The 136,152-nt window shown below is 44.0% G+C and overlaps 3 long non-coding RNA genes and 1 pseudogene across 5 annotated transcripts; 3 read left to right on the top strand and 1 right to left on the bottom strand.

The window, feature by feature from the left end:
- Positions 1-30,723: 30,723 nt before the first annotated feature.
- LOC120094541 (U4 spliceosomal RNA) lies at positions 30,724-30,797 on the top strand (annotated as a pseudogene).
- Positions 30,798-37,032: 6,235 nt separating this feature from the next.
- Positions 37,033-41,174, bottom strand: LOC134480049 (uncharacterized). The gene is made up of 2 exons (XR_010054165.1): positions 41,029-41,174; positions 37,033-40,546 (listed from the first exon to the last, which is right to left on the bottom strand). It is a non-coding gene; the product is annotated as an uncharacterized LOC134480049 (long non-coding RNA).
- Positions 38,050-115,393, top strand: LOC134480047 (uncharacterized). 3 transcript variants are annotated; one of them, XR_010054163.1, is made up of 4 exons: positions 41,207-41,240; positions 44,858-44,997; positions 47,381-47,494; positions 115,236-115,393. It is a non-coding gene; the product is annotated as an uncharacterized LOC134480047 (long non-coding RNA). The 3 variants fall into 3 exon arrangements; XR_010054162.1 differs by lacking the exon at positions 115,236-115,393 and having other exon boundaries at positions 38,050-41,372; positions 47,381-47,593; XR_010054161.1 differs by lacking the exon at positions 41,207-41,240 and having other exon boundaries at positions 44,008-44,997.
- On the top strand, positions 93,192-95,476 carry LOC134480048 (uncharacterized). The gene is made up of 2 exons (XR_010054164.1): positions 93,192-95,040; positions 95,137-95,476. It is a non-coding gene; the product is annotated as an uncharacterized LOC134480048 (long non-coding RNA).
- Positions 115,394-136,152: the final 20,759 nt, after the last annotated feature.

The raw sequence follows: 136,152 nt of genomic DNA on the forward strand, positions 1-136,152 counted from the left end.
TTTGTAAATAAATAGTGTGTTTACACCATTCCCCACTCCCTCTCCTCCCTCTACTTCTGCCTGTGTCCTCCTACCCCATCTCAATTTCATGATCTCTTATTCCTTAATTATAATTGTTACATATACATGTGCATGGCTTTATAAACACAACCTGTTGAAGTCATTTAGCATTGTTCACGTGTGTTTATGGAGCCCTCCTGGGACTGGCTAACTCATCAGGGGGCTCTTCTCTGGAGAATGGTGTGAAGTAATGTAAGCCTCCCTTTCTACAGTCATTAAACACCCAACTCCCCTTCTTAATTACTGAGCTTGGAGTCCAGCAAGCTCATAACTCCACTCAGGATCAGTATTTTAAATGTTCTACCATGTTTTTAATCAACACAGCTTATTTCATATTTGGACCTGATTGTTTATTTCTACTGTGATTTACTTTCAGTTTTCTTTATGCCGTGTCTGTAGTAGGAGGATTTATTGAGCATGATCTCACTGCGCATCCTGACCGGAGATAACTTCATATTCCTTTTCTTGGAGAACAAGGAGGAAAAGGATGAGAAAAGATACCCTGTTGACCTAAATGTTGCTAAGAATACCAATTTATGAAAACAGCCATTTTAAGAACTGTTTGGGAAATGGGTAAGTTGAAAATAAGTAGTGTATGAATATGAGATTTGGAAGGTTCAGAGCTGGGAAAGAGGCAAGGAATGAAGGAAGAAGGTGATGTCTGGATTCCTACCCCATTTGTATATCCTGAGTTCTGTCCTTTCTCTTCAATGTGAGCAAGAGCCTTTTCTTTCCACCCTGCTGGTCCACTGCCTCATTCCCTCTTCTCTTTCTCCTCACCAAGGGATCAGAAAACAGATTTCTCTTTTACCTTTTCTTAGAAATGTCCACAAAGCAAAGGCCACAAGATGCTCCTAGGATTCAGTGTGGCTAGGGGGCCAATGAGAAGGCAACTTCTCCTTACAGCTCAGTTCAGGCAAATTATACTGATACGTCTTCTGTCATATGGTGAATTATGTGCCAGGCTCAGACATCCCAAAGGGATGAACAATTTTTAGATAGATGAATGGTCACCCTAAGTGATGGAGACTCCCTCAGAACTCCCCTTGCAGCCTTTCCTCTTCCCCAACATTGTTGCCAGCCTCTGTGCCAACAGGAAAGACCATCTCCTTGTCTCCTTCATTGAGGAGACAAGCTCCTTCCTTATTCTCTCATTTCATCCCAAGAAATCTGGCTGAGAAAGCATCTCTACTTTGGCTGCTGGCCACTACTTGATGAGGTCACTTGAAGAGGTCAGTGCTGCCACCATGGCCACCAGTCTGCTAAGGCCTGTCCTGAGGCTCATTTAAGTCCCAGCTCTAATAGGCAAAGTGCAGATGGTTCTTCTATTTTTAGTTCTGGGATGCTGCCCATGAATGAACCAGTGACCTGGAAAAGCCATTGCTGTTTCCGAGTCCCTCATTGTCTTTCATTGTTTACCAGAAGGTCTAGGGGTGTGGAGAATGGAGTGGTACAGATATGACTGAGAGCAACCACGGTCTGTGGTCACAGACCTCAACAGCTCATCTCACTGATAACACTGTAGCCACCAAGAATGATTCTGGGCATACCAAACCAGACTATTGAGTAGTAATGTCCTTTTTTTTTTTTTTTTTTTTTAAATCAGCATTGACAGCTCCAGAATTTCTTTATCCTTCTTTTCTATCAGTAAAACTCTATTGAACACCCATTCTAGATTTTGCTTGGGCAATTAATTATGCATACATTTTATGTAAATATATTTGTATTGTTGTATATTATAAGATTATACAGAAGAGAAGGAATTTCTAAGCTGAAGTACTTTTAAAAATTTAGAACATTCCATAATCATTTCTAGCCAATCATACGTTTCTTGGTATGTCGGGTTTCCAGTTGATGATGATTCTTTTAGACAGAGTCTGGCTTTGTAGTCCAGACTGGCCTCAAAGTAAGTGATTCTCCTGCCTCGGTCTCCTAAATGCAGAAACTTCCCACTAGTCAAAGGGTAAAGAATAAGTGTCTGTGGGGTGTTCAGCCACAAGCGGGCACATCTGTATCATACCCTCATGATCAGGGATCCTTTTGGAAAAAGGGGTGGGAAGAATGGTAAGACCCAGGGTTCTTGGAGGATCAGAGTCAAACGGTATCTCTGATCATGACTGGGCTGTTGCACTCTTGAACACACAACAGCTATGGTTGCCTGCACAAGATCAATCTGGACAACCTTTCAGCGTGGAGGGAGGGAGCTTATTGAGCATGCGCACAAGATGAGGAGCCAATGACTGTGGACTGAATAGGGCAGGGAGAGTCAGTTGTCTTTAAAGGGTGCGAACACCACAATTCAGTAGATGGCCTCGCACCCATGAGCACATGGGCAGCATAAATGGGACTTGTCAGATTGTGAAACAACAAAACAAAGCAAAATAAAAGCAAAACAAAAGAGACCTGGGTGGGATATGAGGGAAGGGGTGGACCTAGAAGGAGTTGGAGGGAGGAGTGCAGATGAATATGATCAAAATACGATGTATGCACATATGAAATTCTCAAAACGTTAGTAAAACATTATGTATTTTAAAAAGAAACTGTTAAATATTTTCCAGAAAAAAATAATACATGCGTCAGGAATCCATATTCTTATAGCTGTGGAGGCTGGAAGTCCGTAGGAAGGGCTATAAGGTGTGCTTGCTTCAAATCCTTGCGGAGTTCGTCCTTGCCTTTTCCTAGGTTCTGATGGGCTCCAACCTCATAGGTAGCAATGAATATCCTAGTAAGAGCACCAGTGGAAGGGGAAGCCCTGGGTCCTGCCAAGACTGAACCCCCAGTGAATGGGATTGTTGGGGGGAGGGCGGTAATGGGGGGAGGATGGGGAGGGGAACACCCATAGAGAAGGGGAGAGGGAGGGATTAGGGGAATGTTTGCCCAGAAACCGGGAAAGGTGATAACAATTGAAATGTAAATAAGAAATACCCAAGTTAATAAAGATGAAAAAAAAAAAAAAAACTCTGGTCTTCCAGGGCAGCACAGTTCTAATCCCTGCCTGCCTCGCCTCAGTTTCTTATCTCTGCTTCCTTGTGACTCTTTTTTCTTCCTAAATATCACTGGGCACCTCCCCTCCCCCCAACACGACTTCCTTCATCCTTCCTACTGCTGCTACGGCTCTACACCAAGTTGGATTATAGCCTATGGGACCAGGGCTGATGATGTCAAGTTTGCTTAGTACTACATGTATTATGTTTGGGAGGAAGGACTCCTCTCCCCTCTCCCCTCTCCCCTCTCCCCTCTCCCCTCTCCCCTCTCCCCTCTCCCCTCTCCCCTCTCCCCTCTCCCCTCTCCCCTCTCCCCTCTCCCCTCTCCCCTCTCCCCTCTCCCCTCTCCCCTCTCCCCTCTCCCCTCTCCCCTCTCCCCTCTCCCCTCTCCCCTCATCTCTCTGTCATCTTAAATTTCACTGTCTATGCTACTCACATGCTTAATATTACAAAACTTTGTCCCACAAATCCTAAGTCAGTCTTTACTTGTTTGTTTGCAGAAGAGCCAGGCATTGGTAGCACATGCTTTTAATCCAAGCACCTGGAGACAGAGGCAGGTGGATCCCTGAGTTTGAGGACAGCTTGGTTTATAAAGAGAGTTCCAGGACAGTCAGGGTTACACAGAGAAACCTTGTTTCAACAAACAAACAAACAAACAAACAAACAAACAAACAGCAGAAAAAGGAGATTTAATCAATATGGACACATTGGGAAGAGGGACAAAAACAAAACAAAACAAAATAGTGACTCCCCCAAGTTATTCTGAGGTCCTAATGTGGGGGTAGGTTTGAAATAGATGAACTCCCTTACTTGGTTATCCAATATGAATGTCGAGCCCTAAAATCACACACACACACACACACACACACACACACACACACACACACACACACACTGGATGGATTTAGCAGGTTGTATTTACATATTTGTACATTTGTATCCGTATGTGTGCAATATTTGTAACGATAATAATCAAGAGAAAGGGCCTATCTGAGAATGCAGGGGGCATGGGAGACTTGGAGGGAGGAAAGGGATGTAATGACGTAATTCTATTTTAATTTAAAACGTATGTAAGAAAACAGGCACTGTGCATGACTGAACGGTCCAGTAACGTGTGGTCCTGATCAGCACACATCCCATGCAAGGTCACCTGAGAAGCTGTCAACTTTCCTCTGGGGCCCAAGTTCTGGATGCTCTGGGGCTTCAGTCATTTCCTCTCCCAGAAGGAGATTTGGGGAGAAATTCTAGTTTCTGGGGCTCCATTGTTTCAATGGTCTGATATGCTAAAGAGGCAACATCATCCTCCTTATCTTTATAACAAGGTAGGAATACTCCCATGGGTCTCTGGGCCTCTCTTTAAAGAGCCACTTATTTAGTTACTGTCCACTGGGTTAGACAAAGCTCTATTTCCAGGGGATTGGGAATTCTTTCTGTCTCTGCTTCTGTCTCTCTGTCTCTATTTCTCTCTGCCTCTGTCTTTCTCTTCCCTTTTCTACTCCCCCCCCCTCAGCAGCACCTAAGTTAACTTTTATTTATTTACCATGCACCCCCATTCCCCTGTTACTATACAGTAATTGCACTTCTGTGTAGGTCCTCTTCTCACTGGAGTAATTTCTCTGTTAAACATGAGCTCCTTGTGCCTGCGATCATTTTCATGGTCCCTGCTTACTTCGTACTTTTCAGAACACAGTTCTGGTTTGAAGTTCTTCAAGACTTTGGAAATAGAACATTCCTGTAGGTTGATGTCTATATGCAGGTGAGGGCTGGCTCAAGTTAGGTCAAGGCCATGATTGGACAGTAAAAAGTAAGGCGGGACAAAGTTTTTGTAAGGCGAGAGAGAAGGGAAAGTGAGAGAATCAAGATGGAGACAGGACAACCCAGATCCCTGGGGTCTTGAATGGCCCAATTTATCTTATCTAGGTGGGCGGTTTTTATCTTTATCATTTGGTTGTGAGTTTATTGTGTGGATGTATTGTGGATTAAGAATTTAACATATGAATCTGATTGTTAAGTTGCAGTTTATTGAGTCATAATTTTACTGGGTAGTTGGGAGTTTATACCTTAACTTCCAGGGCATGGTTGCTGGGAGTGTGGGCAGAGTCAGTGGCAGGGAGCTGCCATAGGCCAGCCCGTGCTGGAATTCTAAAGCCCCGATTTTACTGGGTAACTGGAACCAGAGAGTTCACAGCTGTAGAGAGCCGCCGCGGGAGATACTAACCAGAGATAAATCATGGTTAGTTCTATATGACCCTCCGGTGCCGGAACTAACTCTAGGGACCAGCGTGGCAAAATGCTGCACTGGAACGGCTCGCACACCGCCTGGGTCTGAGAGTACTTGGGGGCAGCCTGGAGCCGTTGAGATAAAAGTACCCCGCAGTGCCATGTGGTCCAATGGTATCGGCGCTAGCGAAGGATAAAAGGTTAAGACATTTTTAATATTTACCGTAACAAGTATTTACGGAAACACATTCCTGTCTTTTTGTCTGTCTTGTCATTGTTGAACAGCAGTTGGGTGCCAATCAGACTCGCTTCCTCCTGAGCGGTTGTGTCTTTTTCTGCAGCAGCGTTGAGAGGTTTTCGTTTTCCCCACAATGCATCTGGATGCAGGTTTGTCGCGTTATCCTTATTAGGTGGCTCTGAGTGCTCTTCCAGTCTGAGGCCTCTCATCTTTCTTTAATCCCCAACAGTTTTTTCCTGACACTTGCCTTCCTTAGTTTCTCTTTTCTTCAAGTCCTCCTATTAATCAGATGATGACCCATGTATTTCATCATCCGGAGCCTCAATTCTGCTGCATCTTTCGACTCCTCCTCAACCCCAGCTAGGAGGGTTTGTAGCTCACCTCTTAGAAACCTGTAGTGTTTATATCATTCATTGAGTTATTTCAGTGCTTCAGAATTTCCACCCAAGGTTTTTATTTGGTCCTCCTTTTTTTATTTCATGTTATTTAACTTCCTTTCTTTACTTATGATGGATATTTTAGATTATTAATCCGCGTCATTCCAATATATCTTTTTGTATTTACCTAATGTATCTCATATAGATAGTATAGTTCATGGTCTTACTATTAGAATGAGAATTCTCTTAAGTACCTGGCAGTTTCTGAGTGTGAATTCAGTTCCCTTTGAGGTGGCTTGTTTTCTTGGCTTGACTTCTTTCTGAGGCAGAGACCCAAACCTCTTCAGGACAACCTGGTTCCGTTTAGCTGAAGGAGAGTGTGAGCTGGTTCCGTTTAGCTGAAGGGGAGTGTGGCAGTAACAGACATTCACAGCGTGGCGCACCCTCCTTCCTTTGCCAGCCTCTCACCAGCATTGCTGCTAGATGCGCGGAAGGACATATACCCGAACACTCTTATTTTCTGGGCACCATGATTCCCTTGTCTGCATGTGGCTAGCTGTCCCAGTGTAGAGGGCAGTGGGAAGAGAGGACTCTCGAGGGCTTGCTGGCCCCCTGGATCTGCTGTTACCTCTTGTAAGCTTTAGGCTCAGTTGCTTCTTTTATTAGGGTCACAATCTCCCAGACTGATGTGCTAGAATCAGAGTCGCACTGAAATGGCCCCTCCAGGCTGGGTTCCTGAGTCTGCTACGAGCTATCCTTTCTCCCCAGGTCACTTCATAACCACCCTTTCAGCCCTAGCTTTTCCTTCACTTTCCAGCCCGGCTCAGGTTTGGATAGAGGGAAACTCCACCCACTTTCAGCCCCGTGTCTCCACCTCTGTTCCCAGCTCACCTGTGGAATAAGACATACCATATGGTTGCTTCTTCCGACATAGTGAGGCATCGCCCCTTCCTCTGTCAAACTGGTTACCCCTCGTCCTGTACTTCCCAAACTCAGCTCCGTTGTAGAGCTTTGTCTCCTCTGCTGCTCATGTTCTATAGTCCTTCTTCTTCTTCTTCTTCTTCTTCTTCTTCTTCTTCTTCTTCTTCTTCTTCTTCTTCTTCTTCTTCTTCTTCTTCTTCTTCTTCTTCTTCTTCTTCCTCCTCCTCCTCCTCCTCCTCCTCCCCCTCCCCCTCCCCCTCCCCCCCTCCCCCTCCCCCTCCCCCTCCTCCTCCTCCTCCTCCTCCTCCTCCTCCTCCTCCTCCTCCTCCTCCTCCTCCTCCCCCTCCCCCTCCCCCTCCTCCCCCTCCCCCTCCCCCTCCCCCTCCTCCTCCTCCTCCTCCTCCTCCTCCTCCTCCTCCTCCTCCTCCTCCTTCTTCTTCTTCTTCTTCTTCTTCTTCTTCTTCTTCTTCTTCTTCTTCTTCTTCTCCTTCTCCTCCTCCTCCTCCTCCTCCTCCTCCTCCTCCTCCTTCTTCTTCTTCTTCTTCTTCTTCTTCTTCTTCTTCTTCTCCTCCTTCTCCTTCTCCTTCTCCTTCTCCTCCTCCTTCTCCTCCTCCTCCTCCTCCTCATCCTCCTCATCCTCCTCATCCTCCTCATCCTCCTTGTCCTTGTCCTCCTCGTCCTCCTCATCCTCCTTGGCCTTGTCCTCCTCGTCCTCGTCCTCATCCTCGTCCTCCTCCTCCTCCTCCTCCTCCTCTACAATGTGAAGAAAGGGGTTTAGCTGATTTACAGTTTATGGTCTGTCTTTAAGGAACTTGGAGGCAAGAACTGAAGTTGAAACCTTCAAGGAATGCAACTTACAGGATCGCTCCCTATGGCTTGCTCAATTTTCTTTTCTTTTCTTTTCTTTTCTTTTCTTTTCTTTCTGTAATACCTAATAAAATGTGTCTGTGGCCTAATTTCAGACATTTTCTTTTCCTTTTTTAAAAGTTTTTTTAATTGTATATTTTATGTATTTACATTTCAAATGTTATCCTCTTTCCCCTCACATACCCCCACCTCCTGCTTCTATGAAGATGCTCCCACTCCCACCTCCACCCCCTGGCATTCCCTTACAGTGAGGAAATGAGTCTTTACAGCATCAAGGGCTTCTCCCATTGATGCCAGACAATACCACACTCTGCTACATATGCAGCTGGAGCCATGGGTCCTTCCATGTGTACTCTTTGGTTGGTAGTTTAGTTCCTGGGAACTCTGGTCTGGTTGGTTGATATTGTTGTTCTTCCTATGATGTTACAAACACCTTCAGTTCCTTCAGTCCTTTCACAAACTCCCCCATTCGGGTCCCCATGCTCAGTCCAATGGTTAGCTACAACCATCCTCATCTGTATCAGTAGGGTTCTGGCACAGGCTCTCAGGAGACACCCATATCAGGCTCCTGTTAGCAAGCACTTCTTGGCATTAGCGATAGTGACTGGGTTTAGTGACTGCATATGGGAATCTCTAGATGACCTTTTCTCCAGTCCCTGCTCCACTCTTTGTCAGTATATTTCCTCCCATGAGTATTTTGTGCCCCCTTCTAAGAAGGACTGAAGCATCTGCACTTTGGTTTTCCTTCTTCTTGAGCTTCATGTGGTCTGTGACTTGTTTCTTGAGCATTCCTAGCTTTTGGGCTAATATCCACTTATCAGTGAATGCACACCATGTATGTTCTTTTGTGATTGGGTTACCTCACTCAGGATGATATTTTCTAGTTCCATCCATTTGCCTATGAATTTCATGAAGTCATTGTTTTTGATAGCTGAGTAGTATTTTATTGTGTAAATGTACCACATTTTTTGTATCCATTCCTCTGTTGAAGGACATCTGGGTTCTTTCCAACTTCTAGATATTATAAATAAGGCTGCTATGCACATAGTGGAGCATGTGTCTTTGTTGTACGTTGGAGCATCTTTTGGGTATATGCACAGGAGTGGTATAGCTGGGTCCTCAGGTAGTACTATTTCCAGTTTATTGAGAAACAACCAGACTGATTTCCAGAGTGGTTGTACCAGCTTGCAATCTCACCAACAATGGAGGAATGTTCTTTCTCCATGTCCTTGCCAGCATCTGCTGTCACCTAAGTTTTAGATCTCAGCTATTCTGATTACTGTGAGGTGGAATCTCAGGATTGTTTCAATTTGCATTTCCCTGATGACTAAGGATGTTGAACATCTCTTTAGGTGCTTCTTGGACATTGACTATCCCTCAGTTGAGAATTCTTCGTTTAGCTCTGTATCCCATTTTTTAATCAGATTATTTGGTTCTCTGGAGTCTAACTTCTTGAGTTCTTTGTGTATATTAGATATTAGCTCTCTATCAGATGTCGGATTGGTAAAGATCTTTTCCCAATCTAGTGGTTGTTGTTTTGTCCTATTGACAGTGTCCTTTGCCTTACAGAAACTTTGCAATTTTATGAGGTCCCATTTGTTGATTCTTGATCTTAGAGCATAAGCCATTGATATTCTGTTCAGGAAATTTTCCCCAGTGCCCATCTTGAAGCTCTTGCCCACTTTCTTTGTTAGTTTCAGTGTATCTGGTTTTATGTGGAGGTCTTCAATCCATTTGGACTTGAGCTTTTTACAAGGCATAAGGATGGGTCTATTTGCATTCTTCTACATGCAGACCTCCAGTCGAACCAGCACCATTTGTTGAAAATGTTGTTTTTTTCTATAGGATGCTTTTAGCTTCTTTGTCAAAGGTTGAGTGACCATAGGTGTGTGGGTTCATTTCTGGGTCTTAATTCTCTTCCATTGATCTACCTGCTTGTCTTTGTACTAATATCGTGCAGTTTGTTTGTTTGTTTGTTTTTAACCATGATTGCTCTGTAATACAGCTCGAGATCAGGGTGATTCCCCCAGAATTTCTTTTATTGTTGAGAATAGTTTTCACTATCCTGGTATTTTTGTTATTCCAAATGAATTTGCAAATTGCTCTTTCAAACTCTATGAAGAATTGAGTTGGAATTTTGATGGGGTTTTCACTGAATCTGTAGCTTGTTTTTGGCAAGATGGCCGTTTTTACTATACTGGTCCTGCCAATCCATGAGCATGTCAGATATTTCCATTTTCTGAGATCTTCTTTGATTTCTTTGTTCAGAGACTTGAAGTTCTTGTCACACAGATCTTTCACTTGCTTGGTTAGAGTCACACCAAGGTATTTTATATTGTTTGTGACTATTGTCAAGGGTGTTGTTTCCCTAATCTCTTTCTCAGGCTATTTATCCTTTGAGTAGAGGAAGGCTACTGATTTGCTTGAGTAATTTTATATCCATCCACTTTGCTGAAGTTGTTTATCAGCTATAGGAGTTCTCTGGTGGAATTTTTGGGATCACGTAAGTATATTATCATATCATCTGCAAATAGTAATATTTGACTTCTTCCTCTCCAATTTGCATACCTTTGACCTCTTTTTGTTGTCTAATTGCTCTGTCTAGGACCTCAAGTACTATATTGAATAGGTAGGGAGAGAGTGGGCAGCCTTGTTCAGTCCCTGATTTTAGTGGGATTGCTTCAAGTTTCTCTCCATTCAGTTTGATGTTGGCTACTGGTTGGCTACTTTTACTATGTTTAGTTATGGGCCTTGAATTCCATATCTTTTCAAGACTTTTAATATGAAGGGGTGTTGAATTTTGTCAAATGCTTTCTCAGCATCTAATGAGATGATCATGTGGATTTTTTCTTTGAGTTTGTTTATAAAGTAGATTATGTTGATGGATTTCTGTGTATTGAACATTCCTGCGCCCCTGGGATGAAGCCTACTTGATCATGATGGTGATCATTTTGATGTGTTCTTGGATTCGGTTTGTGAGAATTTTATTGAGTGTTTTTGCATCAATATTCATTAGGGAATTTGATCTGAAGTTTTATTTCTTTATTGGGTCTTTTGTGGTTTAGGTATAGGCATATTTGTGGCTTCATAGAAGGAATTGGATAGTATTCCTTCTGTTTCTATTTTGTGGAATAGTTTGGACAGTATTGATATTAGGTCTTCTATGAAGGTCTGATAGAATTCTGCACTAAACCCATCTGGTCCTGGGTTCTTTTTGCTTGGGAGACTTTTAATGACTCTTATTTCTTTAGGGTTTATGGGATATCTTGTCCTGATTAAGTTTTGGTACCTGGTATTTGTGTAGAAAATTGTCCATTTCCTCCAGATCTTCCATTTTTATTGAATATAGGATTTTGTAGTAGGTTCTGATAATTTTTTTAATTTCCCAGTTTCTGTTGTTATGTCTCCCTTTTCATTTCCGATTTTGTTAATTTGGATACTGTCTCTGTGCCCTCTGGTGGTCTGGCTAAGGGTTTATCCAGTTGATTTTCTCAAAGAACCAGCTCCTGGTTTTGGTGATTCTTTTTGTTTATACTTTGTTGATTTCAGCTCTGAGTTTGATTATTTCCTGCCTCTATTCTTCTTGGGTGTATTTGCTTCTTTTTGCTCTAGAGCTTTCAGGTGTGCTGTCAAGCTGCTAGTGTATGCTCTCTCCAGTTTCTATTTGGAGGCACTCAGAGCTGTGAGTTTTCCTCTCAGCACTGCTTTCACTGTGTCCCATAAGTTTGGGTATGTTGTGCCTTCATTTTCATTAAACTCTAAAAAGTCTTTAATTTCTTTCTTTATTTCTTCCTTGGCCAAGTTATCATTGAGTAGAGCATTGTTCAGCTTCTATGTATATGTGAGCTTTCTGTTATTATTGTTGTTATTGAAAACCAGTCTTAGTGCATGGTGATCTGATAGGATGCGTGGGATTATTTCTATCTTCCTGTATCTGTTGAGGCCTGTTTTGTGGCTGAGTATATGGTCAATTTTGGAGAAGGTACCATGAGGTGCTGAGAAGAAGGTATTTCCTTTTGTTTTAGGATGAAATGTTCTATAAATATCTGTTAAGTCCATTTGGTTCATAAGTTCTGTTAGTTTCTCTATGTCTCTGTTTAATTTCTGTTTCCATGATCTGTCCATTGATGAGAGTGAGGTGTTGAAATCTCCTACTATCATTGTGTGCACTGCAATGTGTGATTTGAGCTTTAGTAAGGTTTCTTTTATAAATATAGGTGCCATTAACTTTGGAGCATAGGACTGAGAGTTTATCTTGGTGGATTTTTCCTTTGATGAATATGAAGTATACTTCCTTATCTTTTTTGATTACTTTTGGTTGAAAGTCGATTTTATTTGATATTAGAATCACTACTCCAGCTTGTTTCTTTGGACTGTTTGCTTGGAAAGTTGTTTTCCAGCCTTTTACTCTCAGGTAATGTCTGTCTTTGTCTCTGAGGTGTGTTTCCTGTATGCAGCAAAATGCTGGGTCCTCTTTACATATCCAGTCTGTTAGTCTGTGTCTTTTTATTGGGGAATTGAGTTCATTGATTTTAAGAGATATTAAGGGACAGCGATTGTTGCTTCCTGTCATTTTTGTTGTTAGAGGTGGAATTATGTTTGTATGTCTCTCTTCTTTGCAAGATATGATTCATCTTTCAGTCAGTTGACTTTAAATGAAGTGAATTATACTCTGTGGCTGGTGCTCATCTAGTAAGTTAAAGGTCTTGAGAGCAAATCTGATATTTCCTGGAGGAGGACGAGTAGCTCTGTCTCAAGACTGTAACATCAACAACCTGCTGGTGTTCTTTGCTCTGCAGCACCCTATCAGCCACTGGACCCAGTTCCTTCAAATCAATAGTCTAGGGAGAGTGTGGTGATGCACGGCTTTAGGCTGAACTCAGGAGGCATATGGATCTCTGTGGGTTTGAGGCCAGCCTAGTATACATGATGAGCCAGCCAGGGCTACATAGTGATACCCTGTCTCAAACACTATTAGCACCAGCAAACAATAACAGTCTGTCTATCTATCTATCTATCTATCTATCTATCTATCTATCTATTCACCATCTGTTAATCTATCTTCCATGTATCTACAGTACTATTATCTATCATCTATCTATCCTTATGTATTATCTGTCTATCTGTGTTTCAACATACCAACATATTCATGCAATTTCTGGGAAATCCCGGTGATACAGAGACTGGGTGTTAGTCCAGATAACTGGTGACCTATAAAAGCAAAGCACCGTATGAAGAGCTGAAGCATGCAGGGAGAACACTGTCAAAGGCAGAGATTAGAGTGATGCAGCTGCAAGAGAGGGATGCCTGCCACCACCAGGGAGATGCAAGGACAATGTCTACACAGAGGCTTAGAGGAAGAATGGCCAACACTGCCAACTACTTGAATTTGGACCTGTAGCTTTGGAAAAGGTTGTTTCAAAGCATCCAGTTTGTTTGTTACACTTTGTTACATCATTCCTGGGAAACTTATGCACGTCCTTACCCAAGGCCACACACAGTGATTTCTTCCAGAGGGATTAGACACACACATGTATATAAAATATATATGTATATACACACATATATGTAAAATGCATATGTATATACATACATCCATATAAAATATATATGTATATACACACATGTGTATAAAATCAACTGGGCTGTAGCAAGAAGAATCTCAAAAGTATAAACCACACAGTTGCAGAGGATTCTTTACATCAGGAGCCCTCATCTGTTTTCCAGATGAGAAAATGAGCATGGATCCAGCAGAGAGCAGAGGCAGGATTTGAACCTATGAAGTATATATCCAAAATTTGTAACAGAGAAAGAGTTTGCAAACGGAAGGGTTTGCTACAAATCAAAAGCCAAAGAGAGGAAAAGCTGACAGTTTAACTACAGGAAAACCTGACAACTCATTCTATTACAGAGGCAACACTTAGAGAAAACATTGTCAAAATATCTCCTAGACAAAGGGAAGAGCTATTATAAATCAAAGGAGCAAAATCAAACAGCTTAAGAACCACAACAAAGGACATAGCCTAATAATGAAGAACACAGGTAGACTGGTCAATAAGCCCAGAAAGAGATGCTTAGACTCATTAATAATCAGAGGAGTACGCATCAAAACAGCATGTCACAATGTGCATTTTAATTTGGCAGAGTCACATGACTAACCATGTACAGTTTTCACAGGACACTTCCGTATAATAGGTCCAAGTATAGTTTGGTAGTGGCTTTAATTTCACCAAGTACATAAAAATGAAACTGTGGAGGCTGGGGAATGAAGCTTTGAGGTAAAATTCTCACATGCAAGATCCTGGGTTCAAACCCCAGCATTGCCAAAATAAGGTGAAATAGTGAAATGGAATGGAAAGAAGTAAAACTATATTCTTGTCAATCCAGAACCTCCCCTCCCCCCACATGCGACACTAGACTTCCATGTCAATTAGGACTTGTGACTGCAAAAGACACAGTGGATTCTGGCTAAGTTATACAGAGAATGAATTCTGTAAACAAATATCTTGTAGTTGTCAGAACTGGTGGAAAAGATGGTGCCTGGGTTCAGCCATCAGATAGGAGCCAATACAGCCTAGAGAGAGCTTGAGACCCAGCTGCCAGAGCAATTCAGACCTCGGCTGTGGTCTCCTTCTGTGTGACCACAGAACTGTCATCACTGGAGCTTGTGGCCATCACAGCCCCTCCTCCCAGCCTGCCATCTCTGCAGACACAATCAACATTCTCTTTGATTCACGGCCCAGGTGAATTCTGATTGGCTAAACCGGGGTCACATGGTATCACCTGTCCTTGGTACTGGAGTTAGAGAACTAGAACATGTGGAGGCCTGCCAATTATGTAGATTTATATCTCAGAGCGGATACAAAGAAGTGAACCTAGCAGATTCTTATAAATTCTCTGTTGTGACCACCCAAGATTTGTAAACATTCTTTTTCCCATGCTTTTACTAGCTTCCCCTTCTGAAAATAAATCTGGCTATAGCATGATGCGTCTTCCAAAGCAGCTAGAAAGGGAGAGCCCAGGGTGTGTGTGTGTGTGTGTGTGTGTGTGTGTGTGTGTGTGTGTGTGTGTATGTCTGTGCATTGTGTGTACTTGTATATGCATGCACATGTGTGTATGTGTGAGGGGATGCCAGAGGCTGGTGCAGGAGTCTTTTTTGCTTGCTCTCCACTCTTTTTTTTTTGAGACAGGGTCTCCCCCTGAACCTGGAGCTCACTGTTTTGGCTAGGTTGGCCAGCCAGGGAGTTCCAGAGAGTCCACTGTTTCCTACCCTACCCTGACACTAAGGCTACAGATCTACACTGCAACATGTTTACTTATCTTATGCGGATGCTGGGGATACAGACCCAAATCTTTATGTTTGAGTGGCAGGCATGCCACTGACCTGCATCTCCCAACTGCCATATCTACACCTTGACTCATATATATCCTATTTCCAATTCTCATTCATCCAGCTGATTATTCTGTAACTATAGTGGTGTGCTGGATTCTTCTCATACAAATAATTCTGTAAGCTGGTTATTAAACATAGACACTTCTGAATATAAATTATATATACTTTAGACTAAGGTAAAGTCTATTAAAAAGGGAAAGTTTAAATACTCAAAATGTATCATTTCTGATGTTGGTAAATTTTGTATTACTCTGACAAAATACTTAATGTAACTTCACATAAAGGAGTCAATGTTTACTTGGTTCATGTTTTAGTCCATGGTCAGCTGGGCTTCATTGATTTTAGGTCCATGGAAGAACAGGAATATCATGGAGGAAGGTCACAGTGGAGGAAAACTGTTCACCTTGTGTCAGCCAGGAAGCAAAGAGATCTCACAGGAATGGGCCAGGACCAGGACCTATCCTCTGAAGGAATGGCCTCACTCCTGCCCAGCTGTCTTCAGGATCTATCATCTGAAGGCATGGCCTCACCCCTGTCCAGCCATCTCCAGGATCAATATACTGAAGGTCTGGCTGAAGTGGAAACTTAAGGCTTCTTTGGAAAGTTGGTTGGATGGTGTTTTGCTGGGGCAAACATGTGAAGGAACGCCTCATTAATGTGGACACAGGTGTGAAAGGTTAAGGCAGACTCATGAAGAAATGTTTTGTTGAAGCAGATACAGGAGAGAGGTTATTCTGCTACAACACACACGTGAAAGGACACGTGATGAAAGATTCTTTGCTAACAATACACATGTATTGATCCACCTTACATTGTGTAGTTGAGCTGCATTTGTGGGGACTCCATAGAGAGCAACACCAAAAAAACTTCTAGTGGTGTGTTGCAGTTTCTTGCTGCTTCTGAGGACTGGGGCTGACTAGATTAGCAGAGTTATGTCAGCTGAGACAGATGCATGTGCTAAGGCAAGACCTGTGGAGGACACGTGATGTTTGGAGGGTATAAATAGAACTCCACAGACAGTGATGGGGGCCGAGCTAGGCTTGCTTATAGAGCTAGCTGTGCAGTGCTTGTTGGTCTCCTGTCTTTGCTGATCTTTGCTTCCCTGAGAGAGGCACAGCTGAGAACTTCTCCTGGTGTTCCTGTTGGTCCCTCCTGCTGACTTAAGCCAAGGCTGAGGTCTGACAGTCTTTGCTAGGTCGTGTAACCGCTGTTGCTAACCCAACTCTACCAAACTGGACTGCTGGTGTATCCATGAAGTGTTTGTGAGTGGCTTGAACTGCTGCTGCTAACCTGTAAACTGAACTGCTGATTTCCAGATAATACAGATGGGAGTTGCTCCAAAGAACCTTTCTAAACAGGTTCATTTCCAACCCTCCCCACACCCCGCATCCTTTTTTTCCCTCTACCTCTGGAGGGTGATGGGTTACAAGGGAGGTCAAGGATGGTTTAAGAACCATCATTAAAAATAAGGTTTGAAAAAATTTAAAGTTACACCTGGCTTCATTCATGCCCAGCTGTCTCCTACGTTTTTATTTCGTTAGTGAATTACATGTGATTAGGTGAGAGAGCTCACCTTCTGATTGTCTCTGGAAAGACCCCCTACCCAACCAAGGCACAGCCAGAGACCCTTTATCAATCTTCTAGTTTACTAGGCTAGTTCTCTAGTCTAATGTCTCTCAGTCTACTCAAATTGACAATTAGCTTTGACTATCACATTGCCTCATTTTTTTCCTTTCCTATATCTGTGTTCTTGATTTTAGTCATGCCTACTAGATCTATGTGGAAATACTGTATAATGGCTCTGACAACCATAACATAAGTCTATGTTCAGTGATATGAGGTTAGTAGCATAAAAACTGGTCACAGTGTAGGCTGGGCATGGTGGTGCACACCATTAGTCAGGAGGCAGAGGTAGGCCAGATTTTTGTAAGTTCTAGGCTAGTCTGGTCTACTATATAGATAACAAGCTCCAGGTCAGACAGGGTTGCATAATGAGACTCTGTTTAAAAAGAAAGGTCTCGGTCCCCAGCTCCAAAAAAAAAAAAAAAAGAAAAAAAAGAAAGGTCAAGTGGGAGTGTTTATAAAGAATTAGGAGAGTGAGAAAGAAAATGTTAATGGTGGCGGTTAAATGTAAAAGCACATCGTCTCTATAGCTGTTACGTTGTGTGCATGCTCATATGTGTTTGTGCATGCACACATATGTGCTAGGCAGAAGGCAGCCTTGGGTGTCATTCTTCAAGTGTAGTTCTCCTTATTTTGAGAAAGGCAACCTGGAACTTGTAAAGTTATCTAAGTTGGCTGGAGCTAGTCCTAAGAGTCCATCCACCCCTTCCTCTCCAGTGCAGAGATCACAACCATGTGCAACCATGCTGTGCTTTTGAAATTAATTAGTTAATAAATATATTTTCAGATGTGAGTTCTGCATACCAAACCGAGATCCCAGATCTTGTAAGAAAAGCAGTATCTTCCAGCCCCCGTTACATTTTAAATAGTACAAAAGTTTAGGAAACAGTTGATGCTGTTGGAAACTGCTATTTGATTTAGCAATGAGATCAATCATGCCATCTACAAACAAGTAATGTCATATTTCATAGCTTTATAGCTCTGCTTTTACCTTACTTGTTAACAAAAACGAGAATGTCTACGATCGTGTTGAAACTGCACAACTTCACTAGAGTCACAGATTGACTAGGGGCACAAGAAGGTAACAAATATCAATAAAAGTAGGTTATGCTGAAATGTTAATAGAATGTGGTTTAGGATTACAGGCAAATCATGCATGACACATTTTTGTCAGTAAAATTTACAACAGATTCACACATGTTTGCATTTTGTCTTCTGGAAAACCACATGTCTTAAATTTGCCTGCACATCATCGCCTGTGGACTAAATTATAAAGTTCACCATGATGTCATTACACATGAGGCTTTCCAAACTAACCTTTCCCAAATTACATTTAAGATTATAGTCTTCTTAGAAAGTTGTAAATAATAGGAAAAAAAAAGGCAAGAACACATACAAATGTTAACACATAAAACTGTCTAGTTACATTTTTGCTTATTATTTTATTTAGGCTATTGTCTTTTTATTGCATTGTGAAAAATTTTTATGTGTGTGCACATGTGCAGATCCGACAACAACCCCAGGTGTCAGCCATCGCCTTCTGCCTTGTTTGGGACGGAGTCTCTTGTTTGCTGGTGCAGACACAAGGCTAGCTGGCCTAGACGCTTCTGCTGATTCTCCTGACTGCCGCCCATCTCCCCGTAGAGAGCGTCATTGCGTACAACTGTGCTGCCAAGCCCAGCATTTAAGTGAGTCTGGAGTTCTGATATGGCGTTGTCACTTACACGGCTGGTGCCTTGGCCATTGCACCATCTCTATACCCCAGGGCTCTTTGCATATTCAGGATGTGTTCTCCCAACCTGGAATGCCTTTTCACTCTCCCAAGTCTTTGGCCTTTTACCTCATCTTTGGAACCTGAGCTAGGTGCCTCTCTGGAAGCAGATCTCCTCCTTGAAGAGTTCAAGGCTTAATGGAAGCCCAGAATCTCAGGAGGGAGGAAACAGTTAACCTCCATCTAAGGGAAGCCGCACTACTGTTCAGGTGAATGATAATTAATTAAACAAAAGTTCTGAATTCAACCAGGAGCCAATTTTGGCATCAGCTGAGACTCAATTAGCTGTAATTACAGCCAGAGACTGGAAGTGCTCTGTCCCCAGGCGCCTCCACCCCCCCACTGCACAGGTCAAAGGTCAGGGTCTGGAAGCTCTGGGTGTGGGTGGGAGCGTTTCCCTAAGCTCATGCTCTCTTGTGCTGGGTACAGGGGACAGGGATGCTGCAGACTTCTGCAGCCTGGAAAGGGAAGGGGTCATTTCTCTCCACCTGCCTGGACACCTCTGAAGGTTCTCTGGCCTTCTGTGGATCGGCTGAGCGATTGCACTGCAGAATGGAGGCCAGATGTTTCCTGAGGCAGACCTGTGTGTGTTTCTTTCTCTTTTTCCTGACTTTAGTAAGAATTTATTATATTTCTCTGTTTTAATTTCCACATAATTAGATCAACATAATTTTGTAAAAGTGCACCCAGTATTCGTGTTCTTGCCTGTTATTGGAGCAAAGCACCCAGACTCGAGAGTATATATTCACATACAGTAGGCATTTCTGTGATACCTGTCCATTTCTGCATTAATATCTTTCCTCAATGCTCTGTTTTGCCCATGGATGTATCCTTTTACAAATCATACATTTATAAATGTAAGAAGTTCCTGATTCTATTTTAGCAACATTTACTCCAAGCCTGTGTTTTTAGTGGGATTGTCAGGGTAGACTTTTCTCAAAGATCATCTTGACAACATGCTCTGTACATCAGAGCGTGAACAAGCATTAGGCCAGTCATGAATGTGTGCTGGAGGGCCTTTTCCTGGTTTTTGTTTGTTTTAAAGAAAGGGACTTGCACTGTAGTCCAGGCTGGCTTAGAACTCTCTCTCTAGCCCAGGGTGGATTCGAACTTCTGGCAATCTTCCTGCTTCAGTCTCCTGAGCATTGAGATTACAGATATGAGTCAATTTTTTTTTAAGTATACTTTCATGCTGGGCACAGTAGCACATACCTGTAATCCCAGCAGGCTGAGGCAGGGTGTCCTTAAAGGAGCTATTGAGACCTTAGTCTTCCCTACCTCTGTCTTTGCTTCCTATGTACCACAAGGGGCACAACTTTGTCATGTGCACCCTGCCCTAATGGATTGTATTGTCAGGTATGTAAAAGCAACACACAGTGAAAGCCAGCAACCATGAGCCAAAATCCAACTTTCCTCCGATGTAAAATGAATGTGTTAAACCCACACAATTCTTAAGGCCTCGTCCAACTTCATTATGGAACTCTGTGGACCATGTCAGGGAAATAACATCAGAGTGGCTAGGACGGTTAGTAGGAGAGATGGGAAGCAGAAGCAGATTTCACGCATCTCGTTTGGTGACGGCATCCTGTGAGAACATCTGTGGTGGTTTGAATATACTTGGCCCAGGGAGTGGCACTATTAAGTGGCGTGGCCTTGTTGGAAGAAGTGTGTCACTGGGGGAGTGGGCTTTGAGAGTTTCCTCCTTGCTGCCTGAGGATGCCAGTCCCTGTCCTGGCTGCAGTCGGATCAAGATGTAGTACTCTGCGCCTTCTACAGCACCGTGTTGACCTGGACACCGCCATGCTTCCTGCCATGATTGAACCTCTGGAGATGTAAGCCAGCTCCAATTAAATGTTCTCCCTTAAACAAGTTGCCTTGGTCATGGTGTCTCTTCAGAGCAGTGGAAACCCTGACTAAGACAGTATCTTTTACAAATGACAAAGACTGCCGCAATTATTAGAGGCTGAAACTTCAGAAAGGATCATGGATGGATACAAAGATCATCCTTTACTTGGTGATAAAGATTGGCCGATGGTATAGAAGTTCACTGTGAAGTAATTATACAGTAGAACAAGACACACCTGGATTTGAATCCCACACCTGCCATTTGTTAATTATTCATTTGTACTGTGTTGATACAAAAAATCGGTTAGATAATGCACAGGGAGCAGGGGGCAGAATTCCCATCCAGCCGCACATTCTCATGGCACAGTTATCTGTGAAATTTGTGGTTCATTCACAGAGAGTGTGGTGGGAAGATGAGGTAACTCAATCTACCAGAAATGGACTCTGAAACCTCCCTCTCCGGGTCTGTCCCTGGACGTTGTCAGATTCTTCAGCAGTTGCAGGGCCTGTCAAGAAGCAGGGTAGTTATTAATGGGTAAGCAAGATTGGCTAACTACTGGTTTAAGAAGGAGCTGAGACACCGAGCCAGGCATTCCAGGAGAAGAGACTTCCCCACTCATGCAAATAAATCTGCTGAGCAGTTGAAGTGTAATTAAAATTTTACTGCAATATTTATAGAGATCTTTTATTCCTTGGTAGAGTTGCACTTATGTGCAAATGACTTCAAAGGAAAAGTTGGGGGAGTATTAAATGTTCCAGCTAATTAAATAATGCAATGGAATCTGATTATACTAGTGACATGCGCTGAGCTGGAGAAGACAGATCTTATAGAAATAAAACCCAATCAATCGATGCGTCATTTCAGATTGGACCATAAAGAAGACATCATGACCCTGATGACCAACGGCCTTTTTACTCAAGAGGAAACTAAGTTTAAAAAGTTGTTGAAATCTGTGGTCCCTGGTATATCCTGGAGCTATCGCTTTGTTTCCATTTAGAGCTGGAGTTTCAGTGCTCAGATGTGACATAAAGAATGTAAACGTCATCGTTAGGAGGTGTAGCTCAGTGGTTTTTCCTGCATGCATGAAGCTCTGGGTTCTACCTGAGCACTGTAAGCATACATGTGCACACACACACTTGCACATTAAAGGATGTTTGTATTAGTTCTTGGAGAATGTCACATATTTTGTTCACGTGAATCCTCCCACTCCTTCCCCTGACTCCCCCCAAGTCTACCTCCACTTCCCTCTGCTCCCCAACTTTGTGTCCTTTTTTTTTTTTGGTTCTTTTTTCCGGAGCTGGGGACCGAACCCAGGGCCTTGCGCTTCCTAGGCAAGCGCTCTACCACTGAGCTAAATCCCCAACCCCTTGTGTCCTTTTAAAAACAACCCATTGCCTCCAATTTGTGGTGCTCATATACTCCTGGGTGTGACCATCCACTGAGGTCAACCTACCAGGAGCCACACCCTTAGGAAATTGATTCTTTTTCGCCCAGAAGCCGCAAACTGTCAATAGCTCCTCAGTGAGGAGGGGTGCTTCTGAACCCCTTCATATCACACAGTAGGGTGCTGATTGCCTTGATCTTGTGCAGGACTCACGCAGTTAAACACAGCTGCTGATGAGTTCATGAGTGCCGTGGTCCTGTCATGCGCAGAAGACACTTTCACTTTGGTCTTCCTAGACCTCGAGCTCCCACAGTCTTTCTAACCCCTTCCAAAATGGTCCTTAGGGAGGGATGTGATGTAGACGTCCCATGTGTGGCTTAGCACTCAGCCAGACATTTATTTTCTATGCATTGATCAGTTGCAAGTGTTTGTGTTGACCACCATTCATTTCATAAAGAAACTTCTGTGGTGAGGTCTGAGAGTTGCACTAACCTGTCAATGTAGATGACTTCAGAGGGCAGTTTGATACTGTGACCATTTAGCAGAACAATAGGAGAAGGTTCACCCCTGGGATCTGTGAGTTCTCCAATCATGGTTTCATGCCTAGATTTACAGGACCAGACATGTGTTTCCTCCTGGGTAGTGGACCTTAAATCCAAACGGAAAGAGGTTGGTTACACCTATAACATCTGAACATCCATGGCCATATCTTGCCATGCCAGGCATTATTGAAATTCACAGGGGTCATGGCTGGATAAGATTGAGGGTGACTTTTTCCTCTCAGCAGCCTGCATAGTACTCTCTGATACTACAGAAGCTTTTCAGTCAGTACCAGCTTGGTTCCTTCATGTCCTGTTTGTGGCCAATACATATGTATGTGCACACACACACACACACACACACACACACACACACACACACGCATGCATGCACATTTTGAACGTAATTCTTTGGGAACCAGGAAGATGATTCAGTCAGTAAAATACTTGCTATGCAACCATGAGGACACAGAATGCATCTAAAAAATCAGGGCATGTAGATGCAGACTTGTAATCATAGCAATGGGGAGACCCAAGACAGGAGGATTCATAAAGCTAGCTGGCCTTCTAGTCTGGACAAATCGGTAGGTTCTAGGTTCAGTGAGAGACCCTTTCCAATTAGCTTGATCTCAAAGGCCCTTTGAGAGGACCTCCAGTGACTCTTCCTTGAATGTAGTTCTCCTCTGTCTCAGGAAGAACCATGGACCCTATAAAGGGGTGTGGGTGGGGGGTCCAAAGCAGCAGCATATGAGGTGTGTGGGCACCAGGAGGTGCTTCCTGGATGCCTCAGAGACCTTATTTAGGATGTTGTTGCATGTCTCTCTGAGCCTGTGAGGTGCCGCCGAGGTTGTGAGAGAGTTCTACAAAGTTCACTTTTGCAACAAGGACATGAAGCTCCTTGGAACACTGGGCTCCCAGCTTGCTGAGCTCGGCAGCTCCGTGGGACTGGCTGCTGCCGTCAAAAAGAACAGAGCCGTCATTCTGAGGGAGGGTTTTTATGATAATAGGGTTTTTGCCTCCCAGTAATTGGAAAGGTGCTAATCTAGTGACTCATGAGCTACATAGAAGGAAAAAAACGCAGCCTGGAAATGAAACTGCATAGTGTTTTCTGAACTCCTCGTCTTGCATCTATTGCAGGGGGCAAACTGGAGCATAGCTGTACGGAGCAGAACACATTGTTCTGGCAATCCCACTGGTGGGGTCTTTTGCTGTTACCTACCCTGGAAGTGGTCCAGTGATACAGGAAGCAGGCAGTGGTGGCCACAAGCTAGGGGCTGGGGCAGTAAACTGCCCTACAGCAGTAGAAAGCGGGATAGAAAGAGGGCTGGTCTGTGACTAGATTTGTAAAGAGGACAGTCATGATCACCTTAGTGAAGCCAGGTTGGGTGTGTGTGGACCTGTGTGCTTTCACGTTTGGGTGCATGTGTACATGTGGGTGGGTGGGCTATGCATGCTCAAGGAGCATGTAAGAACCTGTGTACAATGTGTAGTGTATACTCTTTGCAGATGTTTTGTCCTGAATGTGCCTTCTCTTTGTTTTGGACTATAAATATTTTGGATTCTCTGTCAGTTTTGAATCCTCTAAGTTTTGAGGACCTGAGCTGTGGTTGAGCAGCTGGGGACGGGGACCGGATCAGAACTTTGTTGTCTCCTGGAGAGAAATCGGCATTTCAGTTGGGCCCACGTTGGAGATACAAAAGCCCTACCTACATCTGTCCCTATTGGGTCAAGTAACTGGACTCTGCATCTGCCCAGAAGACAACTGGTACTATCCAGTGCCTGGGTTGCCTCTTCAGGGGCGCAGGGGCTCAGGGGCTTCTCTGTCTCTCTCTGTGCTCCTTTTACTAGAGAAAGTCTCTAACTCCCAACTCTGTCTTCTCCCATTGGGATCAGGCCTCACATAGAGCCTCTGCCCTTGGCCAACAGGATCTTGGAGCTCAGGAGGGCACGGTTTTCTCCTAACCAGTTCCTCAGGCAGCTCCCAACCTGAGTCATAGCCCCCCATAGGCTCTCCTCTCCCCCTCCCTCCCACGCTTTTCATTAGCTGCGTTGAAGCTAATAATCCTGCCAGCAATTCCATTGTCTCCTCTTAATTCCAATTTCCTTTTGTCCCAAGGGGCAAATCAGCAGAGTGAAAGCAGTGAAATGGTAGTCACAGCCTCCTGGTATTAATTAGGGGAGCATTAGCATAGTAATAAAAACACACCTCAGTGTCAGGGTGCTGTGTCTTCCTCTCTTCTACACTCCTCCTTTCCTTCCTCAGCCCCAGTCAGACCCAGAAGAGCATACTGGAGCCCAATCCAGGGGAGACTAGATGAGTTCTGTGAGGCAGCCTTTAGAGTTAGGTGATCTAACCAAATCCCGGAGGAGAGAGATGTCCTGTCCTCCCACCTTTCTGTGATTAAAAGTCTGTCGACTGTCCGTTCCCCACTTTTTTCAGCAACTTTTCAGACCAGTCATTGGTCACATAAATTATTAACTTTTTTTGAGGAGCTTCCTTGTGTAGTGAGCAACACTAACATAGAAACTTACAAGGGGTCAAAGTACAGAGACTAAGTGTCAGGGGTGCTCAGCCATATGTGGGACGTCTACATCACACCTCCTGCTACCCACGGCTCAGGAAACATCACGGAAGAGGGACAAGGATTGTGAGTTCCAGATGTCAGGAAGCATCAAGGCAAAATGGTATCTTCCTGACATGCCAGGGCCATTGCGTTTATTAACTCACTGCAGCTGTGTGTGCCTGCTCAAGATCGAGCCAGCTCAAGTCAGCCTTTCGGCATGGATGGTGGAGAGGCCCACTAGCTCCTAGCACTACCTGAGGAGCTATGGACAGTTGGTGACTGGTAGAGAGGCAAAGCCAGTTTCCTTTCTGATTAGTGGGTGCATGAGGAAGGAGCCAGAGTGGAACAGGATAATTGCAGTTGGACACATGTCGGAGACAGGGGCAGGGGCAGATGAATGGACTCTACTCCTGCCTGGAAGAGAAGAGTGGGGGATTGGAAGGAGGGCTTTCTTTTTGCTCTGGTAGGCAGACCACGTGGATAATCCTACACTCATGGGTATATGGGCATCACAAATTAGATTCAGTGGGCCCTAAAAATATGTAAACAGAAGGGAGATCTAGGAGGTGTTGAGGTTGAATATAATCAAAATACATTATATGTGAGTATGAAATTCGCAACGATTTAATAAAAATGTTATAATTTTAAAAATTCAGCGTCTGAATATGCCTCAGATCATTCCGTTGATGCTGAGATGGCTCTCTTGTACACCAACCCTTGGCACATCCTTTCTCCATCTTACAAGGACAACCAGTGTTTCTCTTGAACAGTTCTTCTCAGTAGGCAGCACCCAGCTACTCGTACGGTATTGTAGGTCTTTTAGTTGCCTGCCAAGCTCAGTTACTCCTCCAGTGTCTAGAGGTGTCCTTTCCTCTGGGAAGTCTTCTTTGAGCTGCTGGGTATCAGGGTAGCGGTCACAGCAGCCAGAGCTGAACCTAGAAGGTACATTGCCACAAGACTGTCTGGCCTTCTGCTTGGCACAGTGAGGGCTTTGAAACTGGATGGTGGGGGGATGACAGTGAGAGAGAGATACCACTTGGCTGTGTACGTTAAACTGGACAACAAGCACATGTGTCATACAGGACCACCGTGCTGGTTTTCCTGCTAATAAAGTCAGAGAGGAGAAAGTGACTTTGTCCAAAGACAAAATGGACGCCCCCTTCCTTGGGGTAGCATTTCTCCTCTGGTCACACTAGCCAGCACAAGCCTTAGGTACAGAGCTCTTACTGCAGGAACGTGTTTCAGACCTGTGGTGAGAACTCCAAAGGGGCAAGGGGAGATGAGGCCATTGCATATCTGCCTCACTCGTACCCTAGCTCAACACAGCCATGTATGTGCTCCTTGGTTTGGCATAAGAATACATGAGAGGACATGGCAGGTTCTTGCCGGTTCTTATGAGCAGGCATCTGCTCCTATGTCGTGTCTGGCAGGAGTGTGGAAGAGCTGTAGGGCTTTGTATCACCACAGGCCTTCCCTTGGCATCAAGGGGGCATGCTTTGCCACCGAGAGTTAACATACCCACCTCTAGGAGGATAGACTTCAAAGGAAAGGGTGTTCTTGCCTCCTGGGTATTAAGGTCTGTAAGCCTTAAAGTTACACGAGCTTCAGCAGATGTGCGCCTCCTTCCTCATGCCTGCTCTAACCTGACTTCCATACTGCATGCGTCCACTCAGATCGATCAACGTGTTGAACTCACTTGGTTAAAATCTCATTAATATCAAATCTTTGTTTGCTAAGATTGCCAAAAGCCAGCTCACAGGCACTGCAGTCCATCCACCCCTGATGCTGTCGTTAGTATGCCTGGGAACACCCTTTTCCAGTTATCTTAGCAACCAAACCCAGCGTGGGAGAGGAACGACTATTACTTTCCTTTACAGACTGAGGCCCCTTGAGGTCACAGATTTTGAGGTCTCATAGGGACTTGGATTTTGATCTGAATGCTTCAAAGAAAGTTTAGACTATCTCAGCCTTTCAAAGTCTTCAGTTTGGGGCTAGAGAGACGGCTCGCTGGCTAAAGCACTTGTTCTGCTGGACTCCCGGAGTCTGGGTGGTGGTTCATAACCACCTGCAAGTCTGGCTCCAGGGGACATGATGCTCTTTTCTGGCTTCTATGGGCACCGGGTAGGCACCTGGTGAGCCAGCCTTCAAGTCACACCAGCCCCATGAAAGGGAACACCGTATCAGTTCAAAAGGATCTGCAACTGGCTATCTTGGGCTTTTCACATTAAACTTCTTATCTCTTACATCAAGGTGTGGGCTGCTGGGGGCGGGCACACCCTGGCTTGTGGGGCTGATTGCCAAGGTTGGACTGGAGATCTGGGCCAGCTTAGCTATCCTTCTTGCTAATCACTTGGCTAAAAGGGAAAGTAAATTGGGCTTTAATCACTCCTTACCCTCCTTCCCGTCTCCAGGTCTCAGGGCAGCTATCTCCTAGGGCCTGATCAATACTTACCTCTGAGTCAGCTCTTAGGGGCTATTAGGGCATCATTTATAAAATGACTATTGACCACAGGAGGAGAAAATTGCAAGTGACAAAGGACCACTTGACACCTCAGTCCTCTCCGAGTCCTGGCAAGGCTGCTGGACCTCCTGTGTATCTGTTTTGTCTGAGTCTGGGGAAGAGCTGGTACAGGCCAGTAGAGGACTCAAGGGGGTGGGGCTGTCAGGAGGGAAATGTCAAAGGGGTGTGTGTGTGTGTGTGTGTGTGTGTGTGTGTGTGTGTGTGTGTGCATGCTTGAGAGGTAAAGTCTGGAGAGGCCTTTTAAGTACTAGATTATTCTGCCTCTGGATTCTGTCTCTGGGTCCAGCAAAACAATGCCCAACGTCTCCGACCCAGACAAAGCTGTGCCGTACAGACAGAATCAGTTTGCTCTGGGATGCATTTTATCTATTTTTTTCTGCTTGTTTGAGACCATCTCTTGCAGTACAACCTTGATGACCTGATACTTGCTGTGCAGACCAGGCTGGCCTCAAACTCGTGACAATCTCTAGTCACTGCCTCTCACCCACCGAGATTGCAGGTTAGTGAGTTGGCTTAAAGGGCCTCAGAGCCGATGGAGTGACTTATTCTGGGTCACGCAGACAGGGCCTTAGCTAACTTCTCTAGCCATTCAGTCAGATGACACTGAACAGTCCGTGCTCACTGTAATCACAGGGAATGAGTAAAAGGAAAATCTGGACCTAACTGGGGCAAGGATGGAACCAATTAGGTCACCAATTAGATTACAGAAGCGTAATGCATTTACCCATTTTTTTTTTCATATAAATGAAGGCATGTGATGATGCTGTTCTGGCCTCCTCCCATCTTGCACAGTATGGTTTGTAATGTAAACTGTTCTATGTTGGCCCCTTGAGGTTTTTAGAATTTTTCTAATAGGTACATATAAAACTTCATCTGATAGAGGTACTGTAGCTCATTTAATGAGATTCCTATCGGTGAATATTTAATAGGTGATAGAAATCCCCTGGGAGTCTTGCTAAAGTGCAGACTCTGACTCATTTGGTCTGGTTCTGGCTCTGAGAATCTGCGTTAAAAAGTTACCACATTTTGTGTGTGTTTTCAAGTATGTGGGTATACATGTGTGTATAAGCAGACATGCAGAGATCACAAGTCTGCCTTGTGTGTCTTTCCTCAGGAGTACTATCCAACTTACTATTATTTATTTTTGTTTTTATTTGTGTGTGTGTGTGTGTGTGTGTGTGTGTGTGTGTGTGTGTGTGCAATTGTCCACAGAGGCCAGAAAAGGGCACTGGATCTCTTAGGGCTATATTACAGGCAGTTGTGAGCCACCATGTGGGTTCTGGGAACTGAACTCTGGTCTTCTGAAAGAGCAGCAAGTGCCTGTAACAAAGAGCCATCTCTCCAGCCCTCTTTATTTTTGAGACAGGGCTTTTCACTGGCCTGGGGCTCACTGATTTGACAAGACTGGCTGGCTAGCAAGCGTAGGAAATCCTCCTGTCTTCTGTCTCCCAGTCACTGGGGTTACAAGTGGGTGCCTGCATGCCTGGTTTGTTAGGTGGGTGTTGGGGTTTGACATCAAGTCCTCATGCTTGCCTGGAAAATATTTATAGATTGGGCCCAGCTTGTGGTTTTGATGAGGCTGGTAACTTCTGACTGATTGACCAACAGCAAGAAAGTATTTTGTCTGCATTAAGTAATTTTTCATTATAAACAATGCTGTAGTAAAATGTTTTTTCCCTTCTTTTTATGTATATGCATATGGTGTAGATGTGTATGTACATTCGCTTGAACATGCAAATGTTGCAGATGAATATGACCAAAGTACACTGTAAGAAATTCTCAAAGGACTAATACAAATTTCGTATTTTTGTAAAACATGCGTATATATACTTGTGTGGGGGAATACATCTGTGGGGGCGTATGTGCACACGTGTATGCATGCTTGGGGAGGCATGGGACTATTTTGGAGGGAATCATTCTTGATTGCTCTTTTACGTTATCCATTGAGGCAAGGTCTCTCAGTCATACCTAGAATTTGCTGTATGACTAGTCTTGCTAGCTAGATTGCTTCTGGGATGCTCTGTCCCTGCCTTGTAGCTAGATTTATAGCCAAGTTGTCATGCCCACCTGGGAATCTGCACTCTAGTCCTCATGCCCTTAGACACAGAGTCATTTCTCCAGCCCAGATCTACTTTAATACAGACATATACAAACTTATGTGATTATATAAAATGTAGGATCCACAAATGAGAGAAAATACTTATTTGTCTTTTCGAGGCTGGTTTAATTCTCTTACTATGACTGTCTCTAGTTGTGCCCATTTCCCCACAAAAGACACCACTCCCTTCCTCTCAGTGGCTGAAGAAAACTCCATTTTGTATATGTGCCACCTTAGCCTATCTAGTCCTCTGTGTGGGACACCTAGGTCGGTTCTATAACTTAGCTGTTATGAATGGTGCTCCACTAAACAGTGATGTTCAAGTAGGTCTGATTGTCGACTCGGTGACCTTTGGGTGGATATCCAAGAATAGCCAAGTGCCATCTAGAAAGCCTGTTTTTTTATTTATTTATTTATTTTTAGGAAATGCCCATGCTAATTTCCGTGGAGGCTGGGCCGATTTACATCCCCACTAGCCATGTGTTCCCTTTTGTCTGTCTCGAAGCAGCAGCAGCTGTTACTTCCCCTTCACAGACAGCATTTGTGCTACGTCTTGGAGAGTGCCTTACAATGTATTTTGATCATACCCATCCCCATACTACTCCCCCTAACTCTTCCTAGATCTGTCCCCAACTCCTTACCTCCTAAAGGTGTGAATGTTGTTTTCTTGGAGGTGGGGAGGATTGGGTGAGTGGGGGAACACCCTCATAGAAGGGGGGGGTGGGATGGGGGTTTATGGACAGAAAATCGGGGAAGGGGATAACATTTAAAATGTAAATTAAAAATCCAATAATTAAAAAATAATTGATTTCAAAAAACAAGAACAAAACAAAATAAAAACTTAATTATATGGATGCCCCGTCTGCACATGCACTTGAGTGCCAGAAGAGGGCATCAGATCCCAGTACAGACGGTTGTGAGCCACCATGTGGTTGCTGGGGATTGAACTCTGGACCTCTGGAAGAGCAACCCATGCTGTTAACCACGGAGCCATCTCTCCAATCCTCAGTTGCTTGTTTTCTTAATGACTACCTTGCTGCCTAGGGCAATGTGGGCTCTCACAGTTTTTATTTGCGTTTCTCTGATGGTGATAAGGTTGAATTATTGTAAATGGTATTTAATAAGTTTATTAGTTCTTCCTATGACCCAGCCAGCCCTCCAGTAATAGAGACTGAGTCCTATTGATTTTTTCTAATCAACTTAGCACAATTACTAGGCAATTATCCCTAGTCTATTTTTGTATAGGCTAGACGGTTAATTCCCAGCTGCGCTCTCCAAGTTACTTGCTGTCTTAGTCTTTTTGAAGGCTGCCTTTTAAGCTTTGCGCAGTGGCAGTATCGTAGCCAATGAGGTTTATCCGAGGCTTGATTATTGCTAATTGAAAACTTGAAGGCTGCCTTTTGTTCCTTCAGCTTGTCCTCAGGATGCACTTCTCCCGGCCGTGTGCTTACAGCCAGTCTCCTCTCATGGCGGCTTCCTACCTCCTATTCTCTCTTGTTTCCTACCTGTGATCCCCAGTCTGGTATCGGAAGCCCCACCCACCTCTATTCTCCCCAGTAATTGGCTGTAGCCACTTTTATTTAACCAATAGCTTTAAATCGGGGAGCAATGTTTACACAACATCATTTGATGTATGAAAATGGGCTTGTGGGACTGCAGCTAGGTCTTGGGGGGCCGGTACTTAGCATTTGAATGCATAGCAGCTCCAGACCAAACCCTAGCATTGTACATTTCTTCCACAGTTATTGGGCTTCGTCACCAATGTTTCTTGTTTGGTTTTTTTTTTTTTTTTTTTTTTTGAGTTCTTTTTGTATTCAAACTGTGAATCGTCTATCCGATGTAGAGTGGTAGTGGCTCTCCCGTTCTGTACGCTTTGTTTCCCGAGCAACTAGAGTCTTATCCAGAAACTCCTTGCCTATTCTATATATTGAAAATTTCCCTACCTTCCCTTCTAAGCACTTCAACTTCTGGTCTTACATTAATGTCTTTGGTTGATGTGAGGCTGATTTCTGCCCAGGATGAAAAATGAGGGTTTACTTTAATCTTCTGTGTAGGGATATCAGATTTTCCTAGCACTGTTTCTTAAAGAGGCCATCTTTTCTCCACTGTGCATTTTTTTCATCTTTGTTAAATGTAAGGTGACTGCAGCTGCGAGGGTTTCTCTCTAGATCTTCTGTTTTGTTTCACTGATCTTCATCCCTCTTTCTGTTGCTATGGCTTTGTAAAATAACTTGAAATTTTATATGGTGATACCTCTTTTTGCCCGGCATTGCTTTGGCGATCTGAGGGCTTTCCAAATGAATTTTTAAGACTGTGTGTGTTTATTTTCTTTTTGGTTGTCTGTTTTTTTTGTTGTTGTTGTTTTTTTAGCTCAAAGGATAAATAAACTTTGAAAAATATTTTTTTCTATTTCACAGTATTGAAAGTATCTTTAGATTTATTGGTTTCATTTTTATTTTTCTACATGTGTGTGCGTCAGTGCCGTGTATGAGTAGGTGTGAGTAGGTGTGCCTGTGGAGGCCAGAAACGGGTATCATATCCCCTGGAGCTGGGAATTACAGGCAATGAACTACCTCATGTGGATGCTGGGAACCAAACGCAGGTTCTATTGGAGAGCAGCACATTAAGTGTTGAGCCGTCTTTCCAGCTACCCACTTTTACAATATTAATTCTTCCAACCCATGGGCATGAGTGCTTTAAACTTTCTATTGCTTTTTAAAACCAGCATTTCTCAGTTTTTAAGTGTGCCGCATCCTCTAATTTCCTTTTCTCTCTCCATGTAGTTTCTGTGAGTGTGGCGAATGCCATTCTACTCTTCGGATTGTTCTTCGTCATTTGAGAGGGTCCTCTCCTCCCTGTCTTGATTTAGTTTGGGACGGGCCTGTATTGTCAGCGCTTGAGAGGCAGGCGAAAAGGAGAGAGGATCGTCATAGATTCAAGGCCACTTTGTTCCAAGCCAGCAATGGCAATGTGGCAAGACCCTGTCTAAGTAAACAAACAAACAAACAAACAAACAAACAAACAAACAACCTGGTGAATGTTTCATTTTGTATTTGGAATCTATTTTCACAGTCTTCTTTTCTTCTTTACCTTCGTCCCTCCTTCCTTCCTTCCCTCCCTCCCTCCCTCTTTCCCTTCCTTTCCCCTCCTCTCCTCCCTCTATCCTTCCTTCACCCTTCCCTTCCTTCTTTGTTTTTGAAATAAGCTGTCATTACGTAGCCCAGGCTGACCTTGAACTTTAGTAATCACACTACCTCCGTCTCCAGAGTGCTGGGACTATAGGTATGCATTAGAGACCATACCTACTTAGAGACCGCCTGAAATCTATTGATAAGTGTGTGGTTGGCACTTAACAAGGCAGCAATAGGATTCAGCCTGAGAATCCTGGTACTCGAAGAATTCCACCATGGGTTTGATTCCCTGACAGAGACCATGCTGACTCACTGAGGATCTTCTCCAGCCCGCACCTTGCTGTTATCTTTCCATTTGACCAGTTCGATTTTGGGGGGCGGGGCATTCTATCTGTTGGTCTACTGCTTGACTGGAGAGGCAAGGGTAGGGAAGATACTTGGGTGTCTGCTTCTAGAAGCAGAATGGGAGACAGGGGAGGCTTACCTTTAATACATAGACTTTAGATCGATACCCTTGTTTCCCATCTGCCATCTTGGCATTCGTCTCTGGTACCCTCCCTGAGAGCCCAAGCTCCTAGTTTCCTGGCTGCAAGGGAGGCAGCATATAATGTTACCTTGTATGGACTTTGAGGCACTCTGTTTCAGCCATACCTGCATCCTGCCAGGAAGGTTTTTGGTGCAGCCTGGGGTCTTGTATACACACAAGCCCGTTTCCCACCTTCTCCTGAGCAGGCTCAGTTGTTTTTACTTTGCTAAGTGTTTTTCTGTTGCTTCTTGCTTTTGTTCTCTTCAAATTCGAAAAATTTGTTTACATTTCTGCGGGCGTTCATCGCTTCTACATCCTTTTTGTTGTCGTTTTTAATGCCTTTTAAGTCCCCGTGCTGTCATCACTTCAGTCGCATCTGGGAGGAATCAAGAACGATGCGTTCAGCCCGCCGCGTGGCTGGGACCCATCTGTGCTTTCTTTTCCGGCATTTCCGAATCATTTTGTGTTAGGTCTGTCAGAGTGATCTTTTATAGCAGCGAGCCTGATCTCTCTCTCGGGCTTTACATCCCCGGCTCCTGATGTTTTCTTAGGATGAAAGCCCAATGTTTCAACACTCGGAACAAGGCTTCATGAGCACCCCTGCCCTCTGCCTCCCCCACCCCGCCCCCAGCTCCTCCTAAATGATGCTTCTTTTCCCTTACTCAGCCATGCTGAATTTTTAAGATGCTGTTGCCCAGCCTGGAATCATATTCCCTCGTCTGCCCTTGATTTGGTTAACTTCTGCTCTGCTTCTATACCTATCTCTAACTTTCTGCTTCATGGTAGCATTTTCTACCTTCAGATCAGGTCTGGGTCCTCGCTAAAAATCCCAGTCTCTCTCTGCACCCAATTTTAAAGCTAAGCAATGGCAGGATGTCTGTGCCTTTTGCTATTCTAAGCACTTAGTGTCAGTGGTGAGTTTTACTGGAGGTGGGAGGAGAAGCTGGGGCTTCTGAGGCCAGGGAGTACTGGGAGCCTGTGTCCTTACCACAATGCTTACTTGCCGGTGAATGAATGAATGAATGAATGAATGAATGAATGAATGCACGCATGCATGAATGAGTGACTATGTACCCAGCCTAGGAAATAGAACACAGTGAAACTTGGAGATATCTTTCCATCTTACCATTTTTTCTTTTATTTTTGTGGTTGTAATACAATCAATTATACCATTTCTCCCTTCCTTTTCCTCCCTCCAAACCCTGTCTCTGTACATCCTCCATTGGTTTCTCTCAAATTCATGGCCTCTTTTTCACTAATTATTATGTACATGCGTGCATGTGCATGTACGCACACACACAGATTCTCTCTCTCTGTCTCTCTCTCTGTCTCTCTGTCTCTGTCTCTGTCTCTGTCTCTGTCTCTCTCTCTCTCTCTCTCTCTCTCTCTCTCTCAATATACCCTGCTCAGTCTTTACTTTAAATTGCCTTGAATGAGAACATTCAGTTCACATCCAGATGGGATCTGCCATGGATCAGGTAAATGAGCACAGAGTCAGCTTTGGTGGCTGACTGAACCTCTAAGCCCCATGCTTTCTGTAGTCAAGTTGAGTTGCAGGTCACCCGTGGCTCTGTTGTGCTTGGTCCCAGGCTGAGGGTCTGGTTCAGGGCTGCTCTCTGTGGGTTCTCATTCCAGCATAAGGCTGACTGAAGAACCTCAGTGTTTTGGGACTATTGTGTTGGCCCTGGAGAGCTGGAGGGAAAGAGTGCTACCATAAACACGAGCCCTCTTCAGAGCTTTGGATCCATGTGCCTTGTCTACTTATATGCCATGGGTAAAAGCAAGGCTCTTAGTCAAACTTAATATCCAAGGAGTTAGAGGCACGGGTGAGGGACCTTAATGGTGAGCATGTGTACAACAGTAGTAGAGTGAAGCACAGTGGGAGACACAGTGACTTCCACAGATGGTGATAACAACCCTGACAGAAGGACCCCCTGAGAGGACCCTTCATGATAGCCCAGAAGCTAAGCACCCAGCATTTCTAAATGCATACTTCTTGCCCCAGCTGGATATTACAGTAGGTGTCTATCCTGATTTCATGGTGCCATTGTAGGAAGGTCTTTATTTGTTTTGTAATTACCAAGTCTTTGAAATAAACTGACAATAGGAAGGTGTACACACACCATTTATCGCATCCCCACAGCACCAGAGCATTAGACTCAAGGAAAGAGCAGATAACCTACTTTTTCTATGGAATTTGAAGGGATAGGAGTTGAATTTCAGGGGCACAGGGAAGTGGATGAGTCTAGGAAAGGCTGGGGGAGGTGTCACACAGCAAGCTAGGATAACCCTGTGACGCAGAAAGCTCTCTCAGTTTCTGGCCACCTTTAATCATCTCTTCTTGGGCAGGTACCAGATCTCTAATGTCTTCTTCCTGTATAAGATCCCTCACCTGCACACTGAGGGCAGTGATGGGAAGAGAAGCTAAAAATTCCTTTATTTTCATTTGCTATTCACTAATGTAGATGGATGTAAACTCTCTCCAAAAAGACATTGTCTTGGAACTCTTACTACTTCTCAAGAGGTATAAGGTTTCCTGAATAACCAATTCAAAATGTGCCCAAGAAACTTACGTGGAGCAGCCATTTTATCCCCCCCCCACAGCATATTAAACAGTTAAGAACTGTTTCGTGCATGTATGTGTGCTTGTGTGTGTGCCCACATGCCTGCCTGTGTAAGGGCAGTGTGCATGTGTGTGGAGGCCAGAGGACAACTTCAGATGTCAGCCTTGGAAATGTCATCCACCTCGTTTGAGTCTGGGTCTCTTGTTGGCCAGGAGCTCACCAATTAGGTTAGAGAAGCTGGCCTTAGAGCCACAGGGAATCTTCTGTCTTTGACCTTCTAGTACCAGGTTTTATTTGGGTTCTGGGACTGAATTCAAATCCTTGTGTGCATGAGGTAAGTATTATGCTGACTGAGCTGCCTTTCCACCAAATCTTTCAGGCAATGCTATTGGATATAAATAAATACAAACTGCATATTTAAGCTTTTCTAACCCGGCTCTTTACCGTGACCTCTAAGTCCAGAGCAAGTAAAAAGCCCAGTTAAGCATACACACAAGACACTTCTCAGGGTTCCAAGGTAGAGTTTACATATGGAAGGGACAAGCTCTTTTCTTTAGCAATGAATATATTTAAGGAATCTGGAAGTGTAGCCACTTTGCAGGAACCTGGATGTATGTGCCATACGACTAGGGCAGATAGCAAATTGATATGATATGTCATATGTCTTATGATACGTCATAAGATACTGTACCGGAACCGAGGCATGCGGCCCTGCAGACAATCTGGGATACCCCATCACCCAGTCCATGCTGTGAGGGTGACGGCGCATGTTGGTTCCTGGTTAAGTGTTTATCATTGTCTTCAAAGAACACACACACACACACACACACACACACACACACACACACACACACACATTTTGAGAGAGAACCCCTGGGTAATGGGATGAAGGACGCTAGATTGCTTCTCCTGAGGGTAGTGTTTTCTGTCCCTGGTGAAACATGTATGGTCTGAGCTCCTCAGGCACACGGATGGAATAAACTCCCAACCCTTGTTTGCCCAGACAGAGATGACCAAGGTCACTCCCCACTCCCATTCCTGGAGGTGGCCTTGCAGCTTGGGAGTGCCTGTAAGGTGGGGGGTAGACAGCCTTTGTGGCTGACTGATTCAATCACACCAAGGTGTGTGGGAGCCCATGTTCCTTTTCTTCACTTAATCCAAATCATATTAAAAGCAAGACTCTCTCGGGGCCTCTGTTCATAATAAGTGGTTTATGCTGCTGCCTGGAACGGAGGGATTTGTTCGCTTTTCATTCATTCATTCCTCATCCTCCCTCCTCCCTTCTTCGCCGTCCCTCCTCGCCTCCTCCTGCACTCGTGGATGGCAGGAGAAGAAAAAGGAATAGATGATGAACAATTACTTGTTTAAGTAGATGGTTAAAATAATGATTAAAAAATAAAAGAGCTCCTGGCATAGATTTATTTATACCTCTCACACTCGTTTCCGAGCCCCTGGACTTCCAGGTTGAAGGAGGGATTATCAGGCCTGGTGAGCAGCTGTTGCTAAACCCTGAGTGCCCCAGCTGGGATTTCTACCTTGGAAATTCTAGCCTAACAGGGGCCTGGCTCTGAGAATGCAGGGACTCTGTAGAATAGTGGGGCAGGGAGAGCACTAGAAAAGGAGTCTTGCTTAATAGATTGTGTAGTCTAAGTCACCCATGGGCCTCCATTTTCCTGGCTACAGAGCAGGCAGGGTGGTTGTGGGCACCAGCTGGGAGAAAGTCCCAGGGAAACATTCTTCAAGCTGCTAGGCAGAGGACTTACAGAAGGCACCAACTTCACGATTACTACAACCCTTTCTCCTATGCAGAAGGCAGTCGGGAGCAACAAGGCATGCCCTTCCTACTTTTCTTCTGAGGGTGGAAGAATAGTGTGGTCCTGAAGGCAGGGGGAGGATGGCAGGGGACCAGAGGGTCCTGTGTCCTTTAGGAAAGTGGGTGATGACTCCAGCCTCAGGCAGCACGACTCCCTGAGGGGCCAGCTCTGGGCTACCACTTTGCCCACCTCTCTAGTCAGAGAAGATTGGAAACCCCTCTGCACGGTGCCAGTTCTCTCTGTGAGACAGTCACAAAGACTTGTCCCTGGGACGGGGATGCAAACAAACAGTCCAAAGTCCAGGGTCTGGCATGTGAGGAGAGCAGACCTCACTATGGGCCAGTCCCTTGCATCTGCCTCGAGCTACAATGTCTTGATTTCACTGTTATCTGCTTCCAAACATGACCATTCCGATGCCATGTTGGTAGAGCTTTGTCTCCTGGTCCTGTTTTCATTTCTTTCAGACACAATGAAGACGAATGAGTGTAGCCTGTGGCTCTTCCAATCTCCCAAGCCCTCTATTTCCGAAGTCTTATGTCTGGGTGGACGGGAAGACCGGGGCCATCATCCAATCCAGTCTGGGTGGACCGGAAGACCGGGGCCATCATCCAATCCAGTCTGGGTGGACCGGAAGACCAGGGCCATCATCCAATCCAATCTGTGTGGACGGGAAGACCGGGCTGTCATCCAATCCAGTGGCCAGCTTTGCAGCCCGCCTCGGCTCACAGGGTTCCTACGTAAGCTTTTCTAGCCAGGGTGGGTGTTTCAGAGTCTGAGTTTGGGAATGAGAAACTAGTGACTCCAGAATAGAAACACCCTCTTCAAGTGGGTTAAACTCCAGCCCTGACATTTAATTAGCTTCTTTTTCAGCTCCCACACTTGAAGCGTACCTGTTATTTCTTTTCTTTTACTCACAATACCCTGTAAGCCAGGCGCGTTTGCCTGAGCTCCGGAACCTCTCATCAGAAGTCAATCACTTTGGAAACGTGATAAACAGTTCTGCAAGCCTTCTAAGAGGATGGTGGCAGATTGGGGCTCAGGATGTGAGGGGCTTCCCCAGATGATAGTGAATCGAGGGAACATGCATAAGCTCCCACCCTTTGATTTATCCACCCTGTCCACATAATCTTTGATTAGGTCACTACTTCCCCAAGTGAGTTCAGGCATCGGTCTAATGGGCCCCTGGACCATTTGCTTCTGGAACACAGCAAAGACAGCATAAATGACCAGTTGATGGCAGCCTTGCGGCCCTGCCTGCTTGGGTGGTGAGAAGTTACCAGGACTACTGGGTGGGGGTAGGGCTAGGGGGAGGGTCATTCATGATCTCACAAGTGTTAAAGGTGGGGGCAGTGAGGGTGTGGGGGGGGGCAGAGATGGAGTACAATGAAAGAGAATGCAAAATCCTGGCTTAGGACTAGGCTGGGAAGGTTATGGTAGAGACAGTAGGGTAGGCAGCAGCGGGTGTGGGTGGTTGTGGGCAGTGTCCAGGCAGAGGATGCTGTATATGCTAATGTCCTGCTGCCACAGAAGCTTGGAGCCTACCATCAATAGGATGGTGTTTCTGACATCCATCTCTTGGTGCCACCATCCTGCTTGGCTCTTCCCCAGCCTGTTGGCCTCATCCCCCAATTCCTTTTCGTGATCTTCACTCACTTATCCAGAAACAGCTGGTGTCCCCATGGGCCCATGGTGTCAGGTCTTCCTTACCATAACTCTAGTCCTTCCCACATTTTCAACCAGTTTCCTTTCTGAAAGCCTCAATTTTACCACACTGGGTGCTCCCTGTCTTCACAGTATGCTCTGGAATTTTCTGTCTCTGAATCCAGGTTCTTTCCTGGGATTGCCCCCCCTTCTGCTTCAGTTCCCCTTAATTTGAGATCACTGACCTCTCCTACTCTGCCCTGAGTCATCCTGTCATTTTGGTGCGGCTATGTTTGCTTTTGTTATATGGGGCTGAGAACCAGGCCAGAGAGGTTGGTGCGTGGGGAGTCGGGGGGAGACACAGGACTGGAAGAAAGCATCAGATGTGAGGGAGGATGTATTGGGGGTTCTGAGATACTTAGGATCCAGTGCTAATGCTGCCATTTAGTGGTTGTCCATTCTTAAACATATTGTTCATGTTATTGAAGTCTTTTGTGGTATTGGAGTTTGAACCTAAGGCATTGCATATGTTGGGCAAACACTTTCTGCTGAGCTATATCTCTAGCTCTCGTCACTTCCTGAGTTTGAGACATAGTCTCACGAGGTTGTCCATGGTGGCCTCTCACTCACTCTTTATCCCAGGTAGTCTTTGAGCTTATAATCCTCATGTCTTGGCCTCTGTAATAGCTGGGATTTCAGGCCTGCATTTGTGGGTCAGCTTGAACCTTTTCAGTTCTAGTCTTTATGTGACCATAAGAGACCCTCTAGGGTGCCCTGTAAAGGTCAGTGATATTAATGAGCTCAGCAAAACTCATATAAATGAGGACATACATGAGCATAGTGATTGTATGTTTTAGGAACCACCGAACTAGAGATGGCTTTCTTGAATAAGCTTTATTTGATTCTTTTCATTACTCTGGGGAGCAGATTTAGACTCAAACAGCAGGAGACCTGGCATTCAAATGCTCGCCTGTCCCTTTATCCTCTGCTGAGATGGTGAGGCTTAGTAGAGTGTCTTTAAACTTCTTCTGAAGGTGAGGCCAATGGGTTGACCCACTCCTAGACCCTGGGCTAGCACAGTCTCCTGGTGAAGGGGCAGAGAGCCATGGCTGCCTCCCACACCTAACCTCCTTAGACCTACTGGGTTTCTTTCATTACAAACCTGGGCAATATTGTAGTTAGGAGATCACTCCTCACTAACATCTGAGATTCAGAAATTATGCTTGCTGTTTGATGCTCTGGAGTCACATGAGCCCACATACAGATTCCACACAGGTGATTTGTTAGCTTGAAACAGAGCAAATGGCTGAATCTTCAAGTCACGGTTTTCTCAGCAAAATTGGGACACAGATGTTCAGTGAGTACAATAAAACTCTGAGGCTTTTACCTGGCTCTCCAAAGTACTCCTTCATCCACTCAGTACTGCAGGAGCTGGGGAATGGACATCAAGTCTTGCCCTGTATTCTAGAGGAAGGAGGAGAAGGAAGCAGCTATGAAATAAAGTACATCAGGAAAAGGGCGAGCTTGAGATGCTGGCAGGCTGGGAATGTACACGACAGCCAGTGGGGAATGCGTACATACATCCAATGAGAGATGACGTTTGGACCAGGTGGCCTAGCTGTGGACTGGGGTAGAGTGGTTGGAGTCTGCATGTATTTGGAAGGTAAAAGCTACAGGGTCTCACAACAAGTTGGATGTGGAGAGTGAGAGAAAGAAGTTAGAGATGATATCAAAGGTTGGAGTGAGAGCAGTTGGAAGGACAGAACGTAAGGGAGCATTTGCTTGGTGTCAAGTGCTCTCTCAAAGGTAACAAATGTGTCCCAAACAAAACTGATCTCACTCACAAGAAAGACTGCTTTAGTCAACATTCCCCCACACTTCACCCTCTCCACTGTTTACAACCACGACCTATCACAGCCAGCCAAGAAAATGTTGTATTGACTCACTGTTCAAGAAGACAGGGATTTTTTTTCCCCTTAAGTCTGTCTCTCAGTCAGTTGGCAAGGCTATTAGGAGGGTAAGGTTAGGTAATACTGTTTCTTGGACAACCCCAGAGGGGTTGTCATGGCTTTGAATGTGAAAGGCCTTTTGTGAGTTTATGTTTTCAAAAGTTGGTCCCTAGATGACAACTTTGGTAGGTGGGGCTCACCTGGAGGAGGTAGGTCTCTGGCAACACTTGGGCTCACAGTATCTGCCTTTGCTCTCTGATTCCCATCCTGCATGAGGTCCAGGTCCTCAGCCATACACTCACAACCCCAGGCTCTTGAGGTTGGCTGAACCATTGGAAACAGTGAGCACAAACCATGTATTTTTTCCTTCAATTTATGTTGTCAGACTTCTCATTGCAGCAACTGTAAAAAACAAACAAACAAACAAACAAAAAAACCAAACCAAAACAAAACAAAAACCCACAGGGCAGAAGCTGCTTGTGGATTGGATGATAAGGAGAGAGGTGTTAGGTTCTTTCGTACACATATAGGTTAGCGTGTCTTTCACAGGCATGCTTCTGTGGGGAGTGATGGACAAGCGTTTGAGCTTGAAGAGGAAAAGACTCACAGACAGTATGAGTTAGCTTTTTCTGTATATATCTTGTTGTTGTTGTTGTTGTTACTATTATTACTGTGTGTATATATGATATGTATATGTGAGGGCACATGTGATGCTCAGAGGACGTCGTGGAGTCAGTTCTATTCTCCCGTTTCTACATGGGATGTGGGGATCAAACTCAGGTTTCCAGGCTTGTGGGCTATGTTCTAGCCACTGAGTCATCTTACTTGCCTTGTTTATTCTTCAAATGTTTTCAAGCTTAACCTCCTGTGTATCCTGGAGACCTTTTGTCTACACTTCGAAAACACTTTGCTACTTAACGAATTTATGTCTGGGTGTATATAAACTTTGGCCAGTTTTGTGGTTGAAGACATCAGACTACGGGAGGCAGAAGCTCAGCGTTATGACCTCGGTGGTGAGGTCAGATAGTCAGTGGCACAGAAATCGTTTAAATTAAGCTGAGTGGATGATGGAGGAGGTGGTAGGGGATGAGATCAGTGCACATTGAACGGAGGCCAGGACCAAGGGCAGAGCCCAGGACTGTCATGGCTGACCTGACTTCTGAGCAGTTTCGGTGTGTGGGTCTCCATCTGGGATTCAGGGCTCCTGGAAGGAACCCACAACATCCTCAGAATCACCTGACCTGTCTCTTGGGCATCTGGGGTTTGGACAGTGGCAGAGGAAGTTGCTCTCTGAATTAGAACTTTGTGTTACATACTTTAAAAGTTGAGAGACAAACAAACCAAATTAAAAACAATACAGCATCCTACTTTCACAACATAAATCCCTTCTTTCTTCTTCTGAAAAAGAAAAAAACTATGACTATTTCTTTTAATTTTATCTTTATTTATTTGCTTATTTTATGTGGGGGTGTTTTGCCTGCATGTATGTCTGTGCATGAAATCAGTGCCTCGTTTCTGTGGAGGCCAGAAGAGGGCATCAGATCCCCCCGGAACTGGAGTTACAGATGGTTGTAAGCAGTCATGTGGGTTCCGGGAATTGAACCTAGGTCCTCTTTGAGAACTGCCAAGTGCTCTTACCCACTGAACTGTCTCTCCAGCCCTCAACTCTCTGCCTTTTAAACGTCTCTCACTGGTTTCTGAGTCTTTCCTGCTGTATTCCTTAGTTGATATTTGACAACTCCTCATTTGAAAAAAAAATATGTAGGCAAAAGCCTGTTTTCCAATAGTTCGCCTTGCTTGCTGCCCATTGAGTGAACTGTATGCATGCTGTCCCTTGTTCAGAGGCCTGGCTGGCTGTTGAGTCCAAACAGATGATACATATTTGAGGAGATAAATGTGTTTGCCCTTACTGGAGCTTTACCCCTGGCTTCAAATTCATGATCAACCGTGCTCATTTCTCCCTGCACGTGACAGGACAGTTGGAAGACCACTGGGGCCCCTCAGTGAAGGAACTCAATGTTTAGGGATGCCTCATCTAGATTGAAATAGAGACCAGAACTTTTTGATAGGCGAGCATTCCGTGAAATGAAACCCTGGAAATAAAATACGTCTTGCACAATTAACAAGATGGACAGATGGGGACAGGAACAGAGAACAGTCACCCAGAGTCTCGGACTGAGTGTAGTTTTTATTGAAATGGGCCAGAGAACTGTTTGGCCCAGGATGACATAAGCCTTGGTGTGAAATCCGAATGTCACCTTCTCAGGCCACCTGGGGGGAAATGACTCGTCACATTGTACCACTCTCGGCTTCAACTTTGAGACTGTTCCGTGTAGTCTGACGTTGAGGATGGGTGCAGTAAGAATGAAATGTTAGGGTCTATCTGCTGTCTTGCCTAAGTTCGCCTACCACTCACAGATACTGACAGACACCCTACTTACGGGATCTGTGAACCCCAAGATGTATGTCACTTGGAAGTGCCACATACTGGTGCCTACCTCTCATCTGCATCCGTCAGGGATATCTGAGAGAGCCTGACTGCAGTGAGACTCCCTCCTCTGCCACATGAGCCATCTGTCTCTGGCGCTGGTGTCTGAACTTTCTTTCGTGTTGGTGTCCCTTGTTTGTCCATCTAATGAACACCTTAGTCTCCAGCAACCCATATTAGAGCCCTCCTGAACGACTCGCCGCGTGCAAATCCTAGTAGGCGTCTCCCTGATACAGGAGATGGCCAACCACATTCATTAGCGAGTATTTGCCTTCTAGCTTCTGCCAGCTTTGCGCTGGGAATAAACCGCTAATTATGTTCACAATCATCAGATTACCTGTGAGCTTTGTAGTCAGTTTAAAGCCTCTGCCATCAGGGTTCATTTCCTCCCCCCCCCCCCCAACCCCGTGACAGTCACAAGCCTCGAGCTGCTCTCCTGGTTCATTTTTAACCAAGCAGTGACAAGCAATTTTTGCTGAAAGGTTGGCATGTGAAAGTTTCAAGCTGCCTCTTGGAGAACCTGTACTCTCTCTCATTCATTTTTTCTACCTCAGTAGAGGCTGAGAAAATGATTAAAAACAAACAATTAGGGGACCAGGGAGATGCCTCACTGGGCAAGCTCGTATGGAAAACAGAGTCCAGCTCTCCAGCACTGTTGTAAATGCCCAGTGGGAATGGTGCCCATAACCACTCCCATATGGGAGGTGAAGACCCCAGCCTCAGACCAAGTTGAACTGTCTAGCACGTGCACATAAGCACCTGCACACATATCCCTCACATATGCACATATGTGTTTGTGCATCACGGGCACACACCCGAATTCGCAGTGCATGTACAGGCACATGCAAATAAGCCTAACAACTAGCCAACTAAAACCCAAGTTTTGTTCTTTCAGCAGTTACTTAGGGCTATGGAGAGTTATGGGACACTCACTGCTCATCCCCAGCCTCAGGCTGCTCTCTATTTTCTTGGGAAATACAGGGAAAATAATTTTCTTGGGAAAAAAGCAGCCAGGAGAAAAGCCTCCTGATACCTCTGTGTGCAGAAGCCTCATACTTAGAGAAATGTGTTTTAGGAATTCGGTTCTGTGAGAGGGGACATTTTCTTTTTCCTCCCTGAAAGGACTATGTTTTTGTCAGAGACTGGGTTGGCATACCTTTTGTCAACTTTAGCTTTCAGTGCCATAGCTTTTAGAACTTAATGGGTAAATTTAAATGTTGAATTCAAAGGAGGCATAATATGGAGAGCAAAGTATGGAGGAGATAGTTGAACAGCTGCGAGGCCCCTTTCTTTCTGACTAGCCAAGCCTGGGAGTTTAGCTGCTTTGCCAACACACAGGCATAATGCGACCATCTTCTGCCAAGCTATACGGAAGTACAGACCTACTGGCATAAAGAGAAGGAAGCTGATCTTCGTGCAGAGCCCGGGGCAAAGTGGACCAGCCTCTCTCTATTGAATTACTCACTTCTCAGCATTAGGTAAGTCCCCAGGCCAGGTCAGACAGTGCATGGCCTCCAGCAGCAGCCAGCAAGAATTTTTGATGAGGACCGTTAGGAGGGGCTGTGTCTGCCCAGCTCTGTTCCCACCTGCCTGTACTAATCCCACTGTCAGACTACACTTACCCTCCGGAGGTAACAAATTCTATTAGCTGCCGACAGTAATGCTCTCATACCTGTGCCTATAATCACCTCCCTCCCGCAAGCGGATTAAGTAAAAATGCACGCGAAAATGCATCAGCCTCAAACCCGGTGTCCCTCTTCACATGCAAATGTAATCAATAGACACCAAGGTGATTTGCATAATGGAAAAAGGGAAAGGAGTCTTTTTGTAACGCGGCTTTTGGGGGTGAGAACTTAAAAACCTCATGTGATCCGATGGCAATGCAAGCTGTCTAGGTGTCTGGCACAGTGCATATCCCGATGGCGCTTCACAGCAAGCAGTTACTGTGAGATCCAAGGCATGACCCCCCTCCCACCCTTATTCAACTCCTCTCTTGCTCCAGCCCCTCAACACATCATGCTCAGGTGTCAGTCTGCATTTCACTTTGAGGATACCCTCCTTACAAGCTCGAGACCAGAAAAGTACCGCCCCTCACTTCCGACCCAGGAGCTTAATCTTGATACCATTTAACCACCACAGTCTGCCATCGTTCAGTTGGAGAGACCGAGGCCTTAAGCAAAGGGAAGATTGTCTATATCAACATAGGCTGCAGAGTTGAACTAAAATTAGCCAGTCTGAGGCAGGGCGCGCTAATTGTCAGAACGACCTATGTACATCATGGCCCTCACAGAGCTGGGAATCTCTTAAGAGATACGTGATGCCAAGTGACTCCCGGGACAAGGCTTGACTGCTAATTCTCTGGCAAGGCCTAGAGAGTTCCAGATGCTAGGGAGGGTATAGCTCTTGCCTTAGGGGACTCTATGAACTGAGATTGGTGTTTTTTTTATTTATAAGAACCCTTTGTACTTTGGAAACATATTTAGGGTTCTTTCTCATACAATTGCAATTGTGTAATGGTATGTTAATCAAGAAAATAGAAAACGACAGAAAATACCATGAACGTACATACACACACACACACACACACACACACACACACACACACAGAGAGAGAGAGAGAGAGAGAGAGAGAGAGAGAGAGAGAGAGAGAGAGAGAGCGCTAGTAGGGGGATCAGTAGCAGCCTAGTTGTTTATCAGCAGATGAAAATAGATACTGAGAATTTGGTAAGTATACACACTAGAATTTTATTCAGCTGTAAAAAAAGAAAAACAACCAAAATGGTTCTTCAGGAAAATGTATGGAGATGGACGGTGGGAATCAAGGGAATCAGAAAGGAGACATGGATGTTCTCTCAGGGTAGACTCCGGCCCACAATGGTTATGTGCATGAAGAGATGTAAGCATGGTTGAGTGTGGGGGTCAACTATAACTAGAAATGAGACCATGAGAAGGAAAGAGAGGAATTGAAGAAAGGAGAGGGTAATGAACACAGGTGACATGAAGTCAGAGAGGAAAGTTGGGGGCTGGGGAGAAAGGGAACAAGGGTTCCTGGGATGCTCAAGAAGATGGAGGAGAATCAACAAACCAGACCCCATTTGAGAATGAAACCTAATGAAACATACAACACTATGTATGGTAATTTTAAAAATGGCATCTTAGAAGTACAGACTGAAATAGCCATTACTGCAAAATGGACGAGGGGAGTAGATTAGATCAGACAATGGGCACCACGCTTCGAGCAGATTTGGGAAATAATTTTGAGTGCTCTCCTGCACAGTTGGGACTATCTTCAACAATAATTTGCACCTCACATTAGAAAATGTGCTTTGAATGCTGTCGTCATGAAAAACGTAACGTAATGGCTGTACTAAGCATCGTGATTGATCATTGAATAATGTATCTATGTATCCAAAGGTGTTGCCCTTTATATGTTCATTTGTAACCAATTAAGTAGAAAAAGAAAATGAAATAAGAAACAAAAATAGCTTGTAGATGTGATATAATAATTTTTTGAACTCACAGGCCATTCCTAGACAGTCTTCCAATTTGTGGAGGTCACAATGACTCTACTGGGGTGGAGACACCTTTTGTGTTGGAGGCAAAGATAGGAATAGAATCTGTAGTCTGGTTTGGTTTGGAAGCTTAGACAATAGATAACCACATGGTGAAAATATCCTCTCAAATAATGTCCCTCACAGATTTTATCTAAGAACTGGGACTCATGAATAGGATAGCACTCCAAACAGGAGGATGTCCAGAGGGTTCTTTTCAGTCTGAGGACAGTGACATTTTATCCTGAAGGAAGAAGTAAGATTAAGATATATTTCTTGGCTGACTCTAAGCAGCATCTGTTTTATTTAGGCACTACAGGAGAATCCTAGTTATGTACCTACTTAACAGAGGGCTGACGGAGGAGCACGAATTGAAGGCCAGACTAGTCTATGCGGGTAGTTCCAGATCCATCTGAATGACGTGGTGAGACCTTGCCTTAAAACATACACTCTGTCTCCTTTTAATGCTCACAGACTCACAAACACCAAACCCCAGTTGACTCCTTAGTTGGTTGTGTCCGGCTGAAACTCAGTGAGAAATGAGTTACAGAGGCTGTGGAGGGAGAGGAGAATGAGGAGGGAGAGGAAGGAGAGGAGGGAGAGGAGGGAGAGAAGGGAGAGGAGGGTGAGGAGGGAGAGGAGGGTGAGGAGGGTGAGGAGGGAGAGGAGAGTGAGGAGGGAGAGGAGGGTGAGGAGGGTGAGGAGGGAGAGGAGGGAGAGGAGGGAGAGGAGGGAGAGGAGGGAGAGGAGGGTGAGGAGGGTGAGGAGGGAGAGAAGGGAGAGGAGGGTGAGGAGGGAGAGGAGGGTGAGGAGGGTGAGGAGGGAGAGGAGGGTGAGGAGGGAGAGGAGGGTGAGGAGGGAGAGGAGGGAGAGGAGGGAGAGGAGGGAGAGGAGGGAGAGGAGGGTGAGGAGGGTGAGGAGGGAGAGAAGGGAGAGGAGGGAGAGGAGGGTGAGGAGGGAGAGGAGGGAGAGACATCGAGATTAACACAGGAAAGAATCCAGTTGAGAGAAAGAGTAGACACTCCCACACGTGGTAACATGTAAAGGACAGCCCTCAGTCACCAAACTGTGAGAAGGAAAGTATTGTGTAAATGACCCCAAAGGGTCACTGTTCTCAGGGGCCCAGGGCAGCTGAGCCTTGGACCTTCCTAGCTCTCTGGTCCACTTTTATGCTTATCATTTCTATTCCTTAACACCCGCCCCCCCACTACCACTCTCTGTGTGTCTCTGGCCCAATTCTTGGCTCTCTGACATAAAAATTATGAGCAGGTGCCTTCTGGACTCTAATTCTTGCCTATAGCGGGACCACATCTAAGGTACGTTTTGTTTTATTTGTGAGAAAGTTCTGGATACAGAAACAATGTTCATCTCTACTAGCTCTGTTTTGACACAGTCAAGACGTCCTTTTTTAAAGAGCCACATTAAAACAAACATCTTGAAGTGAGACAGAAGGGCTATGAGGCTAGAGAGATGGGGAAAGACTCACAACTGTCATTTCTGAGGCGGGCATAGAACTTGGCTCAGAGCCTAAACCCAATGGCGAACAATAACAGTGATTCGCCGCCATTTATTAAGTGGCTATTAAGTCGCAGAAACCATGCAGAAGATTAGGTACAGATTTAATGTGCCTTCCCCTCATAAAATCCGGGGTCTCATGTTCATTACTCTCCCTGAATCATGTTTTAAGAAGCAAACTCTAGCAGCTGAGGTGGTTAAACAGGAGTTCCTGTCTCGCTGGCATTTTCTCGAAGAGCAATTGAATTCAATCCCCACAGTAAGTCACCCAAGTCCCCTCCTACACTGAGCCCCCTACACTTTGCAGCCTACTTGAGTACCTTCGCACTTGCAATTACTCCAGAGTGCTCCCTGGGGATCCCAGCAGTGCTTTTCCAGCTCTCTCCCCACCCCCACTTGGCTCTCTCTCCCTTCCCTGTCACCAGGAGAACAGACAAACCACTCTTGGGCCAGGCTTCATTTCTCGTGAACGTTTTGTCCCACAGGTTCTTCAGGGCAATGTCAGCCTGAACTACCAGAAGGCTGGGAGCTCTGTCCTCTGTCCTCTAGTCCTCTCTGGATTCTCACCCTCTTCCCTTGCATTCTTCCTAAGTCACACCATAAAAACACAGAGAAGGAGTCTGGCGATATAAAAGTTCTTGAAGGACCAGGATGAGGAAAGGCCAGCAGAACTTCCTGGGATAGTTTGGAATGTGGATAGGGAAAGCTGGATGGAGACTGGAAATGCTAACATGTACGGAGAGGAGGGGAGAAGAGAGGTAGAAGAGGAGAGGAGGGGAGGAAGTCAGGGAGGAGAATGGATGGGGAGAAGGAGGAGGTAGACAGAGACAAGAGGTGGCAGGATGAACTTGGGAGAGAAACAGAGCATCCCTAGATCCAGACACCAGAGCTGTCACCATGCTGCTTCTCTCATTTTCTACCACCCAAAGCAAATCACACCAGGATAGGCAAGTCTAGATTCAAAGGGTGGGAAGAGTCTGCCTCCTGAGGAGATTTGCAGTCACACCAGAAAAGGCCTGGTCTCAGCATAGGGTGGAGAACCAGCCATTTTTGATAGCCTCACTCTGAGCTGACCAGGACTTCCACTGCAACTAACCTTCATCAGTGTCATCTGCGGCCTGCCTCTCTTGGAGCAGACCTCATCCTTGGTGTGCCTGTCTTTGGATTGCTGAGGCCACATAAAGTAAAGACCCAGCTAAAGCAGTTTCCTGAGGATCCTCTCAACCTTGTTATCTTTAATATCTTAGCAAGATCCTCCTCCCCCACCCTACCCTTGCTTCTTATCTGACCACATTTTAAAAAATATTGTTTCGTATTCCTTTCCACGGTGTGTTGGTTGTAAGGCTTCAGCTGTCTCATTTGGAGTAATCTTTAGTCCCTTCTTCAGCATAGCAGCTGTTACATGTGTGTGTGTGTATGTGTGTGTATGTATGTATGTGTGTATGTGTGTGTGTGTGTCTGTGTCTGTGTGTATGTGTGTGTCTGTGTATGTGTGTGTGTGTCTGTGTCTGTGTGTATGTGTGTGTCTGTGTGTGTATGTGTTTGTGTCTGTGTGTGTCTGTGTGTGTATGTGTGTGTATGCACGCATGCACATGTGTGTGTGCCTATGATATGTACACATCCCATGCATGCTGGCCAGAGGAGGACATTGATTACTCTTCTTTATAGTAGCTCTCTGCCTCATTTCCTTGAGACAGAGTCTCTCACTGGATCTGGAACATTTCTTGACTAGGTTGGTAGCCTTCAAGCCCCAGAAACCCCCACCCCCACCCACATCCAGTACTGGTGGTTCAGGTAGGCAGAGTCACCCCTGAGCTTTTACCTGGGAGTCAGGGATCCTAAGACAGGTGCTCATGGCTACACAAAGGGCATTCTTACCCACCAAGCCATCTCACCAGCCTGGGCAGTAGTCTTAAGTAAAATCTCCGTTGCTGACCACCCAGGTGAACTATCCTCTTTTCTTACCCACCAACTGCCTCTCTTCACTGTGGCTCTCTGACTCTCTGTGGCTCCTGAGCTCTCTCTAGCTATGGCATCAAGGCTTTGGAGGCTTCTATTTTGACTCCAGTCACATATTCTAGATGGTTCTAGATCTTCCGGCTGGACTCTTGTTTGAATAGTTGCTCGTTCAGGACCCTTACATGTGCTCCTGGAGATGGTGATAGACCATAGACCACTCACAGCAGTCTGTTTGTGTGCAGCCTGGGTGTGGATCTCATCATCTGGGTAGTTTTTACAGTAGCCTTTCTGTCCAAGCACCACTACAAAAAGACCCATTACTGTAAGGTCCCGACTGTATCCCCTTCCCAGTGTCATCAGTACTGTGAGATCCTGGGTCTGACTCAGCTTTTTCCTTCAGGGCTGTTAATACCTCTTAGCTGGGAAAGAGTTCTGATGAACCAAGCCTGACATTTTGAAAGTCTGAGATTGGTAATTGTTTTTAGGCTGTGTGGAAGAGCATCTCTCTTCAGCTTGATTACCTCTACTCAAATCCCAACCTCCTCCAAGATCCCTGGGCCTGAGAGACATTTGTCACAGAAACCACCACAGGGAGGTCAAGACCTTGGAAACCAGACTCTGCAGACATTGCATTTCTCGGAATGTGTAGGCTGCCAGGAGGTAGGGGGTCCTTATAGAGTCCTGAAAAGGGGTCCAGAAACTCTGGGGGGAGAGGGCATATGGGTGGACTTCTGGGAATTTCCTAATCTTTTGAATTTGTGTGGAAATTTGCTGGCAACCTTTCTCATGGGAGAAGAGCAGGTATTTTTTTTTTTTCCTTTATTGGGTTTCTAATAAGGTTAAGAATCAGCAAGGAGCTGCAGAGTTGCTCGTTTAAAACTAAATGATTTAGGTCTGGAAAGATGGCTCAGAGGTTAGCAACAGTGGCTTGGTTGCTTTTCTGGAGGATCTGCGTTTGATCTCCACCATCCACATGGAAACTAAGAACTGTCCATAACTCCAGTTCCAGGGGATCTGACACCCTCTTCTGTCCTCCCCAGGCACTGCCTAGATACATATTCTGGGGAGAACAAGAGAAGAAAGTTTATCTCCAGTAACTTTTGTTTTTGTAATTGCATCTGTAAATAATACTATTTCTGTAAATAACACTGTGTGCCATACATGCTGCCTTGTTCAGCCCATATGAATGGCTCACTGGGGTAGGTACTAACATTCTCATTTTTACAGATGAGAAAATGGGGACTTAGAAAGGTCAAAGTGACTTACTTAAGGTTACACAGCTAGTAGTGGTAGTTACAGAGCTAGTAATGGTGGTTACACAGCTAGCAATGGTGGTTACACAGCTAGCAATGGTGGTTACGCAGCTAGCAATGGTGGTATCAACATACCCACCTGGAGAGTTGGCTCAGCAGTTAAGGTCACTCTTTGCTCTTGCAGAGGACCCAGGCTCTGTTCCCAGCACACACACGGAAACTCACAACTGCCTGTAACTCTAGTTCCAGGGGATCTAACTTGTCCTTTGACTTCTATGGCACAGACATGAAGGCAATACACATATATACACACAGACAAAACACTTGTACACACAGGATTAAAATAAATGAATTGGGGGGTTGGGGATTTAGCTCAGTGGTAGAGCACTTGCCTAGCAAGCGCAAGGCCCTGGGTTCGGTCCCCAGCTCCAGGAAAAAAAATGAATTGGAAAAACAACTAAAAAAGAGGTACCCTCCTTCAGAAGAGAAGCACACGAAGTAAGGGAACCTAATCAAAAGCAAAGAAAACCTTTCTCCACAGCTGACTGGAAGATGATAACTAGGGATGGTAACAATTTCATGTTTTGATTTATGGTCCACAACTCTTTCCCCTGGTACTGCCGTGTAGACAACTGTGTGCTAGCCTTGCCAACATCCTGTGAAGTACATGGTAGAGACAGTTCCTGCAGTTTGCAGTGAGGCAGACTCTCCTGCACTCTGCCCCGAGGAGGAGCAGCTTCGTCAGTCTACTCTGCCCCATTCCGGGTTTTGTGCCTGTAAGCTACTGGACTATGGGCTTCAGGAGGCTCAGGCTGGAGACGTAGGAGCTCAGCTAGCATTGGCTGAAAGCAGAAGCCTGGACTGAGGGCCTCTGAGAATCCCTCTGGCTCCAGTGTTTCATAATTTAAAAACTGTCAGCATCTGTTGGAGAATTCTGTGATACGTTGTTTTGGGCTTTCTGCCCACACCACCTTTCCTTATGAAAGAAGAAAGAAAAAGTTTGTGTTACCACTTGAGTTAGCATTAAGAAAAAAAAAAGATATACTCGGATCCAATGGCAGGGAAACTCATGGCCATGAGGAACAGTGGAAAACACAAATGGATCATAGAGCCACCAGGGCCCACGAGGCAGATTCAACACTTGCCTTGGGGGTGTTCGGGAGCAAGCTACTGGCCTACTGATCTATGTAAAGGCTACATTGCAGTTTGTGGAGAAGTATGTGACAGGGCCAGGCCAGGGAGACAAATGAAGCAGCTAGAGTTCTAATCCTAGAGGGTTCCCCTCTCAGAAGGGTGGGAAGGCAGGGTCTTCTCCTGGAGAAGCTTGAGTTACTGGTCCCATCACTGTGACAAAATACTTAATGCGAAGAAAGGAAGAAGGGGATGGCGAATCAGCTTGCCTCCATGTTGGACTTGAAAGGTGTCTTATAGAGTCAAACTAGGTTCATTTCTGTTTATGATTAAACCTGTTTCTCAAGGATTGGGCTATGTCCCACCCGTAACCTCAACTGCAAATGGTTCTGTGCTGCCTGCTCCAGGAAACGGCAACCATGCACTTGTTTCAAAGGTTGCTATGACCACCTTGTTAAGACTATCTTGCTATGGCCTCCCTGCAGCCATGTCTTTGTTTCAGGAGGTTTTTATAAGCAACTTGTTATGCTTCATTCTGCTTCTGCCTATTCGCCTCCCCAAATCCCCTACCCCGAGCTATGAAAACTCTTACCTTTCCCATGTCCAATGCTGATCTTTTGTACCTGGCCATAAGGAGAGACAGCCTGTGTACATGAACACAAAATATTTCTTTAATTAATTTGGCCATGAGTTGGGTCAATGGTCTTTCTCTTTGCATCTATGAGATTAACAAGGCTGGGGGCTGGGGGAGGGAGAGGTAGGAAGAAAGGAAAGGAGGACTGAAGGAAAGGAAAGAGAGAGAGGGAGAGGAGGGAGGTATTTATTTTGGCTCACAGTTCAAGGACACAGTCCATCATGGCGGGGAGTCATGGCAGTGGGAATTTGAAGCAGCTGGTCACGTTGTGTCCACACTCAGAAGGCAGAGGGTGGAGAATGCTGGTGCCCGGCTGCTTCCTGTTTGGTCTTCAGACTTGGATCTCTGTGCATGATATGGCGCAACCCACAATTAAGGTAGACCTTCCCATGTTAATATAAACTAGACAGCCTTTCACAGGAACCCCAGGGCCTTGCTCCTAGACCATGTCAAGTTGATAATCCTCACAGGCTCTACTCTTCGCTCCCCAGCAGCCCCCAGGGCCTTTGTGTGGTCATGGGCCTGAGCAGACAGTCTGGGCCTTCTCCTTAGATAGTTGAGAGCTCTGTTTCCCTTTGCAGTCACCACATAGAATGATGATTTCACTATTCTTTTCCATCTAAATGGAGCAGTTGGAGGCTCCAGGTGCATGCGGAGTGGATGGTCTCACTTCTCTGGTGGGTGTGCATGTTCTCCAGTGATGGACTATATACTAGGGTACCCCATAGTTTAATATTTTACTCCTGATGGAGCATTGGTTTTGGACAGGAATTATAATTAATGCTTGTGTCAAAATTCAAGAGGGCAGTGAGCAGTGTTTGTCACAGCATTACCTTGATCAGACCGGCAAGAAGCATGTAGCTGCTATGAATTCTGCTCTAACACATCCAAATGTCTCTAGCTCTTCGAAAACCGGTATTAAAAAAAAAAAAAAGCACATTTCACTTCGGGCTTTTCATTTGTTGGAAATAAATATTATTCATGAAGGTTTTGTTTGCACAGATGTTTGAAAGTGGCAGCCTGAAACCTTCTAACTTGTTTAGAAATAAAATATGAAATACTTAAAAAAAAACGATTTAATTTTTAAAGTGCAAGAAGCAATAATTTCAAGCACTAGGTCATCAAAGCAGGTTTTGATGCTGTTATTTCTTGTTAAAATTTAATCTGCATTTTAATACATGTTCTGGCCCTGAACTAAACATGTTAGGCAGAGATGGCCTTTTAAAATTCCTGAGGGGCTTTCTGAGTCATTCCGCTGTGAAATGGCTGGGAAGCACTGCCGTGGGAGAGAAAGAGGGAGTCTAAACCTCATAGTCAGAGAGGAACGGAGGCTGGAGAGTTTTCTGGGCTTCACTGTAAGGAAGCATCTCAACTGTTTATCCCTAGTTTCTCCTTCTTTAGCAGAGTTGCTCTAACTTGGACTTGAAAATGCCCTTCGGTGGTCTCTATGCTAAGGGTTTGGTCTCTAGCCTGTGTTGCTAGATCATGGGAGAAGGTTAGGTCACTGGGAGTATGTGTTTGAAAGGGGTATTGGGATGCCCACCTGCCTGCCCTCTTCCTGTCTCTTCCTGGCTGCCGTAAGGTGAACAGATTTATTTTATCTCATACTCCCACCACAATGTTCTAGGCTGCCACAGGCCCAAAGCAATGGGCTAAGCAACTGTGGGTGGCCATATTTCAAGGTGTGAGACCAAATAAGCCTTTCCTTGTTTCAAGTTGATTCATCACTTGAAGTAATGGTGGAAAACTATCCCACATAAGACTGTGAAGGGTGTGTGTATGTGTGTGTGTGTGTGTGTGTGTGTGTGTGTGTGTGTGTGTGTGTGTGTGTTTGCAGTACTCGTATATAGTGCTTAATAGACATGACCTTTCAATGAATGTCAGCTTCATGCAGGCTTGCCTTGACTTGATACCTTGACAGTTGTCCCCATGTCTCAAATTGTTTTCTACCATATTATTTTGTTTTCATTTTATTCATAGCATTAAAGCTGTCTGATACAATCTCTTCCCTTTGCTTTACTACTGATTACACTCTCCCAGTCTGTAGAAGTTAAGGCCTGGTTCTTTCTCCCAGCCCCATGTTCCCTGAAATAAGATTTACAGATACCCAAACCATATAGCTAGGTTCTTCTCTGACTAGATATAACTTAAAATAATCCATACATTCTCCCACATGATTGGTTACCTGTGCTCAGATACCTTGAGTCCAAATCTCCCACCTGACACTCTCCCAGAATTCTCTCTGCCTCCCAAATGTTCCACCTCCCATATCCTGCCTATGCCATAGGCCATAGGCTTTTTAAATTGACAGGCGATGCATTCATACAATACACAAGATATTCTCTCTACAGTTGTCTTCATTGTTGCCTCTCCTATGTTTAGAGCGGCCTTGATGTAACTCAGTAAATATTTACTGAATGAATGTTGGAGGTCTTTCTCTTTTGCGTCTCTCATAAGTGGCAATGACATGCCACTTTTGTCTCTCCATTTCTTTATTTGTGACAACAGCGTGTTGGTCTAGGGCGACAGCTGACAAACTATACACATCTTGTGAGTTGAGTCTGGCCCACCATTTGTTCTTATAAATAAAGCTTTATTGGCACACACACATTCACTTGTTTACGTACTATCTGCAGGGCTCTTGCGTTATCATGGCAGAGGTGAGAAGTTCCAAAGATGTAGATTAGAAGCTTGTAATATTTGCTCTCGGGTTCTTAATGGAAAAGGCTTGCTGATCCCTGGCCTTCTTGAACTGTGAGATATTTATTCATGGGGGTATTTTTAGTATTCTGTGAACTATTTACACAATGTTCATGGCTCAGTGTGATAACAAATGGCTGATTGATTTTCTGCATCTCCTTTGGACTAGGCGATGACTTGACTTTTCAGATGTTAAACCTAGTCTTAAAGGTTCATTCATTTCTCCCCTGCTTTCCAGCTTTCTTTTCTAATGCAGAGAGGCCAAACCAGTGAGGCTGCTGTCGCATTGAAGTAGGCTTTAGCATTCTGTTGTCATCAGCTTAGCTTCCAGCTTGGAGCAGTTCTTGGCTTTAGGATTAATAAAGGATTCTAACTGGTGTTGCCCCAGTTTCAATGTCACAAAACATCAGCTGAGAACTGGAGGTGGGGAAGGAGGGTGGCGGGTTCCTTATTTCTCCAAGGAGCCTCTTCCCATTTTAAGCTCTCCACCCACACAGTTCCACAAAGCACTGTTTCAGGAGAGAGGCACGGGGTGTGATGGAAAAAACACAGGAGTTGGCATCAGAGAAATTTTGGTTCTTGCTCCATATCTGTCACTTACTGGTTACGTGACCTTGGGCTGGCAGCAGGCTGGCCCTCCTCAGATCTCAATCTACATTGTAAAGTGGACAGAGACTCATTGCTGCTTATGGGAGAACAGATTTCGTTATTTAATATACACTTTTCAAACAAGTGCAATATACATGCCAGGCATTGGTGTAGGTGTGGGAGACAGCAGATAGCTCAGGTTCCAGTGTAAGGAGGCAGACCCACAAGCAAGCAAATATTTAAACCAATGATGAATGCAGTTACAGAGGGGTGGAGGATAGTGGATGGGGATGGTTTGATTTAATTATATTCAAGGATTCCTCTTCAAAGAAGTGACCTTGAGGGCTGGAGAGATGGCTCAGTGGTTAAGAGCACTAACTGCTCTTCTAGAGGTCCTGAGTTCAATTCCCCAGCAACCACAGGGAGGCTCACAACCATCTGTAATGGTTAAACTCTTTTGTTGTGTCCTCTTTTGTTGTGTCTAAAGACAGCTATGGTGTACTCATATACATAAAATTAAATCTTAAAAAGTGACATTGAGTAATGACCAGAGAAAGTGAAGGAGAGAGGCCCAGGAATATCTAGGGGAATGGTAGTCTGTGTGAAAGAGGCTGAGTACCCTAAGGCCCGAGGCAGGAGCCTGATAGCTTGAGCTGAAGGAAGAAGTGTGGTTGGACAGAGAGGAGGTTGGGGCAATGTTGGGATTCTTTTCTAAAGAAAGTAGAAAACCAGTGGGGTTTGAGTGGATGTGTAACATGATCTAGTTTAAGTTTTTTTTCCCCAATGGATTTATTTATTATATATGAGTACACTGTAGCTGTCTTCAGACACACCAGAAGAGGGCATCAGATCCCATGACAGATGGTTGTGAGCCACCATGTGGTTGCTGGGAATTGAACTCAGGACCTCTGGAAGAGCAGTCAGTGCTCTTAACCACTGAGTGATCTCTCTAGCCCTAGTTTAAGTTTTAAAAGAATTTTGTAAACTATGTTTAAAATGCCCATTGTATTTCTTACCCATAGTGAACACAATAAACACTATATACTTCCTAGGGGTGGTATATATATGGAAAAAACACAGACCTATTTAAAAAGAATTATCTGTAGTTGAAGCAAGACATTTCTAGGTTAGCTGTGACAAAGCTCATATGAAAGGTGACAGGAGCCCAGCTACTATGCTGTGCCCATTCTGGCAGGCTGGGGCTCCCTCACAAGTCATTCATAATTGAAGCATGGGCAGAGCCTTGACCACAGCTTTTGCTCTCTCCCTCAGCTATGAGGTGGTCCAAGCCCATGCTGTCTCACTCAGGTCTGAGGTGGACCACTCTTCAGCCTTCAATAGCACTTAGAGGCTCTCAGATTGGGCTGGAGTGCATCGGGCAGGTTTGAAATTGGATCATGGAAATAGGAAATGATTGCAAGTGCTTTAGAAAGACAAATACCATTAAGCCTCTCAGATCTGCTCTCTGGAAAGCATTCTGCCCGGGCTGCTTAGTGTAGCTGTTGGGGCCATAGGGGAGATGGTAGTACTTTGATGGTGATGGATGGCAGTTTTGGAAGGGAGGGCAAAGGGAATGGTAGATGAGATTAAAATGGCCATGTGGAAAACAGACACATAGACCAATAGAGCAGAGTAGACAACCCAGATATAAACACACACAGGTACAGCTACCTAATTAAAATAAATACAATTTAGGATTTATCAGGGTTCCCCTGCTGCACCCTCCCCCTTCTAAGTAAAGACATAAATAACCAGAGGCTACAGTTGGATAAAGTGAAAGAAAAATCAGTGTCAAAGTAGACATCGTTTAACTACCCCTCCCCTTTCCAACAGCCCTTCCTCCCTCAGGATGGTTCCAGAGACATAGCACCTGAGTATACATCTCAGTCTAAGTAGAATGTGGTTGTCTCTGCGCAGGCCCTGGCAGGCTCTGAGATCATTAATCTCTAGCTTTTGATATCTTCCACACTTGCTTCCCCAAGAGTCACCAACTGGGGGCAAACTGAAGGTGTAGCCACCTGACTTTTGATAACAATTTCAATAACACACACTGGAGGAAAAAAAAACCCAGATTTGTTAACGAATGGTACAAAAACAAAACACAAACAAACCAACAAGACAAACAAACGATTAAGCAAAAACCCACCAAACCCCTCCCAAAACAAGTGCTACCAGAGAAACTGGATTTCCACACGTAGAAGAATGAAACTAGATCCGTATCTCTCACTCTGCTCCAAAGTCAATTCAAAATGAATGGAAAAATCTTACTGTAAGACCAGAAACCGCTAAAGGAAAACACTTGATTATACAGGCAAGGCCTCTCTGACAGGGACTCCAATAACACAGGGAATCAAGAGGTAACAGCGCAGGGTTATGTACAATTCAGAAGCCTCTGAACAGCAAAGGGAAGAACTCAGCAGATCGAGGACACAGCCAACAGAACGGGAGAAAAACTTTTTACCCCCATTTCATCTGACAGGGCACTAGTATCTAGAATCCATAAGAACACTCCAAAAATCAAATGTAAAAAAATGATCTAATCAATAAAGAGATGAATGAAACAAATGGTTCTCAAAAGAAACAATACAAGTGGGCAATAAACAGTTGATGCTAAGCATCCTTAGCTGTCACAGAAATACAACTGAAAACCATGTTGAGACTCATTTACTTTAGTCAGAATAGCTAACATCAAGAACACAAAGCAGAATGAACGCTGGTGAGGATGCAGGGGAAAGAGAAGCCCACATATACTGTTGATGGAATGAAAACTGGTGCAGCTGCTAAGGCAATCAGTTTGGAGGTTCCAAAAATACCAAGAGTGGAGAGTCCCATGTGAGTCAGCTATACCCAGGGAAGTCTGAATCTGCACACCACAAGGATACATTGACATCCATGACCACTCACAATAGTCAAGGGGTGAAGCCAGCCTAGATGCCCATCAATAGATGGAGGGACAAAGGCAACATGGCACATTGCACAGTAAAGTTTTACTTAGCCACACAGAGAATAAATCTTTATCTGTAGGAAAATGGATAGAAATGGAGATCATGTTAAGTGAAACAAGCCAGACTCCAGAAACACAAATTGCCATAGTTAGGGTTATTGTTGCTGTGATGGAACACCAAGAGAAACTGCTTTCATGTCAGATACATACTCACGCACATGTGTGCGTACACACACACACACACACACACACACACACACACACATTCTTTCTCTCCCATTCTCTCTTTCCCTCTCCCTCTCCCTTCAGTCTCCCCTCTCCTCTCCTTTCCTCTCCATCTGCTTTCACACACACACACACACACACACACACACACACACACACACACACACACACACACACACACATCCATTTTCTACATAGGAAAGAAAACAGGCAACATTTGTGTGCTAGCTACTTGGGGAGGAAAGGGTTTGTTTGGCTTACATATCCTGCATCACAGTCCATTAAGGGACGCCAAAGCAGGAAGTCAAACCTAGCAGGGACCTGAAGCAGAAGCTGATGGCCATGGAATGGGGTGGCTTACTGGGTTGCTCCTTACAGCTTGTTCATTCTGTTTTCTTATAGATCCCAGGATGCCATCTCAGGGGTACCCCACCAAAACTAGGCTGGTTTGGGTGACTTTAGTGATAAGAATGGGAGTGTCCCAGACATACCAATATGATGTTCCCACCGTGAGGACTGTCTAGGCTAGGGGCTTGCTGAGTGTGGGTGCAGTGTGGTGTTGCTGTCTAAACCATGAACGTTACCACATGCCAGACAATCCATATATCAAAAGCATACAGTTCCATCAACTCCAGTATGGTCACAGGGTTGCAAAGCCATTATTATTAACAGTTTAGAGCATTTTCATCGTCCCCAAAGGGATTCTATCCTTATTAGCAGTCACTCTGTGTTTTCAGTCCACTCTAGCCTTCCTGCTTAGCTCTAGACTGCCATTGTTAATCTACTTTGGATTTCTACTGATTTGACTATTTTGACATTTCATATAGATAGAATTGTGTAATATGTGGCACTTTATGATGCATCTCATTTTAGAATGATATCGCATGGTCTTGTGTACATGCTTGTATATTTGTGTATGTGTTCATGTTTGTGGGAGTGCATGTGCTGTAAGAGTGTGCAAACACATGTGTGCATATGTGTTTGGAGGCCAGAGGTCACTGGTTGTATCTCTTTTTTTTTTTTTTTTAAACAAGATCTCTCATTGGCCTGTAGTTGCTAAGGAGGCCAGGCTGGCTGGCCAGTAAGTCCAAAAGGTCCAATTATCTTTGTCTCCCCAGTGTTAGGATTATAAGCACGTGCCACTATGCCTGACTTTTTTTCAACATCAGTTCTGATACTGATGCTGGCACAGCAAGCACAGAATCCAACTGAATCATCTCTGCAGTGAGCTCTCTCATGATGAAACACCGATCAGCAGTTCATTCTCCTTCACTGCTGAATAACACTGTATTGTATGGATCTGTCACAGTTATTTATCCATTCGTGAATTGTTGGACATTTTTGCTTGTTGGGAATTTGTTGCTGTGAACGTTCTGTGCCAGTATTTAGGTGTGTCTGTCTGGTGGTCATTTTTCTAGGATACACAATTATCAGTGACATTTTGGGAGTCAAACAAGTGAGTCATGGAATCATGGGAACAGGTCATGGAAACCAATACCGAGACGGGAGTGTCAGGAGAAAGAAACTGGGCTTTCTGGAGGATGTAACGACATGGAGGAGACTGATGTCTCAAGTGCTTCCCCCAGTCTCTGGGGTGGTGGGATATGCTGGCTAGTTTTTGTCATCTTGACTTAAACTGGAACCAGTTTGGAAAAAAGGATCTCAATCGAGACATTACCTCCATCTGATTGGCCCATGGGCTTGTCTGTGTGGACATTTTCTTGATTAATGGTTGCTGTAAGAATGCCCAGCCCATTAGCCCAAATGCTTGAATTACCCTAGATGCACAGAACACATGAAACTCAAGACGGATGATCAAAATGTGAATGCTTCACTCCTTCTTTAAAAGGGGAACAAGAATACCCTTGGCAGGGAATAGGGAGGCAAAGATTAAAACAGAGACTGAAGGAACACCCATTCAGAGCCTGCCCCACATGTGGCCCATACATATACAGCCACCCAATTAGACAAGATGGATGAAGCAAAGAAGTGCAGGCCGACAGGAGCCGGATGTAGATCTCTCCTGAGAGACACAGCCAGAATACAGCAAATACAGAGGCGAATGCCAGCAGCAAACCACTGAACTGAGAACGAGACCCCTGTTGAAGGAACCAGAGAAAGGACTGGAAGAGCTTGAAGGGGCTCGAGACCCCATATGAACAACAATGCCAAGCAACCAGAGCTTTCAGGGACTAAGCCACTACCTAAAGACTATACATGGACTGACCCTGGACTCTGACCTCATAGGTAGCAATGAATATCCTAGTAAGAGCACCAGTGGAAGGGGAAGCCCTGGGTCCTGCTAAGACTGAACCCCCAGTGAACTAGATTGTTGGGGGGGCGGCAATGGGGGGAGGACGGGGAGGGGAACACCCATACAGAAGGGGAGGGGAAGGGGTTAGGGGAATGTTGGCCTGGAAACCGGGAAAGGGAATAACATTCGAAATGTAAATAAGAAATACTCAAGTTAATAAAGAAAAAAAAAAAAAAGAAAAGAAAAATGCCCGGCCCACTGTGGGTAGGTGATCCTGGGTTGTATAAAAGAGCGATCTGACCAAGCCATAGGATGTGAGCTGGTGACATCTTTCCTCTGTGTGCTCTGTTTTAGTTCCTACCTTGAGTTCCTGCCCTGGTTTTCCTGGATGGTGGGATATAATCTGTAAGATGAAATAAGGCATTTCCTCCTCATGCTACTTTTGGTCATGGTGTTTAACATTGCAATAGAAAGCAAACTAGAGCACAGGGATATTTGTCTGAGGACTAGATCAGTGGGTTGTGTGCAGAAACTGGTATTCTTAGGAGAATGAGTTAGACAGTCTGCACTAATTGGAGAGATGACACAGTGACAGCTGATTCTTATCTTGAGGGCAGAACGAAAAATAAAGGTGGTGTTTAGAGAACAAAGTCAGGGAAAGGAATAAAGGAGAATGGTGTCGCTGATGGCAACAGCCTTCTACCAAGTCGTGACATCCTATTCCATCACCTGAAGAAATACCAGCCTGTTTTCAAAGCCTCTCAGCACTATTTTGTCCTCATCAGTAGTGGATGAGGTTTCCAGTTCCTGCTACTCCTCGTCAGTACTCATTACTCTCTGCATCTTCTTACGTTATCACAGCGGATATGAAGAAGTATCTCACTGTAGTTTTGATTTCCCTGGTGCCCCTATTCATTTGGGGCTTGTGCTGTATACACACACACACACACACACACACACATATATATATATATATATATATATATATATATATATATATATATGCATTTGGCACACTGGGACAGAACTGATGCTAAATAAGTGACGGGAAAATACTAAGCGTTAGAATGAGTCACCCCCCAATCCCCTTCCACTGCAGGGAATGGTATGTATATGGTCAGAGCGACTGGGCCATCAGTGCACTTGAGAAATGAAGGTGCTTTCCCCACCAGTGTGGAACAAGATTTTATCCAAAGAGTGAGTGCCATGATGCTAGATGGCTGTGAGCTCAGCCCTCCTAACAGTGAAATAGAAAATTCTGAAGAGATAGCAAAAGGATGAGAAGAACAAGGTCAGCATGTAGTCAGTTTAGTTCAAGGTTTTCTCATGGAAGGTGGCGATGGAGGCAGGTTTCCATGCTATAGAGAGCCAGCAGGGCAGTGGAGGGCAGAGTGTAGGGGCTTGGTGAGGGGGTCTGACTAGAGGCAATGCTGGGGGAAGGGCTGGTTGGGAATTAGATGCTTTGAATAATGGCACTTAACACTTCTAACTCATGAGCTTGCTCATTCTTCATTGGATAGGTACTTAGGACTGAAATTCCTGGGTCATGGGGTAAGTCCATGTGTACTTGCTGGGGGAACAACCAGACTGATTTCTAAAGTAGCCAAAGCCCTACTTTATAGTCCCATCAGCAGAGCATGAGGGTCCATGAGAAGTAGGGGCTGCTTGCAAGCCTCACGAGACCTAATGAGCTTTATCCAGAAATAAATGCACACAGTTTGGCATGTAATTTTTATGGATGTTGACAGCACTACTTAGAGCCCATGAGTGTCCCTACCTCATCATAGACATTGCTTGTTAGAAGCTTCCAGTAGACCTCTCTCTCTGAGTTTCTTTCTTATTTTTTTGTAAAGTGAGGATGATATGCAAGATACCTGCAGTTCCTTTCTGCCGCAAGGGCCTTTACTATTGTTCTAGCACTAAGGATGTATGTCTCCTGTGGTGATCATATCTGGGAGCCTTCTACCTTGGGGGAAGACCAGGGGAAGAGAGTTGGAATGGGACACGTGGTTGACAGTGCTGGAACCAACATTTAGGAATGACTTTGCTTGTCTTCTGTTTTTCAATGAATATATAGGAAGAAAAATGAATAAAATATACATTTCTACCTTATAAATAATGCATCCAACAATGTCCTAGAGAATTATTGCCTGTTGTCTGGCTTCGTGTTTATTTACAACTTCCCCCAAGAGTTTGAATTATTTGAGAACTTGGATGATAAATTTGGCTTGGCTCATAGTTATCACATGCATCGCCAAGTAACTCTTCTGAGGATGCTTCTTCAAGGGTCCCTGCTGTGCATAATACAGAGATCAGGGCTGGGATGACTAAGCTTCCTCCAGCATTCTGGGACATTGGTTTCTGCCAGGGTGGTAGAATTCCTGGAATGCTAACTGATAACATGGAAACATTCTCTCTGGGCCCAATTCTCATTTGAGACCAACTAGGGAACCTAACATTTTACTGGCAAGGTGGCCTACATTATAGACTTTTCACTTGCTGAATGGTGGAGCCTGAAAACTGATCATGAGAATTCCCTCAGCTCTAGCATTTTATAGTATGACTCTACTCCAACATTTTCACTGTGAAGATTATGACACTTCAAACTGACCAGCAATCCATACCAGGATAGAGAAGGACCATCTGAGAGATTGAAAAATATATATGACAAGGAGAGAGATGTGGTGATGTAGGACTGTAACCTCAGCTCCCAACAGGTAGAAGCAGAATGTCATGAACTTGAAGCTTGCCTGGGCAACATGAGGCCTTGTCTCACCAAAAGAAAAAAACGCAAACAAGTAAGTCAGTAAAAAGATAAATAAAGCTAAAACATAGATTCCAGGGAGTGAAGGTATGTGCCTGTAATCTCAGAGGCAGGCAGAGTTGGAAGGGTCTCCAATCAATGCTAGATAAGACTTAATGGTGAGACTTGAAAAATCCAATTAAACAAACAAGCAAACAAAACAGAATAAAACAAAACAAAACAAAAAACTTCAGGCTTGTAGGACAAGGGGTATTTGCAAGGTGTGGGATAGGACTTGGGGAAATACTTCCTTATTTTTTCCTTAATCATTGATTAGTATTTTTTTTGTTAAATAAAATTTTCTCTCTCACTAGTTTAACAAGGCAATCTAATGTATGTCAAGGTTGGACATCTGTGCTTTTAGGTAAGGACTAGAGTGCTTTATTTAATTAAATAAACATTTGTGAAATAACTAGTATGTACAAGATGCATGCTTGGTAACATTTCAAGCCACTATTTCTGCTCAGTTTATATTCTAATAAGACACACTGTCAACTTGTTGTGATCAAGAGTCACCTGCGGAGAGAATCTCACTGAGAGATTGTGTGGATCAGGTTGGCTTGTAGGTATCTCTGAGGAGCATTTTCTTGAATGTGTTAACTAGTATGAGAAGACTAAAAGTGGCTGACACTATTCCTTGGGTTTAGGTCCTCAGGTGTATAAGAGCAGAGAAAGCCAGCCAAGCAATCAGCATGCATTCCCTTTGCTCTGCCTCTGACTATGGAAGTGGTGTGATCAATTGTTTTAAGTTCCTATTACTGTGACTTCCAAACTATGGGCTGTAACCTGGAATCATGAGCTAAAATGAATCCTCGTTCTTCCCAGTTGCCTTTTTGTTAAGTTATTTTACTGCAGCAACAGAAAAGAAACCAATACAATCAGAGATGATACAAGAACTGGGGTCATGAGTTAGAATTATTGTGAGAGAAATTCTTGTTGATTCCCTTTTCCAAGAAAAACCTAATGTAAAACTACTACTGTGGGTGGAAGGTGCCAAGAGACAGACAGACAGATCCAGAATTCTATACAAGATGGTTTGATGGAGATTCAGTGATAAGAGTATGGTGAACGTTGGTAGCAAGATCAGTGGATTGTCACAGTTTGGGTCACAAGGAGGAAGTTTAAATAGTTGTCCTGACAAAAGTGACTTAGTCTAAGTTGTAACTATTTGTCAATGGATTTCAAGCTACTATCAATGATTTCAGACATATTCCTGGTAGCGATCAATCCGGGGTCTTGATATAAAGCTATATATATATATATATATATATATATATATATATATATATATATATATATATATATGTTCTAATAACATTTTTGTGTTTGTTGGTAGTGTTGCAGGAAACTTGGTAGGGAAAACTGGCCAGAGTTATTTAAGGACTCTCATGGTAGTTATGATTTAAGATGGAAGTAACCATATCAAGCCAAATTCTTACTAAATTCAATAATCATGAGCTAGGATTAGGTAATTATGAAAGATAATCAAATGCCTAATAACAAGGATTATTACTGAAGACTAGTTTCTCACCAGCAACTTCTACTGAAGTGATTTATTTTAAGTTCTGAACATCTGCGCTGTCAACTCAGGCTACTATACCCAGCTAAACTACCTGCAATAATTGGAAGAGAAAGAAAACCTTTGCCTGACAAAATTAGGCTAAAGGAATTCATGATCAATTGGCAGTTCTATAGAAGATACTGGAAAGAACCCTTCAGACTGAGAAGAAAGATAAAAACACTTTCATGGCACTAAAGGGCAACCTGAACCATATCATAATGGTAGCTCAGCAAATGAGGGCTAGCAAAATGCCAGACACTACAAACATCAGGAATTAGTGCACAAACTTATCACTAACAACTCTGAACATTTATAATCATCAAACAAAATATACAGATATAGATGTGGAGAAGTCATTGCCTTCAACTATGTACCCCACAGTGAGCCCACGGTGAGTCATAAAACAAAACAAAAGACATGAATTTGGCAAATAGGATGGTGGGGAGAAGACTAACAGAAATGAGGGGAGGGAGGTAAGAGAGTATAAGGGGTAAGAGTAATTAGAATGCACTACATACATTTTTGGAATTGTCAAAAAACAAATAGCAACAACAACAACAACAATAACACAAACAATAATAAAATAAATAAGATCCATCTATTTGTTGCCTCCAAGAGATGCATCAAAGACAGATACTGCCTTACACTGAAAAGACAGGAAAAATCATTCAGAGCTAGCAGATCAGGAAAAAGGGGCACCACTGTTTTCCACAATATAAATCCCAGGCTACAACTAGTCAGAAGAGATTAAAAAAGGTCAGGCCACTTTGTGCTGATTAAGGGGCAATTCATCAAGAAGACATTGCATTCTAACCCATACTCCCTGAATTGCAGCTAAAATTTACAAATGTAAAGAATTAATGAGAGATTGGGTCAAAAGAAAAACATCTTTTGAAGCTAATGATTAAAACAGTATGGCAATCATTCAGCAAGAAACTGATCTGAGAGAGATGAACAAGTGAATTGCTTATATTACAAGGTGATAGGCATTTAGGCAGGGCAGAGAGCAGGCTGTGGGCATGACCTGTCTAAACTTGGTGGAAATAGAAGAAGAGGAGGGGACTAGAGATGATAACAAGGTCAGAGAAGGTTGCCAGCTAAAACATGGGACACTAGTTAAAACTGAATTTCAGAGTAACAATGAGTATACTTTAAGTATTTGTGTATCTCTAAATGGGACATACTTGTACATGGGTATTATTTATTTATTGTTTCTATGAAATGCAATTTTAACCAGATACCTTGAACTTTTTTTTTTATTAACTTGAGTATTTCTTTCTTTCTTTCTTTTTTTTTTATTAACTTGAGTATTTCTTTCTTTCTTTCTTTTTTTTTTATTAACTTGAGTATTTCTTATATACATTTCGAGTGTTATTCCCTTTCCCGGTTTCAGGGCAAACATCCCCCTAATCCCTCCCCCTCCCCTTCTCTATGGGTGTTCCCCTCCCCATCCTCCCCCCATTGCCGCCCCCCAAAACAATCTAGTTCATTGGGGGTTCAGTCTTAGCAGGACCCAGGTCTTCCCCTTCCACTGGTGCTCTTACTAGGATATTCATTGCTACCTATGAGGTCAGAGTCCAGGGTCAGTCCATGTATAGTCTTTAGGTAGTGGCTTAGTCCCTGGAAGCTCTGGTTGCTTGGCATTGTTGTTCATAAGGGGTCTCGAGCCCCTTCAAGCTCTTCCAGTCCTTTCTCTGATTCCTTCAACGGGGGTCCTATTCTCAGTTCAAACTCTTCCAGTCCTTTCTCTGATTCCTTCAACGGGGGTCCTATTCTCAGTTCAGTGGTTTGCTGCTGGCATTCGCCTCTGTATTTGCTGTATTCTGGCTGTGTCTCTCAGGAGAGATCTACATCCGGCTCCTGTCGGCCTGCACTTCTTTGCTTCATCCATCTTGTCTAATTGGGTGGCTGTATATGTATGGGCCACATGTGGGGCAGGCTCTGAATGGGTGTTCCTTCTGTGTCTGTTTTAATCTTTGCCTCTCTATTCCCTGCCAAGGGTATTCTTGTTCCCCTTTTAAAGAAGGAATGAAGCATTCACATTTTGATCATCCGTCTTGAGTTTCATTTGTTCTAGGCATCTAGGGTAATTCAAGCATTTGGGCTAATAGCCACTTATCAATGAATGCATACCATGTGTGTTTTTCTGTGATTGGGTTACCTCACTCAGGATAATATTTTCCAGTCCCAACCATTTGCCTATGAATTTCATAAAGTCATTGTTTTTGATAGCTGAGTAATATTCCATTGTGTAGATGTACCACATTTTCTGTATCCATTCCTCTGTTGAAGGGCATCTGGGTTCTTTCCAGCTTCTGGCTATTATAAATAAGGCTGCGATGAACATAGTGGAGCACGTGTCTTTTTTATATGTTGGGGCATCTTTTGGGTATATGCCCAAGAGAGGTATAGCTGGATCCTCAGGCAGTTCAATGTCCAATTTTCTGAGGAACCTCCAGACTGATTTCCAGAATGGTTGTACCAGTCTGCAATCCCACCAACAATGGAGGAGTGTTCCTCTTTCTCCACATCCTCGCCAGCATTTGCTGTCACCTGAGTTTTTGATCTTAGCTATTCTCACTGGTGTGAGGTGAAATCTCAGGGTTGTTTTGATTTGCATTTCCCTTATGACTAAAGATGTTGAACATTTCTTTAGGTGTTTCTCAGCCATTTGGCATTCCTCAGCTGTGAATTCTTTGTTTAGCTCTGAACCCCATTTTTAATAGGGTTATTTGTCTCCCTGCGGTCTAACTTCTTGAGTTCTTTGTATATTTTGGATATAAGGCCTCTATCTGTTGTAGGATTGGTAAAGATCTTTTCCCAATCTGTTGGTTGCCGTTTTGTCCTAACCACAGTGTCCTTTGCCTTACAGAAGCTTTGCAGTTTTATGAGATCCCATTTGTCGATTCTTGGTCTTAGAGCATAAGCCATTGGTGTTTTGTTCAGGAAATTTTTTCCAGTGCCCATGTGTTCCAGATGCTTCCCTAGTTTTTCTTCTATTAATTTGAGTGTATTTGGTTTGATGTGGAGGTCCTTGATCCACTTGGACTTAAGCTTTGTACAGGGTGATAAGCATGGATCGATCTGCATTCTTCTACATGTTGACCTCCAGTTGAACCAGCACCATTTGCTGAAACGCTGTCTTTTTTCCATTTGATGGTTTTGGCTCCTTTGTCAAAAATCAAGTGCCCATAGGTGTGTGGGTTCATTTCTGGGTCTTCAATTCTGTTCCATTGGTCTATCTGTCTGTCTCTGTACCAATACCATGCAGTTTTTATCACTATTGCTCTGTAATACTGCTTGAGTTCAGGGATAGTGATTCCCCCTGAAGTCCTTTTATTGTTGAGGATAGTTTTAGCTATCCTGGGTTTTTTGTTATTCCAGATGAATTTGCAAATTGTTCTGTCTAACTCTTTGAAGAATTAGATTGGTATTTTGATGGGATTGCATTGAATCTGTAGATCGCTTTTGGTAAAATGGCCATTTTTACTATATTAATCCTGCCAATCCATGAGCATGGGAGATCTTTCCATCTTCTGAGGTCTTCTTCAATTTCTTTCTTCAGAGTCTTGAAGTTCTTATTGTACAGATCTTTTACTTGCTTGGTTAAAGTGACACCGAGGTACTTTATATTATTTGGGTCTATTATGAAGGGTGTCGTTTCCCTAATTACTTTCTCAGCTTGTTTCTCTTTTGTGTAGAGGAAGGCTACTGATTTATTTGAGTTAATTTTATACCCAGCCACTTTGCTGAAGTTGTTTATCAGCTTTAGTAGTTCTCTGGTGGAACTTTTGGGATCACTTAAATATACTATCATATCATCTGCAAATAGTGATATTTTGACTTCTTCTTTTCCGATCTGTATCCCCTTGACCTCCTTTTGTTGTCTGATTGCTCTGGCTAGAACTTCAAGAACTATATTGAATAAGTAGGGAGAGAGTGGGCAGCCTTGTCTAGTCCCTGATTTTAGTGGGATTGCTTCAAGTTTCTCTCCATTTAGTTTAATGTTAGCAACTGGTTTGCTGTATATGGCTTTTACTATGTTTAGGTATGGGCCTTGAATTCCAATTCTTTCCAGGACTTTTATCATGAAGGGATGTTGAATTTTGTCAAATGCTTTCTCAGCATCTAATGAAATGATCATGTGGTTTTGTTCTTTCAGTTTGTTTATACAATGGATCACGTTGATGGCTTTCCGTATATTAAACCATCCCTGCATGCCTGGGATGAAGCCTACTTGATCATGGTGGATGATTGTTTTGATGTGCTCTTGGATTCGGTTTGCCAGAATTTTATTGAGTATTTTTGCATCGATATTCATAAGGGAAATTGGTCTGAAGTTCTCTTTCTTTGTTGTGTCTTTGTGTGGTTTAGGTATAAGAGTAATTGTGGCTTCATAGAAGGAATTTGGGAGTGCTCCATCTGTTTCAATTTTGTGGAATAGTTTGGATAATATTGGTATGAGGTCTTCTATGAAGGTCTGATAGAATTCTGCACTAAACCCGTCTGGACCTGGGCTCTTTTTGGTTGGGAGACCTTTAATGACTGCTTCTATTTCCTTAGGAGTTATGGGTTGTTTAACTGGTTTATCTGTTCCTGATTTAACTTCGGTACCTGGTATCTGTCTAGGAAATTGTCCATTTCCTGAAGATTTTCAAGTTTTGTTGAATATAGGCTTTTATAGTAAGATCTGATGATTTTTTGAATTTCCTCTGAATCTGTAGTTATGTCTCCCTTTTCATTTCTGATTTTGTTAATTTGGACACACTCTCTTGGTCCTCTCGTTAGTCTGGCTAAGGGTTTATCTATCTTGTTGATTTTCTCAAAGAACCAACTTTTGGTTCTGTTGATTCTTTCTATGGTCCTTTTTGTTTCTACTTGGTTGATTTCAGCTCTGAGTTTGATTATTTCCTGCCTTCTACTCCTCCTGGGTGTATTTGCTTCTTTTTGATCTAGAGCTTTTAGGTGTGCTGTCAAGCTGCTGACATATGCTCTTTCCTCTTTCTTTCTGTAGGCACTCAGTGCTATGAGTTTTCCTCTTAGCACAGCTTTCATTGTGTCCCATAAGTTTGGGTATGTTGTACCTTCATTTTCATTAAATTCTAAAAAGTTTTAAATTTCTTTCTTTATTTCTTCCTTGACCAGGTTATCATTGAGTAGAGCATTGTTCAATTTCCACGTATATGTGGGCATTCTTCCCTTATTGTTATTGAAGACCCGTTTTAGGCCATGGTGGTCTGATAGCACGCATGGGATTATTTCTATCTTTCTGTATCTGTTGAGGCCCGTTTTTTGACCAATTATATGGTCAATTTTGGAGAAAGTACCATGTGGAGCTGAGAAGAAGGTATATCCTTTTGCTTTAGGATAGAATGTTCTATAAATATCTGTTAAGTCCATTTGGCTCATGACTTCTCTTAGTCTGTCTATGTCTTTGTTTAATTTCTGTTTCCATGATCTGTCCATTGATGAGAGTGGGGTGTTGAAATCTCCTACTATTATTGTGTGAGGTGCAATGTGTGTTTTGAGCTTTAGTAAGGTTTCTTTTACGTATGTAGGTGCCCTTGTATTTGGGGCATAGATATTTAGGATTGAGAGTTCATCTTGGTGGATTTTTCCTTTGATGAATATGAAGTGTCCTTCCTTATCTTTTTTGATGAATTTTAGTTGAAAATTGATTTTATTTGATATTAGAATGCCTACTCCAGCTTGATTCTTCAGACCATTTGCTTGGAAAGTTGTTTTCCAGCCTTTCACTCTGAGGTAGTGTCTGTCTTTGTCTCTGAGGTGTGTTTCCTGTAGGCAGCAGAATGCAGGGTCCTCGTTGCGTATCCAGTTTGTTAATCTATGTCTTTTTATTGGGGAGTTGAGACCGTTGATGTTGAGAGATATTAAGGAATAGTGATTATTGCTTCCTGTTATATTCATATTTGGATATGAGGTTATGTTTGTGTGCTTTTCTTCTCTTTGTTTTGTTCCCAAGACGATTAGTTTCTTGCCTCTTCTAGGGTATAGCTTGCCTCCTTATGTTGGGCTTTACCATTTATTATCCTTTGTAGTGCTGGATTTGTAGAAAGATATTGTGTAAATTTGGTTTTGTCATGGAATATCTTGGTTTCTCCATCTATGTTAATTGAGAGTTTTGCAGGATACAGTAACTTGGGCTGGCATTTGTGTTCTCTTAGGGTCTGTATGACATCTGTCCAGGATCTTCTGGCTTTCATAGTTTCTGGCGAAAAGTCTGGTGTGATTCTGATAGGTTTGCCTTTATATGTTACTTGACCTTTTTCCCTTATTGCTTTTAATATTCTTTCTTTATTTTGTGCATTTGGTGTTTTGACTATTATGTGGCGGGAGGTGTTTCTTTTCTGGTCCAGTCTATTTGGAGTTCTGTAGGCTTCTTGTATGCCTATGGGTATCTCTTTTTTTAGGTTAGGGAAGTTTTCTTCTATGATTTTGTTGAAGATATTTACTGGTCCTTTGAGCTGGGAGTCTTCACTCTCTTCTATACCTATTATCCTTAGGTTTGATCTTCTCATTGAGTCCTGGATTTCCTGTATGTTTTGGACCAGTAGCTTTTTCTGCTTTGCATTATCTTTGACAGTTGAGTCAATGATTTCTATGGAATCTTCTGCTCCTGAGATTCTCTCTTCCATCTCTTGTATTCTGTTGGTGAAGGTCATATCTACAGCTCCTTGTCTCTTCTTTTGGTTTTCTATATCCAGGGTTGTTTCCATGTGTTCTTTCTTGATTGCTTCTATTTCCATTTTTAATTCCTTCAACTGTTTGATTGTGTTTTACTGGAATTCTTTCAGGGATTTTTGTGACTCCTCTCTATGGGCTTCTACTTGTTCTCTAAGGGAGTTCTTCACGTCTTTCTTGAAGTCCTCCAGCATCATGATCAAATATGATTTTGAAACTAGATCTTGCTTTTCTGGTGTGTTTGGATATTCCATGTTTGTTTTGATGGGAGAATTGGGCTCCGATGATGCCATGTAGTCTTGGTTTCTGTTGCTTGGGTTCCTGCGCTTGCCTCTCACCATCAGATTATCTCTAGTGTTACTTTGTTCTGCTATTTCTGACAGTGGCTAGACTGTCCTATAAGCCTGTGTGTCAGGGGTGCTGTAGACCTGTTTTCCTGTTTTCTTTCAGCCAGTTATGGGGACAGAGTGTTCTGCTTTCAGGCGTGTAGTTTTTCCTATCTACAGGTCTTCAGCTGTTCCTGTGGGCCTGTGTCTTGAGTTCACCAGGCAGGTCACTTGCAGCAGAAAAGTTGGTCTTATCTGTGGTCCCGAGGCTCAAGTTTGCTCGTAGGGTGTTACTTACGAGTCCTCCGCGGTGGCAGCAACCAAGAAGATCTGCGCCGCTGTTTCCGGGAGCTTCCATACACCAGGGTTCCAGATGGCGTTTGGTGTTTTCCTCTGGTGTCAGAGATGTGTGCAGAGTGCAGTCTCTTCTGGTTTCCCAAGCGTGTCTGCCTCTCTGAAGGTTTAGTTCTCCCTCCCACGGGATTTGGGTGCAGAGAACTGTTTATCCGGTCTGTCCCTTCAGGTTCCGGCGGTGTCTCAGGCAGGGGTCCTGCCGCTCCTGGGCCCTCCCCCACGGGAGCCCAGAGGCCTTATACATTTTCCTCTTGGGCCAGGGATGTGGGCAGGGGTGGGCAGTGTTAGTGGTCTCTTCCACTCTGCAGCCTCAGGAGTGCCTACCTGACCAGGCGGTGAGGTCTCTCTCCCACGGGGTTTGGGAGCAGAGAGCTGCTCCGGGCAGGGATCCGCCGATTTGGGACTCCCCCCCCTGCTAAATACCGGAAGTGCCCGGTCCTGGAGGAATTTTGCCTCTGTGTGTCCTGAGTTCACCAGGCAGGTCACTTGCAGTAGAAAAGTTGGTCTTACCTGTGGTCCAGAGGCTCAAGTTTGCTCGTGGGGTGCTGCCTACGAGCTCTCCGAGGCGGCAGCCACCTTGAACTTTTATTTGCTAATTCTGTCTGTAGTATCTGAAGAAGATGATTGTGATACAACTTTTAATTTAAAAATCCAGGCCTGGGGGAGATGGCTCCACGGATAAATCACTTACCTTGAAAGCATGAAAACTGAGTTTGGATCCCATATTTGGATCCCATATGCTGGGTGTCATGACTGCTGGTAATCCCAGCTTTTGGGACGAACAGATGGGATTCCTAGAGCAAGCTTGATAGTTAGTCTAGTCAGAACTGCCAAGTTCTGTGAGGGACTTTGCCTCATTGAACACAGTTGAGAATGAATGAAGAAGACAACTGATATCGTCTCCAGGCCTCCAGACTTATGCATAAGCCAATACTGTGTACACACAAGTGTGCCCACACACATGAAAACACACGCTTATACATATATATTATACACACAAAATTAATAAAAATTAGGTATATAGGATGGAAAGTATTAAAAATGTCCAGATATGTGTCTGTATATATTTAGTAAAATTCTGCCTCTGTTTTCCCTAGATGCTCCTTGGTCAGTACTATTATTTTTACTTTTCTTAGGTTTCTGTAACTACTGTGTATTGCACAATTTGTCTGGTTTGCTCAAATCTACACTCCAAGGCCATAGAAGAGACAGGGTGCTTCAGAGAATGGCTGGGAACTACAAGGAATTATTGGCTGATTGCTGAATTATTGAATAAACTGTATACACCTTCCTCCTTCTCCTCTTTCTCTTCCTTCTCCTGTTCCTCCTCCTCATACTCATTCTTCTCCTTCTTTCTGCCATTATCAGGCACCACTGAACTACATTTCCCTAATGGTTACTTTTTATTTTTTTTAAATTATGAAATGATTGTGATCTTTATGGACCACAGAGCATTCGTGAGAGATACATTTTCTTTTCCATTTTTGTGTGTGCACGCAGGTGCACACATGAGTGTTTGGGCCCATGTACATGGAGGCCAATGGCCAGCCTCAGGTATTGTGCATTAGGATGGTCATCCAGCTTCGTTGTTGAGGTGAGGTCTATCTCAAAGCACTGTTAGGAGAGATGTCTGGCTAGTGAGCATTGCTTCTCCATGTAGGGTGGTGGAGGCTCTTGTGCTTTTCAGTAAGGAAGGGGACTGACTGGAGGTAGTCACAGAGGCTCAACTATAAAAGTTTCTCCTACCTTAGGGCTCATCCTTGCAAGGAAGACACCTTGAGGAGCACAGGCTAACTTGTGGACACTAATCCACGCTGAGAGAGACACCAGAAGTCACTTTTTATCACTAAATCCATTTGTGACCTATTGATCCAGACATCCTCAATTACTTATTCATTTAGCACATAGTTCTGTGCTGAGACCAACTAGGTTCTGGGGTCACTGAGGAGTGGACGTTTGCAGAGGTTTGCAGACGTACCTGGCTAACCAAGCCCTGCTGTGTCTGCTTTCACTTTACAACCTACCCTCATCCATGGTTGCCCATGGTTACTGGGTACTGTCCTCCTCTCTCACTTCCCCTCCAGGTGGAGCTCAGTCCTGCCTCTGGCTTTTGATTTTGCTGTCCCCTCTGCTGGAGTACTCTTGGGAAGTTCACAAGAAAGGCTCATTTTCCTGTGAAGCTCAAAGCTCATCTGTTATCCCCTTAGAGAAGCTGCCATGGTCTCCTTTGTGTTGCTATTCTTCGGCGTTCACTCCATTGTGTTTGGTTTGTCCTGCCTTGGGTTTTGGCCTCCTCTAATATTTGCTTCCTCCTACCATTCCCCCATAGTCCTCACCCCCTCTCTCTTTGGTCTCTTTCCTCTTCCAGATAGCCCCCTTTCTGCTTTTACTCATATATGCATGTATATTATACATTTATTTAAATCTAGGTTCTGTGCTTCAGGGAATGTGTGGTGTTTGTTTCCTCAGTGTTGTCCCTTTATTATTGTTAGCTTCACCTGTCAACTTCACACACACACACACACACACACACACACACACACACAGAGTCACATGGGAAAAGGGAACCTCGGCTGAAGAATTTCCTCCATCAGATTGGCCTGGGGCCACATCTGTGTGGCATTTTATTAATCGCTAATTGATATTGGAGAGCCCAGCACACTAAGGACAGTGCCATCCTTGGGCAGGTGGTACTGGGCTAGATAAGAAAGCAGGAAGTGCAAGACGGAGGGAGCAAGCCGGAGGGAGCAAGCCGGTAAGGAGTATGTGTGTATGTATGTGGGTGAATGTGTACATGCATGTTGGAGGCCAGGTAGACAAATTAGGTATTGGTTCTCAGGAGTCATCTATTCTGTTTTTCCTCTTTGAGACACGGTCCCTCATGGTCTTGGCACTCACCAAGTAGGCTAGAATAGCTGAGTCTCAGATATATGACTATCTCCATCTCTCCATCTCTGGGTGATAAAGGAGTGTCACCACACCCAGCAGCTTAAACACGGGTTCTGGGAATGTGCCATCTCCCCAGCCTGAGATTTTACTCTTTGATCCCAGATTCTGCTCAGCAGGTAGCTGAGTTCTGAATCATCTCGCTAGTATTCGACCTGCTATTTCTCAGCAATCCTTTCCTCTGCAAGTAATAAGGGGGTGAGCAAGTCAGAAAGGGGCCAGGTGAGGGATGCCAGGCCTCTTCCTGCAGGCTGGTCTTGATTGGCTAATCTTCTCTCAGTGGATCTGATCACTGAAGCCTTTGTCTATCTTACCATCCGAGTCACACGTCTCTGACTGTGATCAGAGATGAACAAAGATAATATTTTTTTAACTGTTCATCAAACGACTGTACCAGAAAAAGAACTGAGCTGTGTCAGGTGTGAGGGGTTCTCGATGGACTCTTGCCAGCTCCCGCAGCTCCCGTCAAGCCTATAAGTGGCTCTTCTAAAGTGTCTGTGAAATTTATCTGGGGCGGATCTCAGATACATTTTTTTTTCCTTTTTAGAAAACCAAGCGTTTGCTTCTCTCCAGCCCCCTCTCACAGTGCTTTTTAATTGAGTGCTGACTTTGTTCTGATAAATCCCTTGTCCTTTTCTCCTGGCAGTTGTCCAAGGACCCGCATAGAACCGGTCTTCAGGGCTGTTTGGCTTCTGGGTCAAGACACTTGACCTCATCTTAACAACCACTTTTCTTTTTTCTACCGGCACTTTTGAAATCTCTTTTCAGTCTTTGTTCTAGATTTTCTAATCTGGGGATCATTGTCCTCCCTGAAAAGAGAGAAAGAAAGTAGGTGAGGGGCACTGCCCTTTACTACTTTAAACCATCCATATTAGTGCCAGAGAGAACAGTTGACTGCCGTTTTCCCAAACCCTTACCCTATGCCTCAGTTTTGTTCTTATTTGCCTGATAGGTCATCGTTGCATAATCATTACAGCCAATCAGAAGGGTAAGAAATATTTTCACAAATAGGGAAAGTGGGTCTCAGGAAGGTTAAGAGATGTGCTCAAGGTCATGTGCCTGGCATTTACAGCAGCTCCTATTTGAATCTCTTCTCTATTCATCATCTCGAGTCTCCCCCAAAAGGCCTTTTATGGTGGTGTCTCAGCTCATTTTGAACTCTAGCTTTCCTGACATTATTCTTAAAGGTCTGTGTCACTCCTTTGTATTCATCCCGGGTAAGCAGGTTCCATTCGAAGCAGAGTCATTTGCAACTGTACTGTCAGAATTTCATCTTTAAAGCCAGCCTTCAGGGCAGGTGTTCACTGAGGGTATTGGGTCATGGGATCAGCCTGTCTTTGTTCTCAAGGTTTTGTAGTCTGCCTGTGTAAAAGATGTGGCCTCACATCAGACCATGCCCAACTCCTTTCTCCATGAATAGTACGAGCTCTTGGATCACCTGACTACCCTTTCTCCGTGTTCTTCTTCCCACCCCTTTCTCTGGTCAGTGCATCTTTGTTAGACAGAGTTAGCTTCTAAATAGATCTTGGAGATTAAACACGATTTGAAACAAACCATGATTGTGCTTCAGGCAGTCATCGCTTTTACCTGAAGGATAGTCCCTACGATAAGGGGTTTATGCAAATACGGTGGTGGGTGGGTGAGGTAAATCAGTCGGGGAGGTGAAGTTTTTAAAGTAGGAATTTGGTGTGTGGGGCAGTTTACAAGTACTCACTTAGATCTTTCCCTTTTTCTCCCTCTCTGCCTCCCTTCTCTGCGCATGCTTATGCAACAACAGATGAGTAAGGCTCTAAGCGAGAGTTCTTTCAGAGAAGGTAGAACATGGGGTGGCTTTATGCAAGACTGACAATAATGGAGTGGGCACGAGTATGGGATTAGTTTTGGAGACAAATGTAGATTTGGTACTTTCTCAATATTTTATTTACTTTGAAATTTGGGTAGATTCCTAATATGTCTGATCATGTCTGAGAGATCCCTCCTCTCTCCTCCTCTCTCCTCCCCTCCCTCCTTTCTTTTCTTTATTTTATTCTTCCTGCCTTTCCCTTTCTTTCTTTCTTTCTTTCTTTCTTTCTTTCTCTCTCTCTTTCTCTCTTTCTTTCTTTCTTTCTTTCTTTCTTTCTTTCTTTCTTTCTTTCTTTCTTTCTTTCTTTCTTTCTTTCTTTCTTTTTTGAGATAGAGGCCCATGCAGCCCAGGCTGGCCTCAAACCGTTACATAGATGAGGGTAACTTTGAACTCCTGATTCTCTGTCTCCTCCTCCCAAGGATTACACACCCGTGTTACCACTTCTAGCTCGGAGCTGTAGTTCTCTCATTTGTAAACTGATGGCATTATCCGCTGCCTCTACATCTGGAAATGATATGTGAAGACTAAATAGAACCATGATATATATGCAAGTGCTCAGTATAAGGCCCAGCAAATGGGGAAATACTCTGTCAACCTTAGCTCTTATTAGATGGACCATACAGTCCATGTTGTGAGAAATTGTTTAGATTCAAATCTACCCGTATGGATCTGAGTAGGAAAACTTGAGTCTGTTTCTCAGCTATTTTAGCTTTGCTACTTTTTAAAGACACAGACGTTCACAGACCCATGGCCCTGTGTGTCCTGTGGCCAGGGAGACCTTAAAAGAGAGGAGGCTGGAATAGTTTATATTGAGAATCTAAAGAATGAGCTGGGGGTGGGGGGTGGTTCGCAGCACAGAGGCACAGCGCTTGCCTACCCTGAATTAGATACGAGGTTCTTTCCCCACCAGCCCCCAACCATCCGAAAAAGGAAGACACCAAAATCTGGAATCTTAAGAGTTAGTTGCCTTTGAAAATGCAGCTCCTAAGAACGTGAAATAGTCCTTCTGAGACAGGAAGGGAGTCAGCAGGTCCTTTTCTTCTAAAGGGCGGAAGTATTGGTCATTAAACCCCTAAGCTGGTAGGAAATGGCTCTTCTCTCCTCAGAAAGGGAGACCCTGCCACAGGAGGCTTACTTCTCCTTGACAAGAGGCCAGAGGGGAGCTACCCAAGTGTTTCCCTGACTGGTTTCCTTATTGATGCTTATGGAAGAGTGCGACAGCCAGCTCATGTGTTTCCTCAAATGCAGCTCTGACTTGAATTTCTAAGGCAGCACAACACTTGTTTTTAGAGAAAAAAAAAAAAGAAAGAAAGAAACCAGCAGCCAGCTCAGAGGTGATGAGGGTGACAGGGGTGCAATTATCACCTGTTCCTCAGCACCCAGTTTATTGTGAGAAAGGTGCTGACAGCTCCCAGCTCTTTGTGTGGGGGAGCTAGAGCCCCCCACCTCTGCTCAGAACATTTGACACAGACAGACAGCTGTGGGAATGGCTTGGGTTGGAGCGGGCGGGGGTGGCGGGGGCACGGCTCCTCCTCCCATCTAATCTCCCCTCTCCTGAGGCTGTAGGTGTGGGCTGAAGGGCACGACACATGTTGCTATTCTTGAACAATTTTTAAAAGTAATATCCCACTAGATATCCCTTAAGGATCTCCTCAGGGTGCCAGACCTGGAGGGGGTGGGGGGAAGAAACAAAACTTACTAATGACGATAAGTTAAACTGACCTTTCCTGGTCTGAAATCAAGGGGCAAGTTGGAAGAGTGAACTCTAGGGGGCGCCAGAGTGATTTCATGCTAAGTGGCTGCTTAGCCAAGTCCGACAGAACCGAAGAGCGGGAGGCTTGGGTTAAATAAATTAAAAACAGGACTCTGTTGCTTTCCTCACTCTTGATCTGTAGAATGGGGGTGGTAACACAGGGTAATTATAGAGTCTCAGTTAGAAGATTTAGGATTAAATGCAAAACACGAAGACCCAGGCAAAGGGGAAGCAAGACTCAATAGGCCTGCGTATCCACCAGCATCAGAAGTCTGCGTTATCCCTGCCTGCATGGACAGGTCCATCCCCCTTTCTGAGGCTCCTTAGTGGCCTTATAGTAAATAAAACGGTATTTCGTGGAGGTATCCCAGAGCTACCTTAGGATGTCACATTGTTTTCCTTTCAATCAACAGATACTAGTGGGTCGGTTGTTCTATTCCAGGGTCTGCGGGCAGATTCCCGTGAGCTTCAGCCGGCCCAGGAAGGTCGAGGTAATGATGGGAGAGCAGTGGACTCTTGTCTCCTGGGCCTGGAGATGAAGGAGGGCCCATGGGACCTGGGTAGATCTCTGATGATTCTCTCTCAGGGTTGTTCAAAGATGACAGAAAAATATCCTGCCGGCCTTCATGCAGGCCCAGGCATGCGATATTGAGTTTTATGGAAGGCCTGTCATTAGGCTTTCTCCTCCTTTTCTACAGTACCCTCTGCACTGGGGGGATACTCAGGGGGACTTCCTGGTCTCTGGAATAACACTTGCTATTTGCTCCCTTTTGGTGACTAGTGTATGGGGACTTGAGGCTCCATGTCTGCAGTTGGGAAAACTTGCCTTTCAGCCTTTCAGTGACCCATTGCTAGAGCAACCAGGCCATGAGGAAGTGTTTCTGTTCCCCTGCTCTTCCCTGGGCTGAACATGCAATGTGCAGGTCTTCTTTGTGGTTTGTCTTCTTGACCTTTGGGAGGGCCCCTAGAGTTCCTCAGGCTAGGCCCTGCAGCCTATTCCACAGCTCCTCAGGGTGTTCCTGGGCCTTCTGAGATCTGTTTGGGACAGTGGGTTACCTTAGAGTTCATCCCTTTGAGCCCTGAAATGTGGTGCTTCAGAGGTAGGGTTCAGGATTAGAGGTGTGTGTGTGTGTGTGTGTGTGTGTGTGTGTGTGTGTGTGTGTAGGATTCTCTTTATGACATAAACACTACATGTATGTCAACAGAAGGGCATTGTATCCATTAGGGTGGTTTCTCAACTCTCAGTACTTCCCATAGTAGGCTCCCAGGGAGGCAGACCTGCCTTTTAGAGGATGGTTTGTCTCCTAGTGCCAATGAATAAGAGATCATAGAGGACTACACTATATCTCATTCATCTTCGATCCAATGTACTATAGTCATGTGATCAATCAATCAAGCATCAATCAGGCAGGCAACCAGTCAGCCAATCAGCCAGTCAGTCAGTCAGTCAGTCAGTCAGTCAGTCAGTCAGTCAGTTATGGGACTGTGGATGTTGCCAGGTGCCTGGGGGGACCTTGGACAAAAGGAAAAACTGTGATTTCTATCTGCAGCAGAGGTGAACCAAAGTACAGATCCTTCCTTGGACTCAGGACCATCTGAGTCTCTGTAGAGAAGGCATTGGTCCTGACCACTGGCGATCTGAGCTTCACATGGTTTTGCTTGTAAAGAGGCTTTGGAGGAAGCCGTCGCACAGTGAACCCAGCCTTCCTCCTTCCTAACAAAGGCTGCCCACACTCACACACACCCACGTCTCCTTCCTTCCTTCGTGTTTTAGTTTCACGGTTTGCGCCTTGGTTTGTAGGCTCCCATCCTCTCTCTGGTGTTTCCTAACAGCTGAGGTCACAACAAATTAGCAACCAGGTGCTGTGCTAGGAGTTTCCATATTTATCTGTTGTTGTTAGCTGTGGCAGATAACAAGTTACCTCCAAATTATCACAGTAAATAGTAGTTTAAGTGAACAGTAGGCTTCCCATGGCCTGACTGAGCTCTAATAGGTGGCTCTTCAATTTTATAAAGGACAGTTAAATTCACTCACAAGAACACATCCAGCCTGGAGTTTCATAGAGTCTAGAATATCCAGGATGATCTTTGCCCCTTTTGGCCCCCTTTCCATGTGATCTCTCATCACCTTGATCTATTCTACTCCTCTCAACAACATGGCAGCCATCTTCCAAGAGGAAAAGTCCTGGGGTTCAGGTACTTATTTTACTAGCTGTACGTTGTGTCATTCTTGGCCATGACTTGCTGGCCATATAAGTCCTATGGTCAATATCAGAGTCACTGTAGATGTATGTATCAAGGACCACAAACACATTATACCTGCCACATGGCTTTTGGAGGTTCCATTGCTGGATGGGCAGGAGGGAGCTAGAAGGCAGAAGAGGAGTTCTGGGAGGTATACGTGCCCACCACATAGTTCATCCAGTCAACCGTTCAATAAGAACTAAATCATCCACATTCCTATGGGGCCCGTGGCATATACCTCCTGCCATCCGTGCCAACGTGCTTTCAGGGAGCTCATAGATCAACTAGCTGCAGACTGACAAGCGAGCATACCTTAGCATATATGTTCTGTGCTCGATCTGAATTTCGTTGCGGCTACTACAGCATCAAAAAAGGGGAGGCGTTTAAACCAGACAGAAGACTTCCACAGGAAAGAAATACGTGGACCGATCAGCAGCTGGTGCTGCAATCACAGACGCCACCATTGTAGCCAGAGGCTCAGCAAGAAGCATGACTTCAACTAGCCAGAAAGTTGGATGTTCCTTCTTGTTACAACAAAAAACAGGAAGGAAGGAAAAGAGGAAATGGAAATGGGAAGGAAGAATGAAATGGGGGGGAGGGGAGAGAAAGGAGGAAAAGGGAGGAGGGGAGAGGGTGGCAGGAGGCTGGAGAGATGGAGGGATGAATGCATTATGTGGGAGAGAAGACAGGAAAGCCTAGAGCTTAAATGTTCTCGTACTTTATTATTTGAAACCAAAGAGAGCATTGGAAAGGCATCCTCTCCATGCACAATGCTGTTTAAATCGTTTCCTATAATAAACATGTTTATGCTTATAAAATATAAAAGAGACAGCATTACTCTGGCTACACCCACTGAGCAAGGAGTCGGGCATCAAAGTGCAGTTATTGTTTGATGCCAGCTTTAACCCAACTGAAGGCAGGTGGGGTGAGGAGGGAGGAGGGAGATAAACGGGAGGTTCTGAGGAGGCCATGTACGGGGGGCTGTCTCCCCACCCACGGCTCTGTTTCTAGTGGGTGCAGATAGCCTACCCTGACTAAGGGGGCCCTTGACAGGCTGGGTGTTCGTATGAGAAGTGACTCTGAAAACAAGACTCTGTAGGAAAGAGTGGGGCTCACTGTTTGTCTACCTGGTATTTATTTTAGTTTTCACTAATGCGTGTCTGTCTTTATGTGCATGTGAGTGCAGTGCCTGAGGAGGCCAGAAGAGGGCATCATATCCCTTGGATCTGCCGTTCCAGGCAGTTGTGACCCACTTAATAGACGTGCTGGAACTGACTCTGGTCCTCAGCAAGAGTAGCCAGTGCTCTTAACTGCCAAGCCATCTCTCTAGCCCCAGACTGTCTACCTTGAATATTCTCTGCAGAAACATGTGATTCCTCAGCTACTGAGACTGGGACCCTGGGACTTCTAAGCAGATCTCTGAGGTCCATGGTCAGGTCCTCTTTAGCTCTGTGATCTTAGTTCCCTGAAATGCTGTGTCTCAGCCCCAAATCTGTGAAAAGAAGGCTACTTCAGGGGGCTTAGTGAGGATTATATGGGATGAGGCTTGTGAAGTTTCACAGGAGTGCTGGGTTACACAAAGCATTTGTAAGTGGAAGCTGTAGTAGTTACCAAAACTGTTTTTTTTTTTTTTTTTTTTTTTTTTTTTTTTGTCTATGAATGGCATAGAGAAAGGTTTCCAAATGTTACTTTCTTTGTGAACATTCTTCTCAAATTAGTTTAAGCAGATCAGAGAGAATACTGCTGTTGGGTGAATGGAGGTGAACTTTACAACATTGTACACATTGTCCTTTATGTATATATGGGGTGTGTGTGTGTGTGTGTGTGTGTGTGTGTGTGTGTGTGTGTGTGAGTGTTACAATTTCTCATGAGTCAGGATAGCATAAAAAAGTTTAAGTGACATCATTTCACTCATGATACAGTTATAAACAAGGAGAAATTCCTGGAAATACGATTTCAGAGTTAAAGCCATTATTTTGCATTATTTTAATTTTTAAAAATTCTTTTCACAGCCTCGGCATCAAACCCAGGACATTGTGTATACCAGGCCTCTACTCTAGGCTATGGTCCCAGCCTAGGTACATGCACTTTTCATTTTGTTGCATATTGCCAATCTCCTTAGAGATGACATCGATTTACCCTTCATGGAGAAGCTCTGAGGGCGGTGAGCACTCAACTATATTGAGGAAGCTGAATATATTTACTAAAAGACATTATAGTTTTAATTTGATGACAGCTGGAACTGAGTCAAAGGCAGAAAACTGGATATAAATTAGTACATGTTGCAGTCCGTGAGAGGCTTGGGTAGGAAGACCCCAAGATTGAGGGCAACCTGGGTCATGTAGTGAGTTCTAGGCCAGCCTGAACTAAACAGAAAGACTTTGTCTAAAAAACAAAAAAAGAAAGAAAAGAAAAGAAAAAACCCTCCCCTGTAGAAGATGACACCATTTATTTGTGCACTCAATGTTTATGATCTTATTGTGTGTATAACACATGTAAATAAAAATTAAAGACTGCATTTTATCTTATACCGCCTAAAGCATCAATAGAACAGATTGATCTGTCATTTTCTCTTTATATCTAGGACGAACAAAATGAGTGCGTTTATTTCCTACTATTGAATCTTTCTTGCTCTCCTGAAAACAAAACAAAACAAAAACCTCTTACATAGCTAGCTTTTTGCGTTTTGCCTACAATTTGCATGATTTCTGTTATGGACTGAGTGTTTATATCTCTGTCAAAAGAGTCGTGCATTGCAACCAAACCCCGATGTGGTGCAATGGCATTTGGCGATGGGGGCTTTGGAAAGGAACCAGCCTTAGATGAAATCGTGAGGCTTTAGTGAGGATTACATGGGCTAATGCACATAAACTCTGACAGGAGCGCCGGGACGCGGAAAGCATTTGCTAAATTGAAGCTTTAATACTATCAAAAACAGTTTCTGTCCATTTATGGAGCAAAGCTCAAAATTCAAAACGTATAACATTATGTGCGCGGAGGACAGTACCCATCACCGCCCTGAGATCCAGATATCCCGGCGACTGAGGCTGCAGCAAAAAGGCAGCTGGCCAAGAGCTAGGAGGCAGCCCTTCATCTGCCTGTGGCTTGCTTCTGGGCTCCCGAGTCTACAGAGCTGTAAACAACTGCTTCTTGGTTAAGCCTCCCCTCCTGTGCTATGTCTGTTGAGCATCCTGAACTGATGTTTGTAAGGGAGCTGGTCAACAACGCTGTTTTGGAGCCAGCGTTTTGCTTACATCATTCAGTACAACACAGCGGCATCCTTCCATTTTCTTTGCTCTGGGCCAGTGAGAGGGCAGAGTGGGTGTAGGTGCTTGCCACCAGGCCTGTCGACCTGAACTGCATCTAAGAGGAGGGTAATGACTCTTGCAAGTTGTCCTCTGACTTCCACACCCATGCTGTGGTATGCATGGCCCATGTATACATGCGCATATCACACATACACACACACACACACACACACACACACACACACACACACACACACACACACACACACACACCACATTGACTAAAGGTCTTTAGTAATCATTAGACTTTGAAAATTTGTAAAAACGGTTGCTCCGGTTGTTTCATGGAGAGAAAGCGTGCCAGCCTTTTCCGTTGCAGAGTCCACTTAACAAAGCCTTCAGGTCGTCAGTAGTACTGGCACAGGCCTGAGGAGCACGGCACTTCCTGTCTCTGGGTTTGTTTGTCCCTCTTCACACACGGTATTTTGCGGGGTTTCCTTTCTTTCTATTTTACTAATTGGATTATTTCCTCCAAACAGCTCTTGGTTTTTTTTCCTAAAATTTTAAAAATTACACTGACACGTTAATTTCTACCCTTAGCTATGAAATTCTTCCTTTTGCCTTCTCGAAGCTTGCTTTGTTATTTTTGTAACTTCCAGGCTCGAAGGGTTATCCCAATTATGTTATATACCATAATTATTAGCAGTAGGTAAGAAATAACTTTTTAAAATGTTTCTGAGACAGGGCTTTGCTATGATGGCTAGGCTCAACTTGAAACCTTGGGCCAAAGCAATCCTCCTGCCTCAACATCCAAAGTATCTGGGATGGCAGATGTTTACTGCTAGGCCTGCGTGTGTGTGTGTGTGTGTGTGTGTGTGTGTGTGTGTGTGTGTGTGTATGTATGTATGTATGTATGTATATATATATATATATATATATATATATATATATATTTGCACATACATTCTTGTAGATGGATACAGCACATATGTGGAGGCTAGAGGACAACCTTAGGTGTCAGTCCTTGCCTTCTGCCATGCTTGAGACAGGGTCTTCTTTGTTACTTTTCTACTATGCTTGGCAGGCTAACTGTCATACACAGTTCAGGGGAGTCCTCTGCCTCTGCCTCCCATCTCTCTTTATGAGTGCTAGGATTACACACACTCACACTATGCATGTGGCCTTTGCAGGCCCTGGGATTTGAACTCAAGTCCTCATACTTGCATAGCAAGCATTTTTTTTTTTTTTACTCAGGACCCCAGTCATTGTGAAGTGGACGTCTTAATCAGACTCAGTGTTGTTCTGTGTCGAAAGTTTTGCTTGTGAACCCAGTTGGTCTCAACTTTGTATCTTGGCCCAGCTAATGTTTTGAGTGTGGCTTTGGCCTCTCAGACACTGCTGTGTGTCTCTTGTTTTCAGTCCTTTCCAACTACTTCCTTTTTCCTTTTAGACGTGGTTGGCTCTTGTTTGTATGTGGGTTGCTGTTGCTTATGATATAATCTGAAGTTTTTTTTAATAGGGAGTTTATTTCATTAACATTTGTTTATATGACAAATACGTTTGTCAGTTTATACTATGCCTTTTGTTTTTAATATTTTAATAGAATCATATTTATTTATTCAGATAGAGTCTTTAGCCTGAGTTGGCCTCCAACTCCCGATGCAGTCAAGAGTGACCTTGTCTCTCTGATCCTCTTGTCCCCACTGCCTGAGTCCTGGGATTACAAGCACAGCGCAATACACCTAGAAAATGCAGCACTGGGGATAACACGGGGCCTCCTGTATGCAAAGCCCTTTACCTCCTCAGCTCCATCTTCAGCTTGAGAAAACTTCTCTGACTGTAAATCTCCCTTGCCTTTGTATTTGCAATTTGAAAGGACTTTATGTTTCTGACAGTTATCTTTACAACCATACCCTTCCATAAACCTTACCTTCCCATTTCCTTGGACAGTGCCAGCTAATTCCCTACATAATATATTCAACCCACTATGTATGTCTTTAGATAATAGGTAGTAATTTCTCTTGTATCTTGGTTCAGTGCCTTTTTTTCTTTCCGAGATAATTGCCTCATTACTTTCTTTCTTAAAAGTCTTGGTGAAATATTTAGTCACAATTTATTCTGCTCTGTGAAAACATTTTTCCCTTGACTCCTCTACACCTTGCTCTCCCTGTTTCCTCTTTCCTTTTCTCTTTCTTTGTGTAGACACTGTACTGAATTTTTTTCTTCCCTATTGGCTTCAAATGGAGGGAGTTTCTTCTTCTTCTACTCAATAGCTGGTTCATTTGTGCAGAGGGCTGGGCTACACTCTAGGCTTGAGGAATTATTACTTGGGCCTTGGGTTTCTCTTCTCTCTAGCAGGTGACTTTGAGCAGCTTTGTGACTACTCACAAGGCAAAGTTCCCCTCCTTCCTTCCCACTGTCATTAAGTGTGTGATTGCTAATCTCAACGACTAACCTGTGATCTAGAGTCTCTGGGCATGCCTGCACCTTCAGGAATTATCTTGAGTAGGTTAATGAGTCTGACCACTGTGGGTGGCACCATTCCCCAGGCTTGATTACTAGACTGTATAAAAAGGAGAAAGTAAGCCAAACACAAGCATTCATCTTTTGTTTTCTGTTTGCTAATGCAATGCAACCAGATTCTTCAAGTTCTTTATGTCATAACTTCTCCAACGTGGTAGGCTATACCCTGAAACTGTAAAGCAAAAGATACCATTCTTCCTTAGCTCGCTTTTGTTATTTTACCACAGCAATGAGAAAAGTAAGGAATAAGTAAATGTATAGTTTCTTGACTGTGTGACATTGCTTTTTCTCAATCTGCCCTCTCTATTGCTTGTGTTCAACTTGGGCAGCTTCTTGTAGACACCCGTGAACCCCATTCCTCCTTAGGAGGTCTTGCAATCAAGGAGGGCACCTTTCCAGAAACATCTTTGTGAAATCCAGGATCTTTCTGCTAGGGCTTCTCTCTGCCTTTCTTCCAGCCTGAAATTTGTGGTTTCAGGAGACCTTCAATATTGGTGATTCTACATGTGCCACTGTGACAGTCTGTCCTCTGAAAATGGGGCTTGTTTTCCTGCCCTTCGCTTACCTTGCTGCTGAGTTATGTTCCAGAGAATGAAGGAGTGCCCGCCCCCTGATGCTGTTGTTAAGCCAGGAGTTGGCCGTTCTCATACCATGACCGTACAAGTGGGCTGACAGGCACTGAGGTGCTTCTGCTTGGTTGCAAGGCAATGGTGGCCAGGAGGGTCTGAGTCTCAGGGGTTATGAAGATGGCAGAGCAGATGCGGATGAGTTGGTCCCATTAACAGAATTTTTAGGACAAAAGTCTAGTTTTATGCCTATTGAACAGGTGAATAATGAGAACAGTAGCAAGAGGGGTTATGTGAGGCAACCACACCAGGAAGAAGAAAAGATAATGTAGGCTCAATACCTTAAATCCATCTCCAGGTACTGACATGAGGTTTAGATTGAAATAGAGGGCAAGAAGTATGCATAAATAAGCCATTATGGTTTGAATGAAAATGGGCCCTAGAGGCTCATATATTTGGAGGGCTTAGTTTCCAGTTGGCAGAACTGTTTGGGAAGGATTAGGAGGTGTGACCTTGTTGGAGAAGGTGTGTCACTGGGGGTAGACTTTGAGGCTTCAAAGGCTCTCACCTTTCCCAGTCAGCTCCTCCTGCTTATGGGTCAGATATAAACTCTCAGTCACCTGTTCTAATGCCATGCCTTCCTAGTGCTGTTTCCAGCCATGGTGGTCTTGGACTTCCCCTCTGAAACTGAATGCCCCAAGAAACTATTTCTTCTATAAGTTTCCTTGGTCACGGTGTCTCTTCACAGCAATTGAAAGGTAACTAAGATAGTTGCCCTGGTTGAAGTGAGTTTATGCCAAGCACTGCCTGATTGTCACCTCAGTTCTAGTTCTGTAGGTGGGATAAAGAAGTCTTTGGGCTGGAGGTATAGCTCAGTTGGTAGAGTGCTTGTCTGGCATGTGTGAGGCCCTAGGTTCCGTCATTCCTAGTGCACACCTGTCATTCTAGCACCTGGGAAGTAGAGGGACGGGGATCAGAATACGAGGCCATCCTCAGCTACATAGCAAGGTTGAAGCTAACCTGGGCTACATGAGACTGTGTCTCAAAAAAAGTTCTTATTACATACACCTGTCAATATTTTGAAGAAATTAATATGCTTTCTATAAGATGCTCACTTCTACTCCAGGGTATAGTGCGCTCTCTCTCTCTCTCTCTCTGTGTGTGTCTCTGTCTCTGTCTCTCTGTCTCTCTGTCTCTCACTCTCTCTCTCCCTGAGGGGAGAGAGAGAGAGAGAGAGAGAGAGAGAGAGAGAGAGAGAGAGTGTGTGTGTGTGTGTGTGTGTGTGTGTGTGTGTGTGTGTGTGTTTATGTCCTGGAAGGTTTAGCACTTATGGATATCCAAAGCAATTGCACGTTTAGAACAATGACTTACCTCTTTATTTTCAATCTTCAAGGGGGATGAGACAGGTTAGCTATGCAAAGTCAAGCATTAGTTATAGTGAAGAAGACAGACACAAAATGCAGGCAGGGAAGTCAGGATCTCACCCTGGTTTTAGTTATTGTGTGGTCCCAAGTTGATAGAGAAATTGATGCTGCCTAGCAAAAGCAAATTCCAAGTACCTATTTCAGTCCCACAGGCTACCCAGCCAGCAGTACTCAGGTATTAACGCCCACCTGCAACGAGCAGAGCAGCTCTGTCTGCAGGCCCACAGCCTCAAGACCTTCAGCTCATTAAATCCACGGAGGCAGCAAAAGTGCTATATTGCATTTATCATTGGGAGATGCAGGGTTAGGGGGAGGAAGGCATGTGGAAGCAAATCAACCTCTTGTCTTCCAGCTGGGCCTTCTGCCTTCTATGCTCTGACACACAAACCTCCCCACAAGTCTTTGATCTCAGCAAGTCTCCTAGGGAGAGCCTGCTGTAGTGTAGGTGGCCTTCGCAGCCCTTGGACCTCTGCATCACATCCTTGATTCTACCATCTCTATTTCTATCTATCCCGGGGCCACTCCTCATCCCTCAGCATCCAGCCCTCCTCAGACCTTCCCTCTAATTAGGTAAATGGACCTTGAGCTTCATGTGTATCCCTCACTTCCTTACTTTGAAAACCTGGCTGCCTTTTACCTTTTCTTCCTTTTTCAGACAGGACTTTTTCCTTCCTCTCTTTCCTTGGTTCTCTACTCAAAAGTCACCATCTACTCAGAGACATGCCTGACCCTCTGTGGGAAACAGCATTTCTGAAACACAACTCCTTTCCCAACAACTGTTTTCTGGGTGTGTAGGTTTGTAAATTGTCTAACTTTCTTGCTAGAATACAAGTTTCATTGGAGCAAAGATTGTATTGTGTCTGTCACAACATTCTCAACAACTAGAAATTATATATATATATACACTAAGTATATGAGAGGGGACAGTATAATGGCTCTGAAAGTGAGGGGGCTTGCTGCCAAGCAAGATAACCTAAGTTCAATCCCTAGAACCTATGCTGGAAGGAGAAAACTGATTCCTAAAAGTTGTCCTCTGAGCTCCACACACATGGCATGCATATGTCCATAATTGTACACATACACATAACGATAATAAATGAAAATTTTAAAAAAGAGTGAGGAGGAAAGGGAGAGAGGAAGATACATATGTTCTCACATATAATTCTTGCTAGTACTTATGTTTTGTTCCTTCAGACTGTCACATCTATGAAGGCAATTCACCCCAGTGCTTTAGACAATGGCTGCCTTTGTGTCAAAGCTGAGCATTCATCAACTTGAACTAAACGAGGCATGTTGGAGGAGTGAATCTGGATGAAGCTTATCTGCAGACACCTTGGAGAACAGGACAGTATCCATTCTGGCACGGCTCTACCCAATGTCTAATTCCCAGATAGTCTTTCTTTTTGAAAACATCTGTTGAATGGAGATCTCAGCCATAGATTCCATATAGCCAGAGACCAGGAGTGTTACTAGAAGGGATAGCTGAGGTATCTCTTCCTCTTTTGGGGGGTGAGATGTGCTCTGCCTGTTGGACTGCCCTTGGCTGATTAGATCCTGGTACTCCAGCACACATGGCTGTTACTGAAGGACTCAGGAGAAGTGACAAATCATCATGGGAACTCCAGGAGTTCATTGACAGAAGAGAGGCAATTGCCAGGATGGAAACCAGGGTCAAGAGCTTCGTTTTCTCTACAACGTATAGAAAATTGTTTGATTTCACTCCTGGCCCTTTCATTTAATCTTGGCTTTCCAAAAAAGAAGTGACCACTTTGATGCCATGTTCTGAAAATGTCTCTATATAGATGTTCCGTCTGGTGTTAATCCAGCTACAATCTCATCCAGGAGCCTGCTGTGCTCAAAACCTTGATTTTTCAGGCTCAAATGATTAATTGTGATGTTTACTTCAAACGGGCGAATATAAAATTGCTCAACAGACCCAGCACCTTGCCAGGAGAGGGAGGAGAGCTTGTAGGACCAAGGAGCCTAGTTCTACACATGACAGCCTGGTCTGTCAACCTGCTGGAGTCTGTGATATCAGATGGTCCCTCACTGAACATCTTGCTTTGAAGTTTCCCACTGACAGGTGAGTCAGAAGACTGGGGAGAAATAACCAAGAATTAAGAGCTACAAAGAACTTACCAAAAAATTACAGTGCATCTAAAGTTACAGCTTATAATTCAATTGCTTTTGTCCCCATGTGTATGTATGTGTATGCACAGGTTTGTGGAGGCCAAAGGCTCACACTTGGCTTGGCAAGCACTTTATTGATTGGGTCATCTCGCTAAGCCCTAAATGAATGGCATCCTAAGCCTTCCTGGTTGTGAAAGTAAGACCTGAGAAATGAACTGCTACAAGGGTCTCAGTTGGCAGTATCTGCCATGGGAACTCCTGTGATTAAAACAGAGATTCACTGCTCTAGGCTAAATCCCATAGGGATGGAGGCCTTTTCATAATCCTTCACACCTCCATTCATTTGAGAATGGCCAGCATGGCAGCCTTCGGAACCCACACATTTATGACATAGAAAGCTCTCATTACTGCAGAATGACCCATGTTTCCATTCATTGTCCCAGCTTTCCTCTGGAAGAATGAGATTCTCCCACTCGGTACCCAAGACATTGGGTATAGTAGTTACTTCTCAGTTGCTATGATAAAATACCATAGTCATGGCAACTTAGAGATGGAAGGGTTTATTTGGGCATACAGTTCCAGAGAGGTAAAAGTCTGTCATGGTGGGGCAGCCTGGCAGCAAGCAGTAGGCTTGGCAGCAGGATAAAGAGGCTAAGACATCACACCTTCAAATGCAAGCTCAAAGCAGAGAGAACAGGCAGATACCAGTTGAGATTATAGGCACTCAAAGCCCACCCCAGTGATGTACTTTCCACCAGCAAACCTCCCCAAACAGCACCACCAACTGGAGACCAAGTGCCCAAATGTCTAGGCCTTTGGGGACATTCTCATTCAAACCGCTAGAGCAGGTCCCATAGGTGCTGTGTTCTCGTCACCTCAACTGTACACACAAGTTCTTTGGGATACCATCTCATACCATCTCTTGAAATTTTGTGACAGGGCTACAGGGACTCATTTGTCTACACATCCTAGACCAAAGAGGCTGGGAATATACACATTCCCAAGGGCAATCTTATAACTGATAAGCTGTGGCTTCAGTGTTGTAAATATCCAGCTTCCTTGGCCCAGGGCTAGGGTAATCCTGAGGCATGCATATTGCACTATTTTCTGGGCGTAGCTTTCCTAGAAGGATTAAGCTTGAGTTGGCCATGGGGGCACTGGCTGTTAGCACACTTTTTTACATCCCTCCCTCTACTACTCCTTCTTGTGTTTCTTGCACTTTCTACAAACCATTTTGCAGATGAACCTGTGGTTCATAATTTGCTTCTGGGATAACTGAAACCAATAAACCTAACCAGAAAACACAAGACATTGTTGGGGGAAATTGCATTAAAACAAAGAGGGAGATACTAACATTTGTGCGTGTGAAGACTAAGAACTATAAGGCCACCATTTTTCCCGATTTATCTTTCTGTTTTGTGCAGTTTTAATCAGATTCCCAGTGGGCTGTTCCTAAAATTTGACAAGACGACTTCAAAAGTCACATAAAGGACAGAATAAGGGGTACAAACAGCTGAAGCATCTTTGAGAGAGAACAGTTAAGGGAGATGGAGCAGCAGCTCAGTGGGTAAGATCACTCACTGTGCAAGCATGTCTGAGTTTGGATCCCAGCACCCATGTAAAAAGTCAGGCATGACTGGGGCTGCTCACATGCCTGTGACTCCAGGCATGTCCAAACTTCACTGGTCGCAAGCCTAACTCCAGGTTCAAAGAGAGACTTTGTCTCAAAATAATATTCGAGCAGCATAATGGATGCCCTCCTCTGGCCTCTGGATGTGAACATAGGTAGATTCACCTAGATATCCATGTATGTGCACAACCCTGATGAAGCATGTGCGTGCACACAGACACACACAGACAGACATTCAAGAAGAGCTGAGAAGAGAACGCATTCAAAGCCACCATGATATACTTGCACGAGAGTGAGTTAAACCATGGCATAGACAGCAGCATAGAGAATGGGATGTGAGTGTGGTAAAGGGGGCAGAAAGGAAATGGGTTGAATGCAGGCAAGAGAAATGCGGTTTAGGTGAAAGCAAGAGAGTGAGGTATAAGAGTAGCTGACTCAATCATTAGTGGTTTCTGAACCAAGGGTGCCAGGTTCACTCAGCTCTTTGTTCTGTCTGACACTCCCTAGTCTGATAAACATGCCAGGCAGGAGCTTCTTGAGATAGGTAGCGCTTCCAATCCTCTAATCAATAAGCCGGCCTGATGTTGATTCCTTTGATGTGACACTTCCTGCCTAGCCCTTCTGTGATCTCACAAAGAGAGCCCTGAGCACCGAGATAATGGGAGCCTTTCTGGACAGTGACGCATCATCTGGTCCAGGAAAAGGGCAATCAAGGTGAGTGGGAGGGGCAGGTGCTAGTTCACCGATCACCATTGAGAGTCACAAATTTCCTTTGACCAGCATCTGACCTTCCCTTTCTCTACCACTCAGGACTTGCAGCATCAGATGACTTCCATATACAAGGGAATCCTCCATAGAATGCGATATTTGGACCATTCTAACATGGGAACGTGCTCACATATGCTTTCAAACTCAGCCCCCATTACCACATGTATTGATGGTGAATGAGTCACCTGATTGAGCTGTGAAGTGACCAAATATTCGGTCAAATGTTTTTCTGCGTGGCTATGTCTTTGGAAGAAATCATCCCCCTCGATTGGTAGAATTTAGCGGCAGAACACTCACCTAGTTTATCTGGGCTTTGGGGTCAGTCCCCCAAACTGTAAACAGACAGAAGAACAATTTTAGGAATAAAAGTGAAATAAATAAATAGACTCTGAGTGGGTCAGACTGCTCTCCATACTGTAGGTGGGCTTTACCCAGCCAGCTCAGAACAGATAGATCCACATACGCCATGTCTGAAGAAAAGAGACTAACACCAGACATCACCGCAACAACAGATCTTTCTGCAGCACGTGGCCATGGTCTTAAACTGCAACATTGTCTATGCTTGGTCCCCAGTTGTCTGTCTTGCCTGCTCATTTTACACTCAACAGCCTCCATAAACATTGGATCATACAATGGAATATATATTCTATTACTAAATATCTGTTTAATACATAATTTATATTATACATAAAATGTCTTTTTCTCTGGAGAACCCCTGACCCCCCACCCCCCAAATGCATGCACACACACACACATGCACATGTTTGCTCCGACGAGGTCATTCAGAATGGGAGAAAGGGGTTCGGAGGCATAACCCTCTTCAAGTCTTTCTCTTACAATGAAATTCTTCTGCCTCACACTTAACCACATACAGAGTTCCCAGGAGACAAAGATGGGTGGGATTGATGGTATGGCGGTGTGCGATCTTGACACAGTCTAGGATCATCTATCTGGGAAGAGAGTCTCAGTGGAGGGTTGGCTACGTTAAGTTGGTTTGTGAGCATGTCTGGAGAGGAAACTGGATTAGTGGGAAGAGCTGCCCACTCCATGTGGTGCTACTTCCTGGGCAAGGCATCATGGGTCAGAGTGGATCAAATGAGCTGAGCATAGCAATACATGCATACGTGAATTCACTGTCCTCTGGTCTTCACTGTGTCTGCTTCATGTTCCTGCTGCCTAAACTCCCCTGCCATGATGCCCTTTCTCCACTAAGTTGCTCTAGTCAGAATATTTTATCACAGTGACAGAAAAGGAAACAGGACAAAGATAAAGGACACATGGAGGACTTCTAGATCTGTATCCTAAGAGAAGAGAGGGGACCCAACAGCTGGGCCTGGGAGAGCCATCTGGAAGAATTTGGTCCTTATTCAATACTTGTGTTTCTTTAGTGTTGCCAAGACCACTTAGAATATACCTGGAGGGCCTCCCTGGACATCTTTCCTGCCTGGAAACCCAATACGATCTCTTTTTCTGTTTTCTTTCTCTCTCTCTTCCCTATCTTAATTTCCACTACCAATCAATTTGAGCAGTGTAATTATTGCTCTTTCACATATTTTTCAGATTAGAACTTTGATCACTTTTAGGATCAGTGAGAGATACTCAGAATAGAAGGAGCTAGGTCAGGAATTGAAAGCAAGTGTCTGAGGCTCACACCCATTGCTTCCTAGTCCCTGTGTATGTCACCAAGCACAGTTCCTTCTGTCACTTCAGAGATGAACAGGGTGGATGAGATGGTCCACACTAGATGTTTGGGAAGCCTGTGGCCTGTATCCAGCCAGAGTGTAGTGGAGAGAGTATTATGTGTGTACAGCAACTGATGGGGGCACGCTCAATATTTGTAGGTCGTTGAGTGATGTGCTAGTGTAAGACCCAATGGGATGAGCTTTGTCATGTTAAGCATCAGTGGAGAGGAGCGTTTCAAAGACTCCAGGCTAGGAATTCAGTAGTAGAGTGCTTGCCTGGTGTTCATGAAAGCCCTGCGTTCAATCTCTAGCACACCTAATAAACCAGGTATCATGGTGTCCTTCTGCAATCCTAGCAATAGGGAGGTGGAGGAAGGCGAAGCCTTGTCTACATAGTATGTCTGAGTCCAACTTGGGCTACGTGAGTCTCAAGACAATGTCAGGGCTGAGAAGATGGCTCAGCAGGTAAAGGTGTCTGCTGCTAAACCTGATAATCTGATTTTGAATCCCCAGACCCAAATGGTAAAAGGAGTGAACTAATCCCCAAAACTTATCCTTTGACCTCTGCATGTGCATCAGGGCATGAGTGTGTGCCGATTAAAATAAACTAAAATAAACTAAAATAAATAAAACTATCAAACAACAGTAGCAGCACCATCAATAACGAAACATGGCCAACTGGGAGAATATCCTAGAGGATTTCCCCCTTTGTGGATGTCTCATTTTTCTACCTTGATTGTATAATCCTCAGTGTTGCCTGACATTTACTTACCTGTCAGTTATTATACTAGACTCATAGTTACCTTATTAAGTCACCTTGGCCAGTCTGTGCAAGGCATTTTGTAGTCAGCGCTACATAGGACTGGAAACTTTTAGAAGGATTTGGCTGGTGAAATAACTTCTGGAAAATCAGAGCATGGAGGTGCCCAGGCTGCACCCTAACATTCTTGCATTCACTGTTCACCAGGTTTGCAGTTAACAGTGAGCTGGTTCACAATTGCTGGTCATGGCTTCTTTCTTTCCCTACTGCTATTACCTATGGTATAAGGAGCAGGGCTCTGTTTTGTGAGGGTGTGAGATCACTAATGACTGTCTCACCTAGGGGGATGGGTAGAGAAAGTGAGGAGATCCTGGGAGATAGGTCCAAATGGGGAAGAGAACCAGGTTGTAGCGAGAGATGTGGTTGAGGTTAGGTTTGTGGAGGGGATCAGGCATACAGGACAGCTATCCCACGGACCTTGGATCTTTCTGAGACAGAGATTTTCTGCCCTTACTTACCACCCAGTCTCCAGAAGGTTTCAACTCCACACTCTGATTCCAAGTCCCAAGTCAACCATTGCTCTGGCATAACTGGCTTCTGTCTTGTGCTGGCAGGAACCCCACCAGCATTTTGGATAGACGAGAGGAACAAAATGAGAGCTTAGTCCTGGATCTCACCTGTGGTCATTCTGCACTCAAGACAGTTGTTCTATTGTTGTGTATACCAACTCCAAAAGAGTAGTTTCATGACACAGAGTGCCCTGGAGAGATGTATGTCAGCACAGGCAATGTCTAAGTAGAGAAGAGGGAGTAGCAAATGCAGAGTTGGGACAGCTAGAGGTCCTAGGTGCCTCTCAGGGAGATGTGACACCTGACCATGTGACTCTCTTATCCTTTCCTCCAAATCACAACCCCCCTCCCCACGGAGCTTCACAAATTGTTATAGACACCTCTGTCCACGTGGTCACCCTCAAACCAAGGTGCCCATGCTTTGGGTGTGTCTTCCAGGAGACTTTATTCCAATATCTGAGCGCGAGTCCATCATCATCAATAGTCACCACATTCTGGAGTTCTCAAGGGCACAGGCCCAGACCTTAAAACAGGTGCTACCTACAAAGACAATATTTAAGCAGTGCTTGTAGAGTGGAGGAATGAATCATGCAGAGCTATGTGGACATTCCTTGTGGGACTGAGTGTGAGTCAGAGACTGAGCTCTAGGCTGCAAGCACTTCCCTTGGGCTACCCTCCTCTAATGGATGACAGCCCTTGGCTCCTCAGCCTGAGCACACAGTTTCCCCTTCCTTTTCAGAGTTCATAATTAATGTAGCACCTTTGGTAATGCACATGCATCATCAATGGGCGCCAATCTTTCTCATTAGGAGCGGAGACAGATTGCTAATGCATGAAACATGCTGCCTAGCATATGGCTGCATCTTAGGGTTCAATGCCCCCATCCTTTCGGGATCTAGCACTTAGTAGGGCCAATACGGAGATCTCTATCAGAGGAACACAGGCTCAGCGTTTCTGCCTATGGCTGGGAAGTGGTTCAGATGGTACCCAGCACCTATGGATTTCTGGATAAAGCTTCCACCTTCCATCTGACCAGTCTGGCATTCAAGACCCTACCAGGCACTGTCTCTGTGATGTTAGAGCCCCTCCCACTACCTGCATCCCGAATATTCCTGCATCTTCCTGGAGTTCATTCCTGTCATCTCATCCTTGGGTCTTTTTTCTTTCTTCTGTGTTTCTCTGAGCTCACTCACAGTGAAAGAGCCAGCCAGGCTTTCCTCAGCCACGCCGGGCAACTCATTTTATAACCTGCAGAGGATGCCTTCCAGCCCTGCCTCTGTTACTGTCTATCGCTCTCCCTAGGAGTGTCTCAGATGTCTTCTCTTTAAAGAAAAGAAAATCCCTCCACAGACATTTTGTAAAGGTAGTATGACCTTTAACCATTTGCAAATATTTACCTGTATTCCCTTAAAAACATGCCAGGCCAAGCACAGAGGCTAGAACATGAATTAAACAGTGTCTCTCTCAGGTAGCTTGCAATCCATGAAAAATACTGTAACAGTCATCGCTTTACATTTATGTTCCCCGGGGCATCTAAGTGCTTCCTATAGGGGCATATAAAATAGAGATTATAATTCCATGCATGTAATAAAGGTGCCTTGAGGGTGGTGTTGCACTTTGAATACCCCATACATTAGAAGAAAAAATCTCCCTTCCCTCTGAATGTCAAAGTGTATCCCAAGATTGATTTGTTGATCTCTTCCTGGAACCCAGAGGACCAGAGGGAATGCTGCCTGGTCAGAAGTAAAGGTCACTGGACATTTGGCCAACAGGGCCCTTGGGGGAACAGCAGGTGGGGACTGGCTTGCTTTCTTGGAGACTTCAAAGTATCAGAACAGCAGAAGAACTGGGCTTGGGTTTCCACCCTGGGACTTAACTCCCTCTGGCCTTGGTTTTTGTCTCTAAACCCTGAAGTGGTCCTTATTTCCTTGCTCAGCTGTAGGATCATTAGGAAACTCAAAAATGATGCTGGTCATGGGTCCACTCAGAACACTGGGACCAGGGTCTCTATCACCTTCATCTTAAAGAGAAATCTTTAGGTTTCTAGTTTTAAAGACTAACAGGCCCGAGGACATAACTCACTTGGTAGAACACTTAATGCAAGAAGCTTTGGGTTGGTTTCCCCAGAACCATCTAAGACAGGTGTAGTGACACACACTGTAATCCCAGCAGTGGGGAGGTAGAGGTAGGATCAGAAGTTCAAGGCTGCCCCAGTCATGTAAATTTGAGGCCAGATTTAGCTCCATGAAGCTGAAACTTCTGTTTCTTGCTGTTTGTAAACAACCAATATACCAAATCAAACACAACCAAACCCATGAAAAATCCCACATACATGAAAGGAACTTTATTTTTAAAGTAGAAGTTTAGACCAAGGGACTTCTCTGTACAGGAAGGTCTAAAGTCACCTAGATTGTCCAGGCTCCACCAGGTGGCTCACAAGTGGGCGAGAGTGTTCTATCGGGCTGCCTCTGTCCCCTAGCACACAGGAGTCATGCTGTCGGAGAGCAGAGAGGGGAAGGACAGACTCCTGTCCTGTTGAGCAGGAGAAGAGTGGGTTACTGGTGTCAGGCCAGGGCAGGAGGCTCCCTGAGGTCCCAACAGCCTCCAGGTCACTTCCTAAAATGTCAGTGCACCTGCAAGGTGAATTTTCCAGCTTTTAATGAGGCTACCAAGGCAGCATGTGGGTGAAGTTCAGCCTCTAATCCCCAATTAAGGTTCTGAGCCCTGGCTGCTTCCGGCATCTGGTTGCTGGTAGCCGGGGATTGTGGTACTCTCTTTCTTTTACTTTTCAGTATGGTTTCTAGAGAGAGGGGATCTCTCCTCCAGAACCAGGATTACTAGACACATCTGTCCAAAGGTAACATCTCAGCAAGCAAGCCCACTCTGAGTGTCAGCTTATCCTACTGTAATGTCCCCTCCTGCTTCCTATACACCCCCACTCCATCTGTCTTGTAACCAAGGCCATTGATGAAAACCTTACCCTGCCAGCAATTTACATGCACAATCATCTTGTCTTTGAAATAGGCTTTGGTGCAAGCATATGCTTCTTTCCTTCAGCTACGAGAGAACTGAGATATGGGGGCGGGGAGAGGTCTGTCTTGTTCCAGCTCTGCACGTGGGGAAGCAAGAGTTCATGCCACCCTGTGTTCATGCCACCTAGATCCTCCATTGTGTACCAGCTCTGTTGATAAGACCTCTTCAGAAATCTGGGCTTAAACAAGCAGAGATGGCCTGTGTGCTGCCAGACAGCTTGTTACAGTAGTGATGGCTGACATTGTTGAGCCTGTGCCCTCCCTTTCAAGATGCACTGTTCAAGTGTTCAAGAAGAAGTGTTTCAGGGATGGCACGATGGAACAATGGCAAAAGTGCCTTCTGCCAAGTCTAACGACCTGAGTTCCATTTCCAGGACCTGTATGGAAGAGGTTGGGAACCCACGTCTGTAAGTGATCTGATCCCCACATGAGCACCGTGCCACAAACATCCCCCACTCCAAACAAACACAGGCCTAAAACAGTACGTTCAGGTAGGTGCCTGGGCACAGTCACTTATTTGAGCTTCAGACCGAGCAGCGCCTGACTGATGATAGCTGTTCCCTTTGTGACCTCTCTGCTTCCCTCTCTGACTGCCATCATACTGCTTGCTGCCACACTTGCCACCACGACGAACTCTCACTCCCCCTCCCTCTGGAACCGTCAGCCAAAGCAAACTCTTCTGAGGGTCGCCTTGGTCATGGTATCTTGTAAGTAACCAGCTGTGCAGGGGAAGACAGAGCATAAAGGTATCTGCAGTTGCCCTGGAAGGCACCTCGTGCAATCACTGCTTTTGTAGGAAGCAGTGAAAAACCAGCATTGGCTTCGTATGCCTCAGGCTAGTTTCAAGGAGCCGAGATTTGAACCCAGTTCTTTCCTGGCTCTGAATACCACCCCCTGTACCCCCACTATCACACAGCCTTCCTTCTGCTGGGTTTTGGAACTGGATGACAACACAGGAAGGGATCAAGGGATCGGTATGGTGCAGAATAATCTGCGAGCATTGCCAGCTCCCTCCCTTGATCCTGAAAAGCCTTTTCCTGATCTAAGAAACACAGCTTCCCTGAGGAGGAACCGACTCCCAGGGATGTTGGGCAGAGGCAAAGGACCCAAATTCTGAGCTCAGAACAAATAGAACAAAGACAAACAAACTAAGTAGAAACACACAGGTTCCCTCCCACACAGTGCTGTCCGTGAGCTCGGGCAGAAGGGAGGCAGAGACGCTGAAGCTGTAAAAGGGGGTTGTCTGTGGTTTGATCACATCTTGGCTCCAGGGTCAGTGGAGCACATATGCCTCTCCTTGGAACCAAATTCTTGCCTTTGGACATGTGATCTGGACTTTTAAAAAAAAATCCAAAAATTGAACAGCTAGGCTAGGTTGTGGCTAAAAAAAACCCAGCAAATGAAAAATTTACAGTGTAAAATGATTTGAGTGTAAAATGTGCCCCACAGGCTGAGGTATTTGAATAACCAGTTCTTGAGTGGTGGTGCTGTTTTGGGGAGGCTGTGGGACCTTAGGGGGAGGTAGGGCCAAGTGGGAGGAAGTAGGACTCTATGGAGCATCCAGTCTTATATATGCTGTCCTCTCTGTGTCTGCTTCTTAGTTATGGTCCTGGTCCCTGTGACCATCCTTAAACCAGGAGTCAAAATAAGGCCTTCCTCCCTCTAGTTGTACCTTGTTGGTATTTGTTCAGTGACTCAAAAAGCAACAAAACTCACCAGACACTGAGGAAGGTCAGTGTGAGGGGGTAGGAAGAGCAATCTGGTTTAACTACTATCACAGTATCATGGGTCCAGGAGTCACTGGAAACCTTCAGCATCGTTAAGATTTACTTTCGTTATATTCCCTGTTGATGATCAACTTAACAGGATCCCAAATCACCCAGCAGACTGACCTCTGGGCACGTGCGGGAGGGAGTTTCTAGACTGGGTTAACTAAAGTGGGAAGACCCATCCTTGATATGGGTTGCGCCAGTCCTTGGGTTGAGGTCCTATATGAATAAGTCAGAGAAAGTGAGCCGAGTACCAATATCCACTTCCCTCTGCCTCCTGACTGTAGACACAATGAGACCAGCTGCCTCAGGCTCCCGTTACCATGTTGTCCCTGTGAGAGAGGGAGGGACAAGCAGCAAGCCAGAAGACACTCACTTTTCTTTGGTTGATTTGGCTAGTCACCATCACAGCGATTGGAAAAGTTACAGATAATGCCTTCTTTTTATGGTAAAGGGAGTGAGACCAAGGGGCTGTACATTGCCAAGACCACGTTCTCCCTAAACGTTGATGGACCTTTTCCATTTCATGACACTCAAGTGTCTGGTCCATGGCAGGTACTCTAAAGTGTTGATAAGGGATGGAGTATATCTGTGTGGTAGGACACCAACCTAACAAGTGGAGGTCCCAAGACCAGAATCCTGGTGCACACACACACACACACACACACACACACACACACACACACACACACAAAACACAGATGAAAATATGGACAAAGAGAAAACATAGTAGAATGTCAAAGATGGCTGCTTTAACTTCTGACCCACCCCCAGTTACCCTAGCAATTGTGACATTCCATAACCACAACCTTGCTTTGAAATGGATTCTGCCAGGGAAATGCAAATCCAAACAACCCTGAGATTTCACCTCACACCAGTCAGAATGGTTAAGATCAAAAACTCAGGCGACAGCAGATGTTGGCAAGGTTGTGGAGAAAGAGGAACACTCCTCCATTGTTGGTGGGATTGCAGACTGGTACTACCACTCTGGAAATCAGTCTGGAGGTTCCTCCGAAAATTGGACATTGCACTACCTGAGGACCCAGCTATACTTCTCCTGGGCATATACCCAAAAGAAACTCTAACATACAACAAAGACACGTGCTCCACTATGTTCATAGAAGCCTTATTTATAATAGCCAGAAGCTGGAAAGAACCCAGATGCCCTTCAACAGAGGAATGGATACAGAAAATGTGGTACATCTACACAATGGAGTACTACTCAGCTATCAAAAACAATGACTTCATGAAATTCATAGGCAAATGGATGGAACTGGAAAATATGATCCTGAGTGAGGTAACCTAATCACAGAGAAACACACATAGTATGCCCTCACTTATAAGTGGATATTAGCCCAAAAGCTCGATTTACCCAAGATACAATCCACAGACCACACAAAACTCAAGAAGGACGACCAAAATGCGCATGCTTCACTCCTTCTTTAGAAGGGGAACAAAAATATCCATGGGAGGTAATATGGAGGCAAAGTTTAGAGCAGAGACTGAAGGAGTGGCCACTCAGAGCCTGCCCCACATGTCGTCCATATATATACAGCCACCAACACTAGATAAGATTGATGAAGCTAAGAAGTGCATGCTGACAGGAACTGGATATAGATCTCTCCTGAGAGACACTTCCAGAACATGTCAAATACAGAGGTGAATGCTAGCAGCAAACCACTGATCTGAGAACAGGACCCCCTTTGGAGGAATTAGAGAAGGGACTGAAAGAGCTGAAGGGGCTTGCAACCCCATAAGAACAACAATGCCAACCAACCAGAGCTTCCAGGGACTAAACCACGACCCAAAGACTAGACATGGACTGACCCTGGGCTCCAACTGCATATGTAACAGACTTCTTGGGGCACCAGTGGAAGGGGAAGCCCTTGGTCCCACCAAGATTGGACCCCAAGTGTAGGGGATGGGGGAGGCAGTAATGGGGGGTGGATGGGGAGGGGAACACCCATATAGAAGGGGAGGGAGAGGGGTTAGGGGGCTGATGGACAGGAAACCGGGAAAAGGAATAACATTTGAAACATAAATAAGAGATACACAATTTAATAAAAACGGAAGAAAAAAAAAGAAATGGATTCTGCATTCTTAAAGGGGCAAGGTATTTAAGTCTGAAGTTTGGCTGGCTTCAGTAGCTCTTCTCCAGATAGCACTCATAACTACACCCTTTGAATTCTGCCCTAGGCTGGTTCTCTGTGCCTTGTTAGTGAAGACAGCAGGCTGGGATGCTCACTGTAACCATGTCTCTCTGTAGGGAAGCTGAGTTGATCTTCCCATCAAAGCTAAATGGGAACTTTGTCATCCCCCTGAGCTTTCACAGAATTCTCCCGCCCTGACATGGCAATTCTAGAATGACCTAGGACATTTTAAAGAACACTGGTACCTAGGTCTCTCCCTGAAGAGATTCTGGCTTACTGCCTTGGAGGCAGGCCTGTGCATCACAGGCATTCAAAGCTTTTTCGGGTATTTTTGGATAGCCAAGCCCTGAGAATTTCTGCATTTGACCATGAGTTCCATTGTCAAGCTAGCAGACCTCAGCATCCAAAGTATGCTTGGTGACTGACTGTCTGGTAAGGGAAGGAGTGAGTGCAGGGTTCCTACTGAGGAACCAGTAACAGAACACCCTGGAATTGTTTTTGCAACATCCAAACCTACACTCTTCCAGTTCTGTCCCCTCACCACCCACTGATTCAGATCCAATTTGCCTGGGCTACAGACTGAGATTGTACACACTGAAAATGAAAACCTTATTCAGGTGATTCTGGTGGAAAATGTGGCTCTGAAAAAGGAATGAGTGAATGGACAGCTACTAACTAGACAGCTGAGTGCATAGGAAGTTTGGCTGCAAAGAAGAATTCAAGAACATACGCAGAAGAGTCCTTCATCGGTTTCAGCAATTGGTGGGTATGTTCTTTCATTACTCTTGTTTCTTTTCAATTGGCAAAATAAACGATACTTGCTAGGGAGGGAGAGCAAGCCTCCCCTCCTCTCTGTTCCCCTGCCTTTGTTGGAGAAACCAGTAATTGTCTGGAAACAGGAATCTAGTCTTTTCTCTTTAGATTCCTATTTGCGGGAAGCTATGGTTGCTGCTTGCTGTTAGCACATAGATTGGACTGGAAATTGAGGTCATGACAAGAAGAGGAAATGAGGAAACAGAGTTAATTCAGCATCCATCCCTTCTCCCCTGGATTGTGAGCAACCCAGCGGGACCTTGGTGCCTGAGTTCAGGCTGTTTAACCTGTAGCCCCTGGGGAACTACAATGAAGTCAGGGATGAAGATGAAGAAGAAAAGACACAAGCAAACAAGTCAGCCACTGTAAGCCACGAGGAGTGACCTGATTTCTAGTCATCTGCTACCCCAAAGGGTGGTACCTCAGAAGTTCAGCAATGGTGCACCCTGCAGGGCCCTCCACAGTCAGCTAGGGGCAGTGAGGCAAGATGGGAAACTTTTATCCTCCAACTCTAGACTCTGGAACGTAGTCGACAGCTGGGCTCGTTAGAGTTTTTGGTGGAACGGTGAAGCATGTGTCTACAAAAGAGGGATGAATCTTTAGACACATCTTTCCCCTCAGAGGATGTGTGAAATTGTAGATCATGCCAAACCCTACATATATTGTGCTTCCCCTTACATATCACCAGAGGTATTCAAAGGGCATAGTTATGAGTATACTTTCTCTCTGGCATGTGGTAACTGTCCACTGCACTTGAACAATAGGACCTTGTTGTAAAGTTTATCTCGGATGCAAACACTGTGGTGTTGTGACCATTGGTCTGATGACTGCCGAGTGACTAGTGGGCAGGTAGAGTGTATGGTTAACGGTGACAAGGAGCTGATTCAAGCTTAGTTCAAAGTTCTGAGCAGGGTGGCATGAGATTTCTGCTGGCCACTCTGGCTACAATGTAATTTAAAGCTTATGAAGTGAGAACCAGGCAAGGTAGTGCAGACCCAGGAGGCTGAGGAAAGAAGGTTGTGAGTTCAAAGCTAGCCTGGGGCTACATAGGAAATTCCAGGCCAGCCTAAGCAGCATAGCAAAATGCTTGCAACCAATCAACCAACAACCAACCAATCAACCACCAAACAAACAACATTAATAAAACGAAACTTACAAGACTTATGAATCCAGGGACTGGAGAGATGGCTTAGTGATTAAGAGCACTCACTGCTCTCTGAAGGTCCTGAGTTCAATACCCAGCACGCACATGTCAGTTCACATCTGTCCAATGCTGTCTTTGGGACTGCAGATGTATGTGCATACAAAGCACCCATATACATAGATAAATCTATTAAAAAAAACCTTAGGAATTGTTTACTTCTGGAATATCCATGTAACAGCTTAGGATGACAGCTAACGGTGTCAGTTAGACCCTTTGTCCCTGTGACAAATGCCTAACAGAAGATCTTAAAGAAGGTAAAATCTGTTAAAACTTACTGTTTGAGAGGTTTCAATGAGAGACAGAGAGAGAGACAGAGAGACAGAGACAGGGAGGGAGAGCACCCATGTCAGCTGGCTCTCTACCCACTCCACCTTTCCTAACAGGTGCCAGCCTGTGGGATGCTGCTTCTTACATTCTGAGCTATTGTCATTGATTACTAGGTCCTCTTTGGAAACACCATTATGGTCATACCCAGAGGTGGGTTTTGCTTCTTAAGTTGCCCATCGTCTAAAACTGATGATTGAGATTAATCGTCACACTGATCATAAATGATTCAGAACCCACTGAAACAGGAAGCATAGATAGCGAGGATGCTGCTGCAGCCTTTTTTGAAATGACGGAAATGTTCTATACTGATGTCTAATATGGTGGCCATTGGCTATGTGCTACAATTGAAGTGCAATGAGTGGAGGGACTTGAAATTTTCATCTTCTGTCAATAATTTTAAATATAAAAAGCCACACGAGCTAGTAGCTATCATGATAGCTGATGTCAGTCTCTATATTGTGGGATGAATGGATGGGGAGGAAGGAGAATAAGCCTGGGCAGGTTAATGGAAGCAACACTCTCAAGTCCCGGTTGTCTGGAAAGGATGCTTTCTCATATTGAGAACCTGCAGCCCATCTGTGCTGTGGCCTCTGGTAGTCCTGGGCTGTCTTAGTCAATGTTCAATTGCTGTGAAGAGACACCGTGACCATGATAACTCCTACAAAGAAAAACATTTGACTGGGGCTGGCTTATGATTCAGAGGTTTAGCCCATTATCCTCACAGGGGGAAGCCTGGCAGCACACAGGCAGGCATGATGCTGGAGAAGGAGCTTAGAGCTCTACATCTGTGGCCACAGGCAACAGGAAGAGTGAGATACTGGACTTGGCTTGAGCATCTGAAGCTTCAAAGCCCACCCCGAATGACATACTTCTGGCAAGGCCACACCTCTTGATCCCTGTCAAGTAACACTTTCCCTAATGACCAAGTACCCAAATGTACCACGGGGGACCATTCTTATTCAAACTACCACATGGGCTAACACAGAAGGTTCTTTTTTTATGATGTCATCTTCATCATCAGGATAAAAGGCTACAGCCGAACTCTACTTTACACAAAGAAATGCAATTTTGACCAAGGCTGATATTAAAAAGAGAAACATCCATCTTTTTTTTACTGCTGCATTCCACTTGATTCTCCCCACAGGAAATACTAAAGAGCCAGATCCCACTGCAGGACCGGGAGCAGAGACTGGAATTCAGAGCTGACTGATGTCAAAGCTCCCAGGTCCTCAGCTTTCTGTCATCTCTTAGAACCAGAATTGAGCTCCCCATGAATCAGAATCTCTGATTAACTTGCCGACTGGTATTGAGAAAATAATTCAACGCCTTAGAGCCTTCTCTGTCAAATGAGGGGGTTGAATAGCCCCCTTGAGATGTCCAGGATTCTCGTAACTTTAGAATGTCATGTGGTTAAGGCATTAAAAACACTCCCAAGACACCAACTGAAGCCATATAGAAAGTGGGAAGCTCTTTCTGCAGCCAGCTTTGCTTTGACTTAATAACCTTGGCCTTTAGTCTGTTTTATTTTTTAATATTATCATCCCTACTAGAGCAGCTTTTATTTTCTGCTGCATAGCCTGGGTCACCCTCCAGGGAAAGCACTATCAGTGACATCCAGTTCTGAGTAAGTGTGGAGATCCAAACTTGTTCAGTGTAGACTGAAATGAACAGAGCACCCTTGTGACACACCTCCCTGGTCTTTTTCTCCACCTATCTCTTCCTCGCTCTATCATTTTCCAGACTTCTCCTCTTTCCCATTTCTGTATTAATTACTTTGCTCATTGCAATGCTAAAATATGTGACAAAAGCAACTTAAGGAAGGAAGGATTTATTTGGCTTAAGGATCAAGGATACAGCCCCTCGGGGTGGAGAAGTCATGACCTGAGGAAGGTCACACTGCATCCATAGCTAGGATGAGAGAATGCTGGCACTCAGCTTGCTTTCTCCTTTTTATTCATTCCAGGACTCCAGCCCACAGAATCGGCTCCCACTATAATCCACTCTAGACACGCCTAGAAGATTCTAGACTCTGTCAACTTGACAATCAGTATTGACTATTATATCCTCTCTCCTCCCTTGTTCTCCAACCTTTCTTTCTCAGTTTCTTCCTCCCCTTCCTAGTTCTTTTCTTTCTTTCTACTCCTGCCTTCTCTAACTCAAATCTGGGGATTCCTGGGGACCTGGTTTTATGCTCTTGCCAAGCCACAGAATGGGCAGCTCTGGGGATGGAGGCTCTACTTCCATAAACTTCTCCAAATAAATGGAGTCTCCCCACAGAGGAATAGCTTTCATTGCCCAATGGAAACGAAAAGAAGCAAACATTTTAAAGTAAATGGCTTGCAAAAGCATGTGCAGCAGCATTTGGGAGCTGGGGTTCCAAACCAAGGTGGAGGGAGTTTACCCCCCGTCCTCAAGTTCTGGGAAATTCACTGACTGCCAGCTAATCTCAGGGAGGCCTATCTCTCCGCAAGAAACGGAGGAGTTGTCTCCAAGTCTGTGGATAGCCTGCAGCTTTATCAGGGCATCCTGGAATCTTCTACCCACAATCCTCTGCCTCCTCAGACTGGAACTTTTCTGTTAGATCTCAGTGGGGAAAGCTGCCCAAGGGCTGGAGAGGTGTGTGTTTGTAACTCATTTATGCCTCTGCTTTAATTACTCATACCGAGATATAAAGAGTGGATGACATCTTTAGTTGGTTGCTTCTGCATGACAGACAAGATTACAGGCCCTCCCCAGGCCCCACTCCACAGAGAAACTTTCTTATGGAGTTCAAACTTGGATTCAGCTAGCTTAGGGACAGATCCCCTTCCTACCCTCTTTGCATTTGATCAGAAGTAGCTGAGAGGCAGGAGAGGAGACAATGACTTAGAAACGTTTCCTTTAAGTCTGCAAGGCCAATGATGAACCATCTCTACCTTTGTACCTCTTGGCTGTGTCTTCATCAAAAGTCATGCCTTCATCCATGAAAAGAGAAAAGAACATCCCCTTTACTGTGACTCTCGTGACTAAACAAAATGATAGACTCTCTTTGGTCTTAGGGTTTGGTTAGCCTGGAAACTGGAGGATGGACCCAATGACCTTTTCAGGTCTGTCTTTCTTGGTCATCTATAGTACTAGGGAAGCCTGAATCCAGCATTAGCTTATTACTTGTGCAGCTGACAAGTGACAAGACCCCCAAACAATTGTGAGACCATCAGGAGAAGATACCAATCATGGGCAACTCTAACATCCGGAGCCGCATCGCAGGCATCGCACATCAGTTTCCAGTTGGCTTATGCTGATTCGGTTTTCACGGTGGTGTGGTGCGGAACTGGTGAGGCTGATGAGCTGGGAGAAGGAGAACAAAAGGAGCATTGTCACATTTGAGTAATGTGGACACTCAGCCAGGAACAAAGGCGCTTGTTATGCAATAGGAAGGCAAACCCAGGGCAGCAGCTCCAGATCCTGGCACTGTGCTGCTAGGCTTTTGCCAAATGGATGTAAAACCAAACAAACATCCGTTTCCAGACTTAGGGGATGGGAGGGAAGTAGAAGAGGCTGGTGACCTTCCAGGAGAGGGATGTTATTCTAGTTTCATTTCTGTTGCTGTGACAAAATGCCACAACCAAAAGCAGCTTTAGCGAAGAAAGGGTTTTTTCATGGCTTACAATTCTAGAGTTACCTGCCCATGTTGCAGGGAAGACAAGACTGGAACTGGAACCATCCTCAGTCAAGAGTAGAGAGGGAATAAATGAGTGAGTCCTTGCTTACTTTCTTCTCATCTAGATTTTTTTCTGTCCTTTACAGTTCGGGAGTCCCTACCCAGGGAATGGTGCTGTCTACAATGGGTTTTCTCTTCCCATATTTATCAACAATTAAGACAACCCATTGTAGACCAGCCTGATCCAGAGATGTCTTCAACTGGAGCTCTATTCTCAGGCAATTGTCAGTTTACAGTTAAAGTCAACCAGCACAGTCACTTTCAATGTCTACCCGTCAGGGTTGTTGTGTTGATAGAGTTGGGGGAATAGGGGGTTAGGTCCCAGGGCTGTAAAGAAAGGGCAAATGGCAAGATGGCAGCTGAGGTGAAAGAATGAAATAAGTCCCAAGGATAGAGATTCCTGTGTGTAACCGTTCTTTGGGGTACTTTAATGGGTTCTTTCCCCTACCACTCTTTTCTACCCTTATCTCCTATAAACCCCCAACACTAGGTAGAAAAGAAAGAAGGTTAGAGGGGGAAGGGGGCATCGATATTGTTAGACTAGTTCCTGCAGATTAGGGGCATCAAGTTCCCTAGGGCAAGTTCAACCTTTGGTGTCAGGAGACCTCCACCCAGCAATCTAACAACCAGAAACAGCATCAAGAACAGCAGCAGCAGAAAGGGGAAGTGCTGCCGCTTCTTGGGGCTCTGGCATTTTTATACCCTCTCAAAAGTCCCCAAAATCCCAAATATAGTCTCCAGCCGTCAAAATCACGCCCCTGCCAGAGCATGAGACAAATCATAGTCAGCTGCTATGGACAATCTGAAGCAGCCCCATATCCTATACCCGGGATAAGAAAAAAAAGCCACACTCCACATAGCATTTCTATGTTTTTAATGGAGCCAAAACTCTCACTACAGCTGTGGATAATTTCAGCTGACAGTTAATACCTGGGCTCTAACCTTAACGCTTCTTGGAAGCCATCTTTTCCCTTTCTCCACACCTCTTCTGAAGTGTTGGTGGGACAGAAAGATGATGAAAAGTCGGGAGTGACAACAGCCACTTGCTCACAGTTATGGCAGAATGTGATGTTTCAATGGAGTTGGGTTATTCTTCATGGAGGACTGACGCTAGCCTGAAGTTCTATGAGCACTGGTTCACTCAAGAAGGAACTCGTCCTCCTTTCACCAGAGAAAGAGTGTGGTACACTGTGGTAAAATTACAAAGGAAACCCATGGGAGGTTTCCTGCCTGTGAGGGATGTTAAACATGTGAGACAGAAAGTTGAAAGAGTTGATATTTTTTTTAAAGAAGGAAACAAGGTGGGATGCAGTGTGGAGGGATTTTTCAGAGGCTCCCCCTCCATCTGAGATGTGATGGTGGCTTACCCTGTAGGTGAGAGGTTGAGCAAAGGACTTCTTTGATATCTGGGCTTGTCAGTCTAGAGGGACACAGCATTATCTTCTGCCACCCAATACATTTCGTCAGTAGAGAGTCTAGGACATAGCTGAACCATTAAACTTCCCAGAGTGGAACATTTTACTGAAACACCCCCAGAACTAATTTATGGAAATGGGTGTTTTAGCACATTTTGATTTTCATGCATAACACTTGTGCTTTATAGTGCCTCTGTATTCACTTTGGCCAGACTTTACTTGTCATAGTCTCCTTTTGTCTCTCTCCCCCTCCTCTTCCCCCAACTGATGTTTCCTTCTCTCCATCCCCTTCTTTTCCCTCCCCATAGAGCCACAGAGCAATCAAATCCTAAGCTCTGAGCCAGATACCTACACTTGGTCTCTAATTCCTGATGTCTTCATTGGCACAGTGCACACATAAACAATTTGCATGAATGAATCAGAGCCAATTATTACTAGGACACTGTTGTGATGGGTTCTCCCCTTGGCTTCCTGCCATCGGAGATGTTTAAAGACTGCATTCCTCAGCTGCACACAGAGATAATAAAAGATGAAGAAACGGGAGACTCCCGGCCTGTGGAACAGAAAGCAAGGAAGGCAGAGAAAAATGTCTTCCTCTCTTCAATTCTGAGGGGGACTAAGAAAACACTGTGATACTGATGCCAACAGTGACATGGTCGAGCATTTGTAATGAATGGTCTGAAGATGTGATAATGATTGTTGTCATCATTACCGAACATCTTCTGTATGAACTCAGACTAATAACATGGGTTTTGCCTCAGAACACTGACAGTAGGTATCGAGAGACATCACCATTTACTCTTTCACCTTTGTTACAAAGGACAAAATAGAGTGAAGCATGTGCCTTGCCCACAGATAGTGGGAAAGTCAGATTCCCAAATCTATTTTTTCTGACCCTAGTCTTTCTAGCAGTTTTTTGCCTGCTGGCCCCTCTAAGACTTGGATTCTCAATGAATAAACCTCACAGCCACCATTAGAGCCAAATTCTCCACTGTCAACTCTGTTCAAAGCTTGGCTCTACCCCTCAGCTTGCTTTCCTGGCTTGACTCCAGGGTTCTTTATTTTGTCTCTGGCCTCAGGACCAACAGTTTTGGGTAGGCCTTGCTTCCTCCTCCTCCTCCTCCTCCTCTTCCTCCTCCTCCTCCTCCTCCTCCTCTTCCTCCTCTTCCTCCTCCTCCTCCTCCTCCTCTTCCTCCTCCTCCTCCTCCTCCTCCTCCTCCTCCTCAAGCTGAGCTGCAGGAGTGCACTTAGAAGATAAAGCTACTTTACTATTAAAGTCTTCACAGGAGAATGTCCTGTTTCTTTCAACTTTTCCTTAATTCTTTATGGTGCTGCTATATGCTCTGTCTTTACTGAAACGGTGCAATTTTTTTTAAAAATAGAAGTTGAGATACAGCATAGGGCAGTGACTAAGTCACAATGCAGACAATTCATTGAACTGCCACCCAGTGTTCTACAGATGAATGACTGTTTAACCAGCCATTCCTCAGGGGATGAGCAGCCAAGTGGCTTCTGGTTTGTTTATGTTGTTACACAAATGATAATGAGACAAGTAAGAATGTCCTTACAAAGTGTTGTTTTTATTTCATAGTTTTGGACAGAGTCTCCAAGATCTGAATTGAAATGCAGGATATCCCTGTGTTTCCCTGTGTGTAAGACCTTCTCCCACTCTGAGTGTGTGAGGTGTGTGTGTGTGTGTGTGTGTGTGTGTGTGTGTGTGTGTTAAATGTCACTGTTAATGAGCTGGCTGAAGACCTTTGTTCTTTTTCTAGGTGGGGAATTATCTAGTCACAGAATTTCTAGGAATGAAGCAGCACGGTGGAAGAGAGTTATCTTTTCTTTGCTGGAAAAGAACACTTGGTCATGGTCTTTTCCTCCACACGCTTGCAGTTTTTCAAATACGAAAGCAGCAGCGAAAGTGCTTTAGAGCAACTCTCTGAAAATCATTACACATCTGTCTATCTACCCAGCTCCCGCCATGCACCAGCCAACTGTATTAGTTTCCTAAGGCTGCTGTGACAAACGTTCCAAGGACCCTGAACCTAAGCTGTATTAGCTCGTCAGGTTAGAAATCACAAATCACCATAGAGAGGAACAAATCAGTTTGGGGCCTCCCTGTGCTATGTGGCCATCTTCTCTCTTTTCTTCAGTCTTCCCACTAAGTGTGTCTCCACTTTCAAATTCCCTCCTTCTACAGTGACATCAGTCATATTGAACGGTGGCCATCCTAATGTCCTTGCTTAGCCCCATAAAGACTATCTTTAAACAAGGTCACTTCTGAGAGATTCTGCATTTGAATGTATGAATTTGGAAGGGGAACAGTATTTAACTCTGGGTGTTAAATCATTTCTCCTCTGTTTTTGCCCCCCCCCCAGTAACTGACACAAAAGATCTTTGTGCTCCCCTAAATGTAGGCATTTCTCTCCATAATCAGTTGCCCTTGTCCTTTAAAAAATGGTTATATAAGTTGTAGACATGGAAGGTGTACCAAGTGATGTACATGCATTGCGTGAATAAATCAAGGTAAGTATATGTAGCTTACCAACATCATTACCAAACCTTTGTAGTAAAATCACTCAAGATCTTTTCTCATACTTAAACAGATAGAGTATATAATGTTATCCGTATCAGCTGTTATTGACCAAGGGCTGAGATCTCTGAGACAGTAAATGAAAATAAAAGTTCTTCTTTTTAAGTTTAACTCAAGTATTTCATTACAGTGACAGAACTATGGCAGACCCACTCTACAGTCGATGAGATTTTGCATCAGAAGAAAAATCAGCCAAGATAGAACTCTGGAATCATCATGGGACACGTCCTGATGCCCAAGTTTACTCCTAGATGCATGATAAATGAATGGTTATGACTTGTGCTGTGACACCTATTGTTTGTCATCTGCAGTCCCCTGTTCATGGACACTCCATCTCTTCCCAATCAAAGTGGCCGTTAGCAAGGCAATAGGCGACAAGTAGAGAGGGAGCAGGTTATGATAGGTCTACAGATCACTTCAGCGATGCAGCCCTTTCCACAGTACTAACGCTAATCTGTGAGCACACGGATTCTCTCAACTGACTACTGTCTTCTGTAATTTCTTCAGTGTTTTAAAGCCTTTGTTGGGTAATCTTCCACCTCTTTGATTGGGTTTTATTTCTAGTTTCTTCTTTTTTCTTCTCTAAGCTTGTAAGCATGAGACACCCTCCTCCCCACACACACAGGCAGCATAATTTCATCCTTAGTAAGTTTGGTAAAATGTAGAAAAGCTTGATGTGCCTAGCCTCCAAGAGACTTAAAGTGTCATGGTTGGGGAGATATCCAGGGAGTACCACATCTACTCAGAGGGGGGAAGGAAGAAGGATTATGGAAGGGGGTGACTAGGAAGGGGCCTGTGAGAAGACTGTAAAGTGAATAAGTAATAAAAAAAAAATAAAAATAAAAAAACGTAGAAAAACTACCTTTTTGCTTGTTGGTTTATGTTTTGGACGAGGACTTACTCTATAGCCCAGGGTGGTATGGAAGGAACTCTGTACTCCAGGCTGGCCTCAAACCCCACTCTGTTCATTCTGCCTCAGACTCTTGAGTGCTTCAGTTACACACGTGAGTCCCCATACCTACCTTGCAGATCTCTTTGTTCATGTGTGCAGATTTTAATCCTATTACTTCCCTGAAAGTCATTAGCAATCTTAAGGTTTTCTGGTGCAGCTTTTAGGGTCTTTTAATACAGGATCATATTGCCTGCAAATTGGGATAGGCTGACCTCTTCCTTTCCTAGTCGTGTTATAGGTCTTAGATTTCAACCATTATGTTGAAAATCGCAGAGAGTGGGCCCCTTTGTCTCACTCCCGATTTTAAATGGAATGCTTTTAGGTATTCTCCGTTCTGTACGATGCTGACTATAGATTTATCATTCTGCCTTTATTATGTTGAGGCAATGCTCCCTCTTCTACTTTCTTTGGGGCTTTTATAGCAAAAGGTATTGGATTCTGTCAAACGCATTTTCTGCATGATCCTTTTGATTCTATCCTGAGTCTGTGTGCTGTATTACACTTATTGATTTGTGATATTGAACTGTTCTTACACCCATGGAATGAAAACAACTTCGCTGCCGTATATGGACTTCTTAATGTGTTGCTGAACTCAGTTTGCTAGTCATCTATTGAGAATTACTGTGTTTATGTTCATGATAGGAGTTGGCCAATTAGTTTTCTGTTTTTATTGTGGTCTTACCTAGTTTTTATACCAGAATAGTACAGTCCTCCAAGAGTGAGTTTAACAGTGTTCTTTCTCCTTTTTATGGGATCATATGGAACCCATACTTGCTTTTAGTCCAGTAGACTTTTGTGGTAAGCCTACTTAATCCTGGGCTTTCCTTTATTGGGAAACCCTTTGTGGCTGCTTCAATACCATTGTTTGCTTGTTCTAGATCTCTCTAAGTTGCTTATTTCCTCTTGATTTAATTTTTCTAGGTCAGAAGCATCTATAAACATATTTCCATCTTTTCAGGAACACATTTTCAAAGTATTCCCCTGCGAGCCTCTGGATTTTGCTGGCATCTGTTTTAATGTCCTACTTGCATTCTACATTTATTAATTTTGGTCTTTCTTCACATAGGCTGAGGGCTTGTCAAACTTTTTTAAAGAGCCAACTCTTTGTGTGCTAGCTTGCTGTGGTTGCTACGACCCAACATCTTAGAAGAAGCAATTTAATGGAGGGAGGATTTTGTTGCAGCTCACCCTTTGAGAGGACCCACACCATCACTATGGGAAAAGCTTGGTGGCAAATAGCTGGGTCTTTGGTGGAGTGAGCGTGAAGTTGCTCCCTCATATTCTGGTAGATCAGAAAACAGGGATCCTGAGATGTAACGGATCGGCTGTGACTCTCGGCTCCACTCTCATGGCTTTCGTTTGCTATCAAGGCACCACGTGTTCAAGATTCCATATTGCTCCCAAATAGTGTCGGCAGGGTGGGACCTGGTGTTCAAACACATGTACCTGTGGGGGAATATCTCACTTTTAAGCTGTAACACTTTGGGTTTTGGGTTCTTTAGTTCTTTTTATTTCAGTCACCACTTCATAATATCCACCCTGATTTTCAGTATTTCTCTCCATCTATTATTCAGTTTGGGTTTAAATTGTTCTCTTCCCTTTCCTCACCCGCCTCTTCAGTATTTTGATTTCAGTAAGAGATTTCACATGTGCTAACAAGCGCTTTACCATTAAGCCGTGTATTTATATCCTCAGCCCTCTTACACTTCTTTTCTAAATCTTGGCCCATTACCTTGGAGGGCCTTGGCCGCTCTCTGTAGTGGCCCCTGAACTTGCAGTCTTCAAGCCTCAACCTCCTAGCATTTCTGGCCTCCACCACCAGGTCTGGCTTGTTTCATCTTATTAAGGCCTGGTGGTATATCATTAGGCTATTTGAGTTCTCTTATTTTCTAAGGTGTGGATATTTGTAGCTATAGGTCTCCCACTCAGAACTCCTTGCTGAGTCCCAACATGACTGATAAATTGTGCTATCATTTTTTTTTATTCTAGGACTTAAAATATTTCTCTTCAATTTCTTCAGTGACCTATTGATCCTTCAAGAGTCTATTGTTCAAAGTTTCACGTATGTGTATAGCTTTAGTAGTTTGTTTTTCTAATAATTTCTGGTTTTGTTCCGGTAATTTCTTTATGGAGTGAGGTGCGGTCTTTCTCAGGGAAAGTTAATGAGCTGTGAGAAGATTGTGTATTCTATAGTATCTGAAGTTTCTTTGTTAACTTTTGGCTTGGATGATCTGAATAAAAATGTGAGTGTGGCATAGAAATCACACACTTATTATATCAGGACCTGTGTGACAGTTTATAACTATTAGTGTTTTGATTTAAATAAATTGACAGCTATAACCTTCAGTGGATATATGTGTATAATTGGCATATAATAATTGATACATTTCTGATACTAATATACAATGGTCTTTATACTGCTTGGGTTTTGTCAGCTTGACACAAGAGTAAGACATCTGGGAAGAAGGAAGCTCGGTTGAGAAAAGCCTTCATCAGATTGTCCTGTAGGCAAATCTGTAGGGGCATTTTCCCAGTTAATGACTGACACCGGAGGGTCCAGTTCACCTGTGCGCAGTACCACCCCTGGACAAGTATTCCTGAGTTGTGTAGAAAAGCGATTTGAGTGAACCATGGACAGCAAGCCAGTAAGCAGCCTCCCTCCACAGTCTCTGCTTCTGTCCTTACCTCGAGGGTTCCATTTCAGCTCTGTCCTGGTGTTCCTCAATGATGTATGGTGATTGGGATTCATAATCCCTACAGGCCAAAATGATGAAAGCGTTTTCTCAATTGAGCTTCCACCTCAAGTTGCTTTTGGTCATGGTCTTTATCACAGCGACAGGAAAGTCAAGCAAATTAGAACACGTTTTAAGCCTTCTGACTAATTTTGCCATGATGTTTACTTTATCAGACATAGTATAGTTGGGCTCTATTTGCTTGGCACATTGACTTCTACTACTTCAGTTTTGATCTGAAGATGTCTTTACCATTGAGATGTGTGTCTTGTAAAAAATAAATAGTTGGATCTTATATTTTATTCCAATGAGATAACTTGTGTCTTTTTACTGGAAAGTCAAGAGCATTTGCCTTGAGGGTTATCATTTCGAGGAACTTTGTAATTCCTGTAATTTGGTTGGCTATTTTCTTAGGCAGTTCAATTATTGTTTGTTTTGTTTGTGTTAGGGAATTGCTTGTTTACTGGTCTTGGACATGATTTACTTTTTTTCTAGCTCTTTGTTAACCCTTGTAAAAGAGTCAGCATTCTTCTCTTACAGTTTTTAATACTGTTTTCTTATTTCATTTTCTTGGAACTTTTAATATAGTATGCAATGGGTGAGTTCTTTGCTGGTCTTACCTATTGACTCCTTGGCTGGGATGTCTACTTCTATGCCCAAATTTTGAGAATGTTACTACTATAATTTCATTAAATAGGTTATTTATTTATTTACATATTTATTATCTCAGCTCCTTCTTCCATTTCAGGGATTCTTAGGCTTGATCTTTAGATCTATCCCAGAGTTCTTAGGAATTATGTTAATATGTTTAAGTTTTGCATGAGTATAGCATTTCATAGACCTTATTTTTTATCTTTAATATTCTTTCTCTTGCGTGATCTACTCTTTTGGTGATGCTTTCACTTGATTTTTTTTTTTTTGGTTCAACTCATTGTTTTTCATTTCTAACCTCTCTCCCTCCCTCAGTGTGTCCAAATGTTAATTTTCTTTCTTTTTTTAAAGACGTATGACACGAATGATGTATTTTACAGTTCCAGATCATTACATGGGCCAAGTAGTAAGTATCTTGGACCCAGCAGCAAGATCAACAGAGCCCCCAACCCTCTCTTTCTGACAACACAGTGAGCTCATCACCCTCTCACAGAGGGTTTTTCATGTTTCAGATGATGGTATCATCCATAAATTCCATGTGCACCTGCACGTACCGTCCATTTCTTAAACTGGTTCTGCTCAGTGCTTTGGTTGTTCTAGCCAGCTTGATGGGCTGCGTGTCACTCCCGTCCATGATGGTGACAATATGGCTGAGAAGAGTCTAATTTTCTTGCTGAATTTCTCATTCAGGTTGCTGAATTTCTCTTCTACGAGGTTGACTTCCTAGTTCACATCCTGAACTAATTTCCTTACTTCATTTACTCATTTGTTTGTTTCCTCCTTGAAGCCACTGATCGTGTTTACAAGTAGACCTTTGAATTTTCCGTCTGGCATTTCAACCATTTCAGAATCCTTGGATTTGGCAATTGAGTGGTGATCTTTTGAAGGTACCACAGTGCCTTGATTTTTTATTTTTCCTGTGTTTCTCTGTTGAATTTGCACATCTATTGGCTGATTATCTCTTTCAGGTTTATCTAGGGGATTTTCTTAGAGAACAGCTTTCTCTTGACGGGCTCAGTCTCCAGCACCACTCAGCCGGCAAACTACTGTAGCAGCAATCACACCAAGCCAGATAAGATATAGGGATACACTAAAAAAATCAACTAAAACAGAGCAACATCAATGACCATTAAAAAAGAACATGAAAAAATAACATAGAGTGTGCTATGGAGTTAAATTTTTCTTAGGGTAAAAGCAAAAACTAATACAAGGTCAAAATAGCTGAAGGGGGGCACCAAGGGGACAGGCAAAGGTGAAGAAGCAACACAAAGCAAAGTTAAATAAAAGGATGGGCAGAGGAGGGATGGAGGACAGGATGGGCAGAGGAGGGGATAAACAAGGACATTCAACAACAAAGAACATGCACATGCAGAGTTAAATTAATGCAAAGAAACAAAGACTAATCTTAAAATCTTCCCAAAATGCTCTTAAAAGCAAAGTTTGAAAGGAAAAAGAAGGGATAGAATTTGGAATGTGACAGGTTGTGTGGTCGTCCCACCAGTCAAGTGTCAGATCCTCACTAGGACATTTTCCCCTTGAGGAGCCTCTTTTGTTTGTGTACTGGTGTCCTTGCCTGGCTACACTCAGTTTTGCAGTCTGTGGGCTGAGCAGAGTCTCTCAAACTCCAAGACTCCCCAACTTGCATTGCCTGAGATAGCCAGGATTCTAGCTAAGGGGTGTCTTCTGAGTCCATTTACGAGTAGGAGGAGAAACATCACTGGGATTTGTCTGGACAAGAGGACCAGTGTCGGTGCTTTCCAAATATAATCAGCAGCAAATACTGTGCTGGAGAGCTGAGCTGTAGACCTCAAGGAGTATACTGAAATCTTGTCCAGTGGCAATCAAATTTGTGGCAGACTGGTGATTCCAAAATTTGAGCTACCCACTGACCTCAGGGTCAGTGCTACCGGACTCCACAGCTATTCCCAAGTGTTGATGTCAGTGGTTTGCTACAGAGAATGGGGCTACAAACCACATCTTCCAGACTACCTCCCACACCTGTGTCCACTCTGGGCCGATGATTGGTTGACTTCAGTACCCTTGACTTGTGACTTACTTGTTGTCCTCAGGATCTTAGTGTAGCTCAGTCTTGAACACTAGGTGTCTTCTCAAGATGGCTTCTAAATGGAGACCTCCAACATACAGTAATTGATAGAATGAACCTCTTCTGGGCGCTGGCTCCATGTACCCAGAGTTCTGAGAGCTGTTGACTTGGTTTATAGGCAGGACTCTCAGGCTCTTTTTACTAAAAACTGTATAGCTTACCTCTTAGATGAAACTTCTTGCCTACTCATTCTCAAGTTGAAGAGCCATGGGTGAAGTCCTTTTGCCCTTGTTCACTGTCACCATCTCTGCTGTTTCTCTGTGGTTGGCACATTTCCCACTACCCCTTTGACCGTTCCCAGAGCTCTTGTCATTTTCTCTTTGGAGTAGAATTTATTGCTTATCCTCCCGACCTTTCTCATCTGCTGTGCCTCATGAAGGCAGCATCTCATATCCCATACTCCCCCAGAAGCCTTGTTTTCTCTTTTACCAAAACCATTTAATGTCTGTCATAGTTGGAGATGGCTGTCTTGCTAGATGCTGACAGCTTTTGATGCTTTTATGAAATATATAATTCATAAATTTCATTTTCTGTTAGTGACGGGTATGCGGAAATTCCTTTATTTTGCAAAAATGCCAATTTTATATGTAGCAAGCTGACTAATCTTTTATTAATGATAATAGTTTAATTGTAAACTCTTTCATAATTTCTAGATGCATAATTATTTTGTCAGTGAACAGTGACAGTTTTATTTCTTCATTTGTAATCTTTGTACTTTTAATTTACTTTTCTTACCTTAATGCACTAGAGAAGATATGCAATGCAATGCCAGGCTACAGTCATTGGTATGAAACATCTGTTTCTATTTCCTAAAATTCCTCTACTGTGTTAAGAAAACACTGTTTCTGTTTCTTTCCAGGTAAATTATTCTTTTAAATTATCAATAAATATTGCCTTTTGTCAAGAGATAATTTCCTACATTGTGATAATGTGTTTTTCTTCTCAGCATTTGTCTCAATGGCTTTCTTTTAAAAATTATTTAACTGAAATATGATTATGAAATCCTCACCCCTCCTTTTCCTTCCTCTTGTCTCTTTCATGTTACCCCCAGCTCTTTCCCAAATTTGTGGTCTCTTTATCTTTGAAAGTGGATATTTTTCTCTCGCACTATAAACTGATTACAGTTTCTCCTTTCTCCACACCTCCTAGCTCATCCCCCGTCTCCTCCTATCCAGGTCCACTCCCTTTCTGTCTATTCTTTGAAAGCAAACAGGCTTCTAAGGAATAATATTAAAAAATTAAAACAGAAAATATTAGGTATAATAAAACAAAAACCAACACACTGGAATTGGGCAAAACAAAGAGAAGGAAAAGATCTCAAGAGAAGGCACAAGATTCAGAGATCCACTCATTCCTACACTCAGGAATACCATATAATCACGAACCCGGAAGCCATAGAATATCTGCAGAGGACCTCTGTGCTGCTCAGTTTCTGTGAGTTCATAAAAACTTCGATCACACATATTTTCTTGGTGCCCTCTATGGCCTCTGTTTTTTACGCTCTTTATGTCTCTTCTTCCCTGAACCATAAGTGAGGTGTGATTTGATGGAGACATAATACAGAAAGTGAGAGACCTTGGAACACTTGGTCCTCATCAGTTTTTGGTAAAGTAAGCTACTTTGATTTTTTAAAAAATGATTTATTTATTTATTGTGTGAGTACATTGTCCCTGTCTTCAGACACACCAGAAGAGGGCATCAGATCTCATTACAGATGATTGTGAGCCACCAGGTGGTTGCTGGGAATTGAACTCAGGACCTCTGGAAGAGCAATCAATGTTCTTCAATGTTCAATCAATGAGCCACCTCTCCAGCCCTGATTGTTGTTTTTAACAATTTTGAATCAACCCTGCATGTTTGTGCTGTGTTTGTAGGGAGCACGATATAAAACATTACAAGAGTCAGTTCTCTCCGTCTACCATGCGGGTTCTAGGGATCAAACTCAGGTCACCAGGCTCGGCAGTTTCACCTGCTGGGGCATCTCAGCCCCCACAGTTGCTTTTAAAATGTTGCTTAAAATGTTTTGAATTTATGCTGATGAATCGTGATTATGTATAATTTTACTTTTAAGAATTATTTCTGTCAACTTTTGAAATCGATGTTATGCATAACTTGGAAATTCTCCCCCACTCTTTTTCTTCTTTGGGATTGTTTATATAATGGTTTATATATTTTTTTCTCATAAATTGCTGGTAAACTTAACTGTGTTGTCTAGTTTTATGTCAGCTTGACAGGAAACCTTGATTGGAAAAATGTTCTCACTAGATTGGCCTATGGGCAAACCTGCGGTCCATTTTTTTGACTGATGATTGATGTGGGAGGGCCAAGCTCAGTGTGGTCAATGTCATCCCTGGGTTGGTGGTCCTAGTCAGTATAAAAAGGCACTCTGAGCAAGCTGTGAAGGCCAAGCTAGTAAACAGCTCTTTTATGGCCTCTGCGTCAGTTCCTACCTCCAGGTTCCTGCCTTGAATTCCTATCCTGACTTCCCTTAATGACAAACTATACATTGTAGTTTCCTCCCTAAGTTGACTTCAATCATGGTGTTTCTCCTCCTCCTCCTCTTCCTCCTCCTCCTCCTCCTCCTTTTCCTCCTCCTTTTCTTCCTCCTCTTTCTCCTCCTCCTCTTCCTCCTCCTCCTCTTTCTCCTCCTCTGCCTCCTCCTCTTCTTCTTGTTCCCCTTTCCCTTCCTTTCCCCCTTCCCTTTCCCCTTTCCTTCCTCCTCTTCTTTAAATCATTGCAGTAGAAATCCTGACACCTACTAATTAAACCATCTGAATTTGAAATTTTGTGGACTTTTAATGCAAATTTAATTTATGTAATATTTAGATGAAATTATTCAGCCTTTCCCTGCAATTCATTTAATTCTATCACTAAAAATGCCCATTGTTTTCTTTTTATACTGTTAGAGAGGACACTACAATGAGCTTTTTAAAAAGTACATGTGACTGCATTCCCAAAGGCCTGCTGGCACCACCAGGGATAGCCAGGCCTGCCAACATCTGGGACAACCAGTTAGAACTCTGCTCCAGGTCCTTTGCTCACCAGATCCCCTGAGGCACACACAAGCAGCAGAAAACTGCACCCTGTCCCCTGTACTCCATTTCTAGCCCAGAACAATGTCTGAATTCTTGGAGGTATGTAGGCAGCAGGAACATCCAATTTAGATCCATCCCTGCTAAATGCCTCACCTGCTGAGTTCCCCTGTGGCATGTCCAACAGAGGTGAATTGCACTCCATCCCTTGAGGTCCACTGTCCAGCCCACAACTCTGCCTGTATTGCAGGATGTCTGCAAGCATCAGGAATTACAAGGTAAAACTCTTCCCTACTAGTCCCCTTCCTTTTAAGTCCCACTAAAGCACACCCAACAGCAGTAAAATGTGCCCTGTTGCCTGGACTCTATTTTCTGGCCCACAACTCTAACTGTATTACTGGTGACCAGCTAGTACCAGGGACATCCAAATGGCTAAAGGCCAGCCTAAGAACACAACCATCAAGAACCAGGGCAATGTGGTACCACCAGTGCCCAGATATTACTACTACAGCAAGTCCTGCATATCCCAACACAGTTGCTAGTAGTATGAGATCTCTCCAATTTCTTTATGACACCTCAATTCTGAACATCTATGCCCCAAATGCAAGGGCACCTACATTTGTAAAGGAAATATTACTAAAGCCTAGGTCACACATCGAACCCTACACATTAATAGGGTCTTTGCCAGTGGACAGGTCATTGAGACAGAAACTAAACAAAGAAATAATGAAATAATAACAGGCATTATGAGTCAAATGTTCTAATAGATATCTACAGAATATTTCTCCCAAACACAAAAGAATATTCCTTCTACTCAGCACCTCATAGACTCTTCTTCAAAATTGACCATATACTTAGTCACAAAGCAAGCCTCAACAGATACAAGAAAACTGAAGTAACACCTGGTATCTTACTAGACCACCATGGATTAAAGCTGGACTCCAACAAAACAGGAACAACAGAAAGCCTACAAATTCATGGAAACTGAGCAACTCTCTGATTAGTGATCACTGTGTCAGGGAAAAAATAAAGAAATTAAAAACTTTCTAGAATTCGATGAAAATGAAGGCACAGCATACCCAAACTTATGAGATATAATGAAAGCGGTGCTAAGGGGAAAGTTCATAGCACTAAGGGACTTCGTAAAGAAATTGGAAAGGCCTCATACTAGCAACTTAACAGCACACCTGAAAGCTCTAGAACAAAAAGAAGCAAACACACTTAAGAGGAGTAGATGGCAGGAAACAATCAAAATCAAGACTGAAATCAATAAATTAGGAACAAAGAGAACAATACAAAGAATCAACAAAACAAAAGCTGGTTCTTTGAGAAAGAAATCAACAAAATAGACAAACCCTTACCAAACTAACTAAAAGGCAGAGAAAGAGAGAGAGAGAGGAAGAGAGAGAGAGAGAGAGAGAGAGAGAGAGAGAGAGAGAGAGAGAGAGGATCCAAATTAACATCAAAAATGTAAAGGAGACATAACAACAGATACTTAAGGAATCATTACATCTTACTTAAAAAACCTGCATACCACAAATTGGAAAATATAAACAAAATGGATTATTTTCTTGATCACTTACCAAAGTTAGATCAAGTGTGAACAATTTAAATATATCTGTAACCCCTAAGAAAATAGAAGCAGTCATTAAAAGTTTCCCTACCAAAAGAAGCTCAGGGCCAGATGGTTTTAGTGCAGAATTATATCAGACTTTTAAAGAAGAGGCAATACCAATATCTCTCAAAGGGTTCTGCAAAAATAGAAACAGAAAGAACAGTGCCAAACTAATTCTACGAGGCCATAGTCACTCTGACACCTAAATCACACAAAGATTCAACACAGAGAATTTCAGACCAATTTCCCTTATGAACATTTATTCAAAAAATGCTCGATAAAATACTTATAAACTGAATCCAAGGACACATTGAAACCATTGTCTGCCATGATCAAGTAACCTTCATCCCAGGGATGCAGACAGCGTGTTTGACATATGAAAATCCATCAATGTAATTCACCATATAATCAAACTGAAAGAAAATAAAAACCTACACAATCAGCTCATTATGCTGAAAAAGCTTGGCTCTAACCAAGCCAGTGGAAGACTTGTATGAGAATAACTTCAAGCATTTGAAGAAAGAAATTGAGGACAGTATCCGAAGATGGCAAGATCTCCCACATTCATGGATTGGTAGGATTAACATCAGAAAAATGGACATCTTACCAAAAGAAATCTATAGATTCAATGCAATTCATCAAAATTCCAACACAATTCTTTACAGAGCCTTAGAGAACAATAGTCAACTCTGTATCAGAAAACAAAAAACCCAGGAAAGCTAAAGTGATTCTGTACAATCAAAGAACTTCTGGTGGTATCACCATCCCTGATTTCAAGCTATCCCACAATAGTAATAAAAATGCATGGTATTTTCTATTTGTATGGTAATACTATAAAATAGAAAGGTTGGTCAATGGAATCAAATTACAGACCCAGAAATAAATCCAGACACCTATGGACCCTTGATTTTTGGCAAATAAGCCAAAATTATACAATAGAAAAAAGAAAGCTCTTTGACAAATGGTGCTTGCTTACCTGGATGTTGGCATATAGCAGAAGGCACATAGATCCATGTTTTTCACTCTGCACAAAACTCAAGTCCAAGTGGACAAAAGACCTCAACATAAAACTGGGCACACTATACTGGTAGAAGAGAAAGTGGGGAATAGCCTTGGATGCACTGACACAGGAGACAACTTCCTGCACAGAACATGAACCGATCAGATACTAAGATAAAAATTAATAGATGGTACCTCATAAAACAATATTTTCTGTAGGGCAAGGGACACTATCAATAGGACAAAAAACAGCCTACAGAATGGGAAAAGGTGTTCACCAACCCTATATCCTATAAGGGACTGATACCCATAATATATAGAAAACTCAAGAAATTAGACAACACACCAAATAACCCAGTTGCAAAATGGAGTACAGAGTTAAGCAGAGAATTCTTCACAGAGAAATCTAATTGCTGAGCTGCACTTAAAGAAATATCTGACATCCTTAATCATGAGGGAAATGCAAGTCAAAACAACTCTGAGATTCCATCCTATACCCATCAGAATGTCTAAGATCAAAACCTCAGCTGATAGCTCATGCTGGAGAGGATGCAGGGCAGGGGGAGCACTCTTCCATTGCTGAGGGGAGTGAAAACTTGCACAACCATTCTAGAAATCAATTTGGTAGTTTCTCAGTAAATTAGGAATAGTTCTATTTCAAGACATAGTTCTACTACCCCTTGGCATATACCCAAAAATGGTCCACCATCCCACAAAGAGACTTAGTCAACTATGTTCATAGCCAGAACATATGAACTCTGTTCATAGCCGGAACATATGAACTATGTTCATTTCCAGAAACTGGAAACAACCTATATGTTTCTCAACTGAAGAATGGATAAAGAAAACATGGTAAATTTATGCAATGAGATACTACTCAGCTAGAAGGATGTCATGAAATCTGCAGGCAAATGGATGGAACTAGAAGCTATCATCCTGAGTGAGGTAACCCAGACACACATACATGGTAGGTATTCACCTGTGCATAATAGCCATAAGGTACAGGATAACCATGCTACAATCCACAGTCAAAGAAGCTAAGTAACAGGGAGGACCTAAGGGAGGATGCTGAGTCCCACTAAGAAGGAGAAATAAAAATAGACATGGAGGTGGACCGAGTACGGGACCTGGGTTGGTGGTGGAGTAGGGAGGGGAAGAGGGGTGAGGATCCAGCGTGAGGAGGACGGAGGGAGAGAGAACTGAGAAGGAGACTTGAAACCGATGGAAGGGGCATCTCTGGGATGAACTCGAAATCTAGGACAAGGGAAACCCCCAGGAACCTATGAAGGTGATCCCAGCTCCAACTTCTAGCAGTAGTGGATATGCAGCCCAGATCAGCCATCTTTAGTAACCAGGCCAGACTTCCAATGGCCCTCCATTGGAACCAACTCACCCACAAGACCTTCAGCCCACAATTTGTCCTGCCTACAAAATGTGCAGGGATTAAAATGGAGCAGAAATTGAGGGAATGGATAACCAGCTTGACACCCAGGCCACAAGAGAGAGCCCACCCCTTACACTATTAATGATATTCTGCTATGCTTATACACAGGAGCCTAGCATAACTGTCCTCTGAGAGGCTTCACTCCTTAGCTGATGGAAACAGATGCAGAGACCCACAGCCAAACATTAGGTGGAGCTGTGGAAGATGGGAAGGAAGGATTGAAGAAGCCACAGAGGTCAAGGACACCACAATAAAACCTACAGAATCAATTAACCTGGGCCCATAGGGGCTCACAGAGACAGAACAACCAAGCAAAGAGAATGGGGTGGACCTCTTGGAGTGGACCTACACTTGCTACACTGTGTAACAGATGTGTAACTTGGCCTTCGTGTGGGACACTCTAACAACTGGAGCAGGGACTGTCTCTGACTCTGTTGCCTGCCTCTGGACCCCTTTCCTCTAACTGGGCTGCCTTGTCTAGGATCAATAGGAGAAGATGTTCTACTGTAACTTGATATTCCAAGGCAGGTTGCTATCTAAGGTCTGGTGGCCTTCCCAGAAGGTCTTCCCTTGTCTGCAGAGAAAAGGAGGGGTGATGGGAAGAAGGGAGATAAGAGGGAGGGACTGGAAGGAAAAGAGGGAGGGGAAGCGGCGATCAGGATGTAAATAAAATAGATAAATTAATTAATTAAAAATGCATGTGAGTACTTACATGACAAGATAGTTCAGTGGTTAAGGGCATTCACTACTCTTGCAGAGGACCTGAGTTCAAGTTCCAGTACCCACATAGTGCTCACAACTGTCTATAACTCCATTTCCAGTGGATTGGACACCTTCTTCTCATCTCCTTGGGTTACCAGGCACATATGCGGTGCACATGCACATTCAGGCTGTATTTATTCAGCTGTGGATCCTGCGTGCAGAAATTCTGATCATCCTGGCAAGGTGTGCCCAGTGACGCCATAATGGTAAAGCTGTTATAGGATAACCAACCATATTCTGATTGGATTTGAACAGGAGAGAATTCACTTCTGATTCTGTAAACCTAGTCAAAAGACAATGGCTATGGAGATTATAGTCCCTAGTGGGGAAGCTGTCACTTTTTTGGATAGAGACATTGTTGGTATTCTATCTACGCTCCTCCCCCACAGTTACCTGGCAACAGCCAGCTGTGCCAGCACTATAAAGGGGGCTGCTTGTCCCCTTACTCTCTTCTCCTCTCTCTCTTGCTCCTTGCTCTCCCCCTCTTCCCCTTTGTCTCTTCTCTTCCCATTCCCCTCCCCACTTCCCTCCACATGCTCATGGCCAGCCTCTATTCCTCTCCTCTTCTACTCTTCTTCTCTCATTAAACCTTTCCACGTGGAAGCCTGTTGGCCCATTGTGGTTTGTCGGGATGCAAGCTGAGATTTCTACCCCAACAGACATGATGTGCCTACCAAGTTGCCTTTTAAAGAACCATGCTTAGGACCATAGAATAGAATGCCTGTCTGCTTTCGTCAGAGAAGATCCTTTTTACAGTGTGCAAAATACCTGCAGAGACTCGCAACTAGTTGAAGTAATTAGAAGGATGATTTCTAAATGCTCAACTATGAATGTCTCATCTGTATCACTCCCTCCAAGGCTCAGGGAACACTTCAGAAGATGGGGCAAAAGGGATTTAAGAGTCAGATGAAAGACAGGAAGTAGTATAGAATGCTGCTCTCTGACGTGGCCTGCCTATTATACTCTCGAACTCACAGAAGCTGTGATTAACCTGCACAAAGCCTGTACGCCATTGCACCAGTGTCCTGTCATGGTGTGGGGATGGATTCATGGGGTAAAGCACCTATGTTCCTGCAAACAAATGCTTACCTATGCTCCTGTGAGGAGCCTTCATAAAGTTCATTGGGTTCGTAAAAAGACATTAAAGGAGAAAGAGCAAGTTAGTTAAAGAATGGGGGATCCCCAAAAGTGTGAGGAGGACAGGAGAGAATATCAGAGAGCAACTATGATTGAAATATATTATGTACATGAATTAAAATGTCATAATGAAACCCTTCATCATGCATGATTTATATGTGTAATAAATCAGTCTTCAAAATATATATCTTAATAAACATGTATGATATCACAGTCAGGAATTTGGGAAAAATTTGGCTGCAGTCATTTGCAAAGCTTGGTGGGGGCTGGAGGACTCACTTCCACTGTAGCTCACTAGTGTGGCTGGCCAGGGTATGTTGTCAGTTGTTGAAGGCATCAGTTTCTCCCCAGTGTCAGTTTTCAATGAGCTGCTTGAAAAACTCAGTAAGCACTTCCCTCAGAATAATAAATGGAGAGGGAGAAGAGCAGGGGAGGGGGAAGTATGGAGGGAGGGAGGAAGGGAAGGACAGAGGGAGGGAGGGAGGGAGGGAGGAAGAGGGGGTGTGTGAGAACTGTTGTTGATTTACTGACTCTGGTTCATACTGAAAGGAAGGAGAGAGAACTGGGCTTTACTTTTTGAAGGAACAAGAATGAAACTGTGAAGATATTTATAACCACCAGAGAGTCTCTGCATGTCCAGTTTTAGTGGACCAATCTCCTTGGCATCAGCCTTCAAAAATCAGTGTCTAAAGAGAAGTTCTCAGCTTATTGAAGTCACAGAGGCAAATGGGATCAGCTGGTGAGTCTGTGATGCTGGGACTCCAGGCTGTCACGCACCTGCTGCCCTTGGTGTCCAGTCTCCAGTGCTCTGGCTACTATCCAAGCTTAAGACTCATGTCTTAATTATGTAAATGGATAGATTATGCCATCAAGGGCTCTGGTAAGCCAATTACTAAACAAGAAATCAAGGCACTGAAGTCAAGAGTAATGAGTCTCAAGGCTACTAACTTTCTGATTGTAATTACCACAGTGGTCATCTGACTTCCACAGACCACCTGGAAAGAGAGAGCGGGCCCTGTCATTGTGAATGATTCACTGAAATCCTGTCCCAGATTTCTTTTCCAATGGCTACTGAAGCTGGTAGAGTTCCTGCCATTCACCCTCCCAGTCACCAGTTCTTCTGAATCTACTCAGTCAGCTTTAAAAACTCAGGTGCTGGAAGTGACTGAATAGACTATTACACTTGTTGACAATGGGAAAGCAGGGACTTTGGTCAGAGTCTTTGATCAGTCGGATCTGGCATTTGCATTGGAGGGCAAACTCGGTTCAGAGTTTCACTAGGGACTCTTCTCCATCTCAGTTTTGCCTGTAATGTCACATTGTCCCTAACGACAGATAAGACTGATCAAGAGGTTCCTGAGCTTCCGGGCTCCTGGAGACACAAGATCCACTCCTTCTCCACCCTCTCCTTGCAGGATCCTGGGCTCAGCATTTCTTCCTTTATGTGGGCATTTTTCCTTTAATCACAAACTGCCTGGTCTCACCTGCACTTTTGTTGCAGTCGCGCTTCAAGAATAGCCATATGCAATCGATTTCAGCAACAATTACTTAAATACTGTTGTGGACTAGGATGGGCACATCTTTAGCAAAACAATGAGTTTTTTTCCCCTCTGGTACTCAGAACTGTAGCCAAGACCCAAATCAAGTCATAGAAGCACAAATGAATCCTGTATTTCAATTAGATACACCGACTTACAGAGCCATCATATTCTGACAATGCAGTTTGCAAGCCCCAGGTTGCAGGAGTGACCAATCTGCCATCTTCTCCCTGCCCTCTATTCTGACCTCTGTCCCTCTACTCTCATTGATATAAGGCAGAGATGGGACATGGCGTGAGATGGCTGCAGAGTGGTTCCCCTTGCAGTATCTTGTCTGTTATCTCCCCTGGGAGACATACATGATCGGAGACCTGTGATGTAGAGCTTTCTTTGAAAGGCCTGATCAGATGCTGTGCAGGGTTTCTGAGACACGAACAAATATGTATTCATGTTAGTAGAGTACCAGAGGCCAAAGAAACCACCACAAGTGCATTTGGGTTACCCACCCTCAGAGGTGTGGGTAAGGAGTTACTTCTAAGACTGTGGATGACTCAAAAGCAGTTCTATCACACAAAAGCCAGAGGCAGCATGGGCAATGAGTCACAAAACTGTGACTTTGTGTGGAGTTTCCTAGACAACTTGAAGGCACCTCAGCCTTGATCTCCTCTTCCTAGCCATTACTGCTCCTTATATAACCTTGGAGAGGGGCCTTGTAAGTCCTGTAACTTTCACAATGTCCCTGAGCCTAGTGAGTTTTGTTTACTTCCTGAGTCTTGTGTGCTTCCCCACTCCCTTTAGGAAGGAGGAGTTCTCTATGAAGAACTGGAGGCACTGCCAACCTCCCCACTTTTGATCTTTGAAGGGTAAAGAGGAAGAGTATCCTTTAATGTGGATTGACCTAAAGGGGCATGGGATGAGAGGGGCACAAGGGCTGGGAATTATCATGCTAACTGCTAGAGCAAGTGATGAAATTTCTCAGAGACAGCAGGGTCATAGGCCATGTTGGTGGAGACCTTACCTTTTTCTGAGTGGATCCTTATAGGAAAGGAAGACCTTGTTGAGTTGAACATTCCTCCAATTAAGAACCCTACAGTCCACATGGGGACTGCCACACCAGTACTGACCACTGGTCCCCCAGAACCAGATCTAACAAGATCAAGATTGGAGAAACCCTCTAATGACTTCTGCTCCTGCCTGGGCTGAGGTGCCTGTCATCTCCCCATCCTCTTTCCTGCTCCCAAGTCTAGAAGAGCTAGACACAAAAGAAAGAGGACAAGAGGAGTGATAAGAGACACTGCACAACTCCCACCTCTGGGTTCCTAGAGTCCCAGTTTCTGGGTCTTAAGATGGCAGTGGGGAGGGAAGAGCTTTGAAACAAACACAAAGCTTGAGTGTGAAACTAACTAGACTGCGATTTTAATAACTGAAAGTGACAGGAACATTCTCTTTTCTTGCCCAAAATATCAGTAAGTGATGGGAAAGTGGGAATCAACAGGACATAGCAGAAAGCCAAGTCTGGGAAACATGAACGTTCGTGTCTGCACCCTGCTGTGCTGCGACTCCTCCGAGAGCCACTATTTTCCATTCTAGTCATGGTCCCTAGACAATGGTGAGAAATGAATCTCGAATTTTCAATTGCATCAAGAAATGACCAATCTTCCCCTCTGTCAGTCACTGAGATGCCTTGCAGGGGGACAGTTGGGCCACATTTCTCTTAGCTTTGATAAGTGGAGATCTTCCACTTAGTATGCCTTTCCTGAGGAATTTATTCACTGAATGTGGATGGAGTACTGTTTATGTGTTGGCATTGTTCCCAGTAGGTTAACCTTATCCAATAGGCAGACATTATTCATTCCTTGATGGGCCTTACAAATCAATGGAAAGGAAAGAAAGAGATTCTGCTCCCCTGAAGTTTGCTTTAAGACAGCTGTCAACCTTCTTAATGCTAAGACCCTTTAATGCTTTAATACTTCATAATATTTCATATTGTGGTGACCATAAAATCCACTTCATTGCTATTTCACAATTGTAATTTTACTACTATCATGAATCATATTGTAAATACTTCTGGAGAGGTTTGTTAAAGGGGTTGTGACCCACAGGTTGAGAACTGCTTCTTTAAGGGGATGAAGACTGAGTGATGGTGAGGAAGGGATTGCATGTGGTGGGAGAACTTTCCAAGAAGTGAGCAGAGCACAGAGGCAGGGAGTATGGTGTGTTTAAGAGGACCTAGGAGGTTTGGTTTGGACACAGAGATGATGAAGTGTGGGATAGAGACTAAAGAATAAAGAGGGGAAGAGTAGAAAGGGAGGGAAAGACTCAAGGGGATAACTCAAAATGTATGAAGGGTCCACTGAAGCATAATTTACTGTTATTACATCTGAAACTTGATGACAGCTTAGATATCACACAGTAGATTATCACTAACAACACCAGTAAAATAGAACATTGCATGACTATAACAAAGAAATGTGGGGGGTGATTTTATGGACATGGAAAGATATTCAGTGCACATTGTCAAACAAAAATCAGTATATAAAATTATATGCACAGTATGTTCTAAGCTTTATTTTAGAAATTATGGCAAGATCCCAGGGAATAACGCATCAGCCAATTAACTGTGGGTATCCCAGTCTGCTGGGATCACACGAAATTTTGTTCCTTATTTTTTAATCCAGCTGTAGTTTCTCTTAAACTTTATTTGTATTCAAGTTAAAAAGGAGTGAAATTTCCCAGGAAATTTAACTTCTGAAATATAGGCTTAAAGTCTTGGTGCCAGGAAAAAACTAATCTCTCTGTGATGCAAGAAGAAAATTACTCAAAACTGATAAGAGGAACTTGATGCAAATATGGCTGATATAGACTATCAATCAACATTATGGAGCTCACTAAACTCCGAGTGTCACAAAGACTGTGTCTGGTTCCTTTCCCCAAACACACCTGATGCTAGGTCTAGACCTCATGCAGCACCAATTTCCCATAGAGCACTCTCACAATGGCTCTTACAAGCTTATATGGCTCCCTCATATCACTCGGATACTACTTGGTCCACTAAGGTTTGCAAGCAGATTAACTGATGGTTACACCAAGGCTCATTCAAGGCTTTAGGAATTCCAATGGGCTTACAGTTTGGTTCTAAGAAATGGGTCTCTACAGGGTTGGGGATTTAGCTCAGTGGTAGAGCGCTTACCTAGCAAACGCTTGCCCTGGGTTCGGTCCCCAGCTCCGGAAAAAAAAAAAAAAAAAAAAAAAAAGAAATGGGTCTCTGGTCTTAGTAGTGCGACTCCATCTTGAATTGCTTATACATGTCTACTGTTATGAATGTACATCCCTGTCTTACAGGAACTTGAGAGAGAAAGATGATGGTGTCCTTTCTTCTGCCTATGTTAATACAGTTTCCTTTTGCTCTATATGCTTTTAATCAGCGTCAATCTGAGACTCCGTTATCAGGGAAGAAGAGTTATTTGGACCTTGATTTCAGTCTGATTTTTTTTTGTTTGGGACGTTTTATGATCTTTCATAACAATGTGGACCTTTGCCCATCAACGTTGTTTCTCATCTTCGGTTGTTGTTGGTCCCTTTATTATCAATTCCATTCCTGAACAACTTTTGGTTTATCCAACTGACACTACATCTCTGGTCCAGTTTCTGTGTCATCCGCGTGAGGATTCTTCAGTGCTGCAGTTTGTGTATATCTTGATTCAATTTTCTCTGAAAAAAAAAACCCATAGACTTCCCCTTAGGACGCTTAAAATATGATGACATCAGTGCTGATTAATGAGGTGATCTTATAAAATTGTCACATCTTTTCAGAACATCAGTTTTCTGTTCCCTGAGATTACAGGATGTATGATTACATAGAGTCGTAAGAGCTTGACTTACCAATCACTGTAATGCATTTAATAAACATCCATGAAGCACGAGCTCTGCACATGACATTCTTTTAAAGATGAAACAAATACCAGTTTTTACTCTAGTGCCTAATTATCCATCACACTGTGCCAATGACTTTGAGTAACAATGTCTAGTGCTTCTAATATTTGATCCACAAGAATTTTGTTACCTTTTTGTTCATTAATAT

This window comes from Rattus norvegicus, chromosome 8 (genome assembly GCF_036323735.1).
Source record: "Rattus norvegicus strain BN/NHsdMcwi chromosome 8, GRCr8, whole genome shotgun sequence".
Taxonomy (NCBI): domain Eukaryota; kingdom Metazoa; phylum Chordata; class Mammalia; order Rodentia; family Muridae; genus Rattus; species Rattus norvegicus.